The following is a 106,455-nucleotide window of genomic DNA, read 5'->3' as shown; positions in this document are numbered from 1 at the left end:
TGTGAGTGTGTGTGTGTGTGTGTGCGTGTGTGCGCAGCTTATTGTTTACACTACAGAAAATGAGTTTCCACAAAAAGAAAAAAAAACCTCAGCAGGCAGTGTTTTCAGCTATAACGTACTGTAGATGGAAATGCACCTGCTGTAAGTCAAAAGGGCAAAATTTTAAAAGCAGAAAGTTTACGTCAAATATACACAAAATAAAAAAATATAAAAAATACTACTACTAATAAAAGCATGTATTGTTTACAACAACAGCCTGTTCTTGCTGGAGTTCAAGTTTGCTGCTGAAAGGGCAAAAACAGGCCCTCGTTGGAGTCGCTGCGGTCGTTCACTCGTGCATTGATGCAAGCTTCGCTGAGAAGGGCCGAGGTGAGAGGGCCAGAGTTTTTAATATACTAGACATGTGCGTATATTGTTATACGTCCTTTTCTTTTTGTTTGGTTTTTTGTAAGCAGCTCCTAAGTAAATGTATGAAACAGAATATACAAGTTTAACCCCTTGAACTCCACAGTGAATCCTCTGAGTCGTCTGTGTTGTCGATATTGTTCATATATCCAATCTACACACACGTTTTGGAATAGAGTTGGTTGAACTCGCAGCCCAGGAGTCAACTAGTACTCAAGTCAGACACTGAAATGTTCCTTTTAGTCTGTTGAAATATCTCTGTTATTTTATTTAAATGTTTTACGTTAAGGTTTATAAACCTCAGTCCTTATACACCTCGACAAACTCAAGTCGCCCTCATGGACCTGTAGGCTGAGATGCATGTCATGTATTTGTGGTTTTATGAGTTCGATTCTGCGGTGTAACCTTTTCCGCATGCCCCCGCCCTTCACACACATACAAATACTCACCTTTCTCCTCGGTCTCCACCGTGCACTGACTGGTAACGCAGAAACGCCACAGAAGTCAGTCCAAGCGTAATTGTTCGGGATTCCTGTCAGGCACTGTCTCTGAGAGGCCAGGCATGCTTGTTTAAATTAGCACACAATTTAATCTCTCATTTAACCCCTGAATGTCTATTTTTTTAATATCATTACCTTCTTTCGCCGTAGTTTTATTATTGACGTGTTATTTCTTCCTTCTCAACACCACAGTCCATTCACTTTGACTCTGGTAGCTGATATCACACCTTCAGAGCTTGGTAATGGGATGTTTAATGCGTCATATCAGGCCTCACATCTTAGTTTTCTTTACATGTTAACAGCCTCTTCAGCCACATTGATCTGCACGGCACAAAGTGGCTGTGAAACCTTGTTGGCATCTCAATAAACTCCTTGACACGACAGTGATCCCTCTCTCTCTCTCTCTCTCTCTCTCTCTCTCTCTCTCTCTCTCTCTCTCTCTCTCTCTCTCTCTCTCTCTCTCTCCCTCTCTCTGATGAATATGTAACAAAAACAACCAACGTGTGATTTTGGTTTTGTAATATGTCTGCCTTTGTATGCAAGCTCAATATTATGGGGAAAAAACAAAAACAAATCTGCATGCATATGTTCTTGGTTTTGTCATGAGATGACTTTGCCTAATGTTTGATACTGTTTTCTGTATTTAAGAGAAAAAAACAAAATACACGACTGTGGATGCTCTAAGATTACGCTATAAGTCGGTCTTTCTTCTGGACAACATTTTGTACCTTTGAACACTATTGCATTGCCTGTTTGGCTGCTGTATTGACTATCTGGACGCGTGACTTGATGTGAATTAAACTCTCTCCTTTGTTGTTTTGTTTCCTTTTTAACACTCAGGCACTTGTTTGCATTATTCTGGTTTGTTGAATGTATGACTATAAATGATTGTCCCAAATTATATTTTAGTCCTATGCCAAATTGACAGCTATCTGTGCCTTTCTTACTTCCATGTCTGCATTTTTTTGCACCACACACTAAAAAAGCACACAGCCATAGGAAACACATAAGGTGAGAATGACCAAACTACATTTGCTAATTTGACAGCACCAATGCCTGATGATATTGTGCACTGTTTGAGTTGCCTGTGACTAGTATGGTGGCTCTGAGGGCTCAAAACACTACAACTTCAGAAAGCCCATGCAAATATACAAACATTCTGCATATTCAGTTCCAAACGGACTCAAGTGTGGCGAGTGGAGGTGTGGACCATGAAGGCGTAACCCTATCTGCAGTGGCCCGAAGTGATGAACCTGCTGGGTTAGTGAATCTCTTCATCTTACACTTTAAGTAGATATCATGTATTTTATAATCTTTTCTTCTGCTACCATCGTTTTTGCTTAAATCTGTGTCGGCAGTGGATTGATTGAGCTCTCTGGGCCACTGTAGGTTCAGCATTGTCACTTGTTGAAGGCTCATTTGTCTTTGCCCACTGTCCTAATTAATGCTAATGAGAGATGTAGTGTAAGGTTACAGCAACACAGATCAGATAATTAGTGTAGTTAAAGTTCTGCAGTGTGTGTGTGTGTGTGTGTGTGTGTGTGTGTGTGTGTGTAGGACAGGGTCCATGGAAACAGCAGGTGGTGCCTGTCTATTCAGTGATAAAGGTGTTCTGTATTTTGACTGGGAAGCAACAGGAAGCGACATCGCTGCTGTGTTTTCTGCTGCTGCACAGGCCAAGATGGATCCATCCAATTTTTTTAATCATGTGAGACCAGACAACTAATAATACATTTCTCATTGCCTACAGAGAGCTGAACCTTCATGGGAGGCGACATGTGTAGCAGGTAAACTTCACCATTGAAACTGTATTACTTGGGGGGCCATGTTAACATTTAACATTTTAGCCTGTTTGGTGGCTTTAGAGGAGAAGTTAAAAGATCCCTGAAGTTGTTTCAGGTCATCCTGAGGGGAATCCATCCAACAGATGATCAGACAATTTAATTATCAGCTTCATGTGGTGGCAAATGATTCATTGCCTTTGACATCTGTTCCAAATTATGTGGCAATGTATCTGTTAGATATCAATATGTGAGAGGAAAAGTCATCAAAGTCAGCAGGGTTCATCCTCTGGGAACCATGATTGTCTGAGTGAAATTTCATGGAAATCCATAGTTGTTAAGCAATGTCATGTTCTTTTTTTTTAGTAGGCATTGTAAAGTAAAACTTGCATATGGTGGCCCATGAAAAAACAAATGTACAAGAGTAAGATAAATGGATGAAGCTTCACAGCCAATGTATTCTACATTAAACATGAAGTAAACAAAGGCGTCGGTGCGGTCGACCCACGAGTAAAGCCCCATGTTTGCAGCAAACTCAACGTAATCTGGAAAATTGGATTTCCATTTAAAGAGCTGGCAATCTGAAGATAATTAATCTTTATTTCCGAACCACTGCTTTAACACTGACTGTACAAAATGAAGCATGGAAAGAAGTAAAACCTCTGAAGCTACTGCAGCAATTAATTTTACATTACACAGATGTGCTCCTTGAGCTCAAGCTCCATTAGCTATAGCATTGTTCCTGTTCAAACTCAGGCTATATTGGTTGTCAAGCAGTCAGGCCTTTTTTTAAAAGCAGTATTTTCATAATCCAAAATGATACAGATCTCTCTCTCTCTCTCTCGCTCTCTCTCTTATTTATTTATTTATTTTGCCTTTAGCCAGGTTCACTCTTGCAGAAAATACCGAGGCTGCACAGCCCTGATTCAGATGCAGGGAACAAAGGAAAATCAATTAGCTGTGTGACTGCCTGTGTCTTTGTGCCCTTGTCCCCAAATGCAGCTCATTATCGCCAATCGGTGAAGGAGTCTGAACTCTGCCAGCAACAATCAGGTAAAAAATGTTCCCAGGTGGCCAGAGACCATTGAAACAGCTACCTTTAGCTAATCACACACCTCACATCAGCACAACCATTCTTGAAATTGATTAGTTAAATTTTTCTTTCAATTGATGTTTCACCACATGAACAATAAATCAAAGGCAGTAGCAGATTTACTGTATCAGATGCTTCTTTGATTAAGTTTGAGTGACCATCGCGTTGCAAAAACTAAATAGCCAATGGGAATGGATAAAGATAATGGATTCCTATACTGTGATAAAGAACACTTAAAGAAAAAATGTATTTAGTTTTTAATCCGTGACACCTCTGATCAATAATAATATAATAAAGTATAGCTAATAATAATACTATCTAAATGATGTTACATGTTGCAGATGTTGATTCCAAAAATTGAAATGAATCCCATATTTTTTTTAAACATAACTTGTTTTTGTATGATCAAGACTTTGAGTCACTATTCAAGACAAAATTTGGTTAGTTCATTAAAATATTTTGCCCGTTAGAGACAGTAATTAACCAACTCACTTTCATCAGTTAGGGATTATGCTTTTTCAAATCCGACCAAGAATACGGATGTCTGAGTACTCCCATGGATCTTTTTGTGGATTTTCTTTCCAAAAAAATTGTTTATGTACTCGTTGATGATCTTTTTTACATCTTAATGTCAGACTTACTAAAAAAGGAAAATTGGACCAAAGACAAAATGTATCCATACAACCTTTGTTCTTCCTGCTTTTCATCACTTTTATTTTGGGACTTGACAGAGATTCAGCCCACTTCAGCCACATTAGATAGATACTTTTTTTTGGTTTGCTGTATATACAGAACCAAAAGGGAGTTAGGGCTATTTCCTGTCAGCAGTGTCTGTTTCAAAATGAAGAATGAGCAGCTCTGATGGCTGAACTCTGACGACTCCGCCTCCACATGCGTAAGATTCGCGAAATGAAACATGTAATAAGTTCATTTTCTGGACAATCATCTCGCAGGTTGTGAGTAAAACGTTTCTGCTTGGATGAGGATCTATGACTAATCGACACCAGCAGGGCGTTCTGTGCGTTAGTGAATGACCATGGCAGCAGATGATCTGGTGGTTTCTGCTATTAAAAAAAACAACACAGCACTGAACCAGGTGTGACTATGGCAACCACAGAAACTGCGCTCTGCCCATGTATAGGCTATATCCTAGTCTTTTTTCTCTTTACACAAGTTGTCGTTCACATCAGTAAAACTATAACCTGATGAAGGTCATAATTATGAAGGACAACAAATGAATTTACTTGGTAATGACGAAAGCTATCTCTGTTTTTATTATTAATTTCTGTTTCCACATTTCTACCACGAAAAAGATAATTAGAAATACATGAATGAATGAATGAATAAATGAAGGTGAACATAAATTACATTTTTGTCATTGCTAAAATACAATTATTTTGTATTAATTGAAATATTAAATTAGGCACTTTAAAGAAAGATATTTATATATTATTACTTTTTTTGGGTCAGTTTTCACTTTTATTTTGACAGGGGCAGTGAAAGAGTGACTGACTATCTGTCTCTCTCTCAGTCAGTACCCTAACTCAAAGATGAACTGATTAGATTTTTGGGGTCAAAGGTCAAAGTCACTGTGACCTCACAAAACACAGTTTTACTCTGGTAAATGCAAAGTCACCTTGAGGGAATTGGTCACAAACATTAACTAGGACCAGAGGATTAGCTGATTAGATTTTGGTGGTGAAAGATCAAAGGTCATGGTAACCTGGGAAAAGAAGCAACCTTTTTACAACTCAAGACTTCACACAGCAGTTACAGCTCTTATATACCACTGGATAAACAGGATGTAATGAGGAACTAGTCTGAGTGACAGAAGCAGTCGAACATGAGGAGGTGACTCCAGTTTTGACTGAATCTGGCCTCAGTGTGGAGCAGAACAGGCCTTGAAATGTGACCATTTTAAAGGAAGTTGATGGTGCTAATAACCAGGCATCACATCATGAGCCTCTCATGTGTCTTTCATCAGGCAGAAACAGGCAGAGTGTTTGGAGGAGAGACTGAGGATAAGATTATGAAGAGTCTTCCAGTGTCCCAGCTGTACGTGCTTTTGAAACTGCTACCACCTTGTTAAACTGGAACCAACCACTGATGTCACACCACAGTTTGTGAGGTGTAAAAGTCCAGTACCATCCCAGCAGAGCCAGTTTAACATTCATTCACCGGCTGATTCATCACTGATCCTCTAAAGGTTGTGTGGAGGATCCCAGCTGACCCCTCACAGCACCATGGGTCAGGGTTCAGACCTGCTGCAGCTTCCTGTGTGGAGTAAACATGTTCTCCTCACACCTGTAAGGGTTTTCACTGAGTTCCTCCCACAGACCAAAGACCTTGAGCACATTGAGCTGTGTGTAGGTTTGTTTCATTATAGCTCAGTGTGTGACCATCATCTGAGAGAGTCCCATTGTTTTTGTGTTCAGGATCTTAGAGTAAAAACATGAAATAAGAACTGGAAGCTGTGGCACAAAAAACAATAACAACGATTAAAACTTTAGTTAATTCACTCGTCTGTTGTCTTGACTACGTCACTTTGGCATATTTTGATTAATAGTTTCTCTTTGTACTTATATAACCGGTCGGTTAAGACGACAGGCTTTGGTAGTTAGTGTTCTTTGAGAGTGAACAAAGTCCGTTCAACCATGAGGAATGGCTGTTTGCACAGATCCCAGTTGTGTGTGCGGTGGTGGAGGGAGGTACGTCTAAGACTCGGGCTGCATCCTGCCAACACCCTGGTTGTTCTCAGGATTTCATCTGGGTCACGAGGAGGAGATTAGAGCTTACCCTGCCCCGTCCTCCGTCTTACATGCCTCTGTCTGCCTCTGTTCGCTTCTTACTGTAACTGACTCCCAGCAGCTGCACAGAAACTGCCACACTTATTCAAAACTCACTCTGCTTTTCCATGGCACTAGAACACGTTCAGATCCTTTTTTCCAAGGAATTCAAATGTCACTCTCCTATAAATTCATGTCATTAAACCCAAGACTGGAGCACATGGTTGTTATAATCCTTGAGCAAAGGCCAAATCTCTGATGCTCAGCACCTGATTATGTTATTTCTGGAAAATGTCTGATGACTCAGACGTTCAGGTAGACTCACACATCAACCATAGATAAAATGGTACAAAGCTCAAAACAAAAGCTCGGCTCATTAGAAGCTGTGAAAGATCAGCATTGCACAGATGCTTCAGCAGAGGATGATGTTTTGATAAATGTCATTGAAGTGGCAAAGACTGGAAAGTCAATAGGAAGAGGAAAGTCCCACTGCAGACGTGGTGACAGACATAAAGAGAAGGAGAAGGTGATGTTTTTGGAAAAATCAAAAATGAATTTTTGGTAGATGTGGATGTTTGAGGTCTGGTGACATTTTCCAACATGAACTTTTTTGTGTTAATCCATCTGAGAGAGGCTTTAGTCACTCACAGGGAGGAGCCTGTCACTTTTAAGTCTCTGAGGTGAAACTGCTTTCAGCTCAGTGTGATGTAGAAACATATTAACCTGCTGAACAGAAGTTTCGCTTAAAGTTGTTACACTTATCAAACAAACTAAAACTAAAAATTGGATTTTTGCTCCGAAATAAAAAAAAATTCTCTTCTCTTATTGAAAACCCCCTGTATAATACAGCTCTGTCGCTCTTTGTTATGGTGATATTGTGTATTTGCATGTTTCTCCCATAAGATGACTCCCACAGGTTTAACTGAACCAGCAGGTTCATCGCCAAACCTTCCTCTAACAATAGATTTGTAAATATTCTACTTATTATTTCCTTCTACTGTGTCCACAGAGCTGCACTGTGAAAATGTGCAAAGGTATGAAAACGATTTATATTAGTGAGATAACAAATATTCACTGAACATTATAGCCTGAGAGGCTATAAGTGAATCATGATGCGTAATTTATGTGCCTAAATGCAAATTTCTGATTCCAGAGCCGTCATGAGGCTAACGTCATGGTCACTCTTCAGTCTATATTTAAATTGTTTCTTTATGCCATCGTCTGTACATCTAATAATAATCTAATGAAAAAAAACAAGTGTTGTTTTTTTCTTCTTCTGCAAAGATCATCAACTAATTAATTACTGATAATTTGGCAACAGCAAAAAAAATAAAGAAAGAAAAACATAAAAGAAAATCAAGAAGAAGGAGAATGAGTCATTGCTTGTTTCAGTTGAGATCAAAAATAACCACACAGGTTGACGAGGCCTCATTATAGCTCTGTTTAATGTAGTCTACTTGATGAGCCTTGGTTGAATCTCTTTTGTTCATTATATTTCAGTGTTTGAATGGTCACCGGCAGCAGAGCTGCAAGTGACCGCCCTAAACACAAAATCCAATCTATACGATTTGAGATTCAAGTGTGTGTGTGTGTGTGTGTGTGTGTGTGTGTGTGTGTGTGTGTGTGTGTGTGTGTATGTCTAACCTAGTCTTACCTAGTATTAATATCATAATGTTATCGTGTTAATGTTATGTTGGAGACAGATACTTAAGACTACTTACTTGGGGGACTAAAGCTAAATTAACACTCGGGAAAAGGGAAAATGCTGAGTTTTGGTTCAGTTCAGTGTAAAGGTTAGAGTGAAAGGAGACAAAAGTGGTGGTTTTTGATTAAATATTATTGATTAAGTAACGATTTGTGATGGTTATGGTTTATTTAAGGGGCTGGGTGATTATGTCAAAGGGTGTCCTCACAACTTAAGAAGGACCAGTATGTGTGTGTCTGCCTGTGTGCATTTCTGTATAGACGACTGTAGTCATCAGAAATCCTCTTATCTCCTGCTGTTTGGAGCTGCTGATGTGTGAAGCTCTATTGTTTACCATTAAGGACGACTGTATCTCAGAGTGCTGAGTCGGCTCAGGAACAAACCACAGTGACTCAGGGTCTGGAAGCTGCAGAGAATCAGTCAGTCGGTTCAAGCCTAAGCTTTAGGCCAACAGGATGATTTGTCAGAAAGTGAAACATCTTTTTGACAATTTACCTGCACCAGGACAGTTTCCATGCTGTTTTTTTTTTATCTTTGACCCTAATATTTGTTATTCCATCTGTGATTGTGTAGTTAGGTTAAATTAGGGTTAATGAAGAAGATTAAGGAGGAAGTGTGTAAAGTAATTGGGGTTAATAAAGATAAGGTTAGGGTTAAATTAGGATTAAGTTATAATTAAGAAAGAATTGGTTAAAGTAAAATTAGGATTTAGGGGGAAGTGGTCATGATTAAGTTAGAATTAAGGGAGAGCTCGTTAAAGTAAAATTAGGGATAGAGAACAAGTTATGATTATGTGAAGTTGTTCTGTGATCACAGGTCATCTTGATCTCTGACTTTATAAAAATGAGTCTCCGTAAATCTGTATGATAACCTGAGCCACAGGTGAGTTTTAGATACAGATTTTCACTCTGTCAGCTGTCCTTTTTTATTTTATTTTTTAAATGGCTCCCTCCTTTTTCAGTAAAGCGATCACATCACGCTGCTGCCAGAATTTAAAACGGCCCATTGGCTTCCGGCTCTGATTTCAGCATAGTGTAATACTCTCCACCTCCGCTCCACCTCCTTTGGGTTAATTCTGCTCCTCAGAGGAAGATCCAACTCAGGGAATGAGCTTCTGCCTGAGAGGATTTCCATTCTCTTTGTGTGTGTGTGTGTGTGTGTGTGTGTGTGTGTGTGTGTGTGTGTGTGTGTGTGTGTGTGTGTGTGTGTGTGTGTGTGTGTGTGTGTGTGTGTGTGTGTGTGTGTGTGTGTGTGTGTGTGTGTGTGTGTGTGTTGTTATTTTGTTTTTGTTTTTTTTACTTTTCATATTCTGACTGATGACTGTCCACATATGAACACTGTGATAGCACACAAGACTTTCTACACTCAGAGAAGCTACATGGTGAATTGGAAGAAAACTGGTCTGGATGTTGACAGAGGAGTAAATGTGGAGGAGTCGTTTCATATCTCATGCCCCATGAGATGAAAACATCCCGGCTGCCATGGAAACCAACGAAGTGAAGCATCATAATGATCTTATGTCCTCTGCTGCTTTAGAAACATTTTAAATGAAGATAGATGTAAATATATCCCTACACCAAATGGTCATCCAGAGCCATCAAGTGACTCACACAGCTACTACCATGTCAACACCACGGTTGCCTTGAAGGAGTCTTTGCCGTTGTCTCCCTGAAAATGGGCCCAGTTGTACGTCGCAGCACGTTGACGATGGAAAGCCTCACAAAGGACAGAGTAAAATGGAACAAGCTTGACGATCAATTTGACCAGGATTTTGTAAAATACTGGAAGCAGAGTGGGGGCTGCTCTGTGTCTGTCACAGCAGGATTCCCACCCACCCCACCTTCAAATGTGGCCATTAGAAACTCTTTTTTTCCCCTCTTAGCTGCCCAAAAGGTATAAGTGTTAATACCTGTGTTCGACATGTAGGCAGAAACCTGTTAGACTCCTGCAGAGTGGAGAAAGCAACAAGTAACTCAATGTAGAAATCACCATCAATGGCTGTATACAAACCACACAGGGACTAAGGCCAACCTATTAATGCTTTGAAAGTGCAACCTGAAAGTGTTCAGGTTCACGTCTATTCACTTAGAGACTCAAAGCCATAAAACCCACCGCAAAATAATCAATACATAATCATACATGGAGAGTCAGTGGAGATATAATAATATTTCCATTCTATCCCATGTGATGTAGACCTATTTATATGCCCGTTACCTCTAGATTTTATTACCATCACTTTACATCCTAAGTAATAAAACATGAAATACCCATTGATAATATATAACTTATCACTTTGAGTGATACATTATATTTTTTCTGCCCTAAAATAAAAATTCATACCATACAGAGTTAAAATGACCTATGTGTGTCATGTTTTCTTTTAGCGTATTTGTATCAACAAGCATGAAACGGCACTTCAGTGGTACTTCCGAACTCATTTGTTCCCACTGCTGTCAGTTTTTGAGGCAAGGTATTCATGCTGGGAGTAGAGTGCAATAATCTATGGTGATTTTGCTTGGTCGTGTCTTATGGGTTTTATGCTTTAAAACCTGTTTTTAACCCTGTTTGAAACCTTTGAAACCTGCATGCGTGTGTATTTATTTATTTATTTATTTATTCAAATATGTGAAGTCACTTGAGTCCAAGACAAATTTCTCCATGGGGACAATAAAAGTATGTTCTGTTCTATTCTATTCTATTCTATTCTATTCTATTCTATTCTATTCTATTCTATTCTACTACATTGTAAGTAGCCTACTTATGTTATTGTTTGTGTGTTTATTTGTCCAGGGACCTATTTGCTTCTCAATTCTCATCTGAAGATTATCAGTATTATTGTTGCCCAACAAAAGGGAAATCCTTTTTGTTTGTTTGGTTTTTTTAAAAATACAATTATCTCTGTTGCTGTAGCAAAGCTGTCTTTGTTTGCCTAATTAATACATTGTTTTGTGGGCTGTTACAACTAAATGTTATGCAATTAGAGTGCTGGCTGGAAATGCTGCGGCGACAGAGGCCCTGGGCCTGAGACAATTAACACCACAGTGCTCCTGTGATTTTGTAGAGGCGAATATACTTGCCAGGGAAGTGTTTTAGGACTTTCAAATGAAATGCAGAAAGGTCTCCTTCGAGGCAAAGGGGATGTGGTTAGGAGGGAAGGAGCAGCAGCAGTGGCATCTGTTTACATGATAAAAGCCATCCAGAGATACATTTAAATTGTCCGTGGGACCTGGTGAGATAAATTCAGTCTGAAAAAGCAGAATTTTAGTGAGATTTGGGATGCAGTGTGTTAAAATTCAAAACAGGATTAAGAAGCTCTTGGAGATTGTTCGCTGTGGGGCTCGACATTTAGAAGCAGGGCTTTGAGGCTGGTGGACATTTTCTTCCTCTGAGCCAAAATACTCATGACGGACAGGAAGCAACTTGTTTAAACCTTTATTTGGAAACAGGCATTATGTGCACACAGAAATTTAATATGACAGGACACGTGACAGACACTTGAGTGATGATGCCATACAGTATGTCACTTACTGTCATATCCTCTGGGTATAGAAAGATAAACAACATGTGAAATACCCATAGAAAAATGTGTATCTATATAGGCTACAGTGATAATATCTATGATATCTTATAATATGGTATTACATGTAGTGACTATGTTATTCATTTAGCCTACATGTTTTTACTCAGTTGTAAACATCTCTATCTTCACATCATGGGGACGTCTTTGGGTGTATAGGCTATGTCATGTCAATATTGGCAGGCTTTGGGGTAGATGTATATGGATGGATTTATTGGATTAATTTTGAGATTTTATTTTCGAACAAAACAAAACAAAACAAAACAAAACAAAACAAAACAACTGACACCAAGTTGTGAATGCGGTAGGCCATGTGGATAAGAGAAAAACAATTTCACCTTGTGACATTGTCAATAGGCTACATGTTTTTCCCACTGCAGAAACACATAATGTTGTAATGTTATGATGATGATAAACCGGAGCCATGCAGTAAATAACATGTCTAGACAACAGGAAGAAACAGGAAGGGAAAAAAATAAATAAATAAACATGGCGGACGTGGTGTTTTGAGTTCATGTATTTGTCAAGATACGTGCACCGTACACATGGATATACAGTAGCCTATATTATATTATAATAGATCCATGACCGTACACCATAGCCTACACAAATATGCTAAAAGACCACATTTCCCACGATGCCTTGCTCCGCTGCGGACCCGCCCCCTTCGTTTGAATGGCAAGTTGTTTGTTTCACTCGGACCAGCTGCTAACTATTCCAGTCTGAGAGCAAACAGGGACCAGCGCTGCGCTGCTCTCCCATTTAAATGTCTGACAAGCCGCGCACAGCTGCTGACGTAGGCACTTCCGCTTTCATATGTCTTATTCAAAATAAAAGCAACGGGATTTTAACACTAATAACATATGACCATACTCAACAGGGATTCTCATTCAAATGTATGTTGTTTCAAGCAATGATTTTGTATATCTGGGTAACCTGAATTTAGTCAGGTTATTTTTGCTCATATCTGTGTGTGTGTGTGTGTGTGTGTGTGTGTGTGTGTGTGTGTGTGTGTGTGTGTGTGTGTGTGTGTGTGTGTGTGTGTGTGTGTGTGTGTGTGTACCCATAGCCTCCTATATAAGCCTAGGGGAGACTGGGGACAGTTGCAACAAGGGACGGTTGCATCAAGTCTTATTTCTCTGATCAGAAACATGCTAGAGTGATGACACTCACACCCTCTGCCAGCCAAGAATAGAGAAGACATATCAGGATCTGCTCCTGCTTGTACTGAGACAAAGTTGTCTGTCATGGCTGATGGGGACGGTTGCAACAACTTCTTGCAACTGTCCCCATGCAAAGCAACCATATCAAAACAGACCACACAGTTTTGTTTTTGAATTTCAACAATTTATTTAAAATATGCAAGTGCATAAGCAAACATAAATGAATATGTCCAAAAGGAGGGGTGCTATTGCGCTTCAGCCGGTGAATCGGTGCTCTCAGACAGGACTGGTAATAGAAAGGTGCAATTGGGTCACTTCACAGAGGACTAAACCCAAAAGAAACAACTGGAGCACTCGATATAATGCAGAGGTTTAATAAAGGTGCACAACACCTAATGTGAAGCGTCGAAACGTTAGGTGTTGTGCACCTTTATTAAACCTCTGAGTTTAATAAAGTCAGTAACACCTGCGCATTGACTCAAGGCCTATACGCAAAGCAAACCTCCAACTGTTCTTTGATACATATTACTAAATAAATAAAGAATGCTATAGTATTATTGTAAAACAATGCATACTATGCTTACTGAGACAAAAAGGAAAAGTTAATGAGTGAAATGTAATGTGTGTTTAATATGCTGCAACTGTTTCTGATCTGTGTTGCAACGTCTGAATTCTTCCATTCACAGATATTGTGATTGATGTGTCATGTAATATATCTGATTTGCTCAAGTAGATGTCACTGACACAAAATAACTAAACTATTTTTTCCCCATATTTTTATGTGGTTGTTACCATTTAATTAACCAACAAAAAAGTGCAAATGTTATTTTGTTTATATTACGTCCCATCATACAACAGAATCCAAATAGGCCTACAGCCTATCATTACTACACATTGGAAAGGGTCATTTCAAATAATTGTACACAGTAATATATTTTTATCCAGATGGTTATGAGTCTAAAGCTGCACAGATAGTAGCGTTAATCATCATTTTATTGATTATAATTGTTAAAAAAAATTTGGTCGATAAAACAGTCAAAAATCTCTTATTTGTTTATTTATTAAAAATATTCTTAGTGCTGCCGGCTTTTATTTTGAAATCGTCCTACCAGAAGTGTGCATGCTTCCGGCGCAGGTTTGACAGCAGGTCGTTTTTTTTTTTTTTTTTTTTACCTCTGCTTTCTTTATTCCACCCTGCCTCCCTCTTTCTTTCCCTATTTAAAACGCCTTAGCCTGCCGTGCGCGTATGTGTGTGCGTGTGCGTGCGTATAATATTTATTTATTTATGCATCTTATCTGAAAGTGTCTCTAGGTTTTTTTCCTTTTTAGTTTTTTCCCCCTTTTTTTTTACATTTTAGTCGCTCCTCAAATGAGAAGACGTAAAAGATGGAGCTTCATATTTTAGAGCACAGCTTGAAAGTGGCGAGTATAGAGAAAGAGGGGATCCAGATTTGCACGCACGGATTAATTAAACTCGCTTTCCTGGCCTCCAAAACGAGGTAGGTAACTTCCAACACCTGATATCTGTTTGTGGGAATAACACGGTGTCATTTAACGCCGCTACCACCACCACCGCCGCCGCCGCTGCTGCTGCTGCTGCTCGGTGCCGGACGTGTTTACTGTCAGGACACCGCTGTTGTTAACACCACAGCAAACTAAAACTGCCGGCTGCTACTGCTGCTGTGTACGTGTGTTAAAACGAGTGCAAATTAAAACATATATATGAATAAAGGCATTGGTGGTGTTCGTGTTGCTTTCGAGCTCCAGCCGCCGGCTCCAGGTGGTATTTTGAGAGAAGCCGACTCTGTGTGCTCGCTCTCGGCCACCAGTTTCCAGGCCTATCCTCGGTCCGTCCGTAGTGTCATTTTGCAGCTTTGTGCCGTCTGTAGCTCGACCGACACCAGCGGCTGTGTGTGTGTGTGTGTTTACAGTATGTTTGTGTGTTCGCTGTGTTATAACTATTTTATAAAGTTGTGGGTGGATATTCTCTCTCAGTCCCCCCTTTCAAGAAACTTTCATCTGAACAGTCCAAGCTGTGACACAACAACAACAACAACAACAACAACGGGCCTTATTGTGTGTTGTTTTTTCTGCACTTGTCAGCTCTGTTGCAGTCTATTAATATAACATTGGCCTGAGCAAATTAGTTCATTTTACTGGCTGTTCTTACAACAGGCCAAGTCAGTGCACTGGTGATCAACCCTGGGCTACTTACTGATTAAACACACTTATTATGACCTGATCTAATCAAGTATATGGTTTTGACTATTGATAGATTAATGTGCACAGGAGCCCTACCTATATGAGTGGATAATCCCACTGAAGAAGACATTTGACTTATCAGTTGATTGTTTCAGCTCTTGAATGCATCATAATCTCATCACTTTAACCTCCTCATTATTTTAGACCAGGTCATCTGAAGCTCCTGGTGTTTTTTTTTTTTTTTCATGTGACTGGGTAAACACATTAAATATGTGGTTTTGTTTTGAAGCCAACTTGTGCACCACACTGTTTAAAAATGTATTTCTTGATTTGGGTGCTAATTAGAAACCTAGGCACTTTGTAAACAAGTGACTTAGTTCCTGTAACTAAAGCTTCGCCTCTGAGCCAGTTAATCCCCAAGAATATGAGCATCAATTCAGACTTCAGATCGAAGAAGGAAGTTGGAAATGTCAGGAAATTTCTGTGTCACATCACAGAGAAGTAAGAAAAACAGATTAAAGGATCCCTTTGGATGAATTCTTACGTCTACTCCTCCCAGGCTTAGCTGCACACAAGATTTAATGTTTGGGGGCAAATATTTCTGAGGTGGTGCACCTTGTTAGAGGCTGGATGTTTGCGTGGTCATGGCAGCCATTCATCAATGATTACGTAACTTCACATCATTTGACTGCAGAACACGAGTGTCCCCAACATGATGCTGGTTTCTCCACCACATGTTGTTGAAGTCACAGCTTTTATCACAGTGTTTTGTCGTGCCTCTTTTCTCCACCGAGCAAATAACATGTGCATGTTTAAGTGTTGATGTGGCATGTTAAGGGGTTGATTTGTTTTACTCCAGTCTGTCTTTTCCCCTTTCTCTTTCAAATCAAATCTCTTATCTGTCTTGTTTCTATTTCCACCTAATTCTGACAGAAAATGCACAAAAACAAGGCTGAAAAATTATAAATACTGGAAAACTTAATGCTGTGGTTTGATCATAGTGCACATAGGTGTACAACACAATGTAGTGAATGTACTGGATACACTGGTACAGATGTAATATTACTTTCAAGACCTTATTTGAGGGCAGTATTGACATTTGTTTTGCAATTAGTCTGAGAGTAAATATGCTTTTAACCAGTACTGATCATTAATGTCTAAACAATGGATCAAATGGAGAATTATTGACCATCTACCATATGAGCTTTCCTACCCGTTTTAACCTCTTTTAGCTCATTGTTTTGGTTTTCTGGCAGCTCATTATGTGAAGTATAGTATGTTGCATACTTTAGTATGACGCACTTCACATTCTCCTTTAGGGAACACAAGTTCAAGTTGTAACACTTCAATTTGATGACGTGAAGATGTTTTCCACATGACAACACACATCATTAAATCATTAACTTCAACATCAACAGCACAACAACAACAAACTATTAAGTAACTGTGTGATTTTGCTGATAATATCAACTCAATCTTAGTTAATGTGTAAAATGTCTCTGTTTTGTCAAGTACGGGAGCAAGTTTATTCCAAAGATCATGAACTACTGTATCTTCATGCACTTTCATAAACATAAACCCATGCAGTGAAGGGAAACTGTCAAAGAGTCAATAAATCTTTTATGACACGAGACAAAGAAGACAACTCTGGCGTTCATCCTCCCGATGTCCCACCTCCACCAAACCCCACTGTGAAAGTCAAAGTGACACTTGACAGCTCAGTTTGCACAGAGAGAGTCTTTCTGTTGTTCGCCTGCTGCCGTTCACACCTTTCAGCCAAATTGAAGTGTGAGCATTCGGTGGCTGGCCCGTAAAGAATGTGATTATCACAGGAGTGTTGTACATGCTGTTTTTCCACCGCACCACTTTGCTTTGTGCTTAACAGAGTCTGCTGGGCTCGATTTAAATCTCATTTATTTGACCTTCTTAGAACATTTCTGGTCTGGTGATGGGTATTTCAAAAAAGGGAAGTCTTATCAAAATGGATTTTGTTATTCACAGAAGCACTGTCCCTCAGTGACTGACATCCCCATCATGAAGTCTTTAATATATGGGTTGCATAGTACCATGTATAATACTGTAATACTAATACTAATGCTGTAACGCAATGAATTTTACTATCGTATCATATTATATTATATTATATTATGAGGATGTAATTTGACATTTGTGTCAAACTTTAAAGCAGAAGTAAGCGGAATGTTTGTGTTAATATAAGTCTTAAATAGTTCTATCTTCCGACAGCAATCACTTTTATAGAGTGTTTGGTCCGAAACACGGGTCTGTCGGTCACTCTGCTCTGCTGTAAGCCGAGGAGAAAACTTTCCTTGTATCCTACAACCTTTATCCAATGAGGAGAGAGAACAGCATAAAGGGGCGGTCCTCTCTGTGTGTGCAGCCAAGGGATGCACGTGAATGTGGTGACGTAGGGACGAGGGCGGGGACTGCTAACTCCATCGGCTGACAAGAAAAGACAAACAAAACGACCGGATCGCTTACTTCTGCTTTAATCAAACGTTACATATTTAAATGATGAGTGAACACAATGATGATACAATGATTTAAGATCTGAATCAGACACATGTGACAGATCTGACCACAGCTTCATGTGTGTACACTGGAAGCTGCTCAGCAACACTAATGCTGTTACATTTAGTGTCATCGGGGTAAATCTGATATTAGATCATGTCGTCCAGCTTGGTGTTTGTGTATTTAAAACACTCTCTCGATCTCTCAGATTCCTCTCACAGCGAGGGTCGTGGAGGTTTATGTTGGAGGCAGAGCAGCAACGTGCTTCAGCATGAGTCTGATACTTCATATAAAATGATAAAGACGACATTTACACAGATTTGTTGTTCCATGCACTTTTCATTCATTATGATAACGAACACTGCAATGTCTGTTGTCAGTAACTGTTTGACTGAGCTTTGTCCAACTTTGAGCGTTTTCTCAGTGCAGAGTGATACATAAATCTGACCTCTCTCTCTCTCTCTCTCTCTCTCTCTCTCTTTTCCTCTTTCTCTTGTTCAGATGTAAGTTCTTCAGTTTGACAGAGACCCCGGAGGACTACACCATTATCGTGGACGAGGAGGGCTTTAAAGGTGGGAGCCTCTCCTCGTGGGTCTTTAAAGTCACTGTGGTAACCGGGAAGATCACACTACACAAAACCACGTAGCTTCTTCGGGCGCTAATGTTTGAGCACACTTTGTCGTTATGGATGTGAGGCCAGGCCACCGCTCACTGTGTTTTGTGGTTGGCTGAGTGAATGAGTGAGTGAATCCATGTCATTACACACCCTTTTCCAGGGTGACCCTCCTTGGTTACCCTGGAGACCACAGGCTATTTGTTGCATAACTGGCTCAGGTATTTTCTACTGGTGACTGGCTCTCAGTGTGTTACAGCCTGTTTTCTACTGAGAAGACCAGGTCGGATAACAACTTTAAAAACTTTCAAAATAAAGTGAAAATACATTTTTCTAACTTTAATGTACAGTAAATCCACATGTATGTTTATAAAGCACTACTAATGTATATACACTATATTGGGTATAATACAAGGGCAGCTAATATGTTGTTGGTATCAAAGACATGTCATACACACAGTACAACACAATTAGATGTCATTTGAGATTGAAATCATAATAAGCGCAAGTGCATTATCCAAATTGCAGGAGCTGCAATTTTTTTGATTATGGTAAAATGTGTCACAACACTGTTGTGCATTGTCAGACCACAAGTATTGTGTTGCTACAGAGACGCCCTGGACAACAAATCATGTTCTCAAGATGTAAAGGGACATGTTGTCCTCTTATTTGAGATTTGTGGTGTTTCTGCTTGAAAATGACTAAAACATTGAATTATTTATCAAAGTAGTAATTATTATTCACCCACTTGTTGCAGGTCAAACCAACCCAAACAAGTGCTTCTATCTGTGGTGTCTCTGCACTAAATTCCCCAGAGGTCATTTGTCAGTAAAAAAAAACAGTGATGATGAGTCATTAAATCAGTCAGCTAACTCTGAATATATATGTTACAGTAATGTCAAAGATCACCACAAGCTGTTAGTCATACCTCCACCGCCCTGTAGGTCTGTAACAACGAAACCTCAGAGTCTGTTGAACTGAGCAAGGTGCATTTTTATGTCTTATTTATTATATTTTTCATTTGTATGATGAGAACAATATTCTATTAACCGGTGAACGCATTTATGTGTTAAGCCTCTTAAAGCTGACAAGTCAAAGTCAAAGCTCTTGTTAGATGTATTGTCTTTTTTCATTTCAGTCAAGACAAACAGGAGTGAGATCCAGCATCTAGACAGGAATGTATTAGCACAGGAAGAAAAGCTTGTTCCAATCCACAGTCTGAGACAGCTGCTCTGTCTCTGTCTGCAGTAATAATGTCGTATTTCCTATAACTCCAGGTATTGACATTATCACACACAGTAGGCAGTATTTCTTAAAACAAAAGTATCAGCACAAAATGATGAAAAACAGGAACTGGTACAGTTTTAAAAAAAGAGGAACAGTCATTATTAGTCACCGCTCACTTGAACTACCCGGTGTCTTTTCTTGTTTTTTCTAAACTTCATCGTCACCTGTGCATTTTTTCCGGGCAGAAGCAGCAGACATTTCAAATATAGTCTCACGCACTGGCTGCAGTTTGATGCTGCTGACTTTGTTGTTGTCTCCACTATCAGTGGACATCAACTCCTCTTTTGACTTGGTGCTTTTGTGTGTTCGTCCCCTCCACCTCTTTCTGACACGTATCTTCTCCGTTCCCAGAGCTGCCGCAGTCGGAGCACATCAGTGTTGCCGATGCCACGTGGTTGGCGCTCAACGTGGTGTCTGGGGGCGGCAGCGCCTCCAGTTCGCAGCCCATCGGAGTCACCAAAATCGCCAAATCAGTTATAGCGCCTCTGGCCGACCACAACATCTCTGTTTTCATGCTGTCGACGTATCAGACGGACTTCATCCTGGTGAGTGTCAGTGACGACGACCCATCTCCCACACTCAGCATCAAAGCGACCATCTCATACTGGACCAGGTCCTAGAATTAAAATATCATTAGTCTCAGCGTTTCCTGATGGCTTGGAGGACAAGACAATGCTGGTTCATATATGTGTAGAGTCTCTTGTACAACAAGTCAACTCAAAGTGCTTTACATAGTGCATAAAAGGCACTGATGTAACATATTTAAACTGGATTTGAAATAGAAGAGACAGGAAGGAATATGATAAATTAGAATTAAAAAACCAGGGAGTGCAGCTGTAATTGAAAGTTTATGAACTAATCCATTCTCCTCTCCACTGTCTCTCGCTCTATGTTCTGTGATAACTGTGCCTCACAATAGAAGAAATAAAACAAATTTTCCTTTGGCCGCTTCACAATAAAAGCCACCCAGTGTTTCTCAAATTGAATGCTTTTAATGTGAAGCTCTGGTACAGCTGCAGGAGAATGAAGGGCAAACTGTGAAGCTTTTATCTCAAAGATAAAATTACAAACAGTATGGTTAGCTTATGCGTCATCCCCTGTAAATCTGTCTTTTGTGTGTGTGTGTGTGTGTGTGTGTGTGTGTGTGTGTGTGTGTGTGTGTGTGTGTGTGTGTGTGTGTGTGTGTGTGTGTGTGTGTGTGTGTGTGTGTGTGTGTGTGTGTGTGTGTGTGTGTGTGTGTGTGTGTGTGTGTGTGAAGGTAATTATAATCTCAGCCACTAAAAAAACTTTACAGAGTTTCTGCTACTGAATGTAAATTTCTGACCAAGAACATTGTGATAGCAGAATGTACAGTGACATATTCTACACTTTAATGTTTGGACAGATACATTATTGTTCACTAGAAATAGATTAATAAAAGTGCAGAGATTAAAAACAATAGCAAACAATACAATAATCAGTAGAATGCAGAACTTCAAGCTACATTTCTTGCTTTGTCTTGCTCCACATGTGTCGTTCAGTACTTGCATTAGATGCAGTGAGGAAGCAAATTCTATTCAAGAGCTAATGATTGATTGATTGATGCTTCAAAAGTCGCATTCTTTGTCTATTATGTAACCACTGGAAACGCGCAAACTATGTTTACGTCCACACATGCCTGACATGAAAAAGCAATAACCTTGGATGTAATGTCTCCGCTTCCTTTGGTTTAGGCAGAGATCCTGTCTCACTCTGCAGCACATTGGGGCACATGGAGTCTTTTTCTTTTTTATTGCCTCGCTTTAGTGGAAAAACAAGGTCTGCTGAACAGCTCTAGCATGTTTATTAAAATGAAAAAAGAAAAAAAAAAAAACCTGTGTCGATGCCGGTAATCTGTTACATAAAGAGGATCAGCCGCTCAGCCTCTTTCTGGAATTCCAGGTATCGGGCTCAGGCCTGTTTCCTGTCTCGACATCGGCCGCTCCAACGCACAATCCTAATTATCGGTGCATCAGATAAAACAAGGCGAAAACCCACTGCGCTCACCCAGTCGCCCACACCCAACACCCATCCTCCTCTGTTGTAGAATCTCTGAGCAGACCAGCTTAGATGTGTGTGTGTGTGTGTGTGTGTGTGTGTGTGTGTGTGTGTTCTCACTGTTAGGATCTTTTGTGTTGCATAAAGCTAGTGAAGCCTGACCCAAATGATGAATACACTCATTTAGATGGAGCCTTAAGTATCCAGACTGAGACGAGCAGCTACACACTTTACACACATATTAATAATAATTAATCTAAAGTAAAAGCTGTCACCCCGGATGAGGAAACACTGATACTTTGATGTAAATGTACTTCACCTCTGTATCAAGAGCAATAGATTTGTAGAGAGACAACAGAGGCTTCATCTATTGATTCAAGTCCAAGTGAATCTCCTGTCAATAAACTCGGCTCCGTCACCAGGTACTGAGCTGCATGACAACTAAATAAAAATCTTTATCTTGGTTTGAAGCGTTGACTGCTCACAGTTTTATTGTAGCTTCTTTTTTTCTTTTCACACTTTTAACAGGTTTTTTTTGTCATCCCAATAGTGTTGCAGCACAGTTGTTACTGATCATGATGTGTATCTCCATACCACATACATCTGTACTGTCAAGCACCCATACACAAATATAAACATATACACACCTTTGTGTACAGAAAGTATTTTTAAGAATGGATAGCAGTTGAACTAAAATAACTTGAAAACTAAAAAGGACACTATAATGCAAAATGATTTATAATGTTGTAATTATGTTTTTATTATGATAAGTTAATAATCAATCCAGTTTATTGAATGTTATGAATACAAGTGAAGCCTAGTTTACTCAAAGGTTTATTAGACAGAAAGATTGTATGTAGGCAGATTTTTCTCTGCTTTTCATGTCACACATTCAGTGGCACTAAGATATTTTTAGTTGGATATTTTCAAGTAGGCCACTTTTCATATAAAATTTTCAGGAAAAAAAAGGATTCCTTTAAAAAAGAAAAAACATCTTTCAACACTTTTGTTAAAATTTCATGGAAATATTTCTCTAGTTCTGCTGTGACTGCTTTCTTCTGAGATAAGCTATCGCCAAAACCAATTTCCATGAAATAAAACTTTTATGTTAAAAATCTCTCTCTGACCTTTTGATCTTCAGTTTCCTCTTGTAAACAAGTTAAATTAAAAACTGTGATACATGCAAAACTACACAAGTTTCCCAATAATGAAAAAAAGCTGATGGAACCAGATAATATTGTGATGATCTAATCTGGCTGCAAATCTAAATTAAAAACCCTCCTGTTCATTACAGCACTGAAATGACATTGTTTTGTTTTTCCTGGTCTGCTTGTATTTAAATTTATTGTATTTGGCTCTGTTCTGCTTGAAAAGATCCCATTTTCTTCTTCATTGTGTTCTTTAAACATTGGTTTACTGCATGTAATGCGTTTCATTGCCACTTTGAATTAGCTCTGTGTTTGACAGGCTCTACATAAATGAACTTGCCTCGCTGTATTGCCCAGTGCTGTTGAGGCGGGTGTTGTTCTGTTTGCAAAGACCCTGAAGGCCGAGCTCTTGATTAGCTGCAGGCTGCAGTAAACAGTCTCTGACCTTAAACCAGCCAGAACATGAAGAAATGCGACACAGGCAGATACTTTTATTATCCTCTCCACCTATAGAAAACTCACAATGCAGCTACTGGCTATGTTGAGAGTAAACAACTGCTTTCAAACTGGATATGCATTCTTCTCCTCTTCTATGTGTAGAGTCTGAACCATCCAGGCCTGTTTTCTTAAGGTTGTTAAAAACTATTTTGAGAAAACAAAAGTTTTTTGGCTCGACAAAAACATTGTGGTCGATACAATTATTAACTATAAAACTATTAAACTATTAAAACCAAGGAGCCTTAAAAGCTCAAGATTTTGTGAAAAAAAAAAACCTTAGGTAATGTTCAGATTGTTTGGCGACAGTTGCTGCGTTTTGCGGCCACAGTCTGGGTTGTTAATCTGCTCTTGTTTTTTTGTTGTCAGGTTCGAGAGCGAGACCTGCCGATGGTCATGCACACGCTGTCTTCCGAGTTCACTTTGCTCCGGGTGGTCAACGGGGAGACTGTAGCGGCGCACAATCTCGGAGTCACCAATGGATTTGTAAAGCCAAAACTTGGTAGGACTGGGAATATTTATTTCACATTTTGTAATAGCGATTTCAAGTTTTATGATTCATGTCTCTGGAAAGTACAGCTTAATTTATTTTACCTAAGATTTACATGTGTATTTACATGATTACTACATCCAACTACACTCAGCACAAGTAGCTTATACTTTCATACTATTTCACAGTAAAGTTGTATACGTTGTTGTGCCATATAATCATTTTTTTGTCATTTGTGTTTGTCAGTGCCCCGTCCCATCATTCACCCTCTATCAAGTCCCAGCAACATGTTCTGCGTGACGAGCCTGGACCCAGACACTCTGCCCTCTGTAGCCACTCTGCTCATGGACGTCATGTTTTACTCTGGAGGGTGAGAATCAGCTTGTAGCCTACCGGTTTAAAATAAAACTGCGGCACAGTGTTGTGCACAATCCTGAGCTGAAAATTACAGTATTTACTTTATGAAACAGAGTCATAAATGTGTGAGTCAGTCGTTGGACATTTTCAACAATGACCTGATAACCTGAGCACAGAAAAAGAAAAACAAACTTGTATGTTTAGCTTGTTTATAGCTATTTTCAGACTTAGTTAACGTTAATTGATGGCCTCTTAGTTGCATTAGCAGTAGGACTCCAATGACGGCCCCAGAAAATAAACTCCCACTGATTTTTTTTTCTCTAGAACAATTTAATAAAAGTTCAAAATTTGCATTTAATGTGTCTAAACCAGAATTGTTGGTAAATCGATCTGCCTTTTAGCTGTGAGTTAGTGTGAGTGTTTCTTGCAGGATCTCCTATTGACAGCTGCTTTACACTGTGTGAAAGTTTTCTCTCATTATACTAGGTACAATGAAATTATGTGTGTGTAATTATCTGTACGAGGCTAGAGACACAAATATAGAATATAAAAATATAAATTGAAAACAGAATCAGAAAAGGTTACAAAACGTGAAACTAGAATAAAAGATTAAAAGTTAATTTCATTAAATCCCCGCAGACATCTGAAGGCAGCAGGACAGAGGTGTTGCCTCACAGCGCGGTGCCGTTACTCGTGCCTGTCCACTGAGTTTACCTTGTTTAAATCACATGGAGGTGAAACCAGGCTGCTGCAGAATAACCACACACTCAGTTCTGTCCAGTGGGAGACATTGAATCGTAGCAACTCATTAAATCTGTGAGGTACGGCTTAATGTGGCCATTGATGTTAATGAGAGGGTTAGTCAGTCCAACTTGAAGTCTGGACTGATGTGGTCCTAAGCACAGGATCATCACAATCTGAAGTAACGTAAGAAACCACACCATCATCCTGAGGCTGCAGATGTGTGGTGCTCTGGTCGTGCTGCTTGTTCACCATCCAGTCAACATCAGCTTGATTTCCTGAAGAGGCGTCTTTTCCGCTTGTTGAGCAGTTGCTGTCATGCGTCTCCGAGCTTTGAGACCAGTGATGTGATCGGCTGAGAGTGTATTTATTGATCTTTATCCCACCTCAGTCTCAACCTTTTGCACTTTGTGCTGCTGCACCCACATGAACAGAAATAGCAGCAGGTGGAGATGCCCACACAGCCCTGACGCTCTACCTGCCGTTGTGTTTCTGATGTTAAACAGGAGTTCACGTTAGTTAATAGTAATTATAATAATGCCTTTTTTTTATATAGCACCTTTTTAAAAACAAGGGCTTACAAAGTGTGGTTGCCATAGTGCTCTAGGGATAAAAATGAAGATGTCATATGAAACTTGCCTACATTTGAAATCTTAAATCTGTATCTGCTTTTACTTGACTAAACAAAACCCTGCACAATAAGTGTGTCTGGTTGGAGGACACAAGAAGTGTGATTTCAGCATCGTCACCCCATCCACACTATGCTGTTGTTTGTTCCTTTTCCAGGCCGAAAGAGCCTGGAGCTTCCAGCGAGGACTCCAGCCACATCCGCTTCTTCTCCTTCTCTCTGATCGAGGGCTACATCTCTCTGGTCATGGATGAACAGACAACTCAAAGGTAGAGTGGAAGAAAACACCTTTGACACCACAACAGCAGCATAAGCACAGGATTTGGTCTCCTTTTTTAGAAGAGACGAGGCCGGGACACGATGTTCATGCAGGGGAACAAATTTCTGATTGTTGTTTGAGGGAGCGATTAGTTTGTTGCCAGGCAATAACGGAGCAGTTGGGTATGTACAAGTTACTGAAGTCACAGTGGGCGACACCCTCTCCCCCTCCTTCTTTTTCACAGTAGACTCTAATTAAGCAGAAATGCTCTGAAGAAACCCGAGCACATGCAGATCCCATGTGGCTGCTCCTCTATTAGCACATCTGATCATACACGGTCCATTCATAACTGAGGTGTCCCTTTTTATATGGGTCAGTAGTGACATTAAGCCATGAAGAGGTGAAGTCATAATTGGACCAAACTTTCATTATGTTTTTTCAAAGTTCATATTTTCTTGGTGCAGCATGTAGGTCAGCCTGGTCCCCACGTTTATGTAAGACCTAATGTGTTGCCTTAAAGGAATAGGTCACCCGTTTAAGTCTTATTCAGTGCTGCTGGATGGAGGCAACAGTATTAATGGTCTCCCTTCTTCTATGTTTGACACTGAGTGCTGGATGGTTAATAGGTAGATGGATTAATGCTGCCGCCCCACACAGTGTCTGTATCATCTGTGCCAAGTGTCAGCCATTTCATTAACTGCAGCCAAACAGTCAGACACTAGATGGAAGTCAAGATGGTAACAGTCTCAAAAAATGTTCTGTAAAAAATTGATGATTTATTAATTTAAAGGTTGACTCTTGGAATTTAAGTCCTGTTGAAAAAACTACAGTGGCCCATAATTCAAACTACAATAAAACAGAAGTTAAAAAGAGAAATGTCTGTTTTGACATTTTATTATTATTTTCTTCAAGGTTTCCCAACAACGTCCTCTTCACCAGTGCTTCTGGTGAGCTTTGGAAGATGGTTCGTATCGGGGGACAACCTTTAGGATTTGGTGAGCAATGATTTTTCTTTGTTTTGACCATTTTTTCCAGAAGGTTTGTCGGATGTTGTTAATAAAAGATGTTTTATATATATATCATACTATCATCAACATCAGCAGTATATAATATTATATCAGTAAAACAAACACAGACATTACTGACAGAGCAGACGTGCATTTTCACCACCCATTGTCACAGACTGTGTTCGATGTCTTCATGTGCAGCTCTGATCCCACTGTTTACAACCCACTTAAACACAACCGAATACAAAGACTTCATCTCCCAGCAGCAGTTAGCATCAGATTAAACATCTGTTCTCAGCTGTCAGGATCACAGGGAATCTGAAAACATCTGGTGATGAATCTGTTCAGCTCGTGCTGATTTTCTCTGCCTGTCTGCTCCAGAGAGGCAGCTGAAACAGTCAACACATACAGTAATACACAGGTGTGTTGACAATATTTGTTTTTTCTTGCAGGAAATTGGCAACAAAACTATTGAGAGAGACAAAAAAACTTTTCTCCTGTTTGTGCAAGTGTCACTAAGTCTTTTTGATGGGATATCTCAAATGTATCATTGTTTACTGTACTAGCAGGTAATCTCAGTTTGTACTTTAACAAGTGTGGATTGTGTGTTGGTGAGATTTGTATGTAGGGAAAATACTGTGTCGTTTCCATCAGTGCTTTGTTCACCAACACAAAACTGGTTGATGTAAGATAAGGTTTACATTTGCATAAAGCAGTATATTTGTCCATTATTTAACACTTTAACACTAATCATGATCAACTATAAACGCTCATGTGATTAAATATTTGAATCGATTGGCAGCTCTGATTAATATACTGTCGGTGTTCACCTCAACTCGGTTGATGACGTGTCATATTTTCTACATTTAGATGCTTGCTGACACTGAAATGGAAGTTCCATGACTCACCTGTATGAAAATATTATTTTAACTTTTTCCCGTCTCAACGAACACTAATAAATAACATCCAGTTGAAAATCAATTGGAAAAGATCACATTTGACAGGTGGTGTTGATGAGGTGGGAGCCACTGCTGCGCCGCCTCAGCACTCTTTATTCAGCCAGTGAAACGCTGACTGAATCACAATATCTAACGATCTGCGCTGTTTTTGTTTCTCTGCAGACGAGTGTGGCATCGTGGCTCAGATCTCAGAGCCTCTGGCAACGGCCGACATTCCAGCTTACTACATTAGTACCTTCAAGTTTGACCACGCCCTGGTGAGAGATAGTATTATTATAATTTAAGGTTTTAAATAATGAGAATTTGCAGTTTTTTCTTGTCATATACGTATTATTGAAAATGTAATATTTTCGGATCACTTGTTGGTTATTTGAGTTATTTTGGGGTTGAGACAATTTAACTGGATGATGAGTCAATACAAACTTTAATTGATCAGTTGGTGCTGAAAAAGTAATGAGGGTTAATTGCTGCTTTGTGTGTCCTAAAAAACCCTCGTGTCTCCTTCAGGTTCCCGAAGAAAACATCCAAAGTGTGATCGGCGCTCTGCGGACCGAGAGCGCGGCACAGTGAAGGAAACCCATGAAAAACAACCCTGTTCAAAGTCATTTCGTTCAAACGTTGTATCATGTCCAAAAAGTGCCAAGAGCTTATTAGCGGACTACTCTGGACCGGCTCTGACAGAAGGAAGGGATCTAAGCACAGAGTGTGGGCGGAGTTTGGCGTGGCGTTGTGTGGCGTGGCTTGGCGTCGAGGGGCAGGGTGTGACAGTGTGATAGGGATGCCTTTGTTACTTGATCATTTTCTTCCGCTGCCTACTCTGGTAGTCGTTGCTTTAGTTTGCCAGACTGAATATGTTTCTTTTCCTCTCTAAAGCTGCTTCCTCCCACGCCCTGACCCTCATGAGCACCATACTGTATTAGTTACATAATCCCTCTCATGGAAGGATGACGAATGTACGCTCGAAAACAAAAGAAATATTATATAGATATATATATCAAGCTCTCCTCTTTGTTTTATTTTCTCAGTGCCAAGATGTTTGAATGCCTAAACCGATGCCTTTTGTCAATATACTCTACACGTGTGCAATTGAAGGAGACAATTTTGGCCGTAGCCAGGGACGACAGGCAGCCTGGTGGCGTTATATGTTGTTTTGTTTTGTTTTTTTTCTTTTATTAGCTTTTGAACGCTTTTTGATTACAGCAGACAGAAGTGAAATTTATATGCTTTCAGTCCGGTGACACATGAAGTGGAATCCAAAATGATGTTGTTGAGAAAATGAAATTTTTGATGCTTTGATAAGTTGTTGGCGTTAACACACTGTGAGCAACCTGGTCGACAGGTCACGCAAAAAGTCATCAGCGACAATTTCCGTGATACTACAGTATTAATTTACTTTGTTTTATCACCTAATTTTCCCATCAGCCCCCAGCTACTGTAAATCTTATTACACATTAATGTACCAACACTAACACTGCGTTCGAGACAAGTCGGAACTCGGATCTTTCTGACCTCTTACTTGAAAAAGTGCAATCGAACACCACCTAAAGTTTGAGCTGTGTGACGTCACACAACAATCTGCACCCGCGCAGAGCCACACATCAATTAAAATGCATTTAAATGCCAAAATACATTAAAATGTTCTTTCTATAATAGTTTTATTGCCCTTTGTAATGTTTTTATGTCTTACGTGAAGCACTTTGATGGCAAAGTTTGTCCCGATCCGCCATGTTTTTGGTTATTTGGGAATGGTGGTGTGTCTCGAACGCTTTGAAGTCGGAACTCAGAGTTTTCAACTAGGAGATTCCGAGTTCCGTCTTGTCTCAAACGCAGCACATGCTCAAAACATCACAGACATCGACGCTGCTTTTGTATCGCAACACTGCACTGTTAGCACGTTAACAACCACTACCAGATCAGCCACTACTATTTTTACAATTACTTCAGCTCAACTCATTTAAAGCGAGGATCAAAAAGAAAGTGTGATTTCACCTTTTCTCCTTCATATGATGTAGTTCTTCTTAAATCGAGCAACACAGCAAACACAAAATACTAGCTCTGCTTTACACTCTTAGTCCACCTCTGTAATGTACTGATTAGTCAATATATTAGCAACTGATTAGGGTCCTTCATCTGCAAAGAAAAAAATAAAATGAAACATTGATACACTGGACGTCAACATAGTTTCACATGGTGAAATAACTTGCATAATATAGTAAGAAAACTGTCAAAATGATATTAAAATGTTATTATGATGAAAAAGACATGAATACAATTCATGCCATCATTCAAAGTTTAATGCAGATTCATCATTCAAGTTATGGCCTGTTTCGTCATCCCAGACGCTGATATGTTCAGATGCGAAATTTAAAAATGTTTTTTGACCAATCCATACATATATTCAACATGTAGATGTATTGATGAATAAATTATTAATACTTTAGAGTTAACTGTCAACTTCAATATAATTGGCTGCCAATATTTGATTCGGTTTAGTTTTCTTCAAGAAATAGGTTTATTTATCACTCTCATCAAGCTCCTGCTTAGCTTAGCATAAATCCTGAAAGCAGGGGGAAACTGCTTGTCTGGCTGCGTTCCAAGTTAAAAGACACACAAGCAGATGTAAACTTTACAAATTAACACGTTCATCTTGTCCGTTAAGGCTTGATGCAAAACTGAAATATAGAAAAAAAAATCAAGTTTTAGTTAGAGTTACATGTTCTGGCATAAATAGAGTTAACACTACTAAGTTCGTCTACGACCAGATGATCACGTTGCTCACAGTGTGAACCCGCAGTAAACACCTGGCGATAATGATGGAAACAAGAAAATGGTTTGCATCGGCAGTAGTAATGACTTACTGAGCCACTTTTGACAATGAACTCCAATAACGACAGTGCGCTGAGCATAAGCTACGGTTCACACAGGGGGAGGAACGTTTTCCCTCAGAGCCCTGGTGTCCATTTAGGTCTTGAAGCTGCCCCCCTCCCCTGCCCCAGTCTGCACTTTAAGGCAGGTCCCGCCCCCACAGGCCTGCTGTCATGATGTGAAAACGGGGAGGGTGTTTACTTTAGAAAGATCCTGTCCAGATGGGGGGATTTCTGTTGGTCTTAAGCATTTGGTGATAAATGTTTTTCTTTTCTTTTTTTTCTTTCATGATACCTTGCACCTAACAGCAACCTTTCTTCTGATCAGTCTTGATTAGTAGAAACCCTGTATTTATCAGTGTTAATACATGAGGAAGGTGACATTTCTTCTGATTCCATTTCAAAGAAAATCTTAAAAGCTTTTCATTTGGAGCTTCTTGTGTGGAAAAAAAAATAAACAAGCTTTTTTTTGAGCTTGAGGCGTGTTCAGTCTTTACTCACCGCTCTCCTCTCACTTTTATTTTACTCCTGATGAGTTCGTTCATCAATTAACCGGTGACATCGTCTTCACACCATCCAAATTATCTGTGATTCAGATTATCACATGAAACAGTTTGGTATTGATTAGAAACAAGGTCTTAATAATCTGCTAACATCCGTTTCTATTGGCCATTAACATCATCAGCTATAGGCAGTGCTGTATCCATGGTAAGGGTTCACAATAGGAGGTCAGATTTGGAATTGACACACACACACACACACACAAAAATACAGCACAATACAAATTGCAAGTGAAAGATCATCTGCCCGGTCGTCTTGTACCTGTAATAACCTACCAAGAACAAACAGCAGCAGAGATGACGCCTTGACTTCCGCTGACAGTGTTTGTTACACCAGCACTGCATCACGACCAACAGGGACTTGTTTTCTTCCTCTCTCTCTCTCTCTAAGGTGTGATGCACTCATGATATTTATAATCTGTAAAACATAACCACGTAGATAATGGTATCTACGTGGTTATGTTTTACAGATTATAAATGTGACGTGTGTGTTCAGACCTGTGTGCTCTGATTTAGGGAAATATTTGTTTAACAATCTGATGCTGTTCTGCCGAGTTTTTTTTTTTTTTCTTCTTCTTTTTAATGTAGAAGTCCGGCTGTCACTGCATTCAATTTAACTGAGTTTATCATTTAATTTTAGAAGCAACAAGTGATGTTGTGATTAGGCGGGCACCTACTTAGTGGAAGACAGTGGGGTAAATTTAAATTTTGACATCAGAGTTTTCAAGTAAAATATTGCACATTTATGAGGAAAGAACTTGGATATTCTTTGAGAATGTTTTTATGTTATGTTTCCATCGATGAAGGAAATACATCAAAACCCAATTCAGTGAGAAAAAATTCAAACATTTTTCTTTTCTTTTTTTTTTGTCAAGGAAGGAAACACAAGTATAGGATCCATAATTATCCGGCATTTCTGTGCTAAAATAACAAGTTCAAAGGTAGAGTTTGATAAGATCTTCCAATGGTCATAATATAAAACAAGCAACATCTGTCCAACCGGTCCAACCTCACAAAATGTAAACATGTTTCCTTTCTTGGTAGAAGAAAAACACTTAGATTTAGGTTTTTTTTAGGATTTAAGTTTTTTTTCTTGCAAATCTTTGACTAACAAATGATGGCCCTAATACGGTGTAGAAGTACATAAACTGAGGGTACAGTAATTACATGAAGCGCTGCAACAATGATGTCTGGTATAAGTTAAGGTGGTTGGGAGGTAACTGGTCTGGGATACAGCCAAGCTGACTTCAGTGTGTGGAGTCATACAAGAAAACACTGGGTACATGTTTTGATACGTGTCGTATGCCCCTGGTGTTTGTTGGTCTGAAGCCTTGTTTCAAAGAAGGTTTGCAGAGCTGCAACTAAATCCAGAAGCAACAGAATGATATTATTATAACTACAATTATTATAACAATACCAAATTACTTCATGATGATAAAGCACATTTTCTCTTATGAGCCATTAGCTTCTGATCATACAGAAGCAATTGCCTGTAGCTGCAAAATCCCTGAGTCTTCTGAAGGTTGATTTATATTTGCAAAACATTAAATGTGCAATTTCTTCTCTGAATAGTTCAGTAGTCTTGATAATTTCAGCAAAATCTTCAAACAAATAGATGAAAATCTGCTGTTTCACTCTCCCATCTCTTTCATATTGTGCAGTAGTGTTGTGATTTGAACTGTAGCTGTAAATGTGAAAACACACATTCAGCACACACCTCTTCTGGACTGGACCCTGATGATCCCCCTCTCACCAGCTCCAGCCTACAGCAAAGGGACGACAGCAGGGAAGACTGCAGGTATATCAGTTGTCTGTATTATTTGACCTGAGTAAACAAAGCAGAGAACAGCCAGGTCCTTGTTTCCCTCCACACGCCACCTTTTCTCTGCTTCAGCTCACTTCAGGGAGGAGTACGGCCCGCTCCAGCTGCAGAAACGCTCTCTGCAGAGCAGGGTTAAAGGAGCACACATGGTATGTTAGTGTTTCCCCTTCTGATCATCTTTCTTCTTACATAATCCCCCCACAGTTCCACTTCGCAGCTCACTGGCTTGTCAGTAAAGGTCTTTGCTTACGTCTCAGTTCCCACTCCCTACAATTAAAAGTCGCAAATCAAAACCCTCCAGCGGAAAGAGGAGCCTCACTTCTCCCTGTGCCATCAGTTCAAAGATAGTGGGATATCAGCAATAGCACATTTACTTGAGTCAGACTCCAGTCATATTGCCCTGCTCACAGGAGTCACCTCACTAGATTTCTGGGTATTAAAGCTTTAAATGTTTGTCACAAACGCAAAAGTTCATTTGTGACCTTCAAGTCAGTGATTTAACAGCTCAATGTCGATTTACTGGCCTTCTCTGGAGCTTAAACTTCAACAATAAGACCTTGAAGTGCTGTGGACAAATTCAAGTTTGCATTTCAACCTTTATAGCCTTTACTGTTTTATACAGTCTAAGATTTCAACACATGCTCCTCCAGCAGTTGCTCTAAATTAATTAATCGCATTTCCAGAAAAAACTGCAGAAGAAAATGCAAATGAATGTGCATTTCTATCACTGCAAGTGTGGCTTCTCCAGGTACCATCAAAACACTGCAAAGGAAGAGGGAGCAATGTGAAAGATCATTCAAGGTGATTTAAAAAGCAGCATTCACATTTCAAAAGATTGAAAACAAAATAAAGAAAAAATGTGATGTAAACATGTAACATTTATGTTTGTTACTTGTATTATTGTGTGACATGTTACAGACCACCTACGTCACAGTTTGCAATACAGCTTTTTCACCTTAGCGAAGTGTAACAATGAATTTGTGACATTCAAATATTTTTCTATTTGTCTGTTTCCAATCAGGTTTTCTGATGTGACAATGGAGGATGGAAACGTCTCTAGATAAATCCAGTAAGATGGCCTTGAATTGGGAATGAGTCAGAAAACATGTTTAATGCAAATTATAGGAATGAGGCATTTGGGTGTAACACAGGGCTTGAGAAATGATTCAAACATCAAAAGGCTTTGTTGAAAATTAATTAAAGGTGCCCTGTGGAGTTTTTGCATAAACAAACAAAGTGTTAATATTCACACTTTCTGCGTATCCCTGAGGTCTGAGAGACAGTAGGCCTATGTCTTACTCTGCAGCAAATTTATTGAAAATCATTTTTTTTGAATGATCTAATAAAGATAGAGCAGATTTCAGGTAAAACACTGAGAGAAACCAAATCCCGCAAGTGTTGGATGGTGGGTGGGGCTGATTTGTTGTGACATCACAAAGTTACAGGAAGTCCTGACAGCTGGTTTTAAGGTTCAGTTTCTGAATACAGGCTGTGTGAATTTCTATGTGGACTGAGGCGTTGATACTTTCACAGTATGAATATAGAACATAGTGCTGCTTTTTAATCACACATGGACATTTACCTTAGTGTGTGACCTTCATTGATTGCTGGCTGTGTTGTGGCTATAACCTCCACCGATTATCTATCAGTGGCATGGCATGAAACCCACTTTGGAGCTTGAACACATACACAACAACCTGTCAAAATGTTAACTCTGTAACACTGCTAGTGTTACAAAGTTACAGAAAGCTCAGGGGGGTTATTTACTGTAACTTATTTGTTATGAGCGCATCAGAGTAAGCAGTGAGAGTGTTCTTTGCTCACTAACATTCAAAGAGAACTGAATAAAATGTTTTAGGTTTGACCCAAAAGTTAAGCTAAAGCCAGATTCATGAGATAAAATAGCCCCTTAATTACCCTCCAATCCTCAAATACTCTGTGCCGTGCAGACTTATCTCAGGTTGTATGTTTTGTGCTCACTGAGTAGTTTTGTCATAAATACATTTCCATACTCTCAGAGGACCCTCCACTTGTCACAATGATGAATGGTTCAAAACACAGGAGCTGAATGGAGAGAGAACACCGACCTCAGCTACAGTCACTGTACAGAATCAAACTGTTCAGGTTAATATCAGCAAATCACAGTTACAGGCAGCACAGTGTGGAGATAATTCATAATAATAATAGGGTGACGCTTTATATTCCAGGTCCATTTCCTAATTATTTATTAACAGTTGCCAATTAATTTGATGCCAATTAGAAGGAAAATAGCAACACTGGTCCAAAAGCAGTTATTGGTTTCCAGGGGAGTATCACTGACAGAAATACTCAGACTCTGCAACAGCAACACATAGGAACTAATTTAACTGTTTCTGAAATTGTGTTGACTTCATTTCCTTTTTAACGTGCAGACCTCCTCCTCCATGACAAAGCTCAGTCAACTCATCTTAATTCTTATTCTTAATAAAAAGAAATGCAACACAGAATAATGCACTCAATTCACTGTACTGCAGTAATTACTGCAGTTAACTCACTCTCATCATCTATATTTAAAGCAATACAGTCATTCTTACACTGTAATTGAACTTATCAAACATGATAAACCACTGATGTAGCAGATAAAAAATATATTTATTTTGATATTTGCATATTTAGTTTGACATTTTCTCCATATATACCGTATTGTGAACACCAACAACACACAATGTAACACTTAGAGGATTAAAAGTCCTGCCTTCATCATGACAACTCTCAAGTCACACTTGTAAAGATGAATTTGACCGATAAATGTCCGAGCAGTTCTCTATCCTTTCAACGATCCCACACAATGATGACACAGGTAGGTGTTGTAAAACTTCTTCAAAACCCGTTTCCTCCAAATGATCCAGCGTTACCCACCCGTCGACTATTTCCATAGCTTTGGTCTCCATTTAAGTCAGTTTTACATTTTTAACTTGTGACGCTGCAGTATTGAACATTTATATTTGGTGACACTTTATAATAGCTACACATCACATTATTAAGCTTCTTATGATGTACAGTACTTAATTTATAATTTACAAAGCACAGTTGTTTAACTGTGGATTAAAAAAGTGATCTACTATCATTTACAGTGTCAGTAAATGATTAATAAATAAACATTTATGCAGCACTTACACATAAGATGATTTAGATTTAATTAGTATCAATGTAGGAAGAATTCTTTATAAATGATTATGAATCAAGTATAAAGTGTGTAGTTATTATAAAGTGTTTCATCATTTGTGCAGCTTCATCTATAAACTCTCAGTAAACAGTGAAATGTCAAAATGTATTTTGTTCAACAACAGTCCGATAGTCAGAGAATCCAGTTTACAATATGACAAAAACAGCCGCTCCAGACTGTTTTGCATTTCTTCACCAAATTTGCTTAGAAAATGGTGAAACTAATTCATCCATTGACTGACTAATCGTTTCTGCTGTGGTTGTGATGATACCTTCCTTCGGTATGTGTCCTGTGTGACCGCCATGAACCGTGTCGGTGACTCGCTGCTGCAGGATCGACTGCTCACCGCTTGACGTCACCGCAGGATGGAGGGACGCGAGGGTGCACCGCCTGTGGAGAGCAGCTGGCTTCAAGACTCCAGAGCGGCCCCTGATCAGCTCCCTGAGGCGCCCGGGGGTCTGCGGGGGTTAGTGAGGAGGAGGAGGAGGAGGAGGAGGAGGAGGAGGAGGAGGAGGAGGGCTCAGCCAAACATCCAGCCTTTTCATGTGCGGGCTGGGAAGGATGGGAGCTCAGAGGAGGGACTTCACCAGCGCCACCATGTGGTCGACGCCACAGGCTACATCCACCACCTGACCCGGCACCGTCACCTGAGAGACGACCACAGAGAGAAACAGCTCAGCTCACCTGGTTCCGTTCCAGACGCAGTAAACAGGAAACCCTAGTGCATTCGTTTTGTTCCTGGCTCTGCAAAATTGTCCAAAGGTGACGAAGAAATTTCACACTGTGCTACACGGAGGAGGACAGAGAGTGCAACACCTCCGTGTCCTGTTAATATGTCTTGAGGGGACGTGCTAAAGTCTGTGAGACTTAGACATGACTGACAGGAAACATCCACAGGGGACAAACAGGTGGAGGTTACTCACACACTGTTTTGAAGAAATGTACCACTCAGCACTTAACACACAAATTCACAAATATTCACATGTGAAATACCGGTACATATATGAATATAAATTAAGTGCTCTATCTTTCATATATCACCTTTTCCTGACATATCATACATTCACACACTGAATACTTGGGGGAAATTCTGGGTTCAATATCCTGCTCAAGGACTAGAATCCAACCAATGTGGGATTGGATTTAACATAATACTTTTTTTAGTATAATAGATATGAGAAAAATCAACTACAGTATTTACAGTGTTATGGTATAATGGCCACAGGCACTCTGTGGTGCACAAACACACATTTAAAATCCCACAAATATGATTAAAACACTTGTGACAAATCTGTATCGGATGCTCCACATTTTGCCGTTTGATTCTTCAAAATGGCCCAAAATATAAAGTCTTGGAAAACGTCAATAAAATATATAAGAATTACTAGAAAGAAGGCAACGTTTTTTTTCTATTAATAACACATATACTGTATGAAGAAACATGGTCATGAAAACAGTGTGAGCACTTTTTTTTTTTTTGAAAAAACAAAAGCTCGCTTCTTTTTCCTCTCCACAGCGCATCAGCCTCTGCGTTTGACTAATATTGAATCAGTGTTGTCTTACCCGCCATGGGAAGTACTGGTCATCTCGGCTGCCGATGCCCAAACAACCTCTCACGTTCTTCCCCCAGACGAAGAGTTCGCCACGATCTGTAACGCAACCATCAATCCATTAGCGCTCCGTGAGGCTGAGCACTCGCTGAGTGTGAGCACAGAGCAGCTGCAGCCTCATAAGGTTTCTACCTTTTAGTAGAATGAGTCACAGAATATGATTTTTAAAATGTAATATTATTATTATTATTAATAACCCAGATTCATGACATCCCTGCTTCTGTCTCTCTTTGCAAAAAATATTTTTGTCAAACCAACAGAACAAAATCTGTTTGGGTAACACATACATAACCAATAGATTTTTTGACATATAGACAATACAAAGGCAATAAGGATAGAATTACATTAAACAATAACATAATAATAAATTGTTGTGTGTGTAACTTAAAGTGATACCTTGGCTACTGTTATGACGGCTGTGGCGCACAAAAGAAAGACAAGAATACCAAGTCTAGTTGTTTCTAAAAATAAATCTTCACATTAACCTGAAAGGTCCAAATGGAAGAAAAATATTGTTAAAAAATGTGCAAGAATATTTTGAATATTATCTATTTTTGAATCTAAAAAGGCTGTGGCCCCACAGTGCTGGAGAATTTAAAGGCTGGTGGTTGCCAGGTTTGATATAGTGGTGTAAGAAATACAATATTTCCTCTATGAAATTCAGCGCAAGTATGAAGAGGGATAAAATAAAATCCACTTTTCACCAATGACTAAAGCCCCAAAACAATTATTGATTTCAGGAAACAGCACATTCAAAATACAGAGAAGAACAAACAGAAGTCCAACTGAGACTGAAAAATAGAGGCTTTTCAGTCGCACCTTGACTCTTCACGTCATCCTCTTTCAGTCCTGATGAAAAATTGACTTTTTCGCTCAGTGCCATAAACAGTCTGAACTACCTGAGTCAACAGTAAATTGCCTCCTGTAGCTCAGCTTTAGAGCTTTAGACTGGATGAGACCGAACGACTTTGTGGTTTATGACTTTCATGTTTCCATCTTTTATCCCAGATGGAAAGAAAAAATAAAAAGCTCAGGAGAGAAAAAATAGAGACGATATCTAAAAAAGCTGAAAGCGGTGAGTGCCATCAGTAACCATGGTGATCTGACACAGAGATCTCATCATTACGTGCGGCTTTAGATAAGTGGAGTTATATTAGGAGTTTGTTCTGCCTGAGACAAACATCCTCACCTGTTACTGCAGCAAAGTGGTGGAGTCCACACCTGACCCTGGTGACGGCCACCGAGGGGTTAAACTCTGAGCGTCCGAACAGCGTGGGGGGGATCATCTCCGGGTTGGAGGACTCCGAGAGCTTTGGCCCTTTTCCCAGAATGCCATATCCCCAAACAAACACCTCTCCTTCCTCTGAAAACATGCACAGAGTCAGGCTGATATTTGTATATGGTGAAACAAAGGCTGAAGTCATGAATAAAAAAGCTGGATAAAAGCAGAACAAAGCTGAGGCTGCAGGGAGTCTCATTAGTTCTGCAGGCATTAAGCCACACACTAAAGTATTAGACAAATCGCAATTTGAACCAGTTGATGGTTCTAGAGAGAAAGTCAGAGGATGATCAGTGTTATTACAATCCATCCAGAGGGGGACATAAATGTGTGCAGCTCATTTTATGGAAACCCATTTGATAGCTGTTGAGATATTCCAATAATAAAAAAAAACACACAATATTGTCACTAGAGGAAAAGATGATAATGAAAGATTTGTCCTCTGGTTCAACATCTTCACATCAGTCCATCCAGCAGATGTTGAGAGATTTAAAGGAGTAAATCCTGACCTGCTGGTGGCGCTACAGGGAAGTAGGGTTCATCCTCTGCATGATTAGTTCTGGAGCATGAAATATTAAATAGCAGATCTTTGTGTGGGGGTCAAAAGACTCTGGTCTATGGTCAGATGAGACTCAATACGACTATTTTTACCTGGTTAAATTAAATTATATATTTAAAACAATTCTGAAATCTCATATTGATAATTACTGTACCAGTTATATAACTCTGTTGTACACCTTCAGTAAACCTTGACAAGTCACTTTAACAGCTTAGAAATACATACTGTACATATTACAATTAGAAATAGTGTACAGTATCTTGATTCTAAAAAGTAGAAGCAATATTTGTCACTGAGACGTTTTGGTCTGTTAGAAGTAATTTCCTGCTCTGAGACACTGGATTAAGGCAAGGGAGGCCCTTGATTTTTTTGGAAAAGCGGAGAACAATAACACTTCCTTAAAATAGTCCCTTCGATGACTGCAGAGGCTGTTCTGTTGTGGGAAATTAGGCTGCTGGTTGACTCATCCAAAAAAACACCATCATCTGTATCTGGTTTTGATTTTCTTGTTACTGGGTCAAAAAGGGTGAATTAAAAAACAAAACGCTTTCCCAAAAAGCTTCTAAAGAAAAAGTGTGAGCTGTGATGCCACCATGAGGCAGCACACGGACTCACTTTATCACTCACAGTGTCCGCACACTGCTGTCAGGTGTATGTGTGTGAACTGACCGTTGAGGATGGCCACCTGCGACCCTCCACACGCAGCCTGAACCACCCGCCCACAGCCGCTCAGAGGGAGAAGCCGAGGAGAGTTGATCTGAGAGGAGAAAAAAAGATTAATGTGAGTTTGGTGAATAACTGTTGCTGCTGCTGGTTTCTTTCTTTAATTCTCAAATATTATGCATTTATCTATGTTGTTTGCTCCTCTGTGATGTTGGGACTGTCTTCATGCAGGAATTTATTAATACTGGAAATTTAAGTTACATCCACAAATCTTATCATATTCATTTGTTTCATTTCAAACTACTTCTTATCATGAGGATATTTCTTGTTGATTTTAGGTATTTGAAATAAACACCTTCAAACCAATCTAATCGATCAACAATCTGTGTTTACACTTAAGTTACAATTGCTCCAAGAATGGGGAATATGGAAAGGATAAAGATAAAAGATATACAAATATACAAGATATGAAAAAAACAATACAGGGGAAAAAATATATGGTAAAAATAGGAAACAGAGATGTACAAGTATTATTAGTGTGCATATACAATTAATGGTGTAATTAGGGGTTGTTTTATTTCTATTATCTAGTTTTCATAATCATTGATAGCCAAAACAAAAATTCAATTAAATTGGTCGCGCAGGCCTTATGAGCTATATAAAATGTTGAAATATCATATCTTATGTGTCTTGTGTCTGTTTCTCTGTGTTAGTATCAGCTCCCTCTCTCCACACGTTAGTTGACTTCACCTGTGTGGACTCAGTGACCGAGGCCAGCTGCAGGTATTCGGAGTTGCCCCACCCAAACAGCTGCCCCTCTCTGGACACGGCCAGGCTGCAGTCACCATAAGTGCTGATCTGCTGCACCGCCACGCCGGCCAGGTCCCCGCCCACTTCCACCGGAGTGGAGCTGATGCTGTGGTGGCCCAGACCTGGAAGGACACCGAGACACAACAACAATCAATACAACCACAGGTTAAATTCAAGATAAACATAAAAGTAAAACTCACATTAGCTATTAAACACTACTCTTTGGATCATCTCTTCAAATTATTAGGAGTAAATCCATTTCTGACATTGAGACATTTAATTGCATGTCATAAAAATGTGTGGTTAAAAAGAATTTGCATTAATGCATAATTCAGTTCTGAGTTAATTATTACGTTAATTTTGTCAATAAGATTAATAACACATTATCTGAGTAAGGAATTTAGATTTATTTTTGTGTGTGTGATTGAATTACAATTTGAACTGCTCTATTTTATGATTTTTAAACTGTAAATTGTCTTTGAGAATTTGTAAAAGCGCTGCACAGAGGTTTATTATTATTATTATTATTATGGTATATGAAGCTGCTTTCAGTGCTTGCTTGATTTATTTCTTCCAGCTGTCATCAAATCTCTGGCAAAATATCTCAATCACACTGATAAAGGTTTTATATAATTAACTAGTTTGGTATTATTAACCCTACACATATAGTTGTAGCTGGCTGTTGCTGCACTGTGTCTGTGTAGTTGAAATGGTTACTGTTGTGAACTAGAGGACATTTTTCATCTGTCTTTCAAGGTGAAGGGGTTAGGGGTTGGTGGTGGTGGTGGTGGTGGTGAGGGAGGGGGGGGGAGGGGGGGCTGACTCTTCTCTGAAGTGCACTGACCCGTCTGTCCGTCTGCTCCCCATCCACACGCAAACACTTTCCCTGTCTCAGTGAGGAAGAGGCTGTGGTCCTGCCCACACGCCACCTGGAAGACAAGAGGGGCATCTTCAGACTCCACATTTACACCTCAGTACACTCTATGTATACATTTTTTTCATAATTTCTAGTATTAACATTTCTCCTATTTTTAGCTTTTTATTGTTAAAGTTTGATCTTATCTTATATCTATATACAGACCCATCTACATTGCAGATTCACCAGCTCACACATCTGATGCTGCCAAGAACTTTAACAGATCACCAACATTGTAAAATGTTTTAATTTATTCTCTCATATTTTATTATTTTTTATTAGTTTCTGTTTTAATTGTTTACATATTTTCAACATCAACAGGCGTAAATGTTAGAACAATCCAAAATCCAACTGTTAGACTTTAATGACGACAATGCGCAGGTGTTAGCGTGATGCAGCTAGACTGTGTCTGTATATAATCTGGGTGAGTACTGTACGTACCTAAAGGTCTGGGTCAGGAAATAGGGAAAGAGACAGAGAACAACAGAAAACATGTGTGATCATCACAGTTCAGAAAGAGGCTGCACTCACCTGAGTGACCCTGCTGCCGAAGCCCTCCATCCTGTGAATGATGTGACTGCCACTGTTTGAACATGAGACACAGAAATAACCGATCCATCAGCGGAGGACAGCAGCGTCTCCCAGAGAGAGGTCACATCCTTCTCTCTGAGCCTTCACTCAACGCTTTGCAAGAACATAACTCACACATAAACAATATTCAATTCAAAACGGCTGCAAGATTAATCATAGGTTCAGGAGCAGCGACCTGAGTGTCTGTAAATCTTCAATTTAGAATATGCATCACTGTGTTTGTGTTTCCAAGGTGAAGAAGAGCATCTGCACTTCAATTCAAGTGTTTTTCAGACCTTTACATGGAGCTTGGAATAAAGTTTCCGACATTCGATGGAGCATTTCATAAGAGACGCAATTAAATATTTTTTAAAAATCGAGTGATACGATGTGAAAACACTCAACTTAACAGCAACAACACTGCTGTTGTGTGCAAACACCATTTGGACGCACCTGTAGACTTCATCTTCAACTATCTTCCTCCCACACTGGCCGTACGCATTGTTGCCCATGCTGAAAACTAAAGAAAGAGACAAGCAGAACAAAATGATGTCAATCAGGTATTTACAGTTGATTAATTGATTGATAACTTTTAGTGGCTGTTTACAATGGAACTAAGCACAGCTTACTGTAATACATAACACTGATGTCGGGGCAACATCACAGATTTACAAACTAGATTGGCTTACGTTTATTTTTGTTGTGACGAAGGGACAGTAGACCATTACATTGGCTTATAATATATATGCTTGACATATGACAACTTGTTCAACCATTTTGCATGTAAAGACTTAGGCGATGAACTAATGCCTAAATGCAGAGAATTGTACATTTGCATGGATGTACCAAAGCATTTGCAACTTGTTTAAAGAAATGAGAAACTGCTTTTTTGATGTGCACATGTGACACAATTATGTGAAGATTGAGCAAGTAGTTTTGAGATTTCAATTCTGATCTGAGAAATCTACCAAAGAGAAAAACTGTAATTCAACCCTGTCAGAATATGTATTGCCAAAGAAACAGCTGCTGAGCTTCACCTGACCTATTATTCACATTTCCTGTATGAGAACAAATGTTCCCTTTTAAAGTCAAGGTTCTCACTGGGTCACAGTCCACATCTAGGTGAGTCATGATACTTGCCATTTCCTTCACGACATGCAATTTCCTTTTTTTTGGAACAAACCACAGTTGGTAATCTGGTTATTAAATGGTACATCTGAGGTCAAAAATGCCAGGGCTTTAAATCCAGTCTAAAGGCAACTCTTCTATTTGGGGAAAAAAAAATCAAAAATATGATAAAAACTCATTAATAAAATTTTAAAAAACAAAACAAAATCAAGCCTGATCGGTGTTTTTTTTAGTTGCGATTTAGCCGCCTGATCATTAATTGTGAGTGGGAGGTGAGTGGAGGATGTAGAAGGACACCAGGTGGTTTGTCACCAACACAATACCGGGTATTTTCTCTTGTCACAAACTGTGACAAACTCCCTGACCCTGTTCAGACCCTGACCATGGAGCTGCTGCTGCTGCTGCTGCTGCTGCTGCTGCTGCTGCTGCTGTACAGCGGAGTCTCTTACCTCCCTCTTCATCAGTGAGGACCAGGGAGTGAGCCCGGCCACATGCAACCTGGACCACTCTGGTCTTCAGGGGCTCGACAAGAGGCAGAGCAACTGGTGACGGCTCCAAGACGTAGTCATAACTCTTTTCTGCAGACAGGGAGAGGGACGTTAAACATGGCACATGCTGCTGCACCATCTGAGTTTTATATGCCTGGTAAATCTAAAAACAATCATGTTATTTGATGAACCAGTGGATTTACTGTGACTCTCTCTCTCACTACAGTCAGTGTGATATTTACTGAGGTGGCTGTGTGGACACAACAACCTATCTTTATACAGGCAGACATGATGACAGAATTAATGAAAGTATAATTTGATTTTAAACTTCCAAAAACACAAAAAAAATATATATCGAAAACACTGACTGCTACAGCTTTAAATTACACATATCTAATTAGTTAAGCAGATCTCATGTTAGCACTATTTCTGTGTTTGTATCAGTGGTTTGGTTTTCCTTACGGCGGCTGTGCTGGGTGCGTTGGAAGCCAAGCTGAGAGTCTTTGTTCAGGCCCATGCCCCACAGCTTGGACGCATCTTTGGTGGAGGAGGCGATGAGGGTGAAGCCGTAACCACAAGCAGCAGAGGAGATCTGCAACAGAGGAGCCGCTCAGCCTCACAAACTATTTCTGAAGTCCACACTTTGTGGTACTGACAGCGTCCAACGTGGGTGTGATTTTACCTGCTCGGCCGTCTCCAGGCGGTAGGGGGTGAGCTGGTATTTACGGGGCTTCTTCCTGCCGCTGTCTGGCACTACAAAGCTGGGGATACCCAGAGCGCCAGTGAAGCTGAAGCCCCAGACAAACACCTTGTGGTTGGGCTTTCTGTGCTGACCTACATACTGAAACACTGGCTCACTGCTGCTCTTCTCCTGCGGTCTGAACGCTTTTCTGATTGTTGCATAACCACACACTTGAAGCCCTGTCCTGATGTGTGGAGAGCTCAGTCGCACACTGGGAAAAGTCATCCTGTAAAAAAAAACAAAATATAAGACAGGGCAGAACAAGGGCTTAAATCACACTGCAATTGATATCCATACTTAATAATAAAAATATATATATTTTTTTTTAAACATACAAGCCCATGTAACCTACAACATTGTTGATGTAGTAATAACATGAATGGTCCATTTTAAAGATGTAAGAGCTCATTTTAACGGGGTGTTAATCAGGGTGAAACAAATTACAGAGATGGAGAACTGCTTGCAAACGGATTGCATGTCTTACATACAGAGATAACGATCAAATGTGAAAAATACAAATGTATGACATGTATGAATTTCTTTGTTAAAATCTTTGAAGAAAAAAAACTTACCTTGCCTGTTATGGATTATGAACATTTCTACTCTTTAATATTCACATGGTCAACAGTGAAACCTCTGTGCAGTTTCACTTGACGAGTCTCAAATTTATGTTAGTTTTGTTTTGCAAACACTAAACATATTATTGGGAGATTATTAAGACACTGCAGAGTGATGAGGCTCCACTGATAAACTCGGCATTTATCAAACCTGTGAACCAGCTGTGTACTTTAACTGAGCAGCGCTCACAGTCTTCATTCATCATGTTAAAGCAGAAGTAAGCGATCCGGTCGTTTTGGCTAATGCTGCGTTCCAGGCAGGCTTTTGAAACCGTAAATTACAGCTTCAAGTCACAACTTACGATTTTGTAGCGTTCCAGGCAACCCACTCGTGTTTTTCCGACCTGTTTTACCTGTGAAAGTCACTATAACGGCCACTCGTAACTTCCGACCGGTGAACTCGTACCAGATCGAACTGGTACAACTTCACAGGTCGGAAATACACGAGTTACGGGCTGCCTTGAACGCACCATAACAGTCCTCGTCCCTACGTCACCACATTCACGCGCATCCCTTGGCTGCACACACAGCCCTTCATGCCGTTCTCTCTCCTCATTGGATAAAAACTGTAGGATACGAGAAAAGTTTTCTCCTCGGCTCAGAGCAGAGCAGAGTGACTGACAGACCCGTGTTTTGGTCCAAACACTCTATATAAGTGATTGCTGTCGGAAGATATAACTATTTAAGACTTATATTAACACAAATATATCACTTACTTCTGCTTTAATGCAGCTAACTCCGATCTGACACCAACATACGGAACAACACGGTAAACGCCGGGTGTAGCATGAAATTGTTTTGCCATAAATGAGGTTTGGTCTGTCTAATCAATGCCGAATTGAAGAGCGGCTCAAAATTATCCTAACAAGATGATACCACCATGTCTACATGAAGCATTTTTGACAGTTTATCCAGCGAAACTTTAAATCGTCAGTGATGTGAACACAGTTTCTCCTCGCGCTCCCACATGCCGGACTCTGAACTCACCTCGGGTTGGACCAGAGGGTCGTCAAGTGTTGAACCGCCTGGAGAAGTTTCCTTAAATCAATCTAAAGCTGCTCAGACCAACCAGCCGACATACTACACATGTATCTCAATGTCATTATCGCGTGTTTGTTTACCTTAATGTGACACAGGAAGAGAAAACAATGTTCTTCTTCTGCAGTTCCTCCTCCTGTCGGTGATATAGAGACAGAGACGCATGGCGCCACCTGCTGAGCCGAGGTGTATGACAGCTGCTGCTGCTGCTGCTGCTGCCTCTTCGAAATGATGTGCAAGTTCAACAATACATTTTAACAACTTTTTTTAAAGTTCAGAAATAAATATTTTACTTGTTTATATATGTATATTTATCCATTTTCTTTCACATTCAAAATTACAACCGATTGTGATGATGGGGCTCAGTACAAAAATATATGAGCTGAAGTTTTGACATACAGTAGACTTCTCAATCCTCTCCTCTCCTCATCTTCTCTTAGATTTGAGCAATTTCATGTATTTGACATGAGAAAAAAACAGTCACAACACTCGATGGAGTGAATATATCAGTGTAAGATTTAACTGTCCATGGTTGGCCCATAATCTGCTCTGGTGTCAGATTAGAGCCACTGCAAGTGGGTTAATGCTGCAGGGCTGTCAGGTGAGGATCTGACCTTCGCTTCGCAGGTTATTTAGCAGAACCAGAGCGGAGGGAAATGCAAACTTTGTTTAACCATACACTGTGTATATTCTGTCAATGTGCATTGAATCACTCACATGAAAGTTTATGAACATTCTTGTTTATTCGGTCACACACCCTGTTTGCTTACAGGTGGACGGTCTGCCCCCTGCAGGCTCTTATGGCCTGACATTTTCTTCTCTGGCCTATGTCGACAAAGCTCAGGGTTTATTTCCCACCGAATAAAACCATTATTTTTTTCTAAATCAATCTGAACTGAATTGAACTCTCTCACTATTAGTATTTTGTGTTGCTAATGCATTGCTAATGTATTACATTAGAAATACAAATATTGATTATTGACATTATTAATTATATTTTCATTTTTGACTGTTGATTCTGAGGAACTACATGTCCTTCTGTGTCCCTCATCCTGTTTCACCACCAATATTTTAAAACCCTGTCAGTACAGGACTCTGCTGGTTTGTATTTCCTATGTTTGTTTAATTTGTAATTTTTTGGCATTGTATCCTATTTTATTTCTGCTTTTTAATTAGCTGGTTGTGTTTTTGAAACTGGTTTTGATTTGTTTTCATCTTTGCTTTTGTAGAACTTCACACTGCCTCGAAAGGGACTATATAAATAATGTTAATTCTGATTGTCTGTGTCACTATTAGTGGTGGTAGTACTGGTGATCATGAGAGCCTCATTACCATTATCCTTTTTATAATCTCAGACTCTTTTTTTAAAATCCAAAGGGGGATTTGGAAATAAGCTCTGATTTGTGTATTTGAGATTATTAAAGACATTAGGGCTGTGATGTAATCAAACTTGAGTTTAGTTTTACTTGATTGTGGCACCACAGCTGCAGGTCTGCAGCCTCATACCATTGTCCTGTCTAAAAGCAGGTATCTGCAGAGAAGTAGAGACTGTAATCCTTTAAGAGGATCAGGTCTGAGATCCAAGGGGAAGGGATACAGGATCCAATAATTGTCTATAGTAGCCGGCACATGGCATGTCTGTCATCCTGCCAGACTGAACATGTGTTTATTTGAAATGTGCTGAGCTTTGGTGCAGTTTGTTTTCTTTGCCTTTTCATGGAAGGTAAACAGTGATGGAGGCCGAGGCTGCGTTTGATTGCTGGAGTCGTTTTCTGGTGTTTCCTGATTCTGAGTGAGAAGAGGAGGCGTTCAGGTAATCCACAGTATGTGAGGGCTAGGGGTTTGCTTTGCACTGTCATATCTTTTGTAATAGTGTTACACACTAAGATTTACTTGGACAATATTGACTGAATTAAAGTCAAAGAAAAAAGTCAAAGAAAGTCAATGACTTTTTTAATTTACAATTGATAATTTAGTCTTTATGCCATTTCTAAATCTGCATGTTGGTGTAAGACTTTATTTTTTTCAATATACACCCCTAAAGTGTTTTTGAAACTAGATCATTTGTCAATAATTATGATTTCCTCTGTTGAGACATACCAAGACTAGCTTTACTATGCTACTGTTTATTACGTCCTTACACAACATTCTGCATTTTATGTTGTTTTACACAATAAATAATTGACAGTTTGGGGATAAAATTTGAACTTGGTGTGTTGAACATCGATTATACCAGTATAAGACACCATTGAGTTTAGCTAAACAATGTAAGACACAACTCACTGATACTGGGTAACTAACCTTGTGTCGCACCATGTGAAATTTCTCCCAGTAAGTCATCAATAACAAAATAAGTTACAGTGATAATGCATTTGTTAACAGCTGTTTAGTTGTAATATTCCACCTAAATAAATGAGCAAATGAGCATTAACACTGACATGATGCAAAAAAAAAGGACAACAAGCTGAGGATATGAGCTTGGTCTGTGATGCTGAATTCAGTCCGATCGTTCCTCACAGACGGCCATGCCAGTACTGGAGGTGATCTGCAGCCTGATTGGCTGGCTGTGTCTCTACTTTCTGTTCTGCTGTACCTTCTGTCAGCGGGGGCCCGAGTGGAGCTGTCGGCTGGTCACTCTGTGCCACGGGGTCGTCATAGTGCTGCTGACGGCCTATGTTGTCTTCATTGATGGACCCTGGCCCTTCACACATGCAGGTCAGTGGCATAAAATAATGATGGGTAATAGATACAAAAACAATATAAACTCACCTGAAGTCAGTAAATACACCATAGGTTCCTACATTAGAAATGCAAATGTTTTGACTGTATGAAATTATGTTGATTTTAAATCATTCTGCAAGGGCTTCAATAACAGTTGGTGCTATTACTGGTCTCATTGAAGGTTAAACAAGCTCAGTAACATGGAGCTGTTACAGATGGTTAGGATCCTATAATGTATGAAGGTAGATTCACACATCTTCTTTGATTATAGATCAGTTCTAGGTTCTATATTGATACTGTAAAGGTATTAAAGAATCAATTCATGGAGAAATGCACACAGCCTATATTCAGCCTAAAATGAGCTGTCTGGACTCCCGGTAACTTTGTGATGTCACAACAAAGCTGTCACAAAGCCCCGCCCACCTGGAACCATCATCCTACTACTACTTACTTTTAAGATTTGGTTTCTCTGAATATTTTCTCTATTTATATTGTACCATTCAAAGAACAGAGAGCCAAGCAGAGGAGACGCTCAGAGCCTCCTCTCTTCTGATTGGCTTACACTGACCTACACTGAGAGTTTTTGGTTCTTCAAAATTCACATCAACATTCACATAAATAAAATGTGTCTATTTCACGGTGCAAGTGGAGTTGCTGTAATTTCTGACTCCTCATATGATCCTTCACTGTCCAGGAACAGAAAACACTGAGCTGCAGATCTTCGCCCTGGCTGTCTGCCTCGGCTACTTCTTCTTCGATGTCGGCTGGTGCGTCTTCTACCGCAGCGAGGGCCCCGTCATGATGGCCCACCACGCTGCCAGCATCCTGGGCATCCTGCTGGCGCTGCTCATGGGAGTGTCAGGCTGTGAGACCTGTGGGGTCGTCTTTGGAAGTGAGATCACCAATCCCCTGCTGCAGGCCCGCTGGTTCCTCCGCCAGCTGGGCCTGTACGACAGCCTGCTGGGAGACGCCGTGGACCTGCTGTTTATCTTGCTGTTCGCCACGGTGCGCGTGGGCGTTGGCACCGTGATGTTTTACTGCGAACTCACGTCCCCCAGGACGTCACTGATTATGAAGCTTGGCGGTGTGGTGATGTACGGACTAGCCTGGGTGTTCATGGTGGACATTGCCAGATTTGGATACAAGAAAAGTAGAGCCAAGTATAAACGGTGGATAGAGAACCACAAGCTCAAAGAAATCAATGAATGACATTCAGTGTGACTGAGGGAACAAAGAGTCTTACATTCATGGGCCTCAGCTTTAAAGGTGCTATGTACCACAGCATCATCACTAAACATTTGTATTTCTAGTATTCATATGCAAAACTATTTACATCCCTAGTTTAGGCCAAGGCTGCTTTTCCTTTAAACCAAACAAACTGAATATTTTGGTGCGTCCTTCAGAACTCAGAAGTCAGATTTCATGAGTTCTCAGTTGACTAGATTATCAGAGATGCACCCTTAAGTTGGCTGAAGACATTAGCCAAGAATCAGGCTGCACTGCTATAATGCCTGTCCCAGCTGTCATAGAGTCATGGCAGGGTATAATCTTATTCACTTAACATTCAGTTATTTCCTCCCTGGGAATAATAACCTTATGTGCACAGAAAAGCCCCCAGGTCCAGGAATCGAAGCCTGAACCTTCTCCACTGGTGTGACAACCAGACATAATTCAGTATCTTATGTCCATTGCTTTGATCAATCCACATTAGAGCAGTTTTCTCACAGAGAGCAATCACCATCACAACAACTCGGGAAGGTTGTTATGGTGATAACAGATGGGGAGGAGCATGCCATATGAGACGTGCAGCTGATGGCAGGTTTACATCTACAATCTACATGTTGAGTCAACACAAGTCGATGACACGCTGCAGCACAAGTTATGGTATCACTGCTTACAGTCGGTAAAGTATAATGGACTGTCAGTTTGGTCCTTGACAGAAGTGACACCCTGCTGGAGTGCAGACGCTAAACATAGTTTTCATGGCTTATACCAACTTATGATCAAGAACTAACAGGCACCTTTTAGCATTACTTCAACACCACTGTGGATGTGTGGACAAAAAGAAACACGTCAGGTGGTTTTCTCCTTAACTCTCCTGTTTACCAAGTGTGTTGCGTAAATGTGCTGGTTTTCTATGATGCGTTGAAAAGCAAGTAAATAAAGTCCAGCGTAGCTAAAAGCTAAGTGTTTGTTTATGCAGTTAAAATACCTGCGGCCTACATACACAGGCAGATGAGAAGGATCAGTGGAGACAGTTTTATGGACTGTCACTTTATACAACATGGATCTGAGAGTTTGTGATGCCTGTGTGAAAGGTGTCGCTGCCATAATGTCCACATACCTCAAACCACCAAACCTGTATTCATCTGTATAGTGTTTTACAATATTATGTTTTTAGCTGGAACACAATCAGCTAGTACATAGCTATACAGTAGTTATAACAGGAGTGATGTTTTAGACAGGAAGAATTTATGTGTCACAATTCAGCTTTTGTGAGACAAAGTTTTGTATTAAAAACACAGAAGTAACAACATGTTACACTTGGTTACCTGAATGTTCATTTAATTTCTTTCTATCCATATTAATTCATCCGTCATACATGCTGTTCTGCTCCTTCATTAGCTGTGGAATCTATTTCTCTGAGGTCGAAGTATCAGCTCCTTTACAGTGACACACAAAGGAACTGATGCTTTTCATTCATTTCAAAGTGGATTCTTTCTGTAATGTGACTTCTGGACATGCTGAAAATGTTTAGAGATAAATTAGGGGCCATCACACTCTACCCCTTTACACAAGACCGATCAAGATGAAATGATTTTTTTTTTTTTTTTGCATTTTTAGTCAAACATCTTTCGGTCGGGTTAATAGCAATGTAATAGAATAACATTTTGCAAAGAACATTTCTAAAAACAAATTTATGATGTACGGTTACTTTGCTACGGTGGCCAGGAGAGCTCAACGCACGATTACTTACGAAAAACAAAACACATGAACATGCAACAAATATACACAACACAACGTCAGTGTTTCCAGGGAACACAAAAAAAGTGATGGACCCAGTTTGTGCCCAATTCTTGTTAAATGTTTGTTGACTTTCAGAGTCAAAAAAAGTATTACACTTTAAGTGTATTTTCAGTGTGTTTGTATAAAGAGTTTTTGCTGCACGTGTGTTGTCAAAATCGATGAAGATGATTGATGAGATGTCTGTTTGCATGTGTTGTAATGTGTTGAGCCCTCAGGGCCACCATACTTAAACCTTCTTTTAAGTAGTGTGTGTTAAAACATTACATAACTGCACTGTGTACAATGAAAAAACTAAACAAAACACACAAAACATCTGACATAGTCATAATTACACATTATATTCTTTTACATTAAAAACAGTCCAATACAGTCCTTTTTGTTTACATTTACCTTTTGGATTAGTCTTTTTCTTTTTTCTTTTTTTTAAACATTTCATTCTGTGCAGTCTTGTGGCCAGTGAATATTTTTGCATCATTTCAGTCCAACCATGAAAGTGAAGTGCAGGTGCTGATGGGTGAATTTTTGTATCATGTACCTAAAAAGGCAAAAGGAATGTAAAACGTCTCAACAAGAAGTTTGTTGCAGAAATAGAAATGATCCTGAAGAAAACTTCCATAGCTTTTGTGGGGACAAAAGTCACTCGGGTTAGTCAGTCACCTCACTGTGGAAAATAAATGCTACAACAAACGTTCATTTCATTAAAGTCACAAGTGCACACACTGTGGAGCTTGTATCTTGTACATGCTGTGATGTGACGTGCTCTTAGCTGCTTGAAGCACCAGGAAAACGTGGTTATACACAAAGTGAGCATTTCTTCTCTTAGCTGCAGTGTTGGGCGCTTCATTTGAACCACAGCGATTCTTTATAACACCAATATATCCATGTTATGCTCTGACCTCAATCTTTCTGTGGTTGATGTTAATCTATGATTTCAGCATTACTTGTTATTTTGTTTGTCATATTAAGCTACATTCAAGTGCTACAGGAAGTTTAAAACCAGGAAATTTAGTGATTTCATACATCCAATGATGCTTCTCTTTCAGTCATTATGGAATGACAGATGCCTAATCAAACTAAGGAGACAAGAACATCAATTGTTCTTTGGAAATATATGGATCAACTTGTAACCCTCAACGAAAACATGAGGATTTCTGTGCATTACAAGCTGCTTTAATGCTTCATTTTACTGGTGCTTGCAGGAATAGTTCACAAATTTGACAAATATGGTGATTCTTTCTCACCAAAAGTGTGACAAGATGATATACAATACTGCTGCGTTTACATTATACTGCTCAGTACTACATTTAAGTTTCAGTTTGAATTAAACAACTGAGCGACATTTTAATAACTGAACCAACAGTCAGACATGTTGGTCGCTCAGATTTTCTTGTTCCTCCTTAATTCCATTTATGCACAAAGACGTTAAAACATACTGGAGATTTTGGGAATGTTTGGACAATTTCAATTTGATGGTGAATTTGAAAACACAATCAATGTGTTGTATTGCTGCTCAGTGCTGTAACAGAATAAGGAAGTGCACCTTGAAGCGTATTCAACTCTGCAGCGTGAGGTTTAGCTCGTCTCTTATTACAGACATTTAAATGATACTTACAGCAGTGAGTTGACAGTCTGGCCACCGACACAGTCAAAGTCTTCACGTATTCTTTCATTCCCGAATGTGGCTCTGCTGTGCATCTGTGTGACTCCACACACTTGACTTGCCCTTTTTCCATTTCATATATCCAGTGTTTAAGATAATTTATGAAGTTGATTATTATGTTCATTATCATAGCAACAAGTGACTGGATCATCCTCAGGTAAAATCCCCCAGTGTCTCTTCTCAGGAGCAAACCTGCTCCTGCTGGTTCAAGGGTTCTGAGTTTATAGATGATGAAATCTTCCACTGGTTTTTATATGTGCCTATAAAGTGGGAGAGTGGACGTTAAGCCTCCATGACTGAGCGACACCAGTGTCCAGCGGTTGAGGATCGATCCTGAGGAAGGCGCTCTTCTGTCATCACTGAATCCCGTCTGGAAAACATCAGAGACAAAGTGTTTGAGATGCAAAGTGGAGCAGTGGAGCAGTGGGTTGTTTCAAATGACCGAGAGACGCACCATTGTTGCTGTTGTTGTTGTTGTTGTTGTTGTCGTCGGAGTCCGTGGCCGTGTCGCTGTGTGTTTGTCGCAGCTCGTTGTATTTCGTTTCCACCTCCTGGAAGCAGATCAGTACAACACAATGTGGTTCATACTGTATGACAGAAGATTTCATTCAAGTACATGTCTGATTTACGGTGTCATCACCCCGACATCTCAAGAATGCTGGAAAACATGAGGCAACTTCTGTGTTTTATATGTTTGTGAGTTAGCCTCGCATTAGCTGCTGTTGATCATGAACAAAACAAGACAACGGTTGTTTGCTGCTTTCATGTCAAAGCTGAAACCATATTGTCTGTCCAATTCTAGTGGACACCATGTCTCAGTACTCCTTTAAGGAACTTCAAGGATCAAGTGATTAAGGAACTTCAAGGATCAAGTGATCATGTCACACAGAGACTCTTTACCTCAGTTCCCTTTTACACACTATTTATCATCTCAGGACAAAACAGCTAGGAATTCTGGGCCCCCTTAAGAAATACTAAAGTGGGCCCCTACCCCCTGACTTTTCCAGTTTTTTTTGTCTTACAACGGCCCTGGACAAAGTGTAGTAAAACTGCAAAATCTGAAATATTCTTGTATTCTGGTAGAATGTGGGGGTCCAGTTTACGTCAAAACAGCCTGGCTCAGTGGCGTGTGCGGTACCTTCAGGTACTGCAGGTCGGCCTGGAGGAGCCGCAGGTGGGTCATGAGCTGCCGGCTGAGGTTGGGGCCTCCGTCGCCCCCTGACTGAGAGGAAGAGGACAGCAGCCTCCTCATGTCGATCCCCACGTCACCACCCAACACCCCGTCGTCATCGGTGCAGCTCTCCTCAGAGCCCAGGCCCAAGTCCAGAACAACGAAACCACCTGGACGAGGAGAGGACGAGGTGGGATCAATAAGGATGGAATTATTCATTATGAATTCCACAGAAAACCTAGATAACGATTTCCTCACCGTTGCGTTCACTGTTGTCAGACAGGCCTGAGTGTCCAGGAGGGAGCTGTGGGTCGTCCCTCTGTGGGGCTGCAGCCGAAGCCGCCTCAGGGCTCCCCGGCGACTGACACTCAGGGGCCCCGCTCTGCTTTTTCCGCTCCATCTCCTCTTTCTCCTCTTCGGTCTCTCTGCCCATCATATGGTTGAAAAGGACCTGCTTGAGCATCGCCACTGGAATAGACACATTTGTTTTTTTTACTCATATGCCATCACGTGGGCGGATGAAACCAAAACCAGAGGTAACTGAGAATGATCTTTTTAATAATTTGGGCGGACTGACCCTTTAAAGTAGAACTTACATGTCTGCAGAGCGTCCTCGGCTTTGGAGGACGCCACACTGAATAGGTGGCGCTCTTCGTTTTCGATGGCGATGCCCCGTCGTGACCCCTCCTGCTGCAGGAAGGGCAGCCTGTCCAGGAAAGCCTCCAGCTCTGCCTCATCCACCTCTTCATCCTCCTCCACCTCCTCCCCTCTGTCAGCCACAGCCATGGCCACGGGCAGCTCCTCCTCCTCCTCCTCCTCATCCGACTTCATACCATCGAAAGGGTTGAGACTTACAACTGGAGAAGAGGTGGCATCTTTATCTAGAAGAATAAATGTTTGATGTCAATAAGAGATAAAATTCAAAAACATTTTTAACTATTAGTAGTATGTGACATCTTAAATTACTGGTGTAAAATACATGAAACTTTTAATCCTGCATGTTCATTTCTAGTTCAAATATTCTGCTGGGGTCTTATATTAGATGTATACAAATAAACTTAATTTACTTAATTATCTATTTTAATTCTTATTATATTGATTCATGTACTTCAAGTGGGCCCAAAAATCATTTACAAAACAACAACACAATAGAAAAGATTAAATTCTGACATATATGTACGTTTGAAAATATAAATAATGCAATAAAAAGGTTGTAAACAACTAATTTAGCAGCTAATAAATAACCATTAATCAACTCCTCTTTTCTACACTGTTGAAACATTTGTTCCACACACAGCTGCCTCTTGGGCAGATACCTCCACTTGATGTCCCGTTGGGATCTTTGCACGGCCTGGGAATCCCACAGTTGATGATCTCAATGGCGTCCCGCACAGCGCTGGAAAATGAAAAACAATCATTTTAGATACAATGTGAAAGAAAAATGTAATAATATTAATATCAATGAGCACAGAGTTGGACTCACTCAGTCTGAGCTGGAGGCGTGTCGTTGTGAGGTTTGGCCTTCATGGCTTCGGCACATTGTGTGATCAGACACTGCCACCTGGACAAACAGAGGCCACATGGCAGGATGAGGAAACAGACGACAAACAGACAACACGTCGCCATGTTTGTGAGGCGAGACTCACGCTCTCTGTTCGGACACCGTCTGAGCCATCAGCTCGTAGATCTGAGCCCCGTTCTCTGACATGGACAGGACGAAGAAAGACTTGTTGTCTGAGAAGAACATACAAACACATGTTATATGAGAGTTAATGTGTAAACAAGAAGAAATTTCAACAATGGCAGAAGATGAAACTTGAAAAGATGAGTTATTACAGATCATCTTGCTGGGAGCATAAATGTGTTTAATTTGACAGCAATCAATCCAATAATGGTCAAGACTTTTACCCAAACCCACAAATATCAACCTCATGGTGGCACTAGAGTCATCAAAAGTGCTAAAGTCATCAAAGTCAGAGTCAGTGTCAAGGAAGTAAAAGCTTTCTGGAGTGGGTGCGGCTCTCACCGGTTGCCACAGGACGAACCAGCACGGTGTTGAGCTTGATGACGGGGCTGAAGTTGTGTTTGGTGTCGGCAGCGCTGGCCAGATTTTTGCCGTGGAACTTGAGGACCAGACGCTCGTCCTGCTTCTGCAGCAAAACCAGAATGTCCTCCAGGAGAAGCGTGTATAGCTCTGAAAGGAAAATATAAAGAAACTGCTACACACATCTGCTACAGGCATCCTCTTATTAAGGTTTTAACTAATTTGATCGTTTTTAATCTGCATGCCTGCATCTTTTCTATACAACTCTCTTATGGCGGTGTGTTCAAGTACCAATCGTCTTGTCTTTAGTGACCTTCCAGGAGAGAGGTCCCTCGTGTACCATCGTCCTCTTGGTCAGGTCCAGATTCTGCAGAACAAATATTTTTTTAAATACAACAAACAGCACAGATTCATTAACAACCTGCAACAACCTCGTTTTATTCATTTGCTATTGCACATATATGTTTTTTTATTGTATATACTGTAGGACAGCTGGCTGTGACTGCAGTAATAAAGACATCTTGAACCTTGACTCAATCATTCAGCCACTCTGTGCAGTAAAGGCCAGAGTTCTGTCACATCTTTTACAATTTACAATATTTGTTGAAATTGCTTGGTTTTGGATTGTTTGTGTGTTTGTTACCTTCAGCTCCAGGATCAAGGGGTTTTCACTTTGTTTGAGTGAAGAGAGATCCAACCTTCGCTGATACTCTTCCAGCCTCTGCAGAGAAAATACACAACTGGAAATTAGTACTTAAACTTAAACCTCCTGTTGACTTTAATGTACTGTGATGTTAACGCCTGTACCTGTTTGTTCTCTGCCTCTTTGACGGCCTGGTTGACGTAGTTGAGGACGTTTTTACAGCATTCACCTGCTCTCTTCACCTTCTCCCTCTCCTCGCGATCCTCTGCAGGAGGATTAACAAAACAAACAAAAAAAGGTGATGAAAAACCAAAATTGGTGGATGACGAGTAAAACTGTGTTCAGTCCTGTTCCGACCTGTGTATTTAGCGATGTTGTCCAGGAGCAGTGGGTACTTAGTCAGTCTCTGCATCTCCACAGGAATTATGTCTTTGAGCCGCAGCCTGCGACACAGACGGTTGCTCTCAGCCTCCTGAGGAGAAAATAACATATGACATCATGAACTATATCAATATTTTCAAAGTGGTATTTGAACATGAATATACAGAAAATACAACAATGCACACCTCAAATCAGCACAAATACACACACAAACAAAACCTCTCCCAGGCTTAGTTCCCCTATGGAGATGAATACATGCAATAAACGTACATACCGTATACCCACATCAAGCAAAAAACACATATATTAACATGCAGCTGGACACCTTGAATAAAATATTCCTGAGGTCTAAAATACTTCACTGCCAAATGAGCTCAGGTAATTCAACACGATGATATATAATATTGTTGTTGTTGATATATCATTTCATAGCTGCAACAAATTTCTTTCTTTACCTTCTTGACCATTCTGTACAAATTCACTGCAAATGGTAGGTAAATATTAACTATGAATTGTTACTTACTAACAAGGTATTTATGCTATATTTTAAATAAGGGGGATGTTAATTTATTATAAATAAAATTTCATATCTATTTTTGTAGAACTGGGCCACTGTAACATAATAATGAAGTATTTCTGATTGTGAAATGAGCTTCAACATTCATTAGGCAATCCATTTCCATTTTGATTGCCTGTCAAACTGACCAAACTTCCTCAGTTTATCAAAATAAATCATTAGAAAAATATGTCTTTGCAAACTACGATGATAAATTTGCTGCATCCACGTTTACAGCCCTGCAAAATAAACGAGTCAGACTCTTCACATACCAGCCATCATCTGCTGTTCGTCTCAAATGTCACCACTGTCTTTGCCAAAACAAACAAACCCCCCGACCCGTCCTGACAGCTCAGTCCGTGGTGTTTTCTGACCTGCATGAATAAGTTGAACCTCTGGTCTTTCTTCTGCTTGGTCTTGATGAGCTCCAGCGCCGATGGTTGGTTGCAACAGAAAGTTCCCACCGCTATTTTTATCTTCTCCTCTTCATCACCACTGAACTGAGGTTGACACATTGACACATGAGATTTAAACCTGAGTAACTGGTGATGGTATCCAGTGTTAAATCACTGCAAACCACTCTGGATCAGAAATTAATTTAATCTGAACAACCCATATAAAAACATTAGTTATCAACACGTTCAACAGGTACACAGAAACATTTAGCTATTTGACATAATGATAAACTTCTTAATTAATTCATATTCATATCATATAGATGAAATTATATAAATATAGTATTTTGTGTGGTATTATCATAATAATTAATCTGGATCTTATTGGAAGTGTAAATTCACAGTTACTCTCTGATTGGATACAGAAACTGTTATACTATTATATTATACATTCAAACCCTACTTTCAAACCTGGCTTTTGAATTGTATTTATTTATATTCATTTATATATTTTTTTCCTTTCATTCAATGATTATTTTCTGGATTTATTTAAAAACCCCACTTGTATTTTTGGTAATTTATCTTACAGCATCTTTAATGCTCTAAATCCTTTTTTAAACAATCTGACTTTATGTGCTCCCCATATTTCAGCTGTGCAAACATTTAACATTGAAGTGTGTGCTTTTCATTTCCTTCCTTCCTGAACTGAAGCTGCTCTTACCCAGGCCAGGAGATCATCTCCAATCTGACCTATCACCGACGTCTCGCTCCTCTTCCTGGTTGCCGTCATTTGTTCCGTTATAGAAACTGTGGAGCAAAGTGAGAGAGAAATGTAACATTTGTTGTTCTCCTCAATGACGATCCACCGATTCAATGTTCAGGGTTTATTCAATATCTTTTTAACTCTTCTTAAAACATTATTACACATTTTTGTGTGTTTTATTCTCCCATGTTACAAAAAAAATTGATGTTAAGGTAACTTCTGTTGTATGATGCATTTTAATTTAAGTTTTTACAACATTTGGTCAATATACTTAGATTGTCTTTGCTGGGAAATGAGGTTGAAGATGTTGTTATCATCTTCAACTAATCTAATACTCTTAAATTACCTAAAATTAAGTATTAGAACAAAGCAGAAATTCGTCAGTTTCTACTGAATTATTGTATTAATTATTTATTGTATTACTTTGGGCCCATCATGATGATACAGAAAGCATTTTTATACGTCGGCTTTCCAGAATGTTTTTATGAAGGTGGAAAAACAGGAGGAGAGAAAATCAAAGAAAAATGAAATAAATTCTGCTCCGTGCTCAGTCGTCTGATGCCTGAAATCATCAGAGCAAGTGGAGTGTGTGTTTGTGTGTGCGTGTGTGTGCATGTGTGTGTGTGTGTGAGAGACGTTACCGTGCAGCTGAATAATTTCCTCCAGGTTGATGAAAATGTGTTTGATGTCGTCCGGGGGCAGGATCCCGTCTCTGTTCAGCCTCTGGTAGAAAACACAGTCCAGGACCTTCAGCGTCCGTAGGTGGGCGCGCTCAGTGTAGAACAGCTCTGAGGACACACACACACACACAGACACACACACACACACACACACACACACACACACACACAGCATGAGGCAAATTCACTGTTTGATCTGTTTCATGTCACACTCTGTGCTGTGGACTCACCGTTGATGACTTCCTGCCGTTTGATCTCCTGTGGCGTGAGGCTTGCCAGGACGCCGCGGCTGACCAGACTCTGCCAGTTCAGAGGGTCTTCTTCACACTCCACCTCACCGCCCTGGTCGTCCTCACTCTGGACGTCAGCTGAAGTCACTGCACACTGCACGTCCATCCTGCTGCCGATCACAGACACAGAGGGAGATTGGAGATTGTACAGGCTGTTACAGTCACTGCTGTCATGTTACATCTTTATTTACTGCAGTGAAAACAATGAAAACAAGTCATTATGTTTATTTTGTTAATTCTCTCTCTTTGTTTTTTCAATGTTCAGCTCGCATGTGTTCTTGTTTTGTGTTCTACAGTGGTGCACAACTAATGTAAATACCATGAATGATTCTTAGTGTGTAACACTCTCAAGCCTGTAAGTACCTGAATGTCTCCTGGTCCTCTTCCTGTAGCTGCTCCAGATTGGACGGGCTGAAGTCAAACTGGGTGCCGGTTGGACTGAAGACGCTGTCCTGCTGGTCTCCAGACTGCGGACCCTCGCCCGGGCGGGGCTGGAGGGGGAACGGAGACACGTCTGTGGAGTGAAGAGAAGAAAGGTAGAATGATGAGATTACAGAGACAGGAGAAAAGTCTGATGGTCTGTGTTTCATCAACTCATGAAATGACTTAAGGAGCTTATATAAGTAATCATAATGGCTTATATCAGTGTCTCGGTCGTCATGAAATGTTTCAGTTCTTTTATTTCTTGGGAAAAATTATTCAAAGACGTAAATCAACAGGAAAATCTTACTGGAGTCTGAGTCTTGTCCACTTGTGTCTGAGGCCAGACCGACGGGGGAGCTGTGTGTTGGTGAGGGCAAAACCTGCGCACTGCTGTCGGAACTCTCACTGAGCAGATTCACACGGGTCCGTGACCCCGGATTCAAGGCAGAGGGGTCGGACTGGTCGAGGGCGCTGAAGGCTGGGGGCTGGGGGAGCTGCTTTGGTGAGCGCTGTTTGTTTATCTCCACGGCCTTACCGACTGCACAAACACACACACACATTTAAGCACATACTGATCATATGTAGGTGTACACACTAGGGAGGCAGAATACTTAACGCAGCATGAAAAGGTGATGAGATTTGTTGTATCTGTAACATTAAACGGCAAGTTTATTCTCACCTGAAGTTGAATCCACTCTGCTCAGGCGCCTCGGAGGGCCGAGGATGCTGGGAAACCGAGGCTTTTTCACTTTCTCCTCCCCCTCCTTCTCAGGCCTGATGCTCTTCTGCTTGTGAAATATTTACATTTTTGTTGGCAGTTGTTGTTTTCCATAAATACAATTTTTTTTGTGTGTCTGTTAAAATATCCAGATTATCTAGATGTAACTTCTGATTATCTGATTATTATCCATATATTCCTGGTGTGAAACTGCAAATTTTCCCTCAATTATGTTTACTGGGAATCTGTCATGGAAACTGCAAACTAAGCAAAGTAGATAAGAAAATTACCATCTATTGCTTATTACAAGCAAAATACACTGACAGCCAAATTCTGGAGATTTAGGCAAAAGAGGAACAAGTTTGACTCGATGATCAGATCTGTAGAAGTTTTAAAAAGTCATAGTAGTCATCTGGCTTTTATTTATTTATAATTTTTTTTATCTCTTTATTTGTTTTTTTGCCTTTGGAGTCATGCTGATATCTGCTTTGGACCTTGAATTGGAGCTCAGTGTTGTGTCCTGTCACTGTAATGCACTGGAGGAAGCCTCGCTGTGAATCTACTACTTGCACTTTTACTTGTTGTTGTTGTTGTTGTACACTTGTGTTTCTGGGGTCGCACCTTAATCTTGGGCAGGAAATTGATTCGTGCTCGTTTGTGTTCGAGGCCTCGAGGCTCCTTCACCTTCACCCCGAGGTGCTTCATGTAGGTGAGAAGCACGTACTGCATCGTTTGGCTGCAACACGACAGGATGGGAAAAAGTGAGAGGTTTCTTTTTTTATTTCTAAAGTAAAATGCCTGAACAGAAAGTATAACACTTCCCCAACAACAGGAACCAAACGGACTCCTGTGCAGCAAACTGTAAAAGTATAAAAACACCCTCCTCTTACCACTTCTCATCTTCTGAGGGCTGTGACGTCATCCTGTAACAAAAGAAATCAGTTACCACACCCACACACGGCCATGTTAGGAATACAGGAAGTGCGTTTTCGTGAGTGTCTATCTGTGTGTTGACGTGCGCGCTCACAGACTCACAGGATATCCTCTATCTTGGAGATGATGTGTTCGGCACAGGAGCACTCCTTCTCCGAGGGCTGCTGGTCTTTTGCTTGATCGACGTCAATCTTGGAAAGCTCGTCCTCAGCCAGAGTCAGACCCATGCTGCGTTTCTGTCTGCACACACACGCACGCACAAATTACAAAAACACATAGAGACCAACAACAACTCTGACAATAGTGGTTAAACAGTGACGTCATTGTCACCTGAAATCCTCCAGGTTCCTGTGCAGGTCGGGCAGCAGCGTGTCCTGTAACGTCTGGGTGTACTGTTTGCAGAGCTCCTCTGGGATTAACTCCAGCCTCCGCTTCTCTGTGTGGACAAAAACAAACAGCCCCAAAATCAGTCAACATGCTGTAGGGACTCTTTAACCAAACCACTGACAACCCCCCATCTCTGCAACTCTGTGAATTATGGGCAAGATTTCTACACTGCGGTAAAGTACTTTAAATTCAAAGTAGAGGCGCAGCAGCCTGACAACCCTTATTGTTTGTCTTTCATTGTTTTTATGAGTCTCATTTGTCCTTATTGTCTTTATTTCATTCCTTGCTGTCTTATCTATTTGCATTTTGAAAATCTTTCTATTGGTCACATCACCTTTTATCAATGTTTGCATTTACTTTATTGCATCTTTTCATTAAACTATTGTGATCTGTTTCTTTCTGCCTTTACCTCTGTGTCTTCATTTGTCCCACTCATCATCTTACATCTTACTTACAGTTTATGTCGCTAGGTTTTGTGTTGCTCAGGTTCTCATAGATTTCCGGGTCACTGTAGTTTTGGTCCCTCTGCCATTGTTCATGTGAGTTTTTTACTTTTATGTCAGAGCACTTTGTAAACCCTTTTTCTTTAACGCGTCATACAAAAAATGAATGAAACAGTTAACACTTAGTGGATCGTGGTGTCTTTGCAATATCTGCTCTCATGAATTAATTCAAAAATGTCCACAGTGTGTTGCACAGATTTTTAAATAAAGACAAAAGATAATGGCAAATAACTTGTCCTGGAGCAGCAAATCCCTAACTCATGACCCATTTACTTTCTTTTCTTAGAAATTCTGATCATATCATAAATGTCCGATACCATCAACAGATTCCTATCTAACTTAATTTAACCACATGTTGTACACAAGGAGCAGTAACAACTCAAGAGCAGATAAAATGTACAGAGAATGAACTCTTTCCCTTTTGGACGCTTCATGAACTTTCCTCTGGTGAAAAGTGCAGCAGAAACTAAGTGTCAACAGAATATCTCATAATCCATCATGGCTGCCATGATATTTGCCGAGAGCATTCGGGAGGAAATCCACTTTTCATTTATATAACTGTATAATGGGTTTATTTCTCATGTACCACCCTCAGGGACAAACATTTCATTTTTTGCACCACTGCTGTTGAGCTCAAAATCAACTGTGACTGATGAAAAATGACTGAAATGGAAACACTTATATCTTTAAAAGTGATGATGTGATGCTAAGCGCAGTGTTACAAAGCTGGAATATACAATAATCAACCATGACATATTTTATTGCCTTTCATACCCAGTTCAGCTGCAATTGTGTCTGGCACTGGGACTTTGAGGTTCTGGGAAAAAAAAACAAAAAAAACACTTAATTAAATTAGAAACTTTGTAGAGTAGAAAGGAAACAGCGGAGGAGAAGGAGAAGATCCAGATCAGGATTCAGTGACTCACGGCTGTTCGATCCATGAAGAGTGAGTGGAACTCCATGAAGAAACGTCGACTTTCTTTGGAGTTGGTTTGCTTGTGCATGTCAGCGTAGAGGTAACACAGCTGTAAAGGCAGGCAGACAGTGAGAGCTTCAAACCACTGACATCTCAGTTAGTTTAATAATTGTATCGTGTGTGTGCGCATGTGTGTGTGTACCAGAGGCACGGGGTCAAACTGGGAGACGACATGATGGAGGAAAACTGCCAGGTGAGCTGGCCGACACTTCAGCAGGTCTATACTCTGGAAACAGCTGCACTGTCCGTTGATCTGACGGAAGGAGACAGAAAGTCACATGACACACACACACAATAAAAACAATCTGTCAAAAAGAACAGTAAATTTCCATCAAACTTCTTTTCATTAAAGGTTAAAGAGTTAGAGAGTCCATTGTTTCCATATTTTCTTAGTTTAACACATGATCTCAAGCCAGTTCACTGTCAACTTCGTGTCCAACTATTCCTCCACATACCTGCTCCTGCTGAGAGTCAAAGTAGTCGTCCTCCGCTCCAATAATCTGGGGGTGGAGGAGGTAGGGAGGGCTACCCACAATGCACTGCGCACTGGATTCCTGAGTGACAGATTCAGGGTTAAATACACAAAACAAACATCAAACTGTTGCTCGTGCATTTACTTTTATTCCACTAAAAACTAAACTGTCGTGAGAAAATGTCACTTCAAAACAATATTACAAAAAGGTATTTAAATATGTGACTTCAGCGTGTCACTGTGTGTGTGAAGCGTGTGTCTTACAGTGTCGGTGCCGTCCTCCGTGTCGGGCGACGAGCAGGAGTTGATTCCGTCTCGCCGGTGGACGTCCAGGCTCTGACTGGGCATCTCTAGGAGGGGGCTGCTGTGGATCTGAGACACACCCAGACAGAAACACACATACACACACACACACACACACACACACAACACATACACATTAATAACCACACATTCACACACGCACACACAAACACAGCACTTAAGTTAAATTGATTGTTTAGTCTAGTGCTGAATTCTGGGAAATCCCCAGAGATTGGAAAATAAGACCATTTCATCCCTATTTATAGAAGCTGCGATAAAAAAGATTATTTGTTATTACAGGGAAGTCTGTGTTGTGTGGGCAGCGTTCTCTGTTTTGTCTGTGTTAGACATCAGAGCGTGGGTGCAGCAGTCACCAGTTGGCAGCACCTGATCTGTGGTAAATTAGCTCTTTTCCCAGAACACCATGAAACACAAACTACATTGTGTTTGAGAGCTACTTCTTGTTGTGGAACATCTACACAGATATTGACTTATCTCTGTATATGCAGTCAAATAAGTAAACTGTAAGAAAACTGTGAAAATTGCAACTCAAGATGACATTTTCAGACTTCTTGTTTGGGCTGACCAAACGATGGCGTCATTTCCTGTGGGGTCTGATCTGAATTTATTTAGTCTATGAGGTTAGTTTTCTTGTTGAGGTCCAGAGTTCAGAGTTGATAATAATGTTGATATGATGATATGTGACACCTTTGGGTATTTCCAAGTGTATGATGCAACAAGTTAACAAGCAGGAGTGTGTTACAGTAAGAGGCGAGTGCTGTGTGGACTTTTTTGTCCTGGATGTTGTCTCTATGGGTTGTCCAACCTCATAAATACTATTTATTTTGTTACACCAGGCGCTTCAGAGTAAAGATATAAAAGTATCAGATGTCTTTGAAGGAAGGATTAGTGCCATAATGTGCATAATTTAGCATTTGTACTTTTTTGTTATATGTGACCCATTTTTATGATAATTGTGATTATTTCCTGGATTGATTCAAATACAGAAAATAACATGTTTTTTTCCTTTTCTTGTTTTTTTTTCTATCTCTCTCTCTTCTCTTTACTGAAATCGAAACTTCATTCAAAATCTAAACAGAGAAAAGTAACAAATGCACAAAATTCAGAAGCTGGAACTAGAGAGTATGTGGCAATTTTGCTTGATAAATGACCCAATCTAATGATTAATTGTAAAAACTGCTGTTGATTAACTCTCATCCTTCCACATGTAATTTAAGTTTTTGGCAGCAGTACGCGCTCAGACATGTGGCACCAAACCGTCACAAACCCACATATAAGAACAAAGTACTTCTGGGTAACGCGGTTCACCACACTAGTCACCAGTGCTCTGTCATTATACCCACAGAGTTGTTGTTAGTCGCGGGCCGGTCGTTAGCGGCGTCACCCCGAGAGGAGGAGGAGGAGGAGGCTGGTTCCCTCACAGGAAGCCCGACGTCCCCGTCCTCACTGCTCCTGGACACAATGACTCCTCCTTCCTGAAACACAAACATAGAAATGAAGTAACTGATGATCTCATAAGCAGTTAACAAAGGTCATGTCGGGTAATGAGCTCTGCTGTGTAATTTATACTTATTTAACTTATAAACTCAAAGATGATCGAGGGTAGACATGACATGTCCTTATAATATAATATGACAAAAAGAATAAAAGAATATATAAAAAAATACCAGCTGGAGAGAGCTGTAACGTGATTTTCCTTTCAAAAGATATATATTCATCTTTATCCACTTCATCTTCTCTCTATTCTTGGAGCAGCTGCAAGGTAATACAATTTCCCCTGTTCTCTGATTCTGATATTCTCATCATTTTTGCCATTGGATATTATGGGGTTTTCACTCTCCAAGTCTGTTGAAGAGATTCAGGAAATGTAACTCTGTTAGGGAAACAAGTTTGAGCAGTGATTCCTGTGAAACTTTCCATAAACATAAATCTCTTCAAACACAGAGGAGGAGGTTTATTTACAGTGTTGTCCTCAGAGGAAAACTCAAGAGGCTGGTTATACACTACATTATTAAATCATCTCACATTTATGGTGGAACTTATTTATCTATTCGTGTATTTGTCATTTATGACTAAGAAGAGAAACGTCCCTCTAGGCAGAGATTAGGGCTAAAAAGCTAAAAACAAAAAAACAACAACAATATTTAAAGAGAGCTAGGTGAGTTTCATGGACCATGTCACAATGATGTGAAGTACCCATGACAACAGCTTCCTCATGGGACCTGTTGCTTGTTCTTTGCCTACAATATCATTATCGTACACTGTTCTCAAATTCTTGTCTTTTCTTTCACCTGTAACGCTGCTGTTGCTTTGCTGAGCTGCTCCTGCAGCAGTGAAATGTGCTTCTTTGCCTCCTGGATCTCCTTCACTAGCTTAGGTCGAGTGTGTCTGCTGCACTCCTCCTCCTTGGCCTAAACACCAACAAATACACCCAAGTGTGACAGAAAGAAGCCAAACATGAAATAAACAATCCTGGTGTCACGACTCCTCCACATACCTGCAGGTCCAGCTGGTGCTTGGTGAGCATCTTCTGCAGGCTGTCGATCTTCTGGCTGGACGCGCTCTTATTCTCATCCTAAAACAGGAGATAAAGAGGAAGAGCATGACCAAACACACCATTACGTAATTATTCCTTCACATGGGAAGAGAGAAGTGATACTGTCCAGACTGAAAGTGAGAGAGAAAAAAGGGGAACATGGGGGAATTAATAAATTAAACCAATACGGCAAATGACACATTGAAGGAACAACAAATAACTGCACTGTCATGGTCTCTGTCACGGTCTCTGGTTTGACACATGCAGTGTAACAAAGACGATGAACTGTTGACTGTTTCTCTCTGCAGCAGTAATGGACTGAAACGATGAGACCAATCAAAAATAATGAGCTGTAATAATGCGTGGGTTGTGCCAGACAGATCAACTTCTGATATCAGGAACATTATCGCCGCTTGAAACAACACCATGCAGAGCATTTCTCGTTTCAGTCTCACCACAGAGTTCCAGCAGCAGACTGAAGCTCAGGGGAAAGACTGTGACGTCTTCAACCAGGGTCAAGAAGGTTACTTCAACAATGTAATCCTGTACAGTTACTGGTTACTTGTTAAAAAATGTAATTATCATAACATTAAAGTAATGTAGCCGGATTACCTCAGTCCCAAGTAAACAAATTAGAACATGATGCTCAAATGTCCACACAGTCGAAGAAGCAGTTTTCTCACCAGCAGCCACTGGTGACTGTTTTAATGTCTCCATTTTATAATATGATTTCACTCGAATCAAGGTTGTGATATTGTGCGTCTGTCTACCACATGTTAATACATTTCCTTTAATTTTATAACGTAATCCTTTCAGGTGCTGTATTCTAATTACATAATGCTCCCTAAGACTTTCTCCAATACAACCTCAAACTCTAAGAAAATGCACATTTAACATGTTTTATTTCCCCTTTCTTGTGGCACGGCGAGGCTGTAGGTTTGTATGGACATAACCACATTACTCACTCTCTAAAACCCCTTCACCACAAATAAAAATCCAAATCTGAAAGGTTTATAGGAAAACAACTACCTCATCAGCACAACATACGCAATACAAATAGAATACCAACATGAAATGAAATAGAAACCTTTTGGATTTCTTATGTTCGCCAGTACGTTTTCTTTATTTAATGACAGCACATCCCCTAGACATTACAACATGGTAGACATGACTGAACTCGCATCGGGAAGTACAAACTTGAGTTTAATTACTATGAAGTTTTTATCCTCAATTAACTGACTAACATGTCACACCTGGTGGAAGAAATGAAGCTCTTTATTTCTTCCTTACCCCGTCAGCTGGAGGGAGGACGATGTGCTCCTGGGGGCTGCACTGCTCCCCACCCGGCAGTGCAGGTGAGTGTGGCATCAGGAGGGAGGAAGGTGCGCTGACCTCTGCCCCTTCCTTCTTCCCATCCTCTTCCTCCTCCTCCAGGGGGATGTTGGGAAGCCCTGGGGGCCTCCCCAGCACCGTCAGGGCTACATAGGAGCCCGCTGCCAGAGAGGAGTCATGGGAAAGGAATGAGGGGTGGGTGAAGGGGAGGAATGATACTGATACATGTATAAAAGCTGTTTGTGAAGAGGCTGTGGTCAACAGAACCAGCTCAGAGGGAGGGAGAGGAGGGAGCTGGAAACCCCCTGAGTTCTCTTCAGAAATCAAACCTCACTATTTGTTTTCCACACAAAGCTGAAGCTTTAATAATAAAACACACACCCAGCTGTATGTTAGCGGACATGTTTGTTTGATGTGTGCGGTGTAACATTATAACACCTGGTGCAAAGTCCTTTTCATCATGAGGGAAAAATACCCAATGTTATAGACACTAACTAAACTAAACTCTCAACATGCCATGAAAATAACTGTGTGATGCAGCCTATTGAAGATGTGTGTACTTACATTTTATCAGCTTTACAACCTCTATGTGGTTTGAATGTGTAACGAAGGTCCCATTAACCTGTCAGGAAACAAAAAGCATCGATAAAGATTTTTTTTAAACGGTAATAATGATAATAATGATTACCTTCATTACAGCACATTTCATTAAATTAAATGAAGAGAAAGAATAACAATAATATAGAATAATATTATAACATAACAAAATAAAGTCCAAAAACAGAGAAAGAAAATGCACAGTATATGAAGGTGCAATATTAAGATATAAAACCATAAAAACAACTTGAAGAAATATCCAGTGGAGTTGAACAATTTAACGACAAAACCATAAAAACTGGTTTTGTGCTGCTTCTAGAAATTACCAACAGAAGTTAATTCTCTGATTAAAGGAGGAGTACGTCCTTCTGCTGATTCTGTAACATAATGAGGTAATTAACTAAGACTCACCTTGATGATCCTATCTCCTGTCTGGACTCCAGCTCGCATCGCTGCTCCATCTGTAACAGGAAAACACAGAGTGGAGTCAGAGATGTCGATACTTGAAGTGTGCGGTGATTTTGAGGTTTGTGTGTGAGCCTCACCTTTTTTGACCAGCTGCACAAACACAGGGTTGTCTCCGCTTACGGTCAGCCCGAAGCCATTTTCATCTCTCGGGATTATCACGCAACGCTGGACCAGACCTGTCAGCACGCACACACACAGACATACACAGCATTACATTACATAATAATATGAGTTTGTGTTTCTGTTCCACACAGAAAATTCTTCACATCAGCGTTGAATATCGTGTTCTTGTATGTGTGGACTGATAAAGAAATCTTTGCCTCGGACCTTTCGGCTCAGATTATCTGGAGCACTGGTGGAGTCAAGTTTCTCCACACAGGAAGTGACAAATCAAGAACAGAAAATAGCAGTTTTTAAATAGCAGCCAGCTCCTTCCAGGAAAACTGGACACAACAACAGAAGATCCCTTTCTTCTCTTGTCTCTTCCCATCTTAAACCCTCCCCGGCCTCAGCATCATCTTCATGGTACACTTATCTTGGTCACCTGGCTGCACTGGGACAATCACATATGGCTCACTGATAAAGTGGAAGAGCATCATTTAGGCATGCCATTGTTATATATCAGGTGTTTCCAGCTTATTAAACTGCAGTAACTTATCATATCAAATACACCTGATTGTTACACTGATCCCACTAGGTGAGTTTTCTTTTTTTCTTTCTTTCTTTCTCTATAGGTTATTGATTATACTGTACTACTGACATTCATCTTTCTATTGTTGACTTGTGGTTGTGCATTGCGGATCACCATCCCTGTGTTGATGAAACTGTGGTTTGTGTAATTGTATGTGTTTGTTTCAGGGGTTGTGTTATCCCCATGTCCTTTGCTTGTCTACTGCAAAACAAATTGCCCCCCTGGGGGACAAAATGAATAAAAGTTGAAGTTGAAGTTGAAGTTTTTGTATTTTACATTTTTGCCCTTTTGAATTGCTTTCATGTTCCATAACATATGTAAAATATAGTTACATTTTATGTATGTGTGTGTGTATATATATACACATATATGTTGCTAGAAAAAATGTATATGTGTGTCATGTGTCATTCACCACTTTATAAAGTTGAATAAAAACAAAAATATGAAAAATGTAAATGCTTTATAATGATTGTGAGTGTGATGATTACGATTGTAATTATGATTATGGTTATGATTGTGTTTACTGTGACTGTGCTGATTGGGTTATGATTAAGGTTAGTGGTATGAGTAAAACTAATCTTACAAATCTTTTTCCAGTGTTTCTGTGCAAAAGGTTTAAGATCAATAATAGAGTGATCTGTATGAAACATGGATTAATCTAGTGGGCCTCTTAGTGGGCCTTAGAACAGCCAGTCTATATGTCCTATTAAAACTGAATGTTATGCAAGAGGAGCACAAAAACAATCCCACGACCATGTGCCAGGAGCACAGCTAGTAGTATCTGTGTAAATCTGCCATGTCCTCGTGACCCTGTGAAATCAGTGACTCCATTTCACTTGTCCATTTCACTTGGATGTCTCCAAAAACCTGAAATCTGCCGAGAACATCTGCCAAGATCAAGAGACGCTCTTCCTGTAGCTGCTGAGGAAGTTCAGCGACTCACAGTCCTTTTCCTTCTCCCACTTCAAAGAATGATCTGAGCGAGCTGAGTGGATAATTGGTTGTCTTCTGGCCTCCTCCATGAAGGAGCCTCAGGACTCCAGGGTGAAGAAAAGGCCAGGAAGGATTAATGTCGACCCGGCAACCCCGGCAACCACCTTAACAACTGGTTTCTGAGCAGCTGCCTACATCCTCACCAGCCTTCTTCTCCCTCCTCACCAGAGCAAATAGACTCCTAATAAAACAAACCTTAGACCGATGACGTTATTTAAGAGTATCTAAAAGCAGGACTGGGAAACTAGATCCAAAAACCAGAGAATAGAAATAAAGGTGTGTCTCTTACCTGTTGGATCAAATTCATGTTTGAGGGAGACGGATGATTTGTCATTCTTAGGCTTCTTGTCTGTCGGGTCCTTGTTGAGAATGCTTGGGGTCCTAGAAACACACATATATATCGCATATAAACCATCATGACTTCAAAACAGATTCATTCATTTAATTGAAAGATTGTTTTTTATATAGAATATAAAACCTTTCCTAAATCCACATATTTCTTTACTGGCTCACTGTTAGAAACAAGAGGCTACAGACTACTGGTCACTATAAATATACAACCCAAAACCCAATGATGAGCAATAAGAGTCAGGTACAGTGAGGTCTTAGAAGTGATTTCCAAAACCTCATGTCTGACATACAGTAATATCCATGGAGAGACATTAACATCAAAATGACTGTAACCACAGAAGAAAGCAGGTAAAAAATAAGCTGTGTGTTAGTGCCTAATGTCAAAGCCAATTTAATCCACCGTACTTTCTGAAATATACATTTTTTAAAGTGTCAGCTGATTAGAGCTCTGCTGATCAATCCAATCAAAACTATGCTATGCAGATTGTGAAGGTGTCCATGTCCACGATACAGCGGGTGGTTGTATGTTGTATAGACAGATCGATTTTATTGATCACAAACTGGGAAATTCTTATATGCTATATGTACTCATGCAGCCAGAGAAATTAATGAAACCCAACAATGCAGGTTTTAAAGGAGACATATTATGCCACTTTTCCACAAATTAAAATAGTTCCCAGGTGTCTTAAAGACATGTCTGTAACATGCTGTGGTCAAAATACCCCAAGGATCAAACATCACAGCTCTTTCCATCCGCTCAAAACAGCCCTGTTCAGAACGGCTGGTTTCAGAGCCTGTCCCTTTAAATGCAAATCAGCCACTGCTTGCCCCGCCCCACCCCTTCTACCGGTCCCAGGGTGGGGTTATGCAAATTCGAAAGCTAGTTACATCACTGGAAGACATCTGAGGGAACAGTGCTTAAAACCACGTGGATTTCAACCTAGGGAGCCTGCACATTACAGATTTGGGGGCATTTTGGGGGCCAGAAGGCAAAACACGATCATATAATAATTAATAAACCTCTTCTGCTATGTTTTCTTCAGGTAATGAACTGGTCTGAATGTTTCTTAGTTAAATAGCGAGTTTCATCTTCAAGCATCATCCATATGTAATAAATCAATATCTGCAATTATTTGACTTAACAAATCCCTGCACAACACAACATAAAAAGTGGATTAGGAAACAAAATGAGTCTCATTTTAGCTGTAACAGCCCAACAGGACATGTAACATTTAACATAATTCATTCATGCTGTATGAGCACTTGAAATGAATGCCTCCCCATAGACAACCAGTGCATTATTCTCCACTCATATTTCATGCAAGAGGGATGACAACGTTGTTACTGTCTGATTTTGAACCACTGCACTGCAGCTGATTTAGATGCATGAGCTTCATGGGAGTATAACTATAGGCTGGTTCTTCATATATTAATAGCATAGGCTCCCTCTCCTCGTCCCTCCTACTTGTTCCGCAAGAGGGGGTTTTGTTTGTGCTGCTGTTCCTCCCTCGGACAATGGGGGCCCTGGGCTTTTAACAATGGCTCCCACGTCAGGGCCAACTTACTATACTGTGGCTTTGTGGGACAGATTCCCGGAAACGGAGACTAGGGGTTTTTGGCTCAGCTCCAGTTTCCTGAATGTGGGAGAAGGCTGGGAAAGAAACGGAGGAGGGGGGAGGGAGGAGGTGGGTAGGAGGAGGAGGCACAAGTGTCTTTGAGGGAAGACAGAAGGCCGGGAAAAGGAAACTTCAACTTAGCTCCAAGACTGTGTGAACAGTCCTGTCTGAACTGTCCTCATGGTCCTGAGATGTCAAAATATAAAATGAACCAGACTAAACTGATTCCAGCTTCTTAGACACAACAACACTCTCACAATTAGAGGGGAAAAGGGTGAAATCACGCCACGTATTAGCGTCAAAACATAGTGTTTTCATTCTCTGCGACTCGAAGGCCCACTTAGGGGAGCCTCCTCGCTGCGGTTGGAGGAGATTAGTCGTTGATAAGACATGGCGAGACGAGGACAGACTGCATCCTGCTCAGTGGGTGGCAGCTCGGTAAGTGCTGCTGGATAAGAGAGGAACTCAGCTCTCGGCTTCACGTATTCAATCGTTGTCCTATTTTGAATTTGGATACTTAAGTGTGCACGATTGCCCCGACATTAGCGACAAAGATGATGACGCGACTTATTCAAAATCTCCTGCTGTTTATCTTCTCATTTACATGACTCGACCTTTGTTCAGACACAACAAAGAGCACAGAGTTGGTGGAGCTATTTTCAGAGCAGCGGTTATGTAAGTAAAAGTCACATAGACGACATTAGGTGACTCACAGCTGGAGCAAATCTGTGGCTTAGATCAGAGAGAAAAAAAAAACAGCACAATTACTTGTTCATAAATCAACTCCATCTCCCATGGTGCATTGTGCCAAAGAACTGGAAGTTCTTGGATTCATTCTCTTCTTAATTTTTTGGATGAAGTCAACATATGACACCATGTTTTGTAAGAATGGGAACAACAAAACATTGTAAATTCAATTTGTCAGTTTTTCATAAAAAATGGCAAACAAATAATTGATTAATTTGATTTACTGACATGGGTGATGAGGTGCAGCGTGTATATTGTTTATTACGGGGCATATTTCAATATTTTGAATATGGGTCAGTTATATTATTATTTTGTTGTATTCATAAAATTGTAATGGAGCAGTGTAACATAGCACGTTCCCTTGGGGGATTAATACTGTATAGCTGATTCTGATTCATGTTTCTGATCAAGATCAGGTTTTTGTTTCTTTTGTAAAATGTTAGATCCCAAAACCAAACCGATGAAAAAAAAAGATTTGTCTGTATCAAAACCAAATTAACAATAATGGTATAATAACAGGAATCATTACATGCCCTGTGAGCATCTTGTGAATCACAGTAAGAATCAAAATTTCTACATGGCTTATCAAAAATAGGTGTTTTAATGATGAGGTAAAACTGAACCTGCCATTTTTAATGAACAGATGACAAGTAGACTAATGTTCTAATGATTTCTTGTCTCTTATGACCTGACATATTTAGTATCAATGGAATAAGCCGCTATCAGCTGACACCACTTGATAGATTCTTGTGGCTCTACTGAGAACACAGTGGGAAAGGGGCTAAACGTCACAAAAACTCGCCAAGTTGCCAACGCTGCAGCGACACTGTTCATAATGATCTGATCTCATTTTTCTGTTGTTCTGCCCAGTTCTTTAGAGGTACCGCGGGTTCACAAGTTCACAAACACAAGATCACACAGGAAAAGTGTTCACGTCCTTGTGAAATGTTCACTGGCACCGCGATAAAAGGGGAATCATTAATTTACTTATTGTATTAGTGTCGCTCAGCTGGGATACATGTCTGCGGGCTAATTTGCTCGGACTTTCTTTACTTGCCTCATGCACAGTTATCAAAGAAGGACAAAAAAACATTCAGTGGTTCACTGGGTGCCAAAAATACCAGACAATTCCTCTGGGATGATAACAGAACAGCTCAGGACTCAGCTCCAGAGGGTTGGACACAAGAACTGAACCAGAAACAAGTCAAACTCCATGTACACTGGAAATATACAGTACACTAGGCTTTTCTATTTGATATGCACTTTTAATGTCCACTTGGAAAAATGCCAAGACCAAATGATAAAGGTGTAAGTTGTTGTTTTACCATGGTCACTGAGAGTGATGAGGTGTCTGATTAAGTGACATTTGTTTGCTGTTTACAAAAAATAATGTACCTACCTATATCAAAAAACCCTCAGATATTATATGGACTGATGGAAACCATGCTAATTCAATCTCTCCAATTGAAAAGGTGCAGCTAATTTCTGTTTAAACTACACATTAACTTCTTATAAACTTGAATTTCCTGCAGATTAACCTTTTAGGCTTATTCTAGTATGTAAATGTATTATTTTCAACAAATCCAATGCATTTTTGTTTTAACAGATCTGTACACTGTTATTTTAATATTTTAACTATTGTTATGGTTTTTATTTTGTCTTAATGTCTTTGTGCCTCGTATTCTTTTCACCACTTTCAGCAGTGGACAGATAAACATCAATGGACCGCCAAGTATTTCCAGCAGCGGGATCACAAAACACATCAGTGTGTGTTCGTGGCTCAGAGGGAGAAATTATATCACACTTTGGCTTCAGAGACTAAACTTGTTAACATGTCAATAAACGACAACTTCCCTGGTTAATAATTAGAGCTTTTTCCAGAACGAATATTTTCATGTCTCTTCATTAATAAATCACTTGCATCTGACATCAGTTGGCTCCTGTCGCAACATCACAACAAACATCCAAATTCAATATTAGCCTGTGAATTCCAGTGAATTATCTAATCAAGTTGCAGTGAAACATGGAGGACTCGTCCAAACAGTGGGTGAAGGTTTTTGTACAACAAAGACTGTATGTATCAACGTCGACCAATCCTAACTCAACACATCTACCTTTTGAAAGTCATGTCTCCCATCACCAGCGGTATGGATCACATCACTGGCATGCAGAACAGTCTGTAACATAAATAAAGCTTTAATTTTCAATCAATTCCCAACCAGATGATGTGTTGCTAAGCTCTTTAGGCTCATAAATCATGATCATACTGATAACGTGACAACATGTAATTCAGCTCATGAGGACGTTTCCTCTTACACAGGCTGATTTATCCCAGAATAAAGTCACGTAACACTCCACCTTTATTATGCAGCCGCTGGAAATCTTCATGAGAACCTTTAAAGTGTGGGGCTCAGCGTGAAAGGCTGCGAGTGCACCGTACATGTTCTACATGGTCATAACAATAAAGTTTTGTTTGTCTTTTGTTTGACTTCTATCTCATGAATTTTTGTGGTTTTCCCCCACCCTCATCATGTGGTGGAACCACAGGGCTGAAAACTGCAGTTCCTCCACTGACCTGTAGAGTGTGTCTCCAACTTAGTCCCACTCACATGTTAGGGTAATGTAGGGTAATGTCCAACTTTTTGGCAGAAATAAACATGTTTACAGTCTTGTACAAAAACAGTTTTGGTTGCTACAACAAATTTCCTCCTTTGTGAGGACTACGGGGACGAATGTTTATATAAGTCACCCGTTTTAAGGCTTGAATCTCTGCATAATTGAGGGTGTGGCCAATTTAAGGTTTCTTTTTTAGCTTCACACTTTTAGCACGGTGTTCCCAATAAAGCGTTCAATCTCAACATATCTGTTTAAACTCATATTTAGTTCAGTAAAGAATAAATTAACCTATATTATCACATCACAAGAATGTGTGGCTCTTGCACAGAGCCACACATTCAGTGTGTAGGGTGGTTCTGCCTCTGACCTGATGTATTTTGTACAAATCTTGAAAAAGAAAAATCTCCAACTCAATGTATCATTGTGAACATCTCAGGTCAGACAGGGGCAATAAAACACAGACTTAAATCTGTATTCAGTGACACCAAAACCACAAAGATACATAAACGCTTCAAGAATGTCTTCACTCTACCTTAACAGCCAGTAACAACAACATACCAAACACAACGTACCAGCACACAGACCTTCTGTCTTCTACTCAACTTTAATTGACATCCCTGAAGTAAACCTCAAACTGCAGACACACAGTAAGAAAGTGGAAGCTTTTATGTTTTTTTAATGTCTCTTTGTGCTTGTTCTGAGTCTGTCTGAGGTTGCTTTTAGTCTGTTTCTATTGGTTTAAGTCACTTAGTGGTTGTTTTAAGTCCATTGTGTCTTCTGATTGTTTTGTGTCTTCATTTTGTCTGTTTGAACTTTGACCCGTGAGCTCCACTACATTTAAAGAAGAAATATCAGCAGTCACTTCATGCTGATGTCACGGCCCAGGGACCCATGACCAGCAGGCCCCATTTGATTATCCACCCAGCAAACAGAGGCCGTGCACTGACACTTTTAAGAAGCCTCCTGCAATCAGATGATGCACAAAAACGCATAATAACATAAGTTAGTTGATATGCTGCCGACGTCAGTGTCCTGGTGTGAGCAGCAGCCTGACAGTGGGCTCTCTCTGGTTGTCTGTCCGTCCTGCAGTGATGTGTCACTGTGCAACGGCTCTGTCGGTCAGTCAGCCAGGAAGGGCCGGTGGCCTGGTGGGCCTGACAGACATTGTTTCACAGTGATGTCACCACTTCCCGTCAGAGCCCGGGGTAAGGTGGAGTGGGGGAGGGGGGGCGGGGTTCGGGGGGGGGGGGGGGGGGTCAGCGGGCGGGAAAACACACAGATCAGCAAAACTGTGTGACAAAGAGCAAAAGAGCTGCTCCACAGCCCGCAGCCAATCATGTGTATCAAGCAATGCTGTTCCACTTGAACTTGGCTCTCATGATTTTTGACAAAAACAAACCGATGAGTCTGGCAGGTTTGGATCATGTCTACTTAAACTAAAAACTAAGAGACAGTTAGCCAACAATGGAGGGAAGAACAATCATTACAGTCGAACAACACATCGTACTGAGACACTACTGAGGCAAAAACACTTACACAGAATGAGACACACAGTGGCTGCATCACACTGATTAACCAACAGTAGTCATCTCCACCTGGGCTCCAGTGGAGAGACAGGTCATCACCAGCTCAGCAGGTGGAGATGCTGTCGATGGGGATGTTACAACTGCAGGTTTCAAGGTCAAATTTTGACAACCCAAAAATAATCAAAAAATGCATTGTTTTGAATCCATTTTAGTTATACGTTGGCCCTTAAGTTATACACAGTTATCCTGACCTGTATTTAATCTGTGTTCCTTTTATCTGCCTTTTATTTGCCAATGACCCCCTGTACACCCTATCAATGTTAATCCTCACAAGACACAACAACACCAGCAGTATACACAACTGTCCACTCTCTTAACATGTCTCCATCTGATACTATATGTGACCCTCTCTCCTGTGGATACATCCACACCTTAAAGCGGGCAGAAAAGCTGTAATGTGCTGCTTTAGAACTGACACAATTGATGAATATTATTTGTTCAACTATTTATCAATCTTTTATCTATTAGTATTAGGGTTATAACAATAAATGACAAACATACAATATACCTGGGTCCATGCATCCATCCATTAGCTACACCTCTTACCCATGCAGGTCATGGGTACACCCTGTACTCGCCAGTCTATCACAGGGCTGACACATAGAGACAAACAACCTCAGACTCGTACTCACACCTCCTGGCAATTTACAGTCACCAATCTGTGTTTTGTTTCTGCTGGAGGTTTCTTCCTGATAGAGGGAGTTTAGGGAAGTGTTGCTTTCACTAAAGTAAAGTTTTGACCTCACCCTAACCTTCAAATAATGTTTATCATGAATTGGCACTATATATATATATATAGACTAAGTTGAACTGTACACGTGGGAATAGCAGCACACACACTTTCTCTTCTTGGAGGCGTTCTCAACTCAACACCCGTGACTATCAGATCATCTGTTTCTAAAAATCTGTTAGATAAAACAAAAGACTGATCAAATAAAACTCCTCAAAGCTAGTTCAGAGATGTTACTAAGTAGGACACTGCTATGAATACATCCCCAGGGTGAAACACATGCAGTCAGATGATCGGACCGTAAAAAAATGAAATGTTCTAATAATCCTTCCTTGAACACAAGGGTAAGTAAGGTAAATCAAAGTCGAGCAGTGATGCATTAAATCTGTTCGCCTTTTGTTTTCTCTTCCAAACTATTTATCTAACCTGAGAGGTTATTTAAAACTTGTCTGGTCATCTATCTGCCTTTTCTTTCCCTCTTTGTAACCTATTTTTAGCGACGGTTCTGTGCTCTCAGGTCTCAGCAATTTGGTGCACACAATGTTATCGGTACTGATAAAGACAATGGGCTATGAAAATAAAACCTCATGTTGTAATAAACCACAGTTTTCTCCTTTAAAGGCCTAACAGCCGGCTGCTGCCTCACAGACGGGTACAGTGCTCTTCAGGAGAGAGGATGGGTTTAGTCTGTAACCTGAGGCTGTGCAGACAGGAGAACATGTCCCACGCTGGGGGTTGTCACATCCTGACAGTAAAATATCACAAACATTATAGGAGGAACCTAGCAGGCCGCTCAGGCTGAATTCTTCTCACTGAGAAACCCTTGAACGACGTCCAACGTGTGACCTACCAACGGCTGGAGTTGGCACAAACGTTGCCCGGTAACTGAACTGAACCTTTTTTTTTTCTCCCTTGTTTAAGCACAACCTCAGGCAACAACCTTCAACCCCATCTAGACATAGACAAGTGTGTCGTTTACATAATGAAACATCACTTCATCATAAAAGAGCAGCAAACTAAAGCATGACAAGGATGGGACAGGGTTTAGTCTTTAAACAGCAGCTGTGACATTCAAAATTGACTCATTTGCAAGTAAAACCACAGTTTCAATTGTGTGGGACAGACTGGACTATAAAAATATTTCTTCTCCTAGTCAAGGCTGTTACACTAGTACTCGTGTCATCAGTAAAGATTTCAGTGACACATGATGTGAGCACATTCATTTTTCCCACATTAAATGTGGTCAGTGAAGTGACGGTCTGCCCACTGAGTGTGACTGTTCTCCAATCATTCATCCTAAAATCATCAAGTCCTTCATACAAACCCTGTCTTGTTTTAACAGTTAAAATGATCTCAGCACCTTCGCCCCTAGGTTTAGTGATATTATCCAAATTAAAAACTGTAAAGATGGGTCACTTGCTTCTCTGAAACTTCAGTTTCTGGATAAATTAATGTTTTTGGATCAAGGCGTAAGATGCTTTATTCATTTGTTAACTTTTACAGCCCTAATTATCATTATTACTATTATTATTAAGTTAGTTTGTTTCTGGTTTGCAGGCTGCTTACGGACAATCTCCCTGCATAGAGTATTAATGTAGTGTCAATGGGAACTTCTGTCTTGGACCTGGCAACCTTTAGGACATGGACTCACTTGGAGGAAGGTTGACACACCCCGTGGTTACGGTAGATGGCAGACAGCCTTCCGATTTTTGCGTCATTGTTAAACAAATTGAGTCAGTGATGAAAATGATTTGTTTAATGTGACCTCTGATTGGATACACGAGGAAACATGCAGCCTGGCTTTGTCCACAGTTCAATAATACACTTCTAATGCTCACTATCTAACACCCTGTATCTGGGTTTGTTTGATTTCTACACCAACGAAAATGTAAAGACAATCATTTGTGGTGTTTAGCTTTGCGTCACGTGCCGGAACTATTCCCCGACAAACAACATTCGAGCACTGTTATCATCTAATCATAGGCAGCTTCCTGGAGTCTTATCTTCAGGGTGAGGTTGCCAGGTTTGGCATCATTGTGCTTGTGCAGAGCAGGCCAAAACCTTTGCTCACTGACTGCATCTGGCAACCCGAAATCAAACAAACAAGATAGAGAGTCAATGAGTGAGCTTTATAGGTGTGTTTCCAGTCTTTGTGCTCTGCTGTGCTTTTAATTCTCATGCTGTGTGAGTAGTAGTGACACATTTTATCACAATATGCTACAGGCTCATCCAGTCCTGGTTGATGTACAGTATCTCGTCCAAATGTGCCTGCAGACGTATAATAACCATCTGCCCCTCTGTTGTTTATGGTTTGAAACTGTATAAGATCTTAAAGTTTGACGGAAACATTACAGAGAATCAAAAGGTCCATTGTTCTAAAAAAGCAGCAGAGCAGACGAACGTCGCAGTCCTTTCTGCAGGCTGAAGGTCAAGAAATTAAATGACTTTGTTTGACTTTCCGAGGCAGTCATGTGTGCCTTTATTTTGGCGTTTCCTCAGAGGAAACTCCTGATTACCGAGTGTAAAAATATACAAGTGACTTATGAGGGATGGAATCTGAAAAGCTGAAAGTCAGCCGTTGACGTTCCTTTGACATTTCACCTCATATGGTTCGTACAGACGAGGTTAAACTGGCCAAAATGTCTCAGGTTGGTACTAACGATCTCCAGAGCTGCACTACTTTATCAGACTTTATCAAGGCTTTATCTGGAGCATTGCTTCTCTGCCAAGAACCAGACAAAAAAGGACACTAAATAAATGTTGTTTTTTTCTGGTGTTGTGTGTGATAGATGGAGGGGAAGTCTCTTACAGTCTCTCGTCCACAGGTTAATGTGATTTTTATGTTAAGGTTGTGTATCATGCTGCAGCCTGTTGTACAGACAGTCGGTAAGACTCATCGATTGTGGGCACATGCTGAGAAAACTGAGGGACATGTTTACACTGGGACAGTTCAATGAGTCAACCCTCAGTAATGCCAGACAACCATGAAATTGTCTCAGACTTCTGACAAAACATTTTTACCTGAGGTGGGATATGTCAGCATCCTGACCTCTATGGTTATAGGGAGCAGAAAGTTGTGCAGGAGCTTTTCAGGGGCTACTAGTAAAGACGGGTCAAGTCCAGGAAGTTGCCCCCTGCTGGTTTGACAAGGGGAGGCTGTCATCAACACTGAAGCCAATCACATTATCAAGGGACCAAGGAAAAACGCTCTGTGCCATTTTTGGTTTTTCGAGGGGAAGGTCTCACGAACCCGCTGAAAAAATCTGTAAATCCTAACTTGACCTGAGTTTCAAAGATAAACGTTAAAAAAAAAAAATTAAAGTTAAAGAATTGAAGGACCCACAGAGAATACCATGGGCTTGTTCACATTTCGGTGCATATAAATCAGACACTTTAAACTTTCCTAAAATTTGACTTCTGGTTTGACTTCCCTCAGACGCCATCGTCTCCTGCCGTAACGAGGCGTGAGGAGGGCAAACTGGTATAATCGAGTTAAAACACTGTCACTTGGTGGTAAACTGGTAGGCCTAGCCTACTCTTTGGATAAAGAATTTTATTGCCGAATTTACACAAAACCAAAAATAAAAGGGCAAGATGGAGCATATCGTGCTCTAATGCTTCTGTTTATTTCCAAACAAGCTGCAGAACCTTAAATTAGATGTTTTTTCAATGGAGTTTGGCTTGAAGTGGTTATGGTCTCCTCTCCATTCATAAACAGACCTGAAACCTCTTCTTACTTGTTTAACTGTGGCCAGTGAACTGAACTGTCTTCAATCGGAGAAGATAAAGACTAAACATAGACAGAGAGAGACGTGCCTACCTGTCAGTGAGTGTTGACTGTGTGCCACTCATTGGGCTTCCCTTACGAGTTTCCAAGGACTTCACCCAAATAACATTTTCACGTTACCGTCCCGTTACTTTTATTCCTACTAAAACTTTACTTTGTCTCCTCGGTGTCCGTCCATGTCGTTAGACGTTTACGAGTCGTTGCATCCAGCACAAAGTCCTTTAAATCCCGTTGGACTTGTAGAGTGTTTATTGAAAGGTCCCAGGTCAGTAAAAAAAAAAATCTTATATTTAAACGAAGAAAAGCGCTACTTTCTTGCTTAGGCTACATCAAAGGAGACCATGTAGAAAACCGGAGGGATATCACTGCTGTAAATGTTATTTTCCTACAATTTGCACTTTTCTCAAATTACCTCCTAGGCCAACATGAGAAAATCTCTTAATTTTCCTTGGGAAATACTTCCATGATGACACTCCAGCCTGTTCCCAATGTCCGGGGGGAGGAATACGTCAAACTTTGGCAGCTGAATCCAAAATCAACTTTAACTTTCTTATTCTCGCGACGTCCGGTGTCCCCCCGCGCTGATATGGAGCATCCTCATCCAGCTCCGCTCGCTTTAATCTCCACTATTTTTGCAGCAGCAGCCTCGGTCTTTGCTCCGTAGTGTGATGCAAATGGAAAAAAGGAAATGCTTGCCCCCCCCCTCCACCCCCCAAAAAAAGGAGTAAAAAAGACGAGGAAAACCCACCTTCCCTTCAGTTGCGTTCAAGAGCTCCTCGTACTTCACAAAACTATGTGATTTCGACAGTGTTGAAAGAAATTTTAATGTAGGCTATTATTTAGGCTAGCCTACTTAAAAAGTGGCTTAAACACAACAAAGAAAAATTCAGTAGGCTAGGCTATTCTGTAATTCTTTAAAGAAGAAGAAAAAAACATAGGTAGGCTAGGCCTACAATAGACTATCATAATAAAGTAGCCTACCCAGTTGAGAAAGTGCTCATTATGTAGGCTAATGACCCATTTCTGAATAATGGTGCATTCAAGTGCAAAAATCATTTTAATGATGCGACTTGTAAAGGTGCGTCGAAATTGAATCACTTTAGAAGCTTGTGAAATATTGTTTTCTTTAGGCTACCTATAGCCCACTGTAGGAGCCTACTGTTGTTTGACTAAATTATGTATTAGGCTACTAATTTATAAGCAGTAATGTTCAGCTAAAGGTTTCAAAAAGAGGGAGCAGCGTAAAAGCACAGAGTCATATAGGCCTACATAGGCTAATTCAGTACAAATGACTACAATTGAGGTAAAGTTCAAATACAGCTCTTGCGTAAATGCACCCCACTTAATTTATATTAATGTACATTGATTTTATGTATTTAAATTACATTTATAAAGTAGGTTTACAACAACAACAACGAAGTGTCAACAAATTTAAATTAAATTTCCCAATCCCAACAAACAGTACAGAGCAGCAGCTGTTGTTGCCTCCGCGGCCTGTGGGGGGCAGCTGTTGTTGCCTCCGCGGCCTGTGGGGGGCAGCACTGAGCCTACTGCCTCCATATTTCCCGCGGAGAAGAAGAAGAGACCCGCAGCTAGTTAGCTGATAACATAAACACTGGTGCATCTTTGGGGAGCTTGGGCGATTTTAACGGTTTATCTTTTGTTTTCCGAGTCCGTGTTTGTTGCACAATAACACGAAGATGCGGTAGCTGAGCTAAGTGCGTTGTGCTCGGCCATGTTTGTGTGGATGTCGGGTTTCCTAAGGCCTTGAAGTTTCCCTGCTCACGGACGGTAAGACATTGATTTGCCCCACAGGAGCAGCTAGCTCACTAGAAGCTAACACCACCAATCGCAAAGGTTTTCAATGCGTGATAAACATAAATATGACGTTATTCCGTTGAATATCCACGCTATTAACATCTTTCGTCGCGTTCAGGGTGTATTTATGCACATACTTTGATGTTAATACACGCTTTTTTCGGGCGTTAGATGGTGGGATGGAGGACGCTCCGTTTCCCGTCGTACCAACACAATTTGACCCATAAAATGTAAAAACCTTGATGTGTCTTTGTTTCACGCTAAATATCGGAACTAGGTCGCAAACACGTATGGGTCTGTACCTGGTAGGAGCTTCTGTAATGATCGGCACATAGATTGACCTCTGTGCAGCATTTGAACTAAATAAAATGGTATTTTTCAGTGTCGCTGGCCTTCTGCTCCCGGTGTTTTGTAGTTACTGAGATGCCCAGTGGTGGGCGGTACTCTCAGTGCAAACTACGGAAAGTTAGGACTTTATTATCATATAAAATGGGCCTGAAGAAACATATTCTGCATGGCTAAGTAAGTAGTCGTGGAGCTGACATGCTCCTATACTGGTTTGTTATGTTGTTTGTATCATTAAAACTTGGACATTAAACAGTTTGTTTTGTCTGTGGAGTGAGGAAACTTGCTGTCAGCAGTTCAAGTGCCAAATCAATATTGAATGCGTTTAGGATTATAGCTCTGCAAAACCCATGCTCCTTTATTATCATGAACATGGGCTCTGACGTTTAACTTGAATTAATATGATGGACATTACTGTGCAGCTTTTAGCTCCTTAGATATTTAGATGTCAGGTAATATTAATATGATTATGTGTCTGATCGCCTCAAAGGTCATTTTGCAGCCAGACAACAACTGTCAGAGTAACTAGAGCACCACAAGTATATTAATCTGCTGCTGAACTCTTCTTCTTACACCGTTTTCAATGTTTGGGGGGTTTTTTGCAGTGAAGAGCAGAAATGTGAAAGTTGTAACTGTTTCCTTTAGCCGATTGGATAACAAACACCCTCACAGTTAAAAGACGAGGAAAAAGATAAGCTGGGTAATAATGCAATAAAAAGCTGTGACAAAGGCAAAATAACATCTGTGGAAGCTGCATGATTGATGCTAATACAGTAATTATATATGTTCATAATTATCTTGTAATTATCTTGTCAGTCAGGCTCCTCTGGTACTATAGTTAATGGCTCCAATGTGGCTCAAGAGGCTCGATACTTTTATAGCATCATGTTTTGCTGTAGTCAAGAGCTTTCGCTGGCTCTCATCCTTGATGAAGCTCTTTAACATAAACACTGGGATGGGAGAAGCAGCAAGCAGCAGTGTGGTTTATGGAAAATGTGTTCATGAATGCTTTATTATCTGCCATCTCTCCACTCAGCCCATGATTCAGCTGGAGAAACCAGTGCTGGCTGGCACCATGCCGGTGGTATGGCCGACCATCCTTGACCTGGGCAGGGATGAGTGCAAGAGAATTCTCCGTAAACTGGGTAAGAATCTTTTTTGATTGTCAGAAAGTTGTCTTGAATGTAAAACGTTGTACATAAACACATCGGATGTACTGGTCTTTCATGTGTTTCGTATGCATAATTGATGACTAGATTGTATCTGTGTCTCCCAGAGCTGGAGGCTTACGCCGGGGTTATCAGCGCCTTGCGAGCTCAAGGAGATCTGACAAAGGATAAGAAGGATCTCCTGGGAGAACTCACTAAGATCCTCGGGTATTTGTTTACCACACATTCTAAAACTTGATGGTGAATAGTAAAAAATGTTCTTTAATGTTTTGTCTTCTAATTCTGCTTTGTCCACCCATCACTCCCCATCCAATCAGAATCTCAACTGAGCGCCATCGTGCAGAAGTTCGCAGGGCTGTCAACGATGAGCGTCTCACCACCATTGCATATCAGTGAGTAAACATGCGATGTTTGAGTTTCAGTTATCATGTACTGTCACTCCAAATGTCACCGTCCATTTCACTGACAATGACCAAATGAAATGTTTCAAAAATGTCATTTTCACCATCCCAGAAACCAGGTTTATTTATTTTTGGGGGGTAACCTCCCCTTTATTAATTAGGGATAGTGGAGGCAGACAGGAAGGTCAGTGTGGTGGTAATTTTTTATCAATCTTTGCAAGTCACTGTTTATATCACTGTGTGGCTGCAAGTGCTTTTTACCTTTACAGAGTCTGTTTTACTGTTTTAAACAGTAGACAAGTAAATGGAAGGTAGAAGGGGAACAGACGTTATGAATCCTGAAAATAAGTTGAGGTATCTGATTGTAAAAGTTTGCTGCCACCCATTTTCTCACCATTCGACTGGGAGTTGTAGCTTTAAAAGCAGCGACTGAAGAACTCACCTGTTTTTCAGCATGTCCGGTCCAAACAGCTCGTCTGAATGGTCGATTGAAGGACGCCGACTTGTCCCCTTGATGCCGAGGCTGGTCCCTCAGACAGCGTTCACAGTCACCGCTAACGCTGTGGCCAGTGCCACGGCCAATCAGAACGCCTCCCTGCTGCTGCCGGCTGAAACCGGAAACAAAGAAGGTAGACCACACTCGCACTCGCTCCGCTTAAAGGGTGTTCACAAACAGATCCCACATCAAATGACACGTTTAATTTCCTCCTTGCAGTGGTTGTGTGTTACTCCTACACGAGCACCACCTGCACCTCCACCAGCGCCACGGCGACCAGCGGCACTATAGGGGCCACGGTAAAATCACCACGACCACCCAGCCCCTCGTCCAACGTGGTGGTGCTGCCCAGCGGGAGCACGGTCTATGTGAAAAGTGAGTGATGACATCAACTACGGAAGGATAGTAACGTTTCAGGAAATACTAAGACTCTCCTCAGACTATTATATAGATATATATATGTTATACATTAGATGTATTACTGCACGTTTTTTTAAATACAGTTGAGCAAGAATAGGTTTTTATCAGAAGAGACTATAGCAGCTTGTAGGAGAAATAAATAAGCTGCTCTTCCATTTGCCTCACTAATTACTGAGTTATTACCACTAACTCACATCTCACACAGAATAATGTTGCACTACACAGAAATGTTAAGCACACATGGGAAACACCACTCTAATGTGTGAATGAGTTGATCAGTCAGTAGGTGGTGCCACTACACACACACACACACATACACACACACACACACACACTGTGAACGCTGTGCATTCATCTTTGATGAAATCCTGGTCATATCTTTCAATAAAGTGAACCACACCACAGTTGTTGACACATTTAATGTTTTATTATTTCACTTTAACATCCAAAATGTGAAAGATGTGTTTATTGGAGAGGATAGTAAAAGTATATTTTGTAATATTCACTGTTTCATTCTGTGATCTCAACTTTAGTGACATTGAAACATTGATTGGATTTTTTACAAGAATGTTTTGGAATGACCAGTAATCAAAGATTTTTGCTGTGCTCAGATGTTTGTAAGATCTACTGATCTGCCAGAGGGGGGCGCTATGAGACGTGTTTACTCTTTGAGAGACATAAGAATGGCACGCTTTCAACTCTGATAATATGATGGAAACTCAGGAAGCTCAGGCACATGACTAAGGATTTGCTCAGGCTGTGATTTGAATTTCCATAACATGAAGTCACTCGGGATCTTTTGGATCAGATCTGATGATTGAGGAGCATCTGCTGCCAGTTTGTTGCTGTACACTAAACAGTGTCACTGTCACGCTAATGTAGGAGAGGAATGAGACTTGTGTGTGAACATTATTAACTAAAGATTTAATGAGAATCATCACAGCAGAACTGGTCTTAGAGTTGCATTTGTTGGATTTCTAGATTTTAAAGGCAACATTCAGTGATTTTACTCTACCATCTTTACCAATTGCTTGTGCTCCTGGTTTGATTTTCATATGTACCAATGTATCACGTGCCAATAATTCATTGATTAATTCATATCAGCAGAAAATTGATCAGTAGATTGGTACATTTTCAGCTTTACTGTAGCTTCACTGTTTTGTTTTTTTATAATCACTGTGTTTTGGACTGTTTTAGATTTTTTCACGTCCCAATTTTAATAGACCAAGTTATCAACAGAGTAAAAAATGATCATTAGTTTGCTCTCCTGGATGGAACTAGAGACATCCTGAGTGTCTACCCTCTTTTCTTCTCAGGTGTAAGTTGTTCTGACGAAGATGAGAAGCCTCGCAAGCGAAGGCGGACCAACTCTTCCAGCTCGTCGCCAGTGATGCTGAAGGAGGTTACCAAGGTGTCGCCGCCGGTGTCCAAAAACATCACGGTGCCGGTGAGCGGCAGCCCCAAGATGAGCAACATAATGCAAAGCATCGCCAACTCCCTGCCGCCCCACCTGTCGCCGGTCAAGATCACCTTCACCAAGCCCACCATCCAGACCACCAACACCACCACTCAGAAGGTGAGCGACACCTCTTCACACACTCTGAGGTTTCTTGAACACACGTCTACAGGAACTTAAAGACCCCCTAAACCAAAAATGCCCCTTTTTAAATTATTAACATGTCAATTTAGTGTGTGGGCTCTGCTACAAGGCATTTCAGGAGCAAAATTGCTAATCCACGCCACAACTGAGCATTTTAGACTTGAAAATGCAGTTTCAAAACCAGAGTCTGAAAACACTGGATTCAAGTTTTCAAATTGGGGTCAGTTTTCATGCGTCACGAAACTAGCAACCAATCCCGTTGATTTTGTTTGCGTCTCATTTGTTGTTCACTGTGGTGTGATCTACTTACATAGCTAGATGTTCAAACATGTTATCAGTAGTTGCCGTGGCCCAGAGGTTTAGTCGCCGCCTTGGATGCGGTAGACCAGGGTTCGGACCTCAGTGCCAACCTCGTGTTTTGACTTCACTCCTCCATTTCCCCTGCCCCGTTAATGCGCACCACCGTTACTTAGCAACACGGTGGCGGTGGGCGGGTGAGAGTCATTACACATTTGCATACTCATGAATATTCATATAATCTGGATTTTTCAATGAGGGAGAAATAGTAGACCTGTTTTTAGCCTATTTGGGAGCTTTCTTAAACAACTTTTAAAATGCCTCTCTAGGGGGACTTTAACTGAGAGTCTTATATCTGACCAGGTGATCATCGTGACCACGTCTCCGAGCTCCAACTTTGTGCCCAACATCCTGTCCAAGTCTCACTCCCACAACAACGCAGCCATGTCCAAGCTCTGCTCCACCTCCATGCTGACCGCACCCACCCAGAAGCAGACGGTGGTGTTTCCCGCCAGCTCCAGCCCCGTCACCAACCCCAACACCGTCGCCGTCACCACAGTGGTCTCCTCTTCGCCTTCAGTGGTCATGTCAACAGTCGCACCAAGTACGTTCCACCTCTGTAGATAACCGCCACAGTGACGGTCTTTTGCTCTTTTACAGCCCATTAGTGCAGCAGACGGACTGTGTCAGTTTGAGCAGTAGGGTTGTCACAAGAATCGATACTTCGGCACCAAGTCGAGGCAGTGACACAAGAAATACGTCGGTACCTGCTTTTTTCCACTACTGCTGCTAGCTCTTTAAATTCTGTGCAGTTTGAGAAGCTGTTGAATCACAGTGAAGCTTAAATACAAGAAAGTTTGATGTGAAACCGTTTTAAAAAATAAATAAATTAAGTAGGCCGAGTGAATTTAGAAGCACGTGGGTTCTGTTTTTTTAGTCGTGGTATCGAATAAGTATGGAGAATCGTAGAAATTCACTGGTACTGGTTTCGACTACTGAAATTCTGGTATCGTGACCTATTGAGCAGTAAAAGAAAAGGACGGCTTGAACCAGAACCAGCAGCTTCTCCTACCGTCTCACATGGTCTGTACATCTCACCACATCTGTTCCAGGTGCTGCTTCAGCTGCAGTGAAGGTGGCTTCAGCCAGACTTCCTTCACCCAAGACGCTGGTGGGGTCGCCCACTCAAATCCTAGCCCAGTTCCCCAAACAGCAGTCGCCCAAACAGCTGCAGCAGAGCTCACCATTAGGGGCCTCCGGGGTCAGTCAGGTCCAGGCCTCCACCGCTTCACCTGGAACCAAGCCCACCATCCAGATCAAACAGGAGTCCGGTGAGGATTCGTACCTGGTGTTTGGCTCTTCTTCCATCTCTTCCTCTGTTTTTTTTAATCCTCCGTTTTCTCCGTAGGAGTGAAGATCATCACTCAGCAGGTTCAGCCCAGCAAAATCCTGCCCAAGCCTTCGTCCGTGGCTCTGTCCAGCAGCAGCTCCTCTCCCATCATGGTGGTCAGTAGCAACGGAGCCATCATGACCACCAAACTGGTCACTCAGCCCACAGGTGGGTGATCAGAAGACCTTTACACACTGTAAAATCAAATCCAGTGAATTGGTGCCACATCGTGCGTAACATCTTGAAAATATATCACTGCTGCTGTCACTGTGTGATGTTCTGATTTGATCCTTTACCGTTTCCTTCACAATGACATTACAATGAGTTCTTTTAAGGTACTTGTAGTTAATAAGTATTAAATAGCATAAAATGGACACACATTTGGGATGCAAATATTGCCAGCAGTTACTAATATTACAATTTTCAGATTTTATTCATGAAATGTACTTTATGATTAGAAAATACAATACTATACTTTGATAAAGAATAAACTACTATTGTTTCAAATGTCTTAGTTGTTATCAGTGAGATGTTTTCCCTCTACACTTCTCAATAGTTTCACCTTGATATCTTGCTTCAGAAGTGAAACGTTGCAGTATCTAACAAAGAAAGTTTTAGAGAAGATTTGTTAAAAAAAAACAAAAAAAAAAACAATAATACTTTTTTTTTTTACTTCTCCTCATGACTCCTCAGATTTATCTTATGACCTTTTGGAGGTTTTGACCACTAGATTGAGAAGCACCTGACTTAAGTACCCAATATATAAAAAATAAACCATAATAACAAACATACAACATAATAGAAAAGTACAGAAAATAGAAAATACACCAGTGTCAACACAGAACGGGTATAGTGTGCAATTTTTACTGATTCACAATACCTTGGCCTAACTATTAAATCGTAACACTACTAACTTGTGTGTGCAGCTACTCAGACCACCTACACAAGACCCACTGTCAGTCCCAACATCGGTGCCAGAATAACGGCGTCTAGCGGCGGCACCACCTACGTGAAGACGACCAGCGGCAGCATCATCACTGTTGTGCCCAAGTCGCTGGCCTCTCTGGGCGGGAAAATCATCAGCAGCAACATCGTGTCTGGTGAGTCACCTACGCTCCTGTAGCATCCAGACTAAAGGAGCGGTGCTCTGTTTTACTGTCTGACGAATTGTTGCCGTCCCTCCTCCACAGGCACGACCACAAAGATCACGACCATCCCCATGACGTCCAAACCAAACGTCATCGTGGTGCAGAAAACGACAGGAAAGGGAGCGACTATCCAGGGGCTGCCGGGCAAGAACGTGGTCACCACGCTTTTAAATGCCGGGGTCAGTCAATTACCGAAATCTGATATTTGATTCTCTGATCATGAGTAGAAACATAAGACTGGAGCCTTTTTGCACTGTTAAAAAAACCTTTTTATTAGAATATTTTTTAGAGAAGATGTAGCCGCAACCTTTTTGATTAGTTGGTATGGCTTTACATTCATTGGATATTACACTGAAAAATGCCGTCATGGAAACTTTGGGTGGGCATTTTTATCAGTTTGAGAAAATAATCAGATGAATTTATAGTGATGTCATAAGCTTTTATCTAGAGACAAATGGGATGTGTCACAGACAGTTGCTGCTGTCTGTCTGTTGCTTCATTTCTCTGTGTGGATGTTGGACATTGTCTACAACCACTTGGTGACGCAAAGTTAGAAACTTAAACCCTACACATACCCTGGCTGGCTCGTTCTCGTTAACACTTTGTAATATTGAAATTCCTCAAATCACTGTTTTAATGTTTTTAATACTTAATATGCTGTGTTTATGTTATAAAGGCATAGGTCTGCAAATCAAACCGCTTTTTTCACTCAATGACCATCTCTGTGTGTTGTATTTAACTCTGTCAGTGTATCGCTGTGCCTCAGGGTGAGAAGAGCCTACAGGCTGTTCAGGGAACCAAACCAGCGATTATTACTGCTTCCAGGCCCATTACCAAGATGATCGTCACTCAGCCCAAAGGCATGGGCTCTGGATCCCAGGCCACCGCCACCAAGATCATACCCACCAAGATTGTGTACGGCCAGCAGGGCAAGACACAGGTAAGGACCTGCTCCCAAATAACTGATCAATCCTTTCTCTGATGTTACTTGTATTTGTTCCATTATATTTTACTGTTATTCCAACAATCTGCAGCTCTGACATGATCCACATTTAAATAAATTGTGCTGACCAATAAATCGTATTTTGACGAACATGTGCAATAACAAAAATACAGTAGACTGAAATGTGATGAATTGGGAAATAGAGTTGTATTTACATACAGTATTCAGTCACACAACTTTTTAACTTCACATTTTGGTGTCTAAGATCATCAACTTTTTACTGGAGCTAGCAAAAACTACTAAACAAACAAACCAAAAAACAAGTTTGGTGTGAACAAGTTCTATGATATCATTGAGTATTTTTTGAAAGGCAGTGCTAACAATTTTCAGATATATTTAGCAACATTTAGCAATATTTTCTTTTTCAAAAAGCACCTAGCAACAAATCTAGAGACTTCTTGGACAGTCCTAAGGAATTTTTCATAGCAGAGTCACCTGTGCTGACCTGTACAGTTGTAATGAGATGGGGCTTTCCCTCAGGTATCCCTTCTTTATACCGACCACAGGGCGGCTGACAGACATGAATAAGCCTTTAACTCTGTCTCTCTCTTTCTCTAAAAAATCATTTTATACACAGTATATGAACACGGCACAGTCTTTCCCTTTCACTTGTGTTTATATCTGGGGAATAATCAGTGTCCAACATTAGAAAGTGAAAACATTTAAATGACAACAGCTTTATTGTGAGTTAAAAGGTCACACAGTCCAGACATAGTTATTTTGACCTGGCCTTGTTTCAAGTAGCACAGTGTTGTGTAGGAGACTTTTTGCCAACTTGATATGTCAGTGTTGTGGTTCCAGCCTGTTGCTCTGCTTCCTCTATGATCAATTAATACAGGTTTAATATCGTGTGGCAGAAACTGACAGGACAGGCAGGAGTCAGTCTGTCTGCTTCCATATACAGATTCAGTTCTCTCCCTGAATGAGGGAAGTAAAGGGAGGAAGAGTGTGTTTAAGGTCACTGTAGGTATTTTAAGCCTATAGAAACAGGGGATTTTTCTCTTTTGTTTACAACCTTGTATCTAATTAGAAGCTCTCTTCTCTGGAAAGTATCTCAAGCAGGCGTCACCAGGTTAATGACTGAATGCACAACTCAGAAGACAGAACTGGTCTACTTCTGAAGAACACTAAAATGAACAATTTGTTCTCATTTTCAGAGAAATTCCTCTTTTTTTTTCACTGACTTCACAGCCCACACACACTAGTCGCAACGCAGGGTTTTGACACATCTTGGTTTTGGTCACTTTATGTCAGACAACCTGTCATATGAATGTCCACTTGGTGTTTGTCACTAGTCACATGACATAGGCCTGTGGTTAACCAGGAGCCGATGATCATATTTACAACTCAGCCCACATGGTTTTAGTAAAAATTTCCGACATGGAACCACACTGGTCAGTGTTGCGATGTGTAGATGTCTTGTGATAAATAAACAAATATTGGAATGTTCTTACTACACACACATTATATGAGGCAGCGCCTTCATTTCAATCCTTACTCTTGAAATGCACAAGTCAAAATAAGGTGAAGACATAGGTGTTTTTAGCTGGATGTGTTCATTCCCTCTATTAAAAAAAGAGGAAAAGTTTGAACTGAATCATAAAATTCAAAATATAATAATGAGACAGATAAAAACAGATGAAAAGTAAATGTAAGAAAGTAGAAAAATATACAGTATATCCTGATTGATTATATGGTACTGTTGCCGAATAATGCCATATAAGTAAATGCTTCAGTTTACAGCAGATCGAGAATGGGCTTTTCACTGGAAAGTCATCACATAGGAAATTTTCTCCAAAAATCTTGTGCAACTGGTCTGACTGATGTTTCTGTCTGTTCTTTCTTTGTGTTATGTGATCTCTTTGGCGTGATGGACCTGTATAATGAAAGCAGACACCACTGTGCGTGTGATTTTGGTTCCTGGGGATTTTAAAGTCTGTTTTTGAAAAGGATTAGTTCTGTAAAAAAAAAAAAAAAGACTAAACCAAATGAATTGACAATATTTATTTTTCACTTTAACTTGAAAAGATACAAAGGTGTCTGAATATATTCCCAGAGGGTAAATCCCATTGCTCTTGTTTCCAGATGTTTTTTTTGCCGCCTCATAGACTTGAAGTAGAGAGGACAAAAAAAAGCAGCAGCATCATTTGTTCCCTTTGTGAAGGTCACAATGTCATGTTTTTGCTGCCTCCTTCATGTCATCGTTTCAGTATCAGTCTCACCTGAGTTGAATCTGAATTCAGTTTTAGTAATTGAAGAGGAAACTGATACCAGACAGAGATTTGTCTTTTACATTGTAAACACGTATAGTAAAATCTGTAGTTAACACCCACAGCTATGATTGACAGTTTCAGTGAAACCACAGTGTTGATCAGTCAGGGCTGTGACATGGTGTTTTTGGGCACAATTTAGACACAGAAGTCATCAAACACTTTCCAGTGACAAAACTGTCCCCAAAACATTGTTCCCACTTTCCGTTTTTGACATGCAGCGTTTTGACTTGTTTACACGTATGACCTACTTACTCGATGTGCAAAACTGAGTCACACCACTAAGCAGATGAAAATATGACTCAGTTGTCTTATTTATGAACAAGAAACCATGTGAAGACGACTGGGTTCTTAATTAATGTCACTATGCAGACTCATGTAAATTTAATTTATGGGCAAGCTCATTGGTTTCCTCAGCTACATCTGTAGTTGTCAGGGTGTACACAGAGAGATTTTGGAGCAGTTCAGCTGATTTTGGAGAGAAAAAAAATTGATAGATTAAAAAGAATAGATGAACAGTAGGCTATTACTGATTTAATACCTATTTCAAGTGTAGGTCGCCGTTGCTGGATTACACTGGTACTGGACCAGTAGCCTTTGTGTTGAGGCATCTGGTGGTGGACCATCACAGCTAGGAATCTATTGAATGCATTAATGCACAATGACCCTGGTGTTGCAAGGCTACAGTGGACCAGTACTTGGATGTTAATGATGCTTTGCTGTGGGAATGTAAGATTTGGATGTTGTCTTGGGGGTGGGAGGTGCAGTTCACGCTTTGTAGATGAACTGCAAACTGTCTGGGTTCAATGTAGAGATGATATTGTCCTCACATTGGTTGCTCCAAGAGAGAAAGATAGTCTTTGGTCTGTTCATTCAGCTTGTTGTTCTGCTGCTTCACAGGAAACTGTCCGTTTCTCCTCACTCCAGGTTCTCATCAAGCCTAAGCCGGTTTTCCAGACGATGGTGAGCGAGCAGACCAGGCAGCTGGTCACTGAGACGCTGCAGCAGGTGAGCCGCTCCGTGGACATGGGTCAGCCTCAGCCCTCGGGCTCGGACGGGTCCACGAAGGACGAGGTGGCCAGCTTCACGGAGACCAGCAGCTTGGCCGGCGAGGGCTCCCACGGCAGCGCTCAAGGTATATATGGCTCTTCTCCTTATCCAGGTGCACTGACCTAATGTGAAAAAATCCCTTTGAAGTTCCACGCGATTGTTAATCCATCCCACTCGGTTTCCATCGTTCCTCAGAGCCGCAGCCTGTAGTGCATGTGGTGTCCTCCAGGGAGCAGGATTGGACTGAGCAGGAAGTGGCGGTGGAGTCCAGCCCCACTATTATCTACCAGGAGGTGTCGGGAGGGGAATCCCAGTCGGCCACTTCAACCATCAAAGCCCTGCTGGAGCTGCAGCAGACAACAGGTGAGCTTTTATGTCATTGAAACGGCTGCAGACAAAGGGGGCGGAGGGCGGGACAGGGAATTATCACCTGTACATAGAGTGACTACAGCAGCGTGGCAAGGTCAAGCTAAATATTTCTGGTATCAGATCTGTCTAAAAGACTAAGACGTTCATATTTTCCTACCACAGCTTTTAATTTCCAGCTCTTTTACTTTGGTAGTTTCATCGAAAAGGGTTTAAACTTTTACTGAACACCTGCCATCAAATAAATATGAAAGCCCTCTGCCAACCCACAGTAACCACGATGTTCGCCTGAGGCTCTGCTCTCACAGAACAAACCTGTGGAACGAGTTGTTGAGTGGAATTTTTTTTTTTTGATGGATTCACCCATAATAAAATCCCAGTTGAGCTGATTGTGATTCAGTGCATGAAACCTATGTCGTACCTCAGCCGCAGAGAGATATTTTATTAGTGCCAGATGTTCCTAATTTAGTCTTCTCGTGTATCGTGTAGAGTGTGATTCACATATGTTAGTGAGAAGCTTCCCCTGTCGTCTGATCTGAAACTTCCTCCCTGTGTACGTGCTGTCATGCTAGATTCAGGGTAATGTACATAATTTCCAGGAGAACATCAATAGAGTTGTGTCAAGTTTAAGTTCTATTTTCCACTTTAATGTTCTTGTTTTCAGGTCTGTGTGCAGCCTGATCTCAGTAACGTCAAGACTTTTTGTCTTTATATTTGGCAGAATACACATCATGGTGGTAAAAGGTCACTGTGCACTCACAAAAACACATGTTTGGCCATAACCAAAGAATTCATGTCAATAATGATAAAATACTCTTCTACCTTTTTTAGAGCTGTACAGTTTTTTTGTTGTTGTTTTTTTAAACCCATTGTATTGCAATTATATGGACAGATACTGCAATATTAGATTTAAGTGTGAATGATAATTTTGCTTTTCAGTTCAACTTAGAAAAATAGATGATGTGATGTCTGTTGGGTCTTGCACCAAACATGCGTGTCCCTTTTACATATTGAGTACATGATTTGTTGTATCTCTAGCAACGCAACATATAATACCATTGCACAACAATGTTGTGGCATATTTAACGTTTAACAAAAAGTCCTCTCTTACATCCTTTCATGTTTTGTCACGTGTGTTTTATGAGGGAAAACAAAGTTTCAGACACAAATTCACACAAAAGAACAGGAGGAAGAATGCACTCCCAATGAACCCTCCCTCCCCCCTGCTGAGTGCACTGTGTGTGATGGTGAAGGTTGCACTGGAAAATAAAAAACAAGAGATGTAAATTGGACTTAAATGTGAAACATGCACTGTGGATTTATTAGTTTATCTTGTTCTCATCAACACTCGGTGTCCTTGTGTATCCTTGAAACCAAGGTTTCTTTAAGTTTCTGTCCATGTTTGCTCTCCAGCTCTCTTCTGCTGCACTTCCTCGTAGCATTTCTTTGCACTTTGCTACCGGCTGCAGGTGGACCACCGGTGGGATAGCCATTAACAACTGAACTGGTACATGATGCTGAGTTTGAGTCTTGTCTCTCCCTGTAGTGAAGGAGAAGGGCGAGTCCAAACCGAGGCAGCACACTATCGACCTGAGCCAGCTGGCCGTGCCCATCCAGCTGGCCCAGGAGAAGAAGCCCAGCCCCGAGTCCCCCAGACCCTCCACCTCCGAGGCTGAGCCCAGCACCGAGTACATCGCTGCAGGTACGCCTCCGCTTGTCCACCGTGCTGCATGACGTGCTGCATGAGACATGACACGGCAGCTTTTTGTACTTCCTTCATTTGGTTGCCAGCTCTCAATTTCAGTGGAAGTAACTTGAATTCACACTAAAACCGCAAATTGGGCATGATGAAACACACTTCCCTTTTTGATCTTTCGACGGAAGAAATGGTGTGGTAGAGTGTCTGTGTGTGTGTGTGTGTGTGTGTGTGTGTGTGTGTGTGTGTGTGTGTGTGTTTGTTCAGCTTTCCCTTTATTTGATATGATAGTATGACGGCATGCCTGTGGTTCCCCCTGCCAGGTAAAGTCAGCAGAGTGGGCGTGTCCTCGGAGGGCGATGATGTGGTCATGTCCTCGAGTCAGCAGCTGGGGAAGCCCTACAAGCCGGCGGCCGTCTCGTCTGCAGCTGCAGCTTCACACGTCAGCCACACAGTGAGGACACGTTAGTCTCCTGTACACAGAAAGTACAGTGACCAACCTGCTCTTTGAGTGACAGCACTGGGACAGACACATTAGCCGATACAGTAGAGAGCTGCACACAGTCCAAACAGAGTCTACACTGTCACATACACTGACTCTATAATTCCACTCTGACACCCCTGTTGTTATCTATTAATCCTCTCCAAACATCGGTCTTGATATCTTGAACTACAACTTCGACTCTCGCTAAAAGCATTTGGTGATAGGAACTGTTTCTTCATCTGAAAGTAGAATAGTTTCAATGAAACCTCGTCACAGCAATGTTGCTGTTGTTTTTTATGAGGGCACAGTGAGAGGAAGGTTTATTCCAGGTGGGGGAGTTCGGTTGAAATGACCAGGGGGGGAAAAAAGTAACATTACCGTTGCTTAATTATTACTATATAATAATATTGTGCAAGTATGTGAACCTGTCCAGTTTTTTTTTTTTTTACCATACCACCAGAGGCATCTTGTCTGATCACCATGACCATATGTAACATAAACATATCTCAGGCCATGTGCTCATGTAGTCGGGTATCCGAAAAATCACAGATCTTTTAATGCGTTTTTGCCTTTTCATCCCCACGAAAACTCCGTTTTGGTTTACTGAAAACTCCGGTCTTAAAGGACACTTTGGAAAACTCCAGTTTCATGTGTGCGTGTTTACAGGGGAAAACAGAGTTTTAGGTTCCCTAACGTCAACGCATGCGACAGTAAATGCGTTGATGCCACGTGTTTACCTTTGATTATTGTGAGATCTTGCATATAGATACTATAGAGACTGTGTATTTATCCGGGTTCATGTAAATGAAGGTCTTTATGAAAATGATCTGGTGTGTGTGATGTCCTATTGGGAACGGAGGGGGAAAAATATACCCACATACCCAGCTACGTGTGTACATGGCGTCAGCAGCACCTGAAATTCTTCAGAGCTGCTTTTAATCTCTGGTGATGCTTCACTTATTCTCCATTACGAACATGTTATGGAGATTCTTTTGTCCTTAACGTCTTCTGTCGGTTCAAGATGATGATGATGTAAATCGACTTTGAGTATCATAAAAAGAGCTGAATAAATAAAATGTGTATATACAGTATATAAATGTAATTAGTACTAGATCTAAGTGATGGACACGTTGCATGAGTAGCAGTCAATTACTGTTTTATAGTTAGACGAAAGAAACGTGTTCTTTAACTTTTTCGTGATAAACAATTGACTCATTGGACAAACTGGTGTCATGAGTCATGAATATTTGTTATGTGTTTCATCTTAATGAAACACTGGACCCCTTTAGCTCAGCGTGGATGAGTCAGTGTGGCCGTCCTATTGACGACAGCCCTCACTGGGCCTCTCTGTTTCAGGCCTCCGACAGCCACGGTAAAACTGACACGGCGCCAGAGGTCGGCGAGTTGGAGGGCGACACCTTGGACCCTCAGACGGGCTTGTTCTACCGCTCCACCCAACCAGCTGCAGACACCGTGAAGCAAACTCCCCACTCCGCAGGCGCACACCCGCCACCTCTGAGCAAGGCCGAGGCGGACCAGACCCGCCACAGCTCCACCTCCAGCTCCACCTCCACCCCAGCACCGTCGGCACCGCTACCGCCGCCGCCGCCGCCGCCACAGCTGCAGAGTAAACCTCAGATCAGCCAGCCTTCCTCCTCCTCCTCCTCCTCCCCCACCATCGCCGCCTTCCCCTCCACTCCACCTCTGACTAAGAAACTCCCCAAGCTACAGGGGCAGATTCAGCCCAAGCCCCAGACCTTAACCCAGAGCCCCAAAGACAGACCCCTGACCGCACCAGCTCAGGCCGGGGCAAAGCTCACGGCCGTGGCGGGCACACCGACCAAACACCTGGTGACGCCGCAGCTCCCAAAGCTCCAGCAAGCACCCACGTCCCACCACCGGCCCCTGCACACGCCCATGTCCCACCCTCCTCCACTGCAGGCGCACCACCCTGTCAGCACTGAAAAGACCACACCCAACCAGGTGAGTGGCTCCACACCGACACTGGACAGAAACAACGTTTGATGATAAATAGAAAAAACTAGAACATGGAATTATAACAAAATTGACTTACTGAAATGTTATCATTATAATTATTATTAATATTATTATTAGTTTATTTTTTGGTTTGTTTGGTTTTGTCCATGTTGTCTTATTGTTTAAAAAGTTAAAAGAAAGAAAAGAAAATCTAAATAAATAAATAAAAACTGAAGACCAATTTAAATTCTCTACGTTTCTGAAATCTTCACCTCAACAGCCAATCATCACACAGAGCGCCACCGTCACCAAGATCACCTTCGGCAGCTCCCACCATTCGTCGCCGGTCTTCAGCAGCGGCGAGGCCACCGCCAAGCTGATCCCCGAATCCAGCTCGGGGCCGTCAGGAGAGAAGCCCTCGGTGTCAGACATCCTGAAGATCTCCATGATGGAGGCGGAGATCGATCCGAGCACGGAGCCCATGGTGGTGGATTCCTCCAGCGACTGCGGCCCCCTGGGTAAAGCCCTGGAGGTCCAGGCCGTGTCGGGCACGCTGGACTCGGGCCAGTTCATCAGCAGCTCCGGAGCCCCCATGCACCACTCGCACGCCAAGTCCCAGCAGTTCGGCTGCATGCAGGGCCTCACCGCGCAGAGGAGCAAGGAAGACCTGGAGGTTATTGAGGTAAGATGTTTATTACAGAGGTATTAAGCTCATAAATCACAGAGGTCCAGGTGCAGACTGATATGGAGATTTGTCAGTACGACTTTTGACCTCTTTGTTTAAACAATATAAAATGTATAAATCATCACTGTGAACCTTGGATGCTATGCGATGCTATGGTATCTTACAGAGACTGCACTGATAACAGAAAAGGCAGAAGACTGATCCTTTCGTGTGATTGATTTTCATATCATACAAAGTGCAACAACAAAGTTGAAAAAGTCTGGTTCCAGTGGTCGATCAATTCCCGCGTCAAAACATCCAACTTTATAGTAGAAATTAAACACGTTTGCAGTCTTAAACAAAAACCGTTTTGGTGTCTACAGCTACATTTCTCCTTTATAACAACTGTATCTAGATGAAATTTCATGTAACTCACCTCTGTTAAATTATTAAGGAAGTTCTGCATAACAGTGAGTGTGGCCTCTTTGAGTGACAGGTGGGTGAGCGAGCGTAAGTCTCGGCTCCACACGTGCCCCTCCTCTTGGGCCAATTTTTGATTAGCCTGGAAGAAAGGGGCGGAGTCAGTTACTAGCAAAGCCTCTCCAGAAACCTGTAGGTGACGTCACAGAGGCTACATCTATCTTTATTTACAGTCTGTGGTCAGGAGCTCTAGTTAATCTGACTTAAATTGGACTTTGACTATGTAAACATGTTGGGTCGACTGAAATCGCACTAAATCAAAATTCTCAAAGTCGGACTAACTCAGCCAGATAATGCAGTTTGGAGTTGAGTTACTCCTGCGAGGAAACACAGTTCATGCTCAAGGAGGAATACCATATTTTAAAATACATTGCTGGAAGGAAAAACAGAATTGTAACTTGTTCCTGAAATAGGTCAGAAAGAGGTCTATTACTAACAAGCTGAAAGACGGCACATGGCTTCCTATCTCAGTGGAGACACAGGCCGCGCCAAAAAATAAATCAGTTCCCTTCCTGTGCTTGTAAACCAGGACATGGACAGTCGTCCAAGCGCATGGCCTGGTCAAGCTGCAACTGTAGCTCAACTTAATTGCGCACGTAGAGGTAATGTGTCGTCACTGTCCCGATAAAGTGCTCGCTGAGTGGACATGAGTATTAATGGAGGTGAAGTGACAGAGACCCTGGTATGACTAACCACCTGCAGGTGATCCCTCAGTACTCCATCCTGCCGGACTCGAGCCAGTCCAACGTGGTGGTGGAGCCCAGCGGCTTCCTGGAGATCACCAACTACACCAGCCAGCAGCTGGAGGAGGACAGCCCCATGGAGCAGGAGGTGGACAGCAGCAACGACGAGGCGGCGGCGGCCAGCCCCCCCGACCAGCCGTAGTCGCCCCGCCCACACCACAGACACTGAGTGACGGGAGCAGAACAAGCAGACAGTGATTTGTTGGAGGCCTCAGGCCCCACGGACAAAGACTTACTGGTTGCTTTTTTTAATCCCAGGAGCAAGAATGTTTTCAGTTTTGTAAAATATTAGTTTCTTGATAATAAACCTAGTGTTTTTTTCTTCCCCACAACTAATGCACATGTGGTTTTTATTGCCAGCGAGGAGAGCTGGATGTAAAATATGGGGGTGAGGTGAAAGGATTAGTTTTAGTCCATTCCCAGACAGTTGGACAGCAGCCTCTCCAAACATCTTTAATTGTTCCAGTCTGTTTACATTGCGACTTGCAGGACTTTGCGAGACATTTACACATTTATGAAATTAGATAATTTGGATGTTTTGGTGCTGTGCCTTGTGCAGCTCTGCTTCATTTCAAAAACACACGGTTTTTACAGGCCTGCAATCATGTTGAAGGTCGTCCAGAGTATTTCAAGAACACGTTTCCCAGTCACACGTTTTTGTTTGTTTTTTGTACAAAGTGACTCTCCTGTTGGTAATGAACATCTTCTGATGACTGGAAGAATTTATCATCAGATGAACTGTTTTTTTGTTTTGCTCTTGAGCAACTTCATAACAGTGAAAACTCAGATGCTTGTGGGATTTACGTTTTCAGCGGAGAGAGAACAAAGCTTGAGCAGACGGAGCTGCTGCTGCGTGGAACGTAAAGCAGAACCACAAGAGTCCTGGTGAAAGATCGACGGAGTCCAACATATGTGTTACTGCTCATTGTAAGTGTAATGTAAAAAAAGAAACACAATGAATTAAGAAACTTGCCATTTTTGTAAGATATATTCTGGAGTTGAAAAAGTTGCTGTGAGTTGCATTAACTTTTGCATAGTGTGTTTTAAACTATGCATTTCTTTTATACCTTTTCAAACTAGACGACTAGTTGAGAGAAATCATTTAATCTGCACAATAAATCTGAGGCTGAGTAGAACATGTGCATTCATGTAGTTTCATTGGTTTAGAAATTCTATTGCGGTGTACTTTTTGTACTCAGATTCACCTGAAACTTTCAGGATGTTATTGTAGTTTGTTTTGTTTTTGTTACAAGGGCACACATGAACAGTTTATTGTTGCACAGCCATAAAGTTGAGAGACTCACAAGAGAGTGGCTTTTGATTCAGATTCAGATGACTTTATTTATCCCAGAGGAGAGTTCAGTTCTACTGCCCAGAACATGTACAGGTCAAAATACATGTCAGACAATAAGTAGAGTAAGAAATTAATAAATATAATCCATAATAAGTTATATATAAAAAAGAACATCTTTTGAAAACATTCAGAGCTGAATCTTTTCAGTTTTCTGCTCCACACACTTAAGCACTGTTCAAGGGCAGCGAAATTCTCAAATTTAACTTTTTTATAAATTCAGTTTGCCAAATAGAAAAATACAAACGCAAGCAGAGCATTGACCATCCACCCAACCCACTACCCATTCACGTCAGTCATGGTGGTTACCAGACTTGGAGGGGACATTACAAATATTATGGAATCATGTTCTTGGTTGGTTTCCACTTCCACCACAAAAGTCAAAAATGCCTGCCAGAATATATAAAATCCATAGTAGACCTTTTGAAGTGGGAATCTTATCTGAGACACTGCATAATGTCTTCAACATCCAGTGTTTTTTGTAATATTTCCAATATTTCTCCTTTCTAGTAAATTGAGTTACTTTGTCTTTCATGGCTGTGTTGGTGGTGCCGTTCCTCCCACGGAGAATAAATCCTTGAACATAGGTTACAGATACATACACTCAGTTTTAAACAGCTGGGCTCTGGCTCATCTATGTGACTTAAATCATTGTTGGAGAACAACAGCTCAGAGGAATAAAAACATATCAGACTTAAAAAAACATGAAGTCATTGCTGGACATTGACTCTTTACACAAAAATAAACATATCAAAGGAACCAGATTTGTCCATTAAATACTAGAACAATATCTTAAATCATCAGTAATCCATAATTATAGTGTACCTAATTTACATTTCATACAGATTTGCTTCAGTGGATTAGTATTTGCGCTGCCTTAGTCACAGTGTGTGACGTTGTGTGTAGCATTTTCACAGGACTCTCGTCCTGCCGTCGCTAGGATCAAACCTTCTATTGTCCACTTAAAAAAAAGAGTGAAATGACTGCACATCTCTCGCACTACAACATATTGAGGTTTTCCAAACACATATATCAGGGTTTATGAGTGTTCAGAGCCATTTTTTGGCCATGTACAACGATTATATATTTACTTACACTTGGCCTGACACCGGCACAGGCAGCCCCCCAAAAAAACGTGTCTGGAATTTATGGCGGCTCCTACTGGCAAGCATAAAACCATATTTATTGCGTTATAATGAGAATCTGAGCCAGATTTGATGTTTATAGGACACTGTGCTGAGGTGTTTGAGGTTTTCTCTTGGCTCTGCACACTTGTAAACTCTTTAATGCTCGTTCTCTGGTAGAGTCCAGCTCCACTCTGGCACTTTTTCTCTCCCGTCTCATGTTGAAAGTGATCCAGTGGACTCCTGGGGGGCGTCAGATCAGGCCCGCAGAGTCTGATTGGTTGGCCTCGACCTAAAGACATGTGGCTCTGTTTAGGAGCGTGCTGACTTACCATCCCTCCACCCTGCACGTCTGCCCGGATAATGGTGTCAAAAGTCCCACAGGATAACACAGTTTGGCCTGCTGTGCTGAGTCACCTGACTGAGAAACAACT

The 106,455-nt window shown here is 40.8% G+C and overlaps 5 protein-coding genes across 9 annotated transcripts; 3 read left to right on the top strand and 2 right to left on the bottom strand.

The window, feature by feature from the left end:
- The first annotated feature begins 14,238 nt into the window (after positions 1-14,238).
- castor2 (cytosolic arginine sensor for mTORC1 subunit 2) lies at positions 14,239-29,290 on the top strand. Its single transcript, XM_083987122.1, has 9 exons — positions 14,239-14,509; positions 18,243-18,313; positions 19,993-20,186; positions 23,670-23,802; positions 24,037-24,160; positions 25,675-25,785; positions 26,688-26,770; positions 27,904-27,998; positions 28,249-29,290. The coding sequence occupies exons 1-9, from the start codon at positions 14,397-14,399 to the stop codon at positions 28,309-28,311; spliced, it is 987 nt and encodes a 328-aa protein (XP_083843248.1). The 5' UTR covers positions 14,239-14,396; the 3' UTR covers positions 28,312-29,290.
- Positions 29,291-35,637: 6,347 nt separating this feature from the next.
- On the bottom strand, positions 35,638-46,749 carry rcc1l (RCC1 like). Its single transcript, XM_083987121.1, has 12 exons — positions 46,562-46,749; positions 44,898-45,183; positions 44,678-44,807; positions 44,177-44,305; positions 43,053-43,119; positions 42,561-42,612; positions 41,958-42,042; positions 41,054-41,235; positions 40,310-40,397; positions 38,992-39,165; positions 37,756-37,841; positions 35,638-36,839 (listed from the first exon to the last, which is right to left on the bottom strand). The coding sequence occupies exons 2-12, from the start codon at positions 45,180-45,182 to the stop codon at positions 36,762-36,764; spliced, it is 1,356 nt and encodes a 451-aa protein (XP_083843247.1). The 5' UTR covers position 45,183; positions 46,562-46,749; the 3' UTR covers positions 35,638-36,761.
- Positions 46,750-49,137: 2,388 nt separating this feature from the next.
- Positions 49,138-50,542, top strand: tlcd5b (TLC domain containing 5b; the record flags this gene model as incomplete). The annotated part of the gene is made up of 2 exons (XM_083985944.1): positions 49,138-49,327; positions 50,028-50,542. The coding sequence occupies 2 exons, from the start codon at positions 49,138-49,140 to the stop codon at positions 50,540-50,542; spliced, it is 705 nt and encodes a 234-aa protein (XP_083842070.1).
- Positions 50,543-51,898: 1,356 nt separating this feature from the next.
- arhgef12b (Rho guanine nucleotide exchange factor (GEF) 12b) lies at positions 51,899-84,372 on the bottom strand. Of its 3 annotated transcripts, XR_014595949.1 has the most exons (39): positions 83,763-84,372; positions 72,586-72,677; positions 70,690-70,788; positions 70,556-70,605; positions 70,112-70,169; positions 69,506-69,708; positions 68,177-68,254; positions 67,971-68,090; positions 67,023-67,154; positions 65,620-65,727; positions 65,339-65,437; positions 65,026-65,136; positions 64,834-64,932; positions 64,682-64,724; positions 63,348-63,453; positions 63,120-63,257; positions 62,975-63,007; positions 62,706-62,820; positions 62,046-62,151; positions 61,674-61,904; positions 61,307-61,457; positions 60,884-61,053; positions 60,615-60,761; positions 59,932-60,017; positions 59,190-59,315; positions 58,236-58,350; positions 58,043-58,143; positions 57,879-57,956; positions 57,527-57,602; positions 57,218-57,385; positions 56,838-56,925; positions 56,675-56,752; positions 56,508-56,587; positions 55,788-56,072; positions 55,450-55,659; positions 55,159-55,361; positions 54,475-54,571; positions 53,973-54,390; positions 51,899-52,895 (listed from the first exon to the last, which is right to left on the bottom strand). XR_014595949.1 is itself a non-coding variant. In XM_083987461.1 (38 exons), the coding sequence occupies exons 1-38, from the start codon at positions 83,792-83,794 to the stop codon at positions 54,377-54,379; spliced, it is 4,326 nt and encodes a 1,441-aa protein (XP_083843587.1). In that variant the 5' UTR covers positions 83,795-84,372; the 3' UTR covers positions 51,899-54,376. The 3 variants fall into 3 exon arrangements, 2 of the variants coding, with proteins under 2 accessions (XP_083843587.1, XP_083843588.1); XM_083987461.1 differs by having other exon boundaries at positions 51,899-54,390; XM_083987462.1 differs by having other exon boundaries at positions 51,899-54,390; positions 60,884-61,050.
- A 943-nt stretch (positions 84,373-85,315) lies between these two features.
- emsy (EMSY transcriptional repressor, BRCA2 interacting) lies at positions 85,316-104,506 on the top strand. 3 transcript variants are annotated; one of them, XM_083987220.1, is made up of 20 exons: positions 85,316-85,520; positions 86,929-87,037; positions 87,169-87,268; positions 87,379-87,453; positions 87,916-88,091; positions 88,178-88,333; positions 89,695-89,954; positions 90,639-90,879; positions 91,388-91,606; positions 91,684-91,833; positions 92,592-92,765; positions 92,856-92,992; positions 93,580-93,753; positions 97,014-97,221; positions 97,332-97,499; positions 99,049-99,204; positions 99,522-99,652; positions 101,039-101,665; positions 101,940-102,341; positions 103,506-104,506. In XM_083987220.1, the coding sequence occupies exons 2-20, from the start codon at positions 86,932-86,934 to the stop codon at positions 103,686-103,688; spliced, it is 3,843 nt and encodes a 1,280-aa protein (XP_083843346.1). In that variant the 5' UTR covers positions 85,316-85,520; positions 86,929-86,931; the 3' UTR covers positions 103,689-104,506. The 3 variants fall into 3 exon arrangements, with proteins under 3 accessions (XP_083843346.1, XP_083843347.1, XP_083843345.1); XM_083987221.1 differs by having other exon boundaries at positions 93,562-93,753; positions 103,518-104,506; XM_083987219.1 differs by having other exon boundaries at positions 93,562-93,753.
- Positions 104,507-106,455: the final 1,949 nt, after the last annotated feature.

This window comes from Trachurus trachurus, assembly GCF_905171665.1.
Source record: "Trachurus trachurus genome assembly, chromosome: 14".
In the NCBI taxonomy this organism is placed as follows: Eukaryota; Metazoa; Chordata; class Actinopteri; order Carangiformes; family Carangidae; genus Trachurus; species Trachurus trachurus.
The sequence above is the reverse complement of the archived record's forward strand: the minus strand, read 5'-3'. Positions and strand labels throughout refer to the sequence as shown.

What these genes read in the sequence shown, in the direction of transcription:
- emsy (XM_083987219.1), top strand. Translation starts at nt 86,932, where the DNA reads ATGATTCAGCTGGAGAAACCAGTGCTGGCTGGCACCATGCCGGTGGTA. An exon ending in CCAACACCACCACTCAGAAG is followed by an intron (nt 89,955 to 90,638) that starts GTGAGCGACACC and finishes ATATCTGACCAG; the next exon opens with GTGATCATCGTGACCACGTC. An exon ending in AAGACCTGGAGGTTATTGAG is followed by an intron (nt 102,342 to 103,505) that starts GTAAGATGTTTA and finishes AACCACCTGCAG; the next exon opens with GTGATCCCTCAGTACTCCAT.
- rcc1l (XM_083987121.1), bottom strand. Translation starts at nt 45,182, where the DNA reads ATGACTTTTCCCAGTGTGCGACTGAGCTCTCCACACATCAGGACAGGG. An exon ending in GCCTGGAGACGGCCGAGCAG is followed by an intron (nt 44,808 to 44,897) that starts GTAAAATCACAC and finishes CCTCTGTTGCAG; the next exon opens with ATCTCCTCTGCTGCTTGTGG. An exon ending in ACGCACCCAGCACAGCCGCC is followed by an intron (nt 44,306 to 44,677) that starts GTAAGGAAAACC and finishes CCCTGTCTGCAG; the next exon opens with AAAAGAGTTATGACTACGTC.
- arhgef12b (XM_083987461.1), bottom strand. Translation starts at nt 83,794, where the DNA reads ATGAGTGGCACACAGTCAACACTCACTGACAG. An exon ending in AGCACCAGCTGGACCTGCAG is followed by an intron (nt 68,091 to 68,176) that starts GTATGTGGAGGA and finishes GTTGGTGTTTAG; the next exon opens with GCCAAGGAGGAGGAGTGCAG. An exon ending in TGACAACAGTGAACGCAACG is followed by an intron (nt 55,362 to 55,449) that starts GTGAGGAAATCG and finishes CTCCTCGTCCAG; the next exon opens with GTGGTTTCGTTGTTCTGGAC.
- castor2 (XM_083987122.1), top strand. Translation starts at nt 14,397, where the DNA reads ATGGAGCTTCATATTTTAGAGCACAGCTTGAAAGTGGCGAGTATAGAG. An exon ending in TTCCTGGCCTCCAAAACGAG is followed by an intron (nt 14,510 to 18,242) that starts GTAGGTAACTTC and finishes TCTCTTGTTCAG; the next exon opens with ATGTAAGTTCTTCAGTTTGA. An exon ending in GTCATGTTTTACTCTGGAGG is followed by an intron (nt 24,161 to 25,674) that starts GTGAGAATCAGC and finishes TTCCTTTTCCAG; the next exon opens with GCCGAAAGAGCCTGGAGCTT.